Source organism: Dreissena polymorpha, chromosome 1 (assembly GCF_020536995.1).
Source record: "Dreissena polymorpha isolate Duluth1 chromosome 1, UMN_Dpol_1.0, whole genome shotgun sequence".
Classification (NCBI taxonomy): Eukaryota; Metazoa; Mollusca; class Bivalvia; order Myida; family Dreissenidae; genus Dreissena; species Dreissena polymorpha.
The window spans coordinates 49,574,753-49,718,931 of record NC_068355.1 but is presented as its reverse complement, the minus strand read 5'-3'; the positions used below and the strand labels follow the sequence as shown (position 1 = coordinate 49,718,931).

Sequence of the window (144,179 nt, the reverse complement as noted above, 5' to 3'; positions counted from 1 at the left end):
ATCTTAGAAAGGACCTTTACAACGGGTTAAAATCATAATTCATGGTAGATTTGAAGCTTTTATATTGAAGTTAATAATAATATAAATTGAATTTGTGGAAATTCGAATAAACCAAAAATAAAAAGCTTGTATGTATATCGACTTAAGCTTGTTTGCGTCATGCAACTTTTTAATCTGACTCCATAAATTTAAGCAAAACACAAAGTTAAAGAAACTTGTTAACAGATTATGGTATATTTGAAATATTCAAATGAAGTATGTCATTAAATATATTGAATAAAACATATTCAGATAAGGAATAGTCTTCAATATTAATCATAACATGGACTTTTTTTGTTGAATTTACTCTTTTAAAACTAGTGTTCATTTATTTAAATTCAGAAATTGCTGAAAAACTGCAACTGATTGATCAAAATGAATTGAAATTTGTGTGAGTCTTGTCAGCTTATTTGCAAGGAGTGATAGTACACACTCCAGGACCACTTATAATTCAGCCCCAGGAATGGAAAGACATCAAGACATTATTAAACAGTTTGAGTTTTGTTTTCATTAAATCAATTATGTATAACTGTGAGAGTCACGGAATTAGCAAGATGTAAGTAATTTAAAGGCAGTAGCAGTGTGAATCTAAATCCTCCCAAGTTTGAGACAGAAGATTGGACACTCCTAAGACACTATTGGGAATACTCTGGCACCTTCAATTCACTAATTCAATTAAATTGACTCACTCACAACTATAACCGTAATGAAAACACGAATGGAATTGAGGATAGTGCAATGTTTCTTTAAAAAAATAAACCTTAACAAGTTTCCTTTCTATAATAGGTATTTATTTATTTTAAATTGTTCCAACATATACATGTTATATTCTACAAGGCCACTGAAACAGGCTCCCTTCTCAATTTATCATTAAAAAAAACAGATAAATTAACCAAAAGTGGAAACAAATTAACAAAATAAAGATTTTGTTTGAAGAAGAAAACAAGCAAAATTATGAGTTAAATAGCAACTATAATTTTTCATATCCCATTTCAACTATATATTGTTATGTATGTTAATACACGAAAGAGGAATAATATAATAATAATAACAGTATTAACGTATTATGTTATATATATAATTTAAAGTGTGTATCATTAAATATCGTGAAAATCTTAAAGTAAACAGAAGTTGGCCTTATTTCAATTGCAATTGAGTACTCTCCTTTTCAGTTTGACATCACGATAAATTCTGATCACTCACACAAGTAGTGAATGCTACTGCAGTGTGCAGGAAACTATTGGCTTTGTCGTGATTACATGCCGTGATAAACACATTTGGCATGCATATTATGGGAATTATATCAATCGTTAAAGGTAAATTGTTTGGTGTTGCGTTGTTTGCAACAATTCAGAAATTCTGTTACTCGTTTTATTAAGCTATCAAATATTTGGTCACTAGAGGATAATACAATTAAGGACGAATAAAAAGTAGTGTGTCTGCAAATATTGTGAACTAAAAATGTTTCTAATTAAATGTTGCAATTGAGGACAAATACATGTAGTATGTCCGTAAACATTCCTATCCGAAGTTTCACTGATGTGGACTATCAAACTTCTCATTCATTATTAAGAAAAGGCTATTGCGTTTTGATTTTGGGAAACAATTATCGCTTAAATATCTGATTTCGGAAAAGAATTAGCTGGTGTTAGCTTAGATTTGTGTGAAAACTGAATGATCTCACAAACACTTTTTATATAATAGAGTATTATTAAATATAACACACTAGAAACAATGAATCAAAGTACTGACAGTACTGGTGTGACGATGCTTTTGAACAGGATTGATATAAAAGCATCAATTTAAGTTTATCTACATCACCACAATTGTGTTTGTGGGTACGAAAATTTTGGGTACAACAATAATGCAAAAAAAATAAGTACGTAAAAAGATTTGGTTACGAAAAAAAAAATGGGTAGGAAAAAAAATTGGGTACGAAATATAAATTTGGTTACGAGCAAAAATTGGGTTACGAAAAAAAAAATTGGGTACGAAAAAAATGGGTACGAAAAATGTAAGGTACGAAAAAAAAATTGGGGTACGGGGAAGTAGTACCCGTGGGGAACTTGATCCTTTCAGCGAAACACGGAGGCGGGTTACATTCTCGATCAAATATAACAAGAAATATCTTTAAAAAGGTATTCGACGTGTATTTTCTGTACCACTTATCTTAAAAAACTGTCTGTTACAGAAAAACTTTTGTGGGTTATAACATTACGTTTCAGCATATAAATTCAAAACCTGACATGCTCTTTAATTACACCATGCTCTTTAATTTCACATGTATATCATACCAAACTTTATATTTCGTTGTTTCCTTTCCTAAGTTAATGATGCTATGTGTACGGACGTGATTTCACAATCCCATGTGCATGAATCTATACTTTTTCATTTTTGATAATTGTTCTTTTTCTCTAATTCAATAAGCTTAGGCATGTTTGTTCGTTAAGTACGGCAATAATTTCATGATGATTCCCGATCGAAAGTGGGTATGAGCACATAGTCGTAAGAGCACTTGAATACGTGAGTTCGCCCATGAACACATGGTAAGGTTAGCTAAATCTCCGCGATATGACCTAATATGTGTTAAAAACAGCAAACAATATCCAACAAACGAATGAATTGTCAAACAGAGTATGTGCACTGATGTGACTCTGTAATTTATGTTTGAAAAGTTTATAAAATATGCAAAATGAGATAGCACGAAGAAGAGCGAGTATCACTGACATGATACGGCTATTATGCTGTTTATATACCATAGTCGCTACAACGTTTACAAATGACAGGTTCGAAATAATTCGTTTTCTTTACACTCATGATCGCGTTGAAAGTTAATTATACTCGTTTTAATTCGCAATTTATTTACTGAATCACGACAAATGTCAAATACAATACAGAAAATGCATAGTTGTTTCATTGATCTATAAACATATAATGGATTGAATATAACTGATTTAAAATTAACGTTTTCAAACTATTATTAAATCTTTTCCCAGAATATGCTGTCCTATTTATAGCTGAGCTTCCTAAATCTTTATCAATGATAATCAGCGAGGTATGCCGATTAGAAAAATCGAGCTATCTCAATCGGATTGACTCGGTCTTTTACATAGGTTGCCATTGTGAAGAATTTTTTCATGATATGATAACTTAGACGATGCTTCGCAGCATCGTCAAAAAGGACCCTTTCTTGTAAGAAAAAATGTTAACAACTTGAGTCTAAAAACAGTAGGAAAAGTATGATTGACCAGAAAAGACAAATATAAATCTGACTGAAACGTTTTGAAACAGTGTACAACATCACTTTAACAAACACATATCTATATTATTAATATACGGTATAAAATTAAAGGGATTTTATTAAAATGTTTTCAATATTTCTGTATCTTTCATATATTTTTTATTATTTTATTTCTGGCCCACCATACTTTTTCAAGTGTACTATTATTTGACTAGAGATGGTTTTTTCTCAAAGTTATAGTAGCCAGGACTACAATGACCGTACCTCCGCTGTATCAGGCTCAATGCAACACGCAAAAATATATCCATACTTTGGTGTTGACATTAGCAGACGAAACTGTTTGACAAACTCCAGACTAATCCCTCTATCGGTACCCGTAATGAGGACAATCTTTAGGGCCAACATGTTGACTTGATTGTGTACTATTTTTTAACCTTGGCGTTTTACAGAAACCGCGGTTAAGAAAAATTAACTAAATTCTACTATGGACACACTCCACGAAAACCAAGAAAAGTCAACTGCTGGTAATGTCGTTCTGATAATGAAGACAAACCCGACAATTGTTCCGGTCCCTTTTATTTTACGTTTTTTATATTCTATGAGTTAGATACAAGAACTAGTTATACCGAATTCCACTGCATTCCGGAAACCTACCGATATTTGTATCATTCATAAATGCTTATGTACAGAGATAAATTAATTCCCCCGAAGCGTTCTGGTCTTTGTTTTCGCACCTTAACCACAGCGTCAAAATTATGTGTTCGTTGGAATAATTTTGCCATAAGATGAACACAGATAAATACAAGAACTACATGATTACCCTGAAGCGCTCACCTGAGTTGAATTTACACAAATCGTCGAAGACCTGACCTCGTGAAATAGTTTTATTTTTATCCTTTTCGCCATAATTCAAACATGGCTCTGATATTGTCATGATTAACTCTCTTACCAATATTCATACAGTATGTGTCATAAATGTGGCTGCTAGAGTGTTGATATGGGGTTTTATCTCACGTGAGCATTATGTTCTCATGGGGAGCTTAAGGATGACGTGTTGTAAGTCGTTCGTCAGTCCGTGCATCTTTATGTGTTTTTTAATCAAAACAACTTTTTCTGAACCTCGGGGTGGATTTTACAGAAATTTCACTTGAGCTGAATGTAACAGGAGCAAAAACGCAAACTTCAAGTCTTGTAAGGGTAAGGGTTTTTCATTTGGCATTGTAACTTCGACTAGCAGCTATCAAATTTGTTTGTTCAAGTTAGGCCCCTGGGGTCAAAACTGGCCTCTACTTTGTTAAAATCCTGCAACTTGAGTCAAAGATGGCCACGCGCCAGGGTCGCATGATTTATAAAGACTTATATAGTAAATAACTTTTGAAAAATCGTATATTATAAAACTGCAAAGCCAAGAGTTTTATTATAAGGCATTTCACTTCCTATAGACCGTTCCATAATTTAGTCATTACATAATTATCTCCCCTGAATTCTCTCCGCGTCCGCCATTACACTGCTGCTTAACAATCGGTAACATATATAAGAGAGCACCGATTATTCAACGGATGAATTTCTTTCTAAATTCTAAGGCCGTCATTACATGGTCTTGGTTGTCGTGGAAAACTAACACATTGACACATTAAAAAAAGCATTTAATTAAATTAAATGCAATATTTTTCATTTGATTATTTGCATCAATCTTTAAATCGTGTATGCCTTTGCATTCCAGTGTTTAATTGCCCCTTTGTTCTGCATAATCCGATTATCTCGTTTTGATCAGATATTGTCCAGACTTAACTAACCACATGGTGTCATAAACCACACTGGGTGGCAGATGACAGTCTGGTCATTAAACACAATTGATGATGCCACCATGTCTCATCTTCATGGACCAGAGTATTAAGCAGTCATTTGGTAAGATAATTTACCTCCGACATACTTAACAGTTGCGTAAATAAGATATGTTACATATTTTACAAATTAAAAGTTATGTCCAATATAGAATATCAGAAATTGTACACCGTAAAGATACTAGCCCGTTTAATTTATGAAAAAATAAAGTATTTAAAAAAATATATAAAAATAAAACATTTAACGTATTTAGCGGGTATCGGTTAATTAAAACTACGTCATTCCGTATGAAGATTTGATGTTACGGCAATGCACGAACGATATCATAAAACAATAAATTACATTTGACACCAAACAGAGGTAAAAAATATTTAAAAAAATATATATGTATATAAATATATGTGTGTTTAAATGTTATATAAGTGTCACTCATACTCACTAGTAACGAGTTTTCAATATACATGAGTACACAGTTCAATTTGCATCATATGAAGTTGTGTTTTTTCAGTTGTATGTTAATATTCCTCAATAGCGTCTTTCTTTGTACAAAACCCATCAAATTAAAATTACATGTAAAACTGTCATGTCCTTTGCTTTTAATATGGCTTTGTAGTATGTTTATTTTTAAAGCACTTCTAACACTTTCTAACACTCATTTATTAATCATACTAGCGTCCTCATGCCATTGATAATTATATTTTTATAATTAGATGTATAACTATTGTAATTTATTGAAGCTTTTCTGCAAAAAAAATATTACGGCTTATGCATAGAGCTCTTTATTGTGTCAAATTGTCGGCCTTTCAGTCTTCAGATAATCTTTAATTTGATGCATATGTCGCGTTTTTAAAGTTGCAAATAAATGTATTAATAAGTTCGTTTGGCGCTTAATAATACATTTTTTAAATATTATTTAGGTGTTTTTATCGGAGTTTTTTGTGTGTGGATTAATTGACTAAACATTTGGTGTCGTTATCCATATGTTTTGCGTTACTTCAAAGACCTATAAAATACAATTTTTAGTATTTTAGCTTTATAGCTGTTAAAGGATTCAAAGATGAAAATATAGATATATCACATAGATCGCATTCTCTTCATCTTCCGAATAATCACATAAAAGGTCGTCAAGATCAATATCACTCTCTCATGATAAAAAGCTCGTTTTTTAACGTGACAAAATTCCATCTAAAAAAATAAATATAAATCCAAACCACAATTGTTTATCTCTGATATCAGTTAGAACAAGAAAAATAATGGAAGGCGTATCAAAAATATCATACTTAATATAATATGTAATGATTTTGGAATGTAGATTTTTTTCCAAATGAGATCAATTACAAACAATTAGCGGTAATTAATTGCGCGAGAATCTGTTATGATATTAATTAAAATATAATCTGCTTGATGTTGCGGCTATTAAAATCAACACAACAATACATGCGTGAATTGTTTGTGAAACGTTAAAAGTAACAAGTCTAATCAAAGACATAGTATAAGCGACTGAACCGGCAAATTATCGCCGATGATTACCACTTGATTACAGATAAAAAAACAAATACACGAAAGCATTTTAAACATTTTATTTGTAACAATCAATCTCTCAACTTCAAACAATCATTTACACAACAAAAATGTGATAATCGCCTCACATTAATTCATTAAGTAATTTATTTATCCGACAACGGTGAAGCGGGTATTCTCTACGTCTTTGGCTTTTGGAATCGCAGACTCGCACAAGTTAGCAGCAGTGTAATGGCGGACAGTCACGTGACTGACAATATGGCGGCGGTCAATTTATCGATTATGGAACGGTCTATAGTGGTTCTCTACCAAATTTGTTCAAATAATAACATGTGGGCCAGAACTGGCAGCGCACAGGGGTTACAAGATTAAATATGTACTTTTACAGTTAATAATTAAAATCGTCTAAAACACAATAGACAGGTAATTAGTGTGGGTCATCAAAATGTGGTCTTCAACCCAGTTTGTTGAAATCATGCATCTTGGTTTAAAATGGCCGCGCTTAGCAGTTACTTGTTTTCGTATACGTTACCAGTGAATACCTTCGAAATCGTCTTACCGAAACCGCAATGCACAAAGGTCTTGTTTTGTGGCACGTCACATCTTATTGTGGACCTCTACAAAGTTTATTTAAATCATGCCCATGGGGTCAAAACTGGCTATGGTCTATGGTCAAATGATTTGCATGTATATACAAACTTATAAAAATGACTTAAAATCGTCTTGTCTGAAACCGCCATGATCAGGGGTTTAATACTTGGAGTGTTACATTGTATTGTTTTTGTCTTCTAAGTTTGTACATTGGTACAAACTGACATTTTGACTGATTTTAATGAAACTTCATATGATGGTTGAGCGACCCTCTTTCAATTTTATACACAGCTTTGCAGTTGATTGCATATTTATTTTATCGGAGATTCACCTATATATTAAAAATGCAAACTAAAAAAATCTTCTAGTTTGTCCTTGTTACTTAGTCTTTTTTCAAGCACGCGATTCAGAGTCCTACACGGCGTAGATATTGTCAAGATAAACATGTTGACTTAATTTCATTAGGATTGAGTAAAACAAGTGGCGTCAAGAGTGGTAGCAATGTTTTTCTTACTTTGTACTGAATGTATTTTTAATGATTTGAAATGATTCTCCTAAGAAACGACACAGCAACCAGCGACCTCAGCAGAGAAAACGGAGCATCAAGTAACTTAATCAAGCACAATAGTATGGTATCGTTGCCGGAAATTCACATGGAATATAATGTCACACAAAAATAAAACCGAGCATTTTATATCTCGTTAAATCTAAGTTACCATACCACATCCACGACCGTTAATCACTCGCGCCACCTTGTTTTTGAGATGTATTAATAAATATGCCAATGCAGCTTTCGAGTTGACGCTCAGGCCTGGATGTTTAGAAATTTCATGGATAGTTTTACAGGGTGATTAGGTTTTAAATGTGTTTTTTTTTCAACATATTTCGCTTTATTTTTAAATCGGGCAATGTAGTGCGATTCAGCGAAGATTAAATCATCCAAACATGAACATAAACATGAATTCTCAACCCATTTAAAATCGCGAACCTTTATAAGTGGAGTTGTAATAGGCTTTTCAATGAGTTTTTCCTGTGTGACGAGAAAATTTCCACCCAATTAAATCGCTAACGGCACCAAACGATTGCGTACAACATACATTAGATGCTGCATGCAGACAAATATTGGCTTCTTGCCGACGTAGTATACAATTTAGCATTTTTTCCAAAAGTGATGGAGCCAATGCTTAGGAGATGGTGCTAATGATAGGAGGTGACGCCAATGCAGGATGTTTCAATTAAGGTAGCGCACCTCTTATGGACACATATCCAAATATAATCTAATTAATTATTTTCTTAATCAGCATCATTTCACTGAACTACATGCAAATTTGTAGGTAGGCTTTCCATGCTTTTTAAAAAAATATACCGATTTTTTCAAAACCACCCCCACGCTCAGCTTTTGTCCAGTTTATTTTCACCCCTGGAGTATATAAAAGTTCCATAATTCATTCAAATTTCCAAATATGTGCATGCAGTTGGTGTGTACAGATGCTGTAAAGGTGTTTAAAGTTTAAACAACATGAAATAAGTATTCTTTTACAGACATTTATTTATTACAAATTTTTATCTATGGAAGAGCGCCATGAAATGTAAGTGATTTCAGCCAAGTAAAAATTGGGTCGGTTAAAAACAAAGTGTCATAAAATTCAAAATAGTATCATTTAAGTCATATTTTAAACTTAGTTTTTATAGAAACACTATATACAGCAAAAATACCAAGAACTAGAAAGATTTACCGTTTACTTTTTGAGATAAAAATAAAAATGCAACATGCATGGTTCGTATTTTCAACAGTAAATCACCCAATTTCGCCATAACGTTGTTTTAAGATTAATAATTGAAGAATGTGCATAAAAATTGCAACATATTTAACAATAAATATAGCTTATATGCCATATTAAATCAAATTACGTTAGAAAATAAATAAAACGCGTAGCAAAAAAAGTATACGTCGTCGGCAGGATTCGAACCTGCGCGGGAATATCCCAAAAGATTTCTAGTCTATCGCCTTAACCACTAGGCTACGGCACCTAATAGTAGGCTCTTCAACCTTCGAAGAAATCGCGGGAAATCATTAGAGGTGCGCTACCTTAAAGGGATCTTTTCACGCTTTGGTAAATTGACAAAATTGAAAAAAGTTGTTTCAGATTCGCAAATTTTCGTTTAAGTTATGATATTTGTGAGGAAACAGTAATACTGAACATTTACCATGGTCTAATATAGCCATTATATGCATCTCTTGACGATTTTAAAACCTAAAAATTATAAAGCGTTGCAACGCGAAACGATTGAATAATTTGGAGAGTTCTGTTTTTGTCGTTAAATTTTGTGAAACTACGAAGATTGCTTATATAACGTATAAAATACTTCAAGGATATGTACTCGGCGGAATAGCTCAGTAGGCTAAAGCGTTTTTACTTCAGGACTCTGGCAGGACTCCAGGGGTCACTGGTTCGAAACCTGGTCCGGGCAATGATCTTTTCCTTTTTTTTATTTTATTCTTGATTTTTTACTGGAGCTTTTACGATCCAATGTTTACATTTATCGATATAAAGCATTTAATGAATAAGTTAAAAAATGCCAAAATCTGTGAAAAGGCCCCTTTAACAGTCGTAGCGCAATGGCATTATCACATGACGTGTATTTAATAGATAATGTTATTTGTTATATTTAAATTATTTTTCAACATACAAACGAAGGCCCAAATCATTACAGAACATAAACACATTCAATAATAAATAAGATGTGTTGTTTTTTAATATTTAAGTGATCAGCTCAATTAAGAAGTCATCAACATGAATAAAACATATTGAACGATATACCAAAAATTTGCAATACACAATAAAACCAATAACTTTATATTCAACATTATCAAAATAATTCAACTACCGTAATTCATTTATGTACAGCAATATTTGTATACAGTATGACAATTCCCGAAAAAATATGCGATAATACTTCTTCTTGAAACGATGATTTGTGTCCCTTAATCAAAATGCTTAATTTACTAAAAGGCCAATGTTGACGAATCTTAATTAAACTGATATATTTTTTCCAACTATCAACTACAAAAAATGAAGATAGCTCGGTCTTTTTCCGTTAACTTTTTGAACAATGCATGTTCAATGTTCTAATCTTATACAGACGAACGTTTAAATGCACCAAGGCATTATTAGAAGACTAATTTTTATGTCCCCCTCCAATAAAGTGGGGTACATATTGTTTTGCTCTGTCTGTTGAAAGTTGCTTTGTTTGTTTGCGTCAAACTTTAACATTTGCCATAACTTTTGCAATATTGAAGATAGCAGCTTCATATTTGACATGCATGTGTATCTCATGGAGCTGCACATTTTGAGTGGTAAAAAGTCAAGGTCGAAGTCATCATTCAATGTCAAAGGTCAAATATATGGGTCAAAATCGCTCATTTAATGTACACTTATGCAATATTGAACATAGCAACTTGATATTTGGCATGCATGTGTATCTCATGGAGCTGCACATTTTGAGTGGTATAAGGTCAAGGTAAAGGTTATCCTTCAAGGTCAAAGGTCAAATATATGTGGACATAGTGTTTCACAAACACATTGCTGGTTCTAATTAAAAACGCACGCGAATCAAATGTGCTGAAGTAGTCAACTTACAAAAAATTATCTAAATCCTGTAAACATAATAGAAACCATTACATAAAATATTTCACTTTAAAATACTTTTAACTGTGCATTGGCGCCATCTTCTAATCTGAGCGCCATCTCTATTAGATCGACTAGAAGCCGATGTTTTTGAGCACGCATTTACTTGTACAGGTTCAAAGCAATCGTTTTATGTAATGAGCGATTTAATTGACTGGAAATTTGATCGTCACACATTCAAAAGACATCGATTTGCTTTTACGAATTCTTCCATGCAACAACTTATAAAGGTCCTGACGTTTCCAAATGGGTTGTGATTGTATGTTTCTGTAGATCTTGGGATGAATTTATAATCACTGACTCTAACTACATTGGCCCATTTTTTAAAATAATGCGAAATATGTTGAAAAATTATATAAAATGTAATCACCCGTTAAAATTACCCGTTAAATTTTAAAACATCCGGGCTATCGCTATTAGAAACACTGATTTTGAAAGGTGATTTTATTTTACGAAATATTCGTTGATTTTGAGTGTAAGTGGGGCTTTAAGAGCGATAAATGTTTGTGAAGGCTATAATATTAAACATGTTGCTACGTTAAAAGTTTGTTTATATAATGGCACATTGAAATGCCTACAGTACAACACACATTTAACGTATGCACGTTTCAGTTTTTTTTGGCGTAGCTGTCTTACCCGGTTTTCAACATTATCGACACTTGTAATTATCCAATGAAATCTGATGAGAATTTCCCAACAGTATGCCGGAATGAATATATTGAATTTTTGCATTAATTTTTTTTTAATCTGCGCGAAATCGAACAATCTACAGAATTAACGTGTACATGCAATTAACCTGGGTGCAGAATCAGCGGGTTTTTAAGGGGGTTACAAACGGGCTGGACAGAATGTAATCGCACCGTTTAGAACTTTATTTTGCAAATATCTCAAGTTATTGAAATACATTTGCAAAAAATCTTTAGTGCATAAAAGACAGTTTTTTCTTGCAGTGTGTGCCGATATCTTAAGGTAAAAGAATAAATCATTGAATTGGTGACAAAATTTCACGTTGCATGAAGCATAACCGTGTAGTGCGAATCGAATTCTGAACAAGAACACATGCTTATTAAACAAATTAATTCTTATGTATTTCACATTACCATAAGGAGCATAAAATCTGTCTTTTATGCACTAGATGAATTTCTTAAAAAATATATATTTAACAGTTATTTGAAATTAAGCACCACTTGACGTCGTGTTTACATCCATTAACGTTAAAAGGGGAAACCGTATAAAGTTACGTGATCCTGCAACCTGTTAATGGACTATCAAGTTTTGCGTGAACAACATTTTTATTATTAATTGGCTGATTTAAAACGTATAGGGATGCAGCAACGCGTTTTGAAAGGCGTTAACTAAGTAAAGGAGGCATTCGTGATCTGGAGCTTACTGGGTTAATGTGAGATTAGTTGGTACCCAAAATGTGCTTGAAAGGAAGTCAGTTCCAAATAGGGGGTTAACCATTTTTTGCTATAAATGAGTTATCAGAGATAAAACGGCGTCGGAAAAATTACATAATCGTGATTTTAGTTATATTTTATTTTACCCGTGCGTCAATACTGAGTATTTTAAGGGATTATGCAATGTGTACATCCATTTTCCCGAACGTCGCGTGAGTAAACAACATATTTGTGGACGGTTTTCCTTCAATAAATTTTATCCCGAAGTCTACAATATTAAAACAACAAAACCGAGAGAAGCACAAACACTCTAGAGCCGAAATGGCGTATTAATTTCAAAGAAATATAACGCTGCTTACCGTGTTAAAATATCAGCTACTACTTCCCGAATACGACGCCATCTTGAAAGTAAGTTCCAACTAACCTCAATTAAACCCAGTAAACTCCAGGTTACGCATTCACTCTTGTCAGTGTTCAGCGTGAAACTATAAAAAGGCGAAGTGAAAACATGTGTTTTACACACAGCTCTAGTAATCAATTCAGTTTGTGACCTCTTATATTTGGCCTATTGTAAGGACTTAAAGACTTTGTTCTTATATTAAGCAATTACTAAAATATTATATTTTGTGAGCTAGTGATATCCTGATAGAATGTGTTAAAAAATAGTTGTTTGCAAAGTTGACCTTTAAATAGGTTAAGTATTATGTTTTAGCCAACCCGTCGTTCCTGTGGCCCAACGTGACCTCTATTTAAACGCATTGCATTCCATTTCGCAAAGAATCAAGGTCAGTTCGCAGCCAGTCCGTCTCGGAATAGTGTGTGTTTTTTTCAACTTAAACGCGTTTACTTGGGCGTAACCAGGAATATATTTAAACTAAACATAGTTTAAAAAACTATTCGGTGAATATAAAGATTCAAATACGTGAATAAGCTATCAAAACTGGCACAAACACTCTAGAGCCGAAATGGCGTATTAATTTCAAAGAAATATAACGCTGCTTACCGTGTTAAAATATCAGCTACTACTTCCCGAATACGACGCCATCTTGAAAGTAAGTTCCAACTAACCTCAATTAAACCCAGTAAACTCCAGGTTACGCATTCACTCTTGTCAGTGTTCAGCGTGAAACTATAAAAAGGCGAAGTGAAAACATGTGTTTTACACACAGCTCTAGTAATCAATTCAGTTTGTGACCTCTTATATTTGGCCTATTGTAAGGACTTAAAGACTTTGTTCTTATATTAAGCAATTACTAAAATATTATATTTTGTGAGCTAGTGATATCCTGATAGAATGTGTTATAAAATAGTTGTTTGCAAAGTTGACCTTTAAATAGGTTAAGTATTATGTTTTAGCCAACCCGTCGTTCCTGTGGCCCAACGTGACCTCTATTTAAACGCATTGCATTCCATTTCGCAAAGAATCAAGGTCAGTTCGCAGCCAGTCCGTCTCGGAATAGTGTGTGTTTTTTTCAACTTAAACGCGTTTACTTGGGCGTAACCAGGAATATATTTAAACTAAACATAGTTTAAAAAACTATTCGGTGAATATAAAGATTCAAATACGTGAATAAGCTATCAAAACTGGCACAACATCCCGGAATTGATGTGGGTCAGATTAACCTTAAAACTGCGCGGATAAAAAAACGAGATTCAATTGTCTGGTTACCGCAGCGGTTGGTACACGCACTGCTCTCTTACACGATCTTGGTTAAATTCCCGATCACGGAAGCATGTGAGTTTGTTGTTTGGTCGCATACCGGACAGATAGGTGTTTTCCACGGGTACTCTGGCTTCCCCCACACCACAAGACAACACCAAATTTTGAAACCTTTCAGTAAAGCCCCGAATTGCTGGAAATTGCACTGATTATTCAAATTCAAAATTCGTCCTGACTTTCGTAAGTTGAATGGGTAATAAGGAAGAAGTGATGGAACACACACCGGGTCACACCTAAAGCAGCATCGGGCACTGAAGGACCTCACAAACTAGAAAAACACTTACATATGATCTCATTGATATAACTCAACATCTGTCACCAACACAAACCGAAATCAACGCCATATATCGTCTTTGAAGATATTTCCTGTCACTATACTGTGACTTTTCAGACACCTAGATGAATTTCTTTCTAAACCTAACTTAATCATGGTCCTTGTAGTGTCCAGTTGACAGGGTTACCGCTCTATGTCCGTACGTCAACTTTTTACATTATTGTGATGTGTGTAATGTGATATGTACATGTTAGCATTTTTACACACCTTTCGCTTCTTCAGCAATAAAGTTGTTCACTGGTGTCTGTTCTAAAACAGACCAATAAAGGATGAACCAAATACAATGACCATTCGTTATGGAAACCTTGTCGAAAGTCTAACATTAATAAAGAGGTGGTCTTTTATGTACATACAAATTGATCCATAAATGTAATACAACATGTATTTGTTATGATCAAAATAGTTATTTACAATTGTAAAATTGAAGAAACTAGAACCAATATTAAAGCAGATAAATAATATCTTTCCTTGCATTACCATGTACTTAATGAAATCAACTATTTTAATGATTTGTCAAAGTAAAGATAGGGAACTATTGCTCTTTTGCAGTAGCTCTGATTGGCGACTTCAGAAGTCATGTATTGGTAAACAAATAATGTTTGTACTGGATTTAAAAGCTAGTGATGATAAAATGTTTACAATTTGTTATACCATGCAACCTTTGCTTGCGAACTATGTACGGTGTGGAGTGGGCTGCCTTCGACCCACACAAATAATGTTTCTACTTTAATGTAAAAGCTATTGAAAATAAAGCATTGTTATACAATTTGTTATAATATGCATACATTATTTGAAAACTATGAACGGTGTAGAGTGGGACATCCTCGACGCTCTTACACCTAATTAAAATTATATGTTTAATTATATGAACGAAAATAAATAAATAAATTTGGCGTAGTGAGTGTTCACAAGCTTATTTTTTGTTTGACAAAAGTGAGCTAGCTTGTCACCATCCATGACTCTGTTTTTCACTCGAACGACATGTCATTTGAATTAATGCTTTAACCAAAGTTCATGAAGTTCACAAGCTTTTGCTTAAATTTTACCAATAAACCAAGTTGTATTAACCTAAATGCCCCAGTTTCGGTATCGGCCAATATATCATTGAGACTATTGTCTGGCCAAGTTCCAAGAAGATAGGGAAATTGATGTGAATTCCAGAATGTGTAAAGCTTGTTCTTTTATTTGACCGAGTGCCAAGATTTTGACCATAGTGACCTAGTGTCAAACTCGATCAAGAAATGCTCTGACCAAGTGTCATTAAGATTAAGTCATAATTGTGACCTTTATAGTATTCACAAGCTTTTCTTTATTTTTTTTCCAAGTTTCCTAGTTTTTTACCACACCGGAACTGACCCTGTTTTTAACTCGCTAAAGATGTACTTGGGACAAATGTTCTGACCACGTTTCGTGACGATCGGAAAACAAATGTGGCATTTACAGTTTTTGCAAGCTATTTCTTTCTTCATATCATTGGAGCGCATGTTCTGACCGAGTATAATGGCAATTGGACAATACATGCGGCCCCTATTCGAGAATGTTTACAGGGCAATGTTTACGGCGCATTTCTGAAGATGTGTTAATAAGAGCGCACAATGGGCATGAAATGCTCTGGTTTGTCTACTTTATCATAACAAACCCTCTGGTATTTATAAGAAACTGCATGCAATATTCGTCAATATTTGAAAATTGAGGTAAGTGGATGCACATATATATTTTACTATTTTGTTGAATAACTATTACATGCAAATGACATTATTTTTGTCCTGGACTCCATACTCTTTTACTAGGCATTTAATATTCAATATGTCATAAATAATGTTCTGTTTTTCTTTCGCAATGTAATACGTAAGAAACCACCCCTTAAATAAAGATAATACAACAGACTAGTGCAACAAGAGATGTTTGTAAAATATGTGTTCCCCTGTTTAGCAGTTTAAGAGCAATAACTTCGAAGTGCCTGGTAGTATATGACTGTTTATTGTATTACGTTTATGCTTCATAACCCAATCAGAAAGTTTGGTATGAAACATTATCGAGTAAGAGAACTGAAACGATCAAAGAGCCGTTACTTTTGGAAATTCAAGGGTCATGACTCCAAAGAACATTGGAGACATTCAAGGGTCATGACTCCAAAGAACATTGGAGACATTTGGCTGGTTGTTGATCTTGGACTTTATTTTTCCCTTTTGAACATTTTTAGAAATTTTGTTGACATCATCACAAAACCATATTTTTGTGAAATTCAATGGCAATATTTTTAAAACGGCTGGTAGGATTTGGCTGATTAAATCTCTTGTCCTTCATTTTATGTAAGAGACAATTTACGGAAAGTTTGGTAACAATCAGATGAATGCTAATTGAGCTAGAGAGCGGAAATAATCAAAAAGCCATAATTTGAGCTATTCAAAGGCCGTAGACATAAATTTAATAGTGATACATGGATGTGGTGAGATTTATTTTTCCTTGGCCCCCAGTTGTTCTGCTTATAAACATTTTAAGAAAGTGTAAATACGATATGATGAAAACTGGTCGAGTTGGAAAGCGGAAACTCAATGATGAACAGTGCGGGAATTGTATGCCTCTCTTCTGGGACATACAAATACACACAACATAGCCAAGCCAATTGATAACTGTTGAGCCAATAAACACCCGGTATTCATCTACCAGCAAGATTCTACTACCCAATCTGATCGCCACTTTCTCCTTAGTTGATTTTGCTGGTGCCCTCTTCCCCTTGTAATTTCTCCATGACAGGCATGATGCCTCTTACGCTCGTGACGGTGTCAATAGTGCCCATGTTCGTGTTCACCCAACCTGGATGGATGGTCGTCGCTAAGACGCCCACATTCTTAAGATAGAGGCTCATGTTTGTCGTGATCCTGCTTTGTGCAGCCTACAAAAACAATGTTTTCTAAAATGTGTTTACATGTGCACTTGTATATATGTCACTTTGCGTATCATTTGGCCACAGAATGCACAGAAATGTCAGGCCTCAAAAATAGACTGTTCGTGACTCTTCGAGGCTTTTTGGTGGCCAATTCGATTAAACTTCTGTTGTTATTTTCTGTTTGGTGTCTAGAACTAGGATACAACGTATCAAGAACTTTCAATGTCGTTCATGAATAACCCCACATGCTGCTTTATCAGAGGTCATGGACGGTTCAATTTTAAGAACTGGTTTGAAAATTAGAAACAAGAAAGTTGTATTCTCCGACCATAATAAAAATGCTAAATTCAAGGGCGTATAACTAACATGTGGTTCTCTGGGCGTAACACATGTCATGTACATCTTCACCTCAATGTGATGGCACATTTCAAGTTTAAATTCAATTTAATCGTTTTAGAAATTTACAAGCAGTTGGTGTCGACAGACCACCCAACCCACAAACAACCAGCCTACTGCCAAAGTGACTCCAATAAATTCGTTAACAATGGAATTATATCTAAAGGTTATACAAGACGGATACATGTGTCTGGGACGTGAGAAGAGTTGAGCGTTATGACCATTTTACAAAACGTTCTTACTATCTTTAAAAAGTTGTCTTGTTACATTAGAAGACCTTCATGGGTATTTACGACGGACCTTATTTATTTTTGATATGGATGCAGCCCAAGTCAAGCCATTGATAATTGCCACCTTGTTAAATGACAGTGGAGCAGACAGGGCCATTCTAACAGCATTATCGGGATATTTTTCTAATATCAATGTAACAATTTTCACTGCCTTAAAATATACTTTCAATAAAATACCTTAGATGCCTTGTGTCCGTGATATCCAGTGGACAAGTTCTCTGAAGTCGATCCAAGGCTTGAAGCTATGTTCATTATCGCGGCACGGTTACATGACATTGGTGCTGATTGGTCGACACTTGCTGCGTGCTTCAAAAGGGGCAGGAAGCTCTGCAACATGGAGAAATCTTTCAGCACTGAATACTGTTTAAGAAATTGGAAATAACACACATTAAAAGCAGCTATCAAATTAGTATTTCGAATATTCAAATACCATACTTTCTGGATAAAAACACAAAAATACTCACCGGTAGACAGGATTCTAAAATATTGACATGTTTTCAAGCAAAGCACTCTCTTCTCTTGCTGTTTTCGACAATTGTTTGCTAAAGAATGTGTTATCAATTATGCAATACAAACACAAGTATGCGTGAACCATAAATGGCCATACTAGCCTCTTTAGGTTTCTTTATTCTAAGAGCTGTGACTATAATGTTAAAAGATACCAGGAGTATAATCGTGTAAAATAAATGTGTTTTATTTTAGTTAATAAAGAAGAAACATTTGTTACTCGACTATTTCAAGATAAGAGCATTCAGGCAATCCTAAATGTACCCAAATAGTATTTATAAATGTGACACAGTGTTGTATTCCAATGAAAACTCAATTATCCAAAGATTTAGTTATCATACATTCATTTTTAAATGGATATTATAGCAACCGATTATTACCAAAAAGATATTTAAAATGCTGTCAGATCTATTAAAATCCACATAGATCCATTAAAAAACTCCGTGTTCATTAACAACGGATGATTGAGAAAGAACTAATTTAATTACAAAACTGCATAATTATTTAATAACTAATAAGTAACCTTAACGACCATCAGTGGCCCAATAGCATTGGTTTCCGTTACTTTTGCCATCTTATCATGACTGGCCTCGTAATTGTTGGAGCGTTGAACGAATCCAACAGTGTAAATGATGGGATTTAAGCCCTCGTCTTCTACTTTTGACTCTACAAATGCCTTCGCATTATCGATGGAGGATTGATCACACACATCTGCAATACAATTTTATGATAACCTTATGAGCTGCTATTTGATATAACGAAAATATGACATGCGTTTACATGTCTTGTTTTTTCATCGTTAAAGTAACGAGTTGGGATAAACAAAATGGAAATTTCGTACTGTAGTGTATTAAGTGTTTTCAAACTTCCATGTTGTTGCGCTAGTTAAGCAGTCGAATGGTTAAATTGTTCGGAATGTGTGGTGAGGTAAAGTAACATCAGAAAAACTGTTACTAATTCGTGAATTTAGTATCATACCTAACTTCAGGACATGAACTGATGAATTTCCGGTTGCGAACCCCATTTAATTCCTGAAAATAGATTTCAAGTGTAAAGCATAGACACAGTGTTTTTAAAGCCTCTTAAGTGATCCTGGCCCTTCTTTTAGTTACACTATTAATTGTAGTCTTGAAGCTTCAGTTAAAGTGCATTATCATTTTGGCGAAAACAGCATTCGGAAAAAGTTTGCGAAACTTGTAGTTGTCCAGTTGTCGTTTTTTCCGATGGTATTTTTCCCCACTGCATGGGATTGTCAATTTGTTTGTATTCGTTTGCTTTTGCTTAGTTATCGAATTCAAGAAATGTATTTGAGCTGAATTTCGTTCAATGTTATTCTACAGAAAAAATATGGGGACAAATCACGTGGGAAAATAAAAAAAAATCAAATGGAAAGGCTATTTTGAAAAAAACATTAAATCGATGGAAATAGTGTATAAAAAATTCATCCATAAATGATCACAAAGGAACATTTTACCGAAAACTTTATCTGTGAAATGAATGTTTTAAAGAAAAAATAACTTAAATTTGGGAAATAACGGTTTTGCAAAGTGTTTTTTCGGGGGCCGTTCGAAATCAAATAAACATGTTGATTATAAGCATGTGTGTAATTCATCTACTTATGTAAAGCTGTGGGATGCATGAATCAAATATGATTTCTTAAAAAATACACTTTACTCATCTATTTGCTGTATCAGGCTGTCTGCAACAAGCGGACTGAAATTTTGGTGGCGACTTAAGTAGAAGGAACTGTTTGACAAATCTAAGACCAATCGCTCTGTTTGCACCAGCAATAAGAACAATCTTTGCGGACAACATTGCGACTTGCTATTTCTGAACCTTTCTTGATAGTACTCAGCCACAGCCAGCTTTTTTACAAACTGAAATAAATGTATTAAACCATAAATTTTGCGTAAATTATCTCACACTTATAACAACAGAAAGGCCAACACTATATGTTCCTGAATGGTGCCAAATGGAAGAAGAAAAAACCACTGAAATATCGGTCTATATTTTAAATTTTATGAAACAGTGTCACCATGAATTTGTTTTGCAAATATGCATAACGATAAAAATGAAATATGCATTGATTCATGAAACAAATACATATGTATACACATGTTAAACATATAAAAGAACTTTAGTATAGAGAAATTCTAGCTTTTTTTCACCAACAAAGCAATATGATGTGCTAGCTTTTTTTCACCAACAAAGCAATATGATGTGTAGTTTAATTGACTTTAATATATCCTATGCTTAAACATTTTATTTCAACTTAATAATAATGCAAAACATGTTAGTATTATATGTACTTTATATGTAAATAAGCACTCCTAATGTTATTCAATCATTTAAATTGTGATAGATGTTTTAAATTAACATAATACTTCGGATGCGGCATTAACATCTTTAAGCTAAAAATAGGGAGAACATACGCGCATCAATGCGAAAAATGAGATTTAAACCATACTATAAAACAGATCTGTGTATGCCATATGCAAACAGAAACAATTATTAATCTGAGTGAAACACGTGCACTGTTATTTTTGAACACATTATATTTCTTACTACTATGCAACAACCAGCTATTTTTACAAACTGAAATACTTATATAACACCATACATTTTCCGTAATGTCTACTCACGCTTTCCCTGAGAAAGCCCAACACCATATGTTAAATTATTGACAGTTTACAAGAATGATGCATCGGGGTCACTGTATTTTCGTGTTTAATTTCAGCAATGAAAATTAGATTAATCCTATATTGACATTAAAGTGTGTATTTTTTGTTGATGTTGTTTCAATCAAAGGCTTGACGAGTATTCATTGATTTCATATTTAAATTGAGTTTTCTTATTTTAATTAAAACACGGAAATAATCACATGTAATAGTATATTTAAACAAACAACGAGGAATACTAGCTTACTGAACAATTAAGAAATAATAAAGATTTAAAGGAAAACCAATGCTGAATTACCTAAATGCTGTTATAAAGGAAGTATAATGTTGACAAATGCCGCGACAATATAACTTACTTCATTATTTTGTCGCGAAAAATCTCAATACTTCCACAAAATAATGTATATTTCGTTGAACATTCACTTTTTCGCTTCATTTAGGAGCATTTACGTTATCTATGTCCCGTCCTGATAAACGCTCTGTCGATCATTTTCATACAAAACTGTTTAGCTGATTAAAATGTGCTTATACAAACATTAGAAATTGACTTATTAATCTGTCAAGTGTATTAATGTTTCTTTTGTCTTATGCTTTAGAAGCTGTTCTGTCAAGCGCTGGGTTGCAAACATTCTATGCAGCATGCGGCTGAACAAAACTGAGTGCGTGCTCAATTCTTAACAACGAAGAGATTCTTGATCATTCAAGTTTTCAGGGGGCTGAAATAATAACAATATAGCAAGTGTTAACTTATATTGTTAAACTGATCTATGGAATTATTAATATGGAATACTACTGTGACTGCAAAATTATGCAATTGTCATGAAAAGTCCATGTCTATATGTCTATAAGCAAAACACAGTTACGACAGAACTCATATCTGTTCACTTACACTGTGAAAGGGTGGTGGGTTACAATTAACCGATATCAAAGAATGAATGAATTATTAATGTTTAAACTGATCCTGGAAATTATATATTATTTTTATGATTGTATACTAGTTAATATAGTTATTTAGCTGAAGCCGAATGTTGGGGAACAGAGGGAGGGGAGCTTCTAGCAATCGTAACACTTCGTCCATCTCCGGTTGGGTCGAGAGTGGGGCTTCTCGGCCTCTATTGTTATGCCCCACATTATTTAAGTATGTGGCAACACCGTCCATTTTTATGCTCCACCGTTTTAAAATATTTACCACCTTGTTCTGTCCCTCTTTCGTTTGTCAAAGTTCTCGTTAATGCAGACACACAGAAACATTTGTATTGGCTATTGATGACTTCATAGAGACGCATCCAGTATTACTAAGTATGAGCATAAAATTATTTGTCAACAGGAACAAACCCTAAATAATACATGCTGAAGGATGCTTGTATATAAATGCTTAAGTGAGAAAAGCAAAATCACGCAACTTACCATCTACAATGCTGTTTTGATTAATAAATAGTTTTAATTCATATAATGGAGAAGAATTGTTTCCAAAGTTGTCATGTGTCATTTGTGTCATCATTGTGCGCAGTGCGTGATGGGTATTCACTACTTTTAAGATAGATGCAAAGTCTTCGGTCTGGTAAGTAAAATTCTCTAACATTTATTTACATTAATTAAATACATGAAGTTTTTAATGTTTATATGAGGGACCTATACATATATTGCTTGTGTAGGTCCCTGTGCATATGCATGGGATTCATTTTGAATTGTCTAAAAGAAATTAAGTACACAATCCGGTTACTTTTTGAACCTGAGTAAAAATTAAACCCTTAATTTCGCCTTCTAACTTATGAGATAAGCCTCGGTGTTGAAAACTTTATGTCATACTTGCATATGTACGAGATCAATAAAACATATATGTAATAATAAAATACAAAAATTGTGACTTTTTGAAAATTATTTCCTTTTTCCGCGGACCATAACTTAGCATTTGCAAGTTTTAAAAATGCCATGCAGAAATATTGTTATGTCATAATATTTCGACGAAAGCATTTATTTCCCTTCACAGTAAAATAAATAAATAATAAAAGATAGGTTGCTGGGGCAGTTATTTGTTCATGACCAATAATTTATTATCAATTTTTTTCCCAGATTTTGCAAAATTTTTTTTGCTTCAAAAGCAGTCGATTTCTTTTTTTTCTATACATTTTTATCATAGAAAAATGCATTATTGTTTAAAAAGAGAACAAACGTCGAGCTTGATATTACATTGTTGAACATAGGACTAGAGGTTTCTTTCTAAATTTTAAGCCTATCTTATTAAATTTGTTTTTTGGTAATTCATCTAAAATCAAATTACATTTTATTTATTTGCTCAGTTACATATTTTATTCAGAAAATCTAAATGTTTCCTTAACGATACTGTTTTGACATTTACAACTCTTTAGATCTTAAACTGACATCTAGTAAGCTTTTGTCTGTAAATAAGGTAGAACCTTTAATCAAATAAAAAAATCTATAATCGAAACAGATCACCTTCCCGTATAAATAAGGGACCGAGCAAAGCTGAAGCTACAAATCAAATAACACAATTAAACAATAATAAAATATATATTTTTTTCTCGTATTGGATCATCTACAGGCAATAAGGAAACGTTTGTACGAGAAAACAGGTAACGCATGTGCTAAGCTTTTTGTGTTAGTATACATGTAGGTTTAATCCATATAAAAAGGCTATTATATTTCTGCATTAAAACGATATAAAGTGAACATATCTTTCAGAATAAATGATTTAATGGAAAATTCGACATAATAACCAATTTATAAGTTTTCTCCGCTCTACTTACGTTCACCGAACAATTGCCACTGTCATTGCATAAGATATTTCCAGTTTCGTCACATACAAACTCACAGGTTATTAATGACCCAATTATGTTTATTATACATTGCAATCGGGTTAAAAATATTCTATACAAAGTAAATGAAAATTTATTTTAGAACACTTTTATGTTCAGCGTAATTGTCGATTAATAATTAATAAGTGATAAATCAAAACGTTATGTTTTCTCTGTTTATGTAATATAAACATATAATGAAAGGGCGATGATTTGTGATTACGTAAGTATTGTGGTATGTGAAATTAATTACAAAAATTTTCATTAATTAATATTTGCTATTTTCCGCAATAAAACGTACCGGTAATTCGTTATTGTGTTCACATGCGTTGCTTCTTAACTAGTATGTGTGCTTGCGCGCGTTCTATGGTGGGACAGCTGTTATACTATTTTCATATTTCGCCAACATGTGCATGAGACGCTTCTAATAAACATTTTTAAAATTCATGTTCATACACATACCGTGCGCATCATTTAAATCAATTTTAAAATGCTTATCCATAAAATTTGATGAACAAACAAAAGCGTCTATCTCACATGTATATTCTTCTAAATATATTCGCAATTAACAATAGAAATTGCATAGCAACGCATATTATTGCACATACGTATATACATGCACCTTTATTGCGTTTGATGTTCATACCATAACAACGTTATATCTTTAACATGCCTAAATCTTAATCACAGTGTATATACGTTCAAAAAGAGTGCCTAAATATCCGTACACAGGTGACAGTGATGAAGTGATGTTACACTCTGTATAAAATGACGGTAGCGTAGTGATACATGCTTAATAGACAATGGTAAAGGACTACGCACGGGACGCTTTTAGCTTGAATGATCGTTTCTGCGCATATTGCAGAATTGGTGCGCGTAGTTTCTTATTGATGTACGACTTTTATAATGAGAAAACACGAACATCAATTTAAAAAAAGATGGCATTTTGGGAATATCAAGCGAATTCCCACAATATCTTATATGAAGATATATCAGTTTATCATAGACTTGAGCTTTTTAATAAACTTATTAGGCCTATTCTAAGCTATGGTTGTGAAGTATGAGGGTTAAATAATAATGTTCAGATGATAAATCAGATCGAAAGAATACATACACGATACTGTAAACAAGTGTGAGGTTGCAAACACAAAAACATTTCGTTTATGGGGAACTGGGACATGTGCCGTTAATAAATAAACGTATCCTCTGTGTTTTAAAGTACTGGTTTAAAATATTGCAATCTGATGATGCCAAGTACTAGTTCATAAAAATTGTTTATGATATGTTATAACATGTTCATGATATATATCCAGAAAAAATCTTGGATTAAATCTCTCAAAGAATTATTAGACAGATTAGAATGTAGCGAAGCATGTTTTTTCAAGGATAGGAGATATTAATATATTTGTATCCATAGCTAATCAACCAATATTTGATATGTTTTTGCAAACCTGGTCAAGTGAAATTCAAAACACGATCAGAGGTGAAGGTTATAGCCTTAACAGTAGCTTTATGCTCCAACCATACTTAAATGTTTCAGAATTTAGAATTACGTTTAATCGTTTTAGAGTGTAAGCCCCACAGACTTGAAGTTAAATCAGGAAGATGGCACAAACCTTAAAAGTTGCCGTATCAAAACAGAAAAAGCAAACACTGTAACGTTCTTGAGAACGAATTTCATTTTTCTACTTGAATGCCCAATGCTCATTTATTTACGTAAGAAGGATATAAATAAATATTACTGGAAGAACACAAACATGATCAAGATTATTGACCTCTTACAGACTTAGAATGAAAACATGTACAAAATCTATCTCTTTTTGTTTTAAATTGAGAGCTGACATATATTATCAATAGTTTCTCTCCTTGTACTTATTATGTCTTATATATTTATCTATTTAATATAAAAATACAAAATACGATTAAGTTTATACACATTTTTGTTCTAAGACTTTTATCTAAGTTCTGTTAAAAATTATATTCGTCATTGACCATCTGGGTTTATACTTTGTTGTAATATGTGTTTTATCAAGCCAAGGGCTTTAAGCCAAACGTGTATTGAAATAAACTCTTATGAATGAATTTACATATCGTTACTATAAAAAGAAACAACATGACGTCGCGAGCGGGTCGTTCTTCGTTTATAGCAGGCCAATGTAAATTATATCGACCCGCTTATCCGGGCCGATTTTCATTTCTGAAAAGAATCGGATCAGTAGCCAATCATATAAATATGGATAACTTTAGCCAATTCAAAATATAATCTTATTTGGATAAAGATAACTTAAGTCAAATACTTTTGCTAAATCTTAAACAAAACTTAACCAAAACGTGCACCCTGTTCCGTGTCCGGATATTTTTTTAATATACAACGGCTAACTGAAAAAGCTATCCTAATAGTCCAAAATGTATCCACTTGATAAAAGTTATCCACATTGATACAATTGACTACAGGCGGCTTCAACTGAACAAAACGGCATCCGCATTCAGTCTTTGGCAATGGTTATCAATATAATTAAGCCACAACTCAACGAAATAATCGAACATAATAATAATGACATGTAGCACACAATTTGGATAATACAAATATAGTCTGAACCTTAAACTCTATCGTACATTAGATCCTTTAATACGATGCTTATAATAATAAAATAACAACGACGTGCTATTCCGTTTTTGACGATGCTGCTTCAGCGAAGCAGCTCGTCTAAGATATCATACCATGAAAAAATCTTCACAATGGCGACCTATCTAAAAGACCGAATCATTTCGATTGAGTTAGCTAAATTTTCTCAATCGGCATACCTCGCTGATTATCATTGATAAGGGTAAAGGCATCTTGGTTCCCATCCTCTTTCAAAATTATCGAGAGGTTCTGGACAGGAACCAAACACGAAACTGCCAGGTGGCACTTCAAACGCTGTGACGCTCGGAAAACCCCAAATGTAGTTATTTTTTAGAATTGCTCGAGAATGTAATCCGCCTCCCAGTTTCACTGAATGGGTAAAGTTCCCCACGGGTACTACTTCCCCGAACTCCCCTTTTTTTTTCGTACCCACAATTTTTCGTACCCTATTTTTTTACCCAATTTTTTTTTCGTGCCTTTTTTTTCCTACCCAACTTTTTTTTCCCTACATAACTTGTTTTCGTACCAAAATTGTTTAACGTACCCACAATTTTTGGCATAATTTGTTCGTAGCCAAAATTTTCATACCCATGTTTTTTTCGTACCAAAAATTTTCGTACCCACATACATTATAACGGTGATGTAGATAAACTTAAATTGATGCTTTTATATCCATCCCTTTTTAAAAGCATCGTCACAACAGTACTGTCAGTACCTTGGTCTATTATTCCACCCGTGTATCTATATTGATTTTAAATCACACTTTTTAAACGATTTTATCGAATGCTTACCTCTGTCACAAAAAAAAACACGATTTACGAAATCGAATGACATGTCGGAGCGATTACAATAATTTTATACCTATCACAACTTCCAACTATGCATAACAAACACACATAAACGATTGTATCGAATGCTTACCACTATCACCAAAAACACGATTACGAAATCGAATGACTTGTCGGAGCGATTACAATAATTGTATTCTTATCGAAGCTTCCAATTATGACTGACAAACACACAATCCGAAATACGTTTTGGATTCGTGACAAACCTAACAAGAAATATCTTTAAAAAAGTTATTCGGCGTTGATTGTGGTCGATGTTTATGAACGATCAAAAGTTATCTCTATGAGATAAAAAGTAGCGGATGCCTTTTTTGTGCGCAGTTCTTAGCTACATCATAAGCAAATCAATTACGGGGTGTTGCGCCAGATTTCGTGGCTTATTTTGCTTTATGTGATATTATTACTCAGATATCTATATTTACAGAATAGAAAAACACAAGGAACATGAAAATAAACGAGTGCATATAGGTCAGCCGGCAATACTCGAATCTTATTTAATTGCATAATTATAGTATAGCGAATTATTGTGCTCATGCTTAATAAACTGGTCTAAATGGATAAATATTTCTAATTAATTTTATAAAAATTGGTCCTTATCATGCAAATGTTGAAACCGTATCAAAAATCGATGATTGACATACCACAATAATATCGCCGAATATCTTTATTTAGTATCTTTCTGATCAAAACAGACTTCAAGTGCACAAAGTTTACGAGACGGCGTTTATATAAAGATTTCTGCAACTGACCGCAAACTGACCTTGATACCTTGCGGATTGGAATGCAATGCATTACAGTCACTACGTTATTGTCAGTAAGACCGGTGTAACACAATGATCGCAACCCCTTCTGCGAACTCCGGTGATGAACTGTATATAAACTCTGACTTTCACAAATGGCCGCGCATTGACCCGAACCTCGCGGGTTCAAATGCAATGCAAGTAAGTACTAAATATGACAACATAGCCTTTAGTATAAACGCTTTTGCGCTGGTAATTCTCTGAAAATAAAAGGTGAACGCACAAACTGTATTTATGTCGAAAATTGATTGTAAAACTGTTCTATCTATTGAGCCTTTTAATTAGAGATAAAATTGTTTCATGCAGTAAAACAGTGTTACAAAGACGCGGATATGTTTCCAATGTTCTGGTGTTATACTCAAATCAGCCAATGGAATAAATGAAGTGTAATCATTCGTACCTAGCCGCGGGAAATTTTATTTGAGTATTATTGGACACTTACAAAGTTCAAGTCAGGGTGAAAAGCTGGCTTAATACAGCTTACGCCGAAAAAATTGAACTAACTCTTACTCTAGAGCTAAACATGGTATGTTTCGTCGCAGAAAATACGTTACGTGAGATACGTCGTAAATTGCGTAATCAATTGAATGAAAATAAAAGTACGGAAAGCTGGTTCTGTAATAAATTTAAGTGAAGTAACTTAATAGCATGATAAGTAATATAAACGATAACACACAGAAGAGCTGAGACAGACATCTATAATCGGCCATAGCCGCATACTGGCACTCGGGCCTTTGTGTTGGCGGCGGGCCGATTATAGACGTCCGGCCCAGCTCTGTCGTGTGTTATTGTCTAAACATGTAAAGTAAATCATGCTGAAGTTGACAATATTTCTCAAATAATGTTTGATTGTTATTTAATACAACGACCTGGTCAATCGGTTACATACAAAATGTGTGCTGATTGTTCTACCCCGCAAACGAAGTTTTAAAAGTGTTATGTATGTCGGTTGATTGGTTTGTCGGTTGGTCAGTTGGAGTGTCGTTCTGTCCGCATAAAATGTGTCAACATTGTTTGAACTATTTCTTTCTCATATGTATGCTTATTTCTAATTGTGCTTGTATCGTTATAAGATCCAGTGTTGTTGAAAGAATATTCATTGGTGTTAGTGTTGGTACGCGCCAATTCAGGTTAAGCGGTATGAATCTTTTTTATTGTATTTGTTTTAGCTCAAGCAAATTTATATTTACATGTTTGAAAATGAATATGATGTAGCAGTAACAAAATGATGGAATACTATGATTTCTTCAAAGTAACCGAATGGATCCAACGGTAAGAAAGATTGTTGATTAGCTATGTAAGTGACCGGTCCGCTCACTTGGCCTGATAAAAAGGGGACACTATAAACAGCCATACGCAAACAAACTTGCAAAACCGGTTTGTTTTCTCATGTCCGTCTGGCATCAGGACAAAAGTACTCCGCTTTACCATGTTAGGCGGAATACTATAAATCGTCACTTTAAAGTGATGGCATATTTAAACAAGAGCTGTCAGAAGAATTTTCGAGTGCTTGACAGTATAATGGGGAGAGTATTCATATATAATAAGGTCAAGGTAATACAGTCATATTCTAACTGGATGAGGACCATAATTGAAACATATTGATCGCTTATGTTTTAAAGAAGTGGTACATCATAGACGATTCTGAGTTCAGGTATATTTTCCACAATCTATTGAACATTTGTAAAGACATAAAACTAACTAATAAGATTATATTTCAAGTTTGATAGCAATAGCTTGGGTGTGATGGTTGGACGGTCTTTCAAAAATAAAATAATAAAAATAAATATTTGTGTTTTTTTTTAACATATTTCAAAAAAAAATTGTGAGTGGGGGTGGAGAGGGGGAATAATTTGGGTTTGTGGTCATTTATAAGATGATATTTCAAAAATAAGAAGGAAAAAAAATAGGAAAACAAATTATTTTTTGGTGGGGGTGATTCTTGGAAGGGGCCACCCAGTGGGCACCCAGACGTTGTTGCAAAGTTGTATTTAGGTTGCATTCAAAAGTTGCAGTTTGGTTTTCACTATGGTGTATATGAAAGTTTTCCCGAAATTTTTTCCAAACATTTCTGCAACGTTGTATTTAGGTTGCATTCAAACGTTGCAGTTTGGTTGTCACAATGGTGTATATGAACGTTTTCCCGACGTTTTTCCAAACGTTGCTGCAACGTTGTATTAAGGTTGCATTCAAACGTTGCAGTTTGGTTGTCACAATGGTGTATATGAAAGTTTTCCCGACGTTTTTTCCAAACGTTGCTGCAACGTTGTATTTAGGTTGCATTCAAACGTAGTATTGTTTAATTCTTTTTTTTAAATAATATAAAAATAAAAACTATTTACTGCCAAACGCCCTTTCGAGTATTATCGGCAGATATTCACACTGTCGAGTTCGTTTCCTAGAAAGAACAAGTACTTGGTGTCTATAGAGGAGATAATGAAACGCTCCCCGAGTAGGAATCGTACTTTATAATAATACAGTTCATGCATAGGCTAGCATCAATGAAAATATGATTTCTTGTAAATGTTAGAAATTCAATTTTTTACATTTTACAAATCTGTTGCTTAAACTTAAAGATGAACTTTAACTCAAAAACGCCGGATAAAATATATTGTTTAAGTTGTGTTATGCATTAAAATGGTAGAATCTAGTTTCAACCAAAAATAAATAGTCAACATATTTGTCTAAAACTCTCAACAGTCGACGTGGTGTAGTGGATGCGGTGTAAGCCTAGTGATCGGGAGTTTGTTGGTTCGATTCCCCCACGCCTTTCTTACTGCGTTTTAAAGCGACCTAAATACAACGTTGCAGCAACCTAAATACATCGTTGCAGCAACGTTTGGATGCCCACTGAGCAGGGGGATGGTTAGGGTGGAGTCCATTGTGGTATGTCAGTGTTGTAAGAGTGTTCTGTGTTCATGAAACACTATGTCCCCTACTGCGTCGCTTTGAAGCCATATATTTGACCTTTGACATTGAAGGATGACTTTGACCTTGACCTTACACCGCTCAAAATGTGCAGCTCCATGAGATACGCATGCATGTCTAATATCGAGTTGCTATCTTCAATATTGCAAAAGTTATGAACTTTGACCTTGAAGGATCACCTTGACCTTTCACCATTCAAAATGTGCAGCTACGTGAGATACGCATGAATGCCAAATATCGAGCTGCTTTCTTCAATATTGCAAAATTTGACCTTTGACCTTTCAATACTCAAAATGTGCAGCTCCATGAGATACGCATGCATGCCAAATATTGAGCCGCTATCTTCAATATTGCACAATTTGACCTTTGACCTTGAAGGATGACCTTGACCTTTCACCAATCAAAATGTGCAAATCCATGAGATACACATGCATGCCAAAAATGGACTTGCTATCTTCAATATTGCAAAATTGTACCTCTGACCTGACATTGAAGGATGACTTTGACCTTTCACCACTCAAAATGTGCAGCTCCATGAGATACACATGAATGCCAGATATCAAGTTGTATCTTCAATATTGCAAAAGTTATAACCAATGTTAAAGTTTTCGGACGGACAGACAGACGCCATATATTTGACCTTTGACCTTTAAGGACTTCCTTGACCTTTCACCACTCAAAATGTGCAGCTCCATGAGATACACATGCATGCCAAAAATCAAGTTGCTATCTTCAATATTGCAAAAGTTATGAACAATGTTAAAGTTTTCGGTCAGACGGACAGACGCCATAAATTTTACCAATGACCTTGAAGAACGATCTTGACCTTGACCTTCCACCATTCACAATATGCAGCTCCTTGAGATACACATCCATGCCAAATATCAATATTGCAAAAGTTATGGCCAATGTTTTCGGAAGGACGCACAGACTGCAGACTGACGGACAGTTCAACTTCTACCGGGGCATAAAAAAGAATTAAAAAAGGGGGATGGTTTGGGTGGAGTCCATTGTGATATGTCAGGTAAGCGTTGTTTTGTCAATGTATAAATCAAATCTGATCCTAAATAAAGAAGTTATGGCAATTTAAGCAAAATTTATTTATTTGACCTTGAGATTCAAGGCCATTCAAAGGTCAAGGTCAAATTGAACTTGCCAGGTACAGTACGCTCATGATAGTAAAAAAGTATTTGAAGTTTGAAAGCAATAGCCTTGATACTTAGAAGTAAAGTGGATCTAAACACAAAATTTAACAAAATATTTAAAGTTACGAAGTCAAAAAAGGATCATAATTCCGTCAAAATGCCAACCAGAGTTATGCAACTTGTCCTGTACAGACCCCTTATAGAAGTTACATAACTTTGCCTACACAGTCCCCTTATGATAGTTAGTAAGTGTTGCAAGTATGAAAGCAATAGCTTTGATACTTAGGAATAAAGTGGACCTTAACACACAACTTAACCAATTATTCAACTTTTTAAGTATAAAAAGGGCATAACTCTAAAAAATAATGCTGATAGAGTGATGAAACTTGACATACACAAATGTCTTGTAGCCATAAAGAAGTATTCCAAGTTTGAGTTAATTATCTTTGATAGTGTTAAAGTAATTTGATTTTATAAAAAAAAACTTTCACCAACGGCGACGGGGACGCCGATGCCGAGGCAAGTAGAATAGATCTCATTTCTTTGATAAGTCGAGCTAAAAATCATTTAAATAACTTGAGAAATGTGGCCCCGACCTTAGGTAAGCTCTACATACGTGCCAAACTTCGTGAATATATTCAGAGGCGTTTAAGCGCGGTGAATGTGTAACGCTTACGTGTAAACGTCCATAGTGACGTCATCGCTCACATTCCTTATAACAGTAGTGGTACTCTCGTAGCTGGAGGCAAAGAATTTCACCGAGATTTGAAATTTGGTAAATTTGTTTTGCTCAATGCGCCAATCATGTCTGAAGTGTCGCCCACCCTCCAAGTTACGCATTGAAAGTGGAAACTTATTACCGACACGGCCATATGACGTCATTTAATGACGGGAAAAAGGCTATTTGTCGCGTCTCAGTCAGCTCCACGTTGCCGATCTTCCAAATGACGTCATATACGTTTAAAATGAGGTCAACGACACGGCCACATGACGAAACACAACTGGACTGACGTCGTTTGACGTGTCACGGTAAACTCTGCACAAGCGACAAGTTTCAAGACTATATTCTTTTGCGAGCGGCGCTTGATTTAAGCTTACGTGTAAACGTCCATAGTGATCTTCTTTCCCCATTACTTAGAAAGATGGCGGTTCTGTCGTTGCTGAAAACAAATTATTTAACCGATATTAATGAAACTTTTCACAATTGTTTTTTGCTCATTGTGCCAATCATGTCTGAAGTGTCGCCGATCCTTCCGTTGAAGTTATAGACGTTAAAATTACTTTAAGTCAAATTGGAAAGTTATGACATCACTATCAATAGTATATAACGTCATATAACGACGAGACCAACGTTTTTTTTTTGACGCGTCTCGGTCAGCTCAACAAACGGGTCATGTCGCCCACCTTCAAAGTGACGTCATCGATATTAAAAATGACGTCAGACTTTAAACTTATGACGTCACCGGAATGGCAACATGAAAGAGCAAGGGCAAACGAGATGAAGGTCCGCACGGAGAAGTCGAAGATCATGGCGAACAGCACAACCAACACCAGTTCAGAAATAACCTTGAACGGCGAGAAGCTAGAAGAAGTGACCAGCTTCAAGTACTCGGGCGCGAGCATGTCCAAGGATGGTACCAGTACCGCTGATCAATAAAAATTGGCATGATTGTCTGAAACAATGCTCTAAGCATGTCTGAAATGTCGCTTATAACCTCACCGACACAATCATATAGCGTCATATAACGACGGAATCAACACTGTTCGACGGGTCCTGGTAAGCTTCAAAGTGGCGTCGTCCACGTAAAAATTACGTCAAATCTTCAAATTATGTCGCCAACGGCATGGTCATATGGCGTCATGTAACAACCAGATTGACGTCATTCAAGGAGTCATGTTGAGCTCTAAATGCTTGCAAAGTTTCGCAAATATATTCAAAGTTGTTTGCGAGCAGCGCCTTATTAACGCTTAGAGGGAAAAGTTCATGGTAACGTCATCTTTCCCTGTTGTTGGAGGCAAAATATTTGACTGAAATAAATGAAACTTGGCACTTTTGTTTGGCTTAATATAAAAGCATGTCTGAAATGTAGGCGACCCTCTCAGTGATGTCATCGACGTTAAAATTGACGTAAAAGTTTCCAATTATTTAGTCATCGACATTGCCACATGGCGCCATATAACAAACAGAGAGACGTCATTCGAAGCTTTTCCGTAAACTCAACACACGTGCCAAATTTTGCAGGTATAATTTAGTACGTTTGCGAGGCAAAATATCTAACAGAGACTAATGAAACTTGGCACACGTGTTTGGCACAATGTTCCGAACATATCTGAAGTGTCCCCCGACCCTTCTAGTGACGTCAATAACGTTAAATATGACGTCAAAAAGGTTTTGTTTTTTTTCACCGTCACGGCTATATGACATCATATAACGATGGACATAAACAAATGAAACAAAGAAGAAATGTACTGCAATATACAATTTTGAAACGTATCCCTACATTTGAAATGCTTTCCAGTGATTTATTGATCTCTTTTGTTCATTTTCATTTATTTTTTAGCTCACCTGAACACAACGTGCTCATGGTGAGCTTTTGTGATCGCCTTTTGTCCGTCGTCCGTCGTGCGTCATCCGTCGTCAACATTTGCCTTGTGAACACTCTAGAGGCCACATTTATTGTCTAATCTTCATGAAATTTGGTCAGAAGGTTTGCCCCATTGATACCTCGACTGAGTTCGAAACTGGGTCATGCTGGGTCAAAAACAAGGTCACCAAGTAAAAAAAAAAGAAAAACCTTGTGAACACTGTAGAAGTCAGATTTGATGCCCAATCTTCATGTAACTTTGTCAAAATGTTTGTCTAAATGATATGTTGGTTGAGTTAAAAAATGGTTCCGGTCCGTTGAAAAACATGGCAGCCAGGGGGGGGGGGCAGTATTCCTTATATGGCTATAAAGAAACCTTGTGAACACTCTAGAAGTCACAATTTTCGCCCAGTTATCATGAAACTTATTCAAAACATTGGTTTCATTGATATCTCTGACGAGTTCGAAAATGGTCCAGATCGGTGAAAAAACATGGCCGCCAGTGGGCGGGGCAGTTTTCCTTATATGGCTATAGTAAAACCTTGTTAACACTCTAGAGGCCACATTTATTGTCCAATCTTCATGAAATTTGGTCAGAGGATTGGTCTCAATGATATCTTGGATGAGTTTGAAAATAATTATGTTTGCTTAAAAAAATGGCTTCCAAGGGGCGGGGCATTTTTCCTTTTATGGCTATAGTAAAATCTTGTTAACACTCTAGAGGCCACATTTGCTGTCAGATCTTCATCAAACTTGGTCAGAAGATTCATCCTGATAATATCTTGGACGAGTTCAAAAATGATGCCAGTTGGTTGAAAAAATGGCTGCCCCAGGGCAGGGCATTTTTCCTCATATGGCTATAGTAAAACCTTGTTAACACTCTAGAGGCCACATTTATTTTCCAATCTTCGTGAAACTTGGTCAGAAGATTTGTCCCAATAATATCTTGTTATCTCAGGTGAGCGACTTTGGGCCTTTCAGGCCCTCTTGTTCAGGCCCTCTTGTTAAGTAAGAAATGCAAATTGCTCTTTCGATTTGAATAAAGAACCAGTTCCTTATTCCTTGTTCAAACTGTATAAAAAAACTTTGTAATCGTAAAGTACAACTAAACAGAAACGTATTTCAATTTATATTTTAAATATAAATAATGATTTTCATTGATATGTAGTACCTTTTGGTTCATTTCAATTTACTTTTTAAGAAAGATATTGCCATTTACTTATTCAAACCAAATAAGGAACTGGGCTTTTATTTTAAAAAGTAAAGTAAAAATGTATTGCAATAAATATTTTTGATACCTTACCTACATTTACACAAATTTTAATTGAAGAATCAGCCTCTAAATATTATATATTTTATATACTATCTTGGACGAGTTTGAAAATAGTTCCAGTCTGTTAAAATAACATGGTTGCCAGATGGAGGGGAGTTATCCTTATATGGCTATAGTAACACCTTGTAAGCACTCTGAAAGTTACATAAGTAGTTCACTCTTCCTGAAACTTGGTCAGAACATTTGTTATAATAAAAACTTTGGCTTCTTAGAACAGGTCTCTTTCTTTGTATCTCAGATGAGAGACTTTAGGCCTTTCAGGCTATGTTGTATTTAAAATATTAATTGTAACACATTTCTTCTTTGATTTACTGAATGATAACCCAGGTCCTTATTTGGTTTGAATAAACAAAATGGGAATGGCTCTGTATTCCTTATTCAAATGGAATAAGGAACTGGTTTAATTGTGTATATATATATTGATTAAAACAAAAGTTGTGACTTAGTTAAATTATGATTTCACAATAAATATGACTTTTAGATTGTTAACAAGTTTTTACTATAGCCATTAAAACAAAAAGCCCCACCCCTGGCAGCCAGGTTTTTCCAACCAACCTGAATCATTTTCAAAGTCGTCCAAGATATCATTGGGACATATCTTCTGACCAAGTTTCATGATTGAAGATCAGACAATAATAACGGACTCTATAGTGTTAACAAGGCTTTACTATAGCTAAATAGCTATATAAGGAAAAAAGCCCTGCCCTTTGGTGGCCAAGTTTTTCAAGCAACTGAAACCATTTTTGAAATTGTCCAAGATATCATTGAGACAAATCTTCTGACCAAGTTTCATGAAGATCGGACAATAAATGTTGACTCAAGAGTGTTAACAATGTTTACAAAAGCCATATTTAGCCATATAAGGAAAAATGCCCTGCCCCCCCCCCACCCTTGCCACCATGTTTTTCAACCAATCAGAACCATTTTTGAACTCATCCAAGATATCATTGGCACAAATCCTTTGACCCAGCTTCATGACAATCCAACCATAAATGTGGCGTCTAGAGTGTTAACAATGTTTTACAATCGTCATATAAGGATAAATACCCTGCCCCTGGGCGGCCATGTTTTTTCAACCAACTGGGAACATTTTAGAGCTCCTCAATATTTCATTGGCATAAATCTTCTGACTAAGATCGGACCATAAATGTGGCCTCTAGAGTGTTAACAAGGCAAATGTTGACGCCGCACAAGGCACGACGGACAAAAAGCAATCACAAAAGCTCAAGGCAAGCACAATGTGCTGAGGAGAGCTAATATAACCTACATGATTTTCATTGAAATGTAGTACTCTTTGGTTTATTTCAATATACTTTTTATGAAAAAAATTGACAGTTCCTTATTCTGTTTGAATAAGGAAAAGTCAACCAGTCCCTTATTCCGTTGTCAAACCAGTTGAGGAAGTGAGTTAAAATTAATTAAAACAAAGTAAAATTGTACTGCAATGAATATTTTGAAACCTAACCTTCTTTAACAATAATATTTATTTATTAATTGGTCATTTTTGTTAATTTTGATTTATTAAAACGCCACTTCCTTATTCAATTTGAAGCTGTTATTTTTTTAAGTTTTATGTTTTGAGACAATTATTTTGGTGGATGAAAATCTCTTGTGTCTGACTGGTGGCTTTATCTGTGCCCTATTATAGTTTGCAGATGCTTATGTGTCTGTCTGTGATGATTTTTTAGTTTTTGTCATTCAATCTAAATTACGGTTTGATATTGAATGTTAATAGTTGATCAAAACAACAAAACTTCATATATGAAGATGAAATGGAAAGCTGAAGGGAACTTATGTCTTGTCAATTTGTTAATTGATAATGATGAGTGTAATGTATTGCACCGTATACATAATTATAACAAGAGGGCCAAGATGGCCCTAGTTCACTCACCTTTTTTTTAAAGGCCTTGTCCATTGCTTAGTTGAAAATTCAGTACTCTAGAGCATATTAGATTGGTTCTCTTCTGTTTACTTTTGCAGTGTGAGCATATGATTAATTCTAATTGAGTACTGTCCATTTGCATGGGTTTATTGCAATGCAAACATTTGCAAGTAATGCTAATTCTACATGTGTTTACAAGGTTTTTGTAAGATTTGGAACCCACATGACCCAATGTCAAATTTTGCCTAGATATCATCAAGAAAAACATCCTGGTCAAGTATCATCATTATTGGACCAAAACTATAGCCTCTAGTGTGTGTTTTTTGTAAGATTACACCCCATGACCTAGATTTTGTCCCTACATTACCAAATGTCAACCTTGACCTAGATATTGTCCAGACAAACATCCTGGTCAAGTTTTATCTATATTGAACTAAAACTCTGGCGTATGGAGTGTTTACGAGATATGCCCCCAAAAAACGCTTTGATAGAAGTTATGAGCATTTTCAAAAAACATAAACGCATATTTCGAAACCTAAAAGTGGACCCTAAGTTCAAGGTCAAGGTCACAGGGGTCATATACATATGCATACCAAATATGAAGGTTACATCTGAAGAGACATAAAAGGTATGAGCATTTTTCGAAACCTAAATGCAAAGTGTGACGGAAAGACAGACAGACAGACGGACAGACAGTCAGACGGACAGTGCGATCACTATATGCCCTCCTTCAGGGGCATACAAATAAATATTATGACCAAGATTCATAAAATCTAAAACAAAATTGTGACCTCTAGAGTGTTTACAAGGATTTTGTATAATATAATGAAAATTTTGACAATCTTAGGGCAATAAATCTGGCATTTATTATGTGATTTTGCTCATTATCAAACCTGACTGAGATCTTGTGGCCATACAGCTTCTCAGCAACTTTGATTAAGAATGCTTGAGAAATGTGAATGCTAGAGTGTTACCAAACCAAATGTGGACGGACAAACGACGGACAAAGACCGATCCTAAAACCTCACCTAAGCAATCAGGTGAGCTTAAAAGTGTGTTTTTTTCACCGATCTGAGCCATTTTTCATCTTGTACAAAATATCAATAAAACCAATGTCTTGACTTAGTTTCACCATGATTAGGCAAAAAATGTGACTTCTTGAGTGTTCACAAGGTTTCTCTATAGTCATATAAGGAAAACTGCCCCATCACCCCCCCCCCCCCCCCCCGGCGGCCATGTTTTAAAACCGATCGGGACCATATAACTAGTGATGTTATGATGATCCAATTAAATCGACTTATCGTTGTTGAATGAGAAAGTCAGCAAGAGTCGATTCTCGTTCCCGAAAATCTATGTCACTGATTTGGGGGTCATCTACTGTCCAAGGCCTATGCACATGGGAAGTATCAAGCCAATCCGTCAATTCATTGACGAGTTATTGATTGGAAACGATTGTCACACTTATTGTGACATTGACGTTGATCTAGTGACCCTAATTTCAATAGGGTTCATCTACTATTAAGGCCTATGCACATGGGAAATATCAAGCCAATCAGTGCATCAGTTGAAGAGTTATTGATCGGCAACAATTTTACATTAAGTGAGACAGTGACCTTGACCTTTGATTCAGTGACCCCAATTTCAGTAGGGGCCATCTTATGCCCAATGCCAATTCACATGGGAAGTATCAAACCAATCGGTCCCTCAGTTCACAAGTTATTGATTTGAGACACTTTTCACTCTTAGTGTGACATTGACCATGACCTTTGTCTTAGCGACCCCAATTTAAATAGAGGTCATCTAATAGTCAAGGCCAATGTACATGGGAAGTATCAAGCCAATTGGTCAATCCATTCACAAGTTATTGATCGGAAACACTTCTCACTCTTAGTGTGACAGTGACCTTGACCTTTGTCCTTGTGGCCCCAATTTCACTAGGATCATCTACTGGCAAAGACCAATGCACACGGGAAGTATCAAGCCAATTTGTCAATCTGTTCACAAGTTATTGATCAGAAACAAACTGGTTTACCTACAGACTGACATCTAGCAAAATATAGCCCCTCTGACATAAAAGGGGGCATAATAACACCAAAATCCATTATTAAAAGTTATATTAAGAATATATATAGATAATAAAGACCACAATGTGTAATTTATCAAAATTATTCATCATGTATTATATATATATCGACTATCAAGCATAGAAAATGCACAAAGAACTGCCTATTTTGAAACTATAGTATTTAACATAAATAATATACATGTATTCCTAGAATATTTTTATAACTTATAGACAACAGGTACACATGAGTGTAAAACATTTAGAAATTATTTTGGTGACATAAAAAGGACCATACATAACCAAGGAAATGTAACACTGTGGAGACAATAACATGGCCAGTATTCTTCTACCAGCTGGCATCTACCAGCCAATCTGATGACCACTATATGCGTAATACTTTCCAGTGCCCTCCTCCCCTTGTAGCTTCTCCATGACAGCCATTACCCCTCTCACACTGGTGACAGTGTCAATCGCGGCATCTGGCCCGCCCATATCTGTCCTCACCCAACCCGGATGGATGGCTGTTGCTAGGATACCTTCAGCCTTAAGGTCAAGGCTCATGTTTGTTGTGATCATGTTTAATGCAGCCTACAAACACAAGGTATGAGCAATTGGTTTTCCACAACAAATATACATATACACATGTCACCTATGTAAGCCTATAATTTGGCTTCTAAATGTATAATATCAGATGTTAGGCAGTGTACCTTCAAGTCTTGTGTTGACAATGAAAACAAATAGTTGGTTGGCAAAAACAATGTATTTGTTTAGAACAATTTATTTGTTCTTCATATTATGTTTTGTTAAATGTTTCTGCCAAGACATAAGCCCTCCCCTCATCTGGGGCAGGCACATAACTAGAACTGTAAACGTCATGCCTGAATGCCCCCAAATGTAGCATTCGAAGAAGTCATGGACAGTTCTGTGTGAAGCCCTAGTTTGTTTGTTTTTGTCAGTTATTCGCAAACATAACAACAGCTTAAGCTACAACATCTTTTAGGTCTATTTGAAAATTGAATAGAAATTTTAGGAAAAATAGCACTGTCACTGAGGTGTCTAAAATCACCCCCCCCCCCACAGTTCAAGAACTAGTTTCCAAACCCAATGAAGTTCCATCATTCACAAGGACAATAATTGTAAAAGTATGGAAGCAGAAGTTATTGCCCTCTTGCATTGTAATTCCCTTCATTGTGATCAATCGACCAATGAAATGTCAATTTGATTTCTCCTATAGTTTGCAAGATATGCCATAGACACAGTTAAAATGAACTTAATTAACAAAGCCAACTAATTCTCAAGATATGGAAGCAAAGGTTAAAGCTGTTGAGAACTGCACATCACCAGTATCAGATCCACCTACCCTTTATGTTCAAAGTTGATACCTCGTACATACTTCATGCTCTGGACAAAATGTTCATACAAAATAAAAGAAGGGTAATAACTCTAAAATATGGGAGCAATGTTTATGGTAGATCTATAACGATTCGGTTCGATACATCGAAAAACCGGTCCAACACCGCCGATTTGATTTCGATACCAATACTGCCAATTTCGGTCAATCAATCCCGATTGATCCGCATTTTAAACCTTACTTAAAATCCGTCGTCTAAACGTTCTTTTCATTCTTTTTTTGGTCAATAGCCAATATGGCATCCAATGAATGAATGAATTAATAACATGCTGAGCATTACATCAGCCGGTAAAATGGCTTCTTCAACCACGCCGAAAGACACACCATGAAAATTGAAATCAAAAGTATGGGAACATTTCGCGTTTCACGAAGGTTCTGATGCAAAGGCAACTTGCAAAACATGTTTTGTTGACGTAAGTTACCCATATGGTTTGTTTACTAAACTGTGTGCATTCTGTTATGAAGACAACTGGAAGTTGTTTATATACTTACATGATTTTTCTTGTTGTTTTTTTTCTTCTGTTTAACACATGTGATACATTGTTCATTTGATGTTATTTAAGAATAAATCAACAGGTAGTTTTGTTCAATAAATTTGTTACTTATAAAACAATGTTGCGTTTTTAAATTTTATTTCAAAATTTAACACTTTAAATGTACAACATAATTAGTTAATAACAAATACCAAACATATTAATTCATGCTCTGGACAAACCAAACATAAAATAGTTTGCATCATAAGCAGCAAATCGTTTAATTTGAATCGGATCGAAAATAATCGAATTGGACCATTTGGTATCGAAATCGAATCAAATCGAATGATGGGTGAATCGTTACAGCTCTAGTTTATGGTATGCACTAAATTTCATCCCTCGATTTACCTCCCTATGAAAAATATGCCCTAAATTTCATCCCTCCATTTACCTCCCTACGCAAAATATGCATTAAATTTCATCCCTCCATTTACCTCCCTATGAAAAATATGCACTAAATTTCATCCGTCCTTTTACCTCCATATGAAATTTCAAGCTGATGTCTCAAATAATTTAAATGTAATAATTAACAAAGGGAAATACCTTTAACAAGAGGGCCATGATGGCTATAGTTCGCTAACCTAAGAGGAGTTGGTTCATTCAATCTTTACCTAACGTCATTCAATCTTTACCCCCCAACCCCCCCCCCCCCCCCCCCCACCCCCAGGCAGCCATGTTATTCAACTGACCGGAACCATTTTTTAACTCAACTCTCGTATCAAGGAAACAAATGTTCTGACCAAAGTTCATGAAAATTGGGCGAAAAATGTGACTTCTAGAGTGTTCACATGTTTTCACTATATACATATAGAGAAAAATGCTCCGCCCATTGGCGGCCATGTTTTTTCACCGATCTGGACCATTTTTGAACTTGTCCGAGATGATTGGGCAAAAATGTTGACTTCTAGTGTGTTTACAAGGTTTCTCTATAGCCAAATAAGAAAAACTGCCCCGCCCACTGGCGGCCATGTTTTTCAACGGATCCGAACCATTTTTGAACTCAACCAACATATCATTAAGACAATCATTTTGACAAAGTTTCATAAAGATTGGGCATGAAATTTGACTTCTACAGTGTTAACAAGGTTTTTCTTTTTTTGACCTAGTGACCTAGTTTTTAACCCGGCATGACCCAGTTTCGAACATTATCGAGATATCATTGGGACAAAGCTTTTGACCAAGTTTCATGAAGATCGGAAAAGAAATGTGCCCTCTAGAGTGTTTACGAACAAATGTTAACGGACGGAGGGACGACGGACAATAACCGGTCACAAAAGCTCACCTGAGCAATCAGGTGAGCTAAAAACTGCCCCGCCCACTGGCGGCCATGTTTTTCAACGGACCAGAATCACTTTTGAACTCAACCAACATAGCATTAAGACAAACATTTTGACCAAGTTTCATGAAGATTTGCATGAAATGTGACTTCTACAGTGTTTACAAGGTTTTTCTTTTTTTTGACCTAGTGACCTAATTTTTGACCCGATATGACCCAATTTCGAACTTGACTGAGAAATCATTGGGACAAAGCTTCTGACCAAGTTTCATGAAGATTGGAAAAGAAATGTGCCCTCTAGAGTGTTTACGAACAAATGTTAATGGACGGACGGACAACGGACAAAGACCGGTCACAAAAGAATATGGAAGCAATAGTTATGGCTCTATTGCATTTCGATTTCCTTCAATGATACCCATCGACTCACAAAGTCTGAAGTTCGTACCTCTTAGCTTTCAAGATACCCGTTGTTGAAAATGTATTTATAACTAGAGCTTTGTCACACAAAACCCCAGCAAAGCTATATCAGAGGCGGATCAGACAAGCCAATTGCTACCGGTAAGATTAAGGGCACATTAACCAGATCCCTGATGTGGATCCCTGCATGTGACAAATGTGTCTTGCACATCTTAACTTCATGATGATGACATATTCAATCATCTAGGAAACCTACAACTCTTTTATGCTTCTGACATAAAAATGGACAGGGAACGTAACTAGGGAACATTATTATGGATCACTGACATATAAAGTATTTTACGCATCTACACTGGAAAGTTTCAAGTTTTAATCAAATCACTACAGAAATGTAGAATAACCAGTATTTTAATCCACCAACTTAGATTTTCATCCTAATTTTGGGGAAAATTGGGGCAGGTGGATGGATTTTATTTTTTAATTTTTATTTTTCATTTTATGTGTCGGACCTATATATAAGTAATGAAATGTTCACGAATTTGCTGGTTTATATGCATAAGCCTATATGTACGTATGTAAAATTATACGTATAGAATAAAAGAAATACACTATCAAAATTTGACTATTGTGTTTTATTTTACCCTTTTAATATCATGTTAAACATATTATGACATTCAATCAAACATCGACTTGACAAAACATTGACTAGACAAAGTATTAAAGAAAATACAAATCTGTAACAGAACCCTTTACATTATTGTTTCAGTATGACTAAATATCATTGATAAAAACATGATATGCATTCAATAGACAGCATTTACTATTTCAAGTTCAGTTTGTATTAATTGGATGAAGATGTTGTGAATGAAGACGATAACATTTAATATGGGAAGTTTCAGGGGTCTCCAATACTTAAGTCAATAAAGAGTTAAAGTTTCTGCACATTTTGACACCCAGTACCAATCTTTTACGGTTGTAACGCCGTTTCTACACCTCAAAATAAGAAACATTTTGTTGTTGTTATCCTTCGATCACTTAAATTTTAGGTATACAGACTATACGGACCATGGACCATCCGGCCCAGACTATATGGCCCAGATTAGCAGCCCATATGGCCTAGATTAGCGGTCATACAGCCCAGATTAGCGGACCATATGGCCTAGATTAGCGGACCACACAGCCCAGATTAGCGGACCATACGGCCCAGATTAGCGGACCATACAGCCCAGATTAGCGGACCATACAGCCCAGATTAGCGGACCATACAGCCCAGATTAGCGGACCATACGGCCCAGATTAGCGGACCATACGGCCCAGATTAGCGGACCATACGACCCAGATTAGCGGACCATACGGCCCAGATTAGCGGACCATACGGCCCAGATTAGCGGACCATACGGCCCAGATTAGCGGATCATACGGCCCAGATTAGCGGACCATACGGCCCAGATTAGCGGACCATACGGCCCGGATTAGCGGACCATACGGCCAACATGTTTTTTACGTCATGTACATTATTCAAAAACATGAATATACTACAATATTGTGCTACTATTGTACTATGAATGTGTTATAAATAAAACTAGAAATGAAACTTTTGTGTCATATTTTTGCAATAGTCATTATTACTCTCAGATTTTAAATTCATTTTAATGTTGTCATCAATTATTCATTTAAGCAGTACGCATCACGCAAAAATGCATTTTAATGGGCAGAATATATTTTAATAAAATTGTAAATTAATACTTATTACTTTTAAAACATGCCGTGTGGTGAAAATGGTAATAAAAATTTATAAAATACTTATTAAATTGAATACATGGCGCGTGATGAAAACGGTAATAAAAATAGCTTACATCACAAAAAAACTGCAATACTGTTTCTATATTAACAAATAAATGCAAACAATACATGCTGTATCAATGTATGTTTAGACAACACATGTTTATTCCTATTTAATGAAGTTGAGCAGTCAAACATATATTTTAAAATTCCAATAGGGGTATGACACTCAAATAAGTGACTGGTACGTTTGCATAGTGGATACGCCCTATTTATGACACCTACTGATTGATCTTATCTATTACAGTAATTGATAATGTACCCTAATTTATTAACACGTCTGTAAGTACCAATTAAAGGTAAAATGTGTTAATCGGTATAATTGTAGACAACAACAGCTTATGTTTGCATATCTGGTACGCTATTTTTAACATAAATATTGATTGATGTTGATAATTACACTAATGAATAATATACACTAATAGAGTGAGCACGTCTTTATTATATTGTTTGCTCTTGCACATTCGTTTGTATATATAGAGAGTTGTGTACCAGTGAGTTGCTGAAAGAGCGTTGTAGATTGAATGGACCCGTGTGAGCAATTGAGTGGAATGTCTGATTGTTAGTTGACTTGTATGTTATGTTTGTTCTTGAACATTCCTTTGTATAAAGAGAGATATGTACAGTGAGTTTCTGAATGAGTGTTGTAGATTATATGGACCTGTGCAATCGGTTGAGTGTAAATTTTTGTGTACGTTTGTTTGTTTGCTTGTATATTATAAATGATTGTTCATGTACATTCGTTTGTATATAGATCATCCATAATTGTTATAAATGTTTTTTTACAGACATTTGTCAATAAAGGTATTTAAACATATATCCATATTTTGTTATTGAACAGCTATTGTTGATTGCAATATCATTTTTGTATTAATACTTACTTATTAAGACATGGTACGTCCGCACATGTTCAAATTTAAAAAAAAGTGTGCTGTAATTAATGTCATTACAGCCACTAAATTATTTCAATTTATTTATTGATACATTATTGAAAGAAGTGAAACACAAAATAAATATAAATTCAGACAGGTTTGATATTGTTCACAAATCTGGGCCGTATAGTCCGCTAATCTGAGCCGTATATTCTGCCGTATGTTCCGCTAATCTGGGCCTTATAGTCCGCCGTATGTCCCGCTAATCTGGGCCGTATTGTCCACTAATCTGATCGTATGGTCCGCAAATGTTCAAATTGAAATAAGTATACTGTCATTACTGTTATTACAAAACTTTTAATATTTTATTAAATTTATTGATACAATAATGCAGGAGTGGAACACAAAATGAATATTAATTTTGACATGTTCCATATGGTCCGAAAATCTGATCCCTATGGTCCGCACATGTTCAAAATTTAAACAAGTATGTAGTCATAAATGTAATTAAATTAACTTTTGGTTGTAGTATATTTATAAATACAAAAAAATGAAGATGAACACGAAATGATAATTAATTTGAATATGTTTTGTATGGTCCGCTAATCTGGGCCGTATGGTCTGGGCCGTATGGTCCGCAAATCTGGGCCGTATGGTCCGCAAATCTGGGCCGTATGGTCCGCTAATCTGGGCCGTATGGTCCACAGGTGGAAGTAACGTACCCAGGATAGTATTTTTCATATATATATTTTTAAGGAGCCCAATATATTCAAATAAATATATAACATCATGTTTAATGAGAAAAAAATTGACAAAGAGCCATGAAAAAAAATCCCCACCCTCTGATATTGGAATCATAACAATATCAGAGGGTGGGGATTTTTTTCACGGCTCTTTGTCAATTTTTTTCTCACTAAACATGATTTTATGTATTTATTTGAATATATTGGGCTCTTAAAAAAATAAATAACAAAAAAATACTATCAAGGGTACGTTACTTCCACCTGTGGTATGGTCTGGGCCGTATGGTCCATGGGCGGTATGGTCCCTAATTAAAATTTCCGACGACCCCTGACGACGCTCGTGCACCGTTAAAAATCGATAAGCGTCTCAGAGACATCGAGTTGCAGATTTGCACTTCTCTATGTTTGAACAAATTCAGCTGGTTCGTCCTCAGTATTTTGCGGCTCAATTTTTTTACGGATTTTTTTTTCAAAATAAAAAAACATTTCTATGGCCTTAGAAATGTTAATGTAGTTACCAAAAAACACCTTAAAACTACCAACAAATCAACAAACCAACGGACAGCGTGACTGCAATATACCCAATGTCAAAATTCATTTGCAGGGGTATAACATGTAAAGGTTCTATAAGTTTTTAGAACTTAAGAAAACTTAAACTTTATGAAAAAAAAAAATCTCTAAAAATTATCTTGTTACCATGAGGCTTACATCGGTATCTTCAACCTATGAATAATCGCTAAGGTCGCTTTCAACTTGGCATAATGGATATGGTGTCTGCCTAGCAATCTGGAAGTCACGGGTTCGATCCCCACTCGAAGAGCGTTCTCTAGATCTTCCGCAAAGACACCAAGTACTGGTTATAGGCCCAGGAAACGGACTTCAGAGCCTTTTTATAAGCCTGAGGCTTTCGATGCAATCCAGCTAAAATAAATAGGTTTAAACTCAACTAAAGTTGCATTACAAGTTGAGATATTGATAATAGCCGCTCTGTTACATGACAGTGGGACAGACAGGGCTATTCTAGCAGCCTGATTCAAGAACACAAGAAGTATCTGAAATTTTAACAAAATCGTAGCAAAAAAATGTCACTGCTTTAAAGGCATTTTTAATAACATACCTTAGATGCTCTGTATCCGTAATATCCGCTGGAAGAGTTTTCTGAAATGGATCCAAGGGTTGTTGATATGTTTATAATGGCCGCACGGTTGCATGACATTGGAGCAGAGAAGTCGGCTCTTGCTGCTTGCTTCAACAGGGGTAAGAAGCTCTTCAACACAGAGAAAATATTTCAGCACTGAATACAGTTTTGGACATTGACAAAAAAACATGAAACACAGCTATAACAATGAATATTTCAAATAATAAAACATTAAAACACTCACACAAAAACTGCCAGGTACAAAATTTGCTAAAATGTGAACAATGAAAACACACCCTCTTCAGCTTTTGTGTACAATATTTTGCTAAACCATGTGTTCAAATATGCCCTTAAATGTTGGGTTACAAACAGACTAAATTATAGAAGAATTATTAACATGAACAACTGGCCATTTGTAGGCTTATACAAAGTCTAAAGGTGTGACTATTAGGCAAACTAAAAGATAAGTAGGAATTTATTCATGTCAATGTTTTCAATAACATTATCATGAAATATAAATTGTTTTTCATTGAAGAGGCCACATTTGTTACCTGACTGTTTAAAGACCAGACCATATAATGCATTTCAGCAATCATAAATGTCCAAAAAGGACATAAAAATTAATATGATTTTAAACCAATATGAACTAAACTTGTGTCAAAGATTAAGAATCTTCTTTTTTAAATAAAGGATTGTATAGCCAACCATTACCTTATAAGATATATACAGGCTTTCAATACACACACAAATATACGTACATGTCTAGCTATACTTCAACAGTTCGCTTGTGCCTTAAACACTGATGTTTCAGCTTTAAGAAATTTAAAACTGTATAAGCATTCAAATACACTAACCTGAACCACCATCAGTGGTCCAATGGCATTGGTTTCATATATTTTTGCCATCTCCTCACGACTGGCCTCATATATGTTGGTGCGATCGATGATTCCAGCATTATTGATGAGCAGATTCAACCCCTCGCCTTGCAATTTCGACTCCACAAATTTCTTGGCATTATCAATTGAAGATTGATCACACACATCTGCAATACAATTTTATGATAAAGCTGCTATTGAATATAGCTTAAAGATACCTGTCCACAGTTTGGTAAAATAATAATTTTCAGAAAAATTGTCATAGATTTTCACATGCTTTTTAAAGCATTTCAGGGCCCATGTTTTGCACTTTTTACGCCGAATATCGGCGGCTTCCCCCATGAAAAAAGTATTCTTTTTTCCCCCTTTTCAGCTAAAAATCCCCCCTCCAACAAAAAAAATCTTCTTTTTTTATACTTTATACCTATGTTGCCAGCTGGTATCATGCTACTAACCTTTGATTAAATGTATATTTATGTAAATCACATTAAAATAAAGCAATTTTAGGTGTTGAATGGTTGGTGAAAAGATCTTCTAAATTCCCCTTTTCGCCCAAAACGACGTGAAATTCCCCCTCATGAGGGATGTGGGTGGCTTCCCCTGGTGGCAAGAGAGGGCCCAGCATTTATAATATTGATCATAAAAAAGAAATGTGGTTCTGAGATAGTGCATTTTGCTTTAAGAGGGTCTGAGTTCAAATCCTGTAATTCAATGTCAGTATTTATCAATATATTTTTTTACTTGCTGTTGTAATTAGCTTCGACTAATCAAGCAGTAGAGGTTTGTTAGTAAACACATTTTTTAAATATGAACAAGAAATGTGTTTGTCAGAAACACTATGTCCCCTAATGCGCCACTTTGATTTAGTTTAAAAAAAATATCATTTGGCAGGTTCAAATGATTATCTCCCTTTAAAGCTTATTACTTCCCTGTGATTTGTTTTTTTTACCTTTGACCTTGAAGGAAGATCTTGACCTTGTGCAGCTCCATGAGATACACATGCATACCAAATATGAAGTTGTTATCTTCAATATTGCAAAAGTTATGGCAAAATGTTAAAGTTTGACGCAAACAAACATGCAAACAAACCAACAGACCGGGCAAAAACAATATGTCCCCCACTATAGTGGTGGGGGACATACAAATCTGTGAGCAAGGCCCTTTAAGACATACATGTACAATTGGTAATAGTATATCATATTAGTGTTTTCAAACTGCCCTGTTGAGCATGTAGAAAAAGCAAAAGGTTTTATTGTATGGACTGTCTAGTGATAATAAGCAACTGTTATGGTTGAATTAGTGACTGTTGTATCATACCTAACTTCAGGACATGCACTGACGGATTTCCTGTGGCTAACCCTTTTAAATCCTGAAAATATATTTCAAGTGTAACAAAATGACACACAGTTTGTTAAAGCCCTCCCCCCTTAATCATTGTTATTTTGAATCTTAGATTAAAGTGCATTATTATTTTGGCGAAATCAAATTCGACTTTCCATCTATATTGTACCTTATTCATCTACTTCTGTAAATCTGTGGTATGCGTTTAATTTGATTTCATATACATATTATATCCGAAAATGTTAACAACCGAACAACTACTAAACGTAGCTCATCAATATACCTTTGCAGTGTCCGGCTGTCTGCAACAAGCGAAAAGAACTTTTGGTGGCGACTTGAGAAGAAGGAACTGTTTGACAAACTCCAGACCAATCCCTCTGTTGGCACCAGTAATCAGAACAATCTTCGGGGACAACATAGTGACTTACGTACTATTTCTTAACCTTTCGTGTTAGGTTTTCTTGTGCCACCTATTTTCGAGGTTATCAAACATCAACTATGGACGAGTTTCAGATAGTGAAATCACGAAAAACAAATAAAAAGAAGACGGTTGTTGCTAATGTAGAGCGAATTCTGAAAACAGTTTATGATATTCGGTAGGTTACAGTGAAGCATGTTGCGGCCAACAATATTTCAAAAATAATGAATGATTGTTATAGGATTTCGCGACCTGGTCGATAGGTAACATACACAATTTATACTGATTATAAAACCACTATACTCGAAGTTTGACATTGGCAATGTAGGTTACAATATACTTAAAGATTTTCTTAACAAATTCAATGTAAAAGCAATAAATGATAAAAAAGTCAAACTTTTGCTCAAAGAGATCCTGGGTACGACTAAACTGCGTATATGACTCATATCCACAGATATGACTTAAAAGTGAGGATATGAATAGACAACTGCTTTTTAAATGTATTTGCCTTTATTTTTGTTGTATGAAAATCGTTCAGTGGCAAAAATACACGTAGCTCATATGTAATGTTACAATCGAATGAATTTAAAAGCGTTTTTCATGGGCATTTTAATTTCAGTAACTCCAAATTCATATCCGCGAATATGAACGACCAGTCAGAACACCGCTTTTATAAAATTGCTATATTTTGCGGCAGTCTTAACAGATTGATTATATATTGTGAATTTTTAGTTCAACAGTGATTTGTTCATAAAAACTGCAAAAAAACGCATAAATATTGCCTGTATTTGTTCATATTAGCACTTTTCTTGCATATCCGCGAATATGAGTCATATACACATTTTAGACGGATGATAGAGATACTCATAACCAATTAACCATACCTTTTCTAAAAAGAGCATGTGGTATTTAAGAAAAAACTCAATGGGAATCAAAGGTCACTGTTTTACTGACATCTTTGTCGTAGATGTGCCGGACAGAATTCTCATCCATTTATTTCTGAGTTATGTGCCCTTGATATTCGCCATAGCCCATAGGCATTGATGCTGTTCCTGTGATTAAGTCATGCAGCGGTAATTTTAGTCAAGTTTCTTAAAAATCTCTTGTTATGTATCTAACATTGTGTTTTGTTAGAGAGCAACCTAAGAAACATGACTTAAATTAACACAAAACAAACAATCCTGTTGGTATATAGATGTCAAGGTGTTCCATATTTGCTGCTTGCTTAAAAGTATTGTTAGTATGACGTACAATGCTTTTACTGGTAGATCTAAGCAGTCACTGTAGAGAAATTACATAATGGGCAAAGCGTTGTAGATCACTTTGTTGTGGGATTAGTCAATATAGAAATATATATGTAATGTTTATTCATTATGTGGCTGAAATTCAAAACCTGTACTAACTTCTAGAGACACACTCCAATAAATATAATAAAAAATAATAATTACAACCTTGATTCAAATCTATTTTATGTAAAACAAACACACTTGAGTTTTTAACAGTAATATTTCAATAATCGCATGTATGCATCTAACAAATGACCTAATCACATGTGCACGGGGCATTTCGCCCTTTCCAGGCCAAATCAGACTACAAATCAGAGGATTGCTGGTTCGATTCTGGACCAGCCGCATATCATGTTTGGCAATTTATCATGAAATCCTTTGTACAGCCTTTCTCCCTCTGTCTCTTATCCAGTTTTATTCAATTAATATATTTTCTTTAAAAAAAAAAGAAAAAAGAAGAAATAATCAACATTTAAACATATACTGACTTTTGGTATTTTTCATCTTTTACAGATGGGAACTTAAGTCTACAAGTATTTTCACAGAGCTGAATGGTATGCGATTTCTGTTTAGCTCACCTGATTGCTCAGATGAGCTTTTCTGACCGGTCTTTGACCGTCGTATGTCCGTCCGTCCGTAAACATTTGCTCGTAAACACTCTAGAGGCCACATTTCTTGTCCCATCTTCATGAAACTTGGTCAAAAGCTTTGCCCCAATAAAATCTCGGCCGAGTTCGAAACTGGGTTGTGCCGGGTCAAAAACTAGGTCACTAGGTAAAAAAAAAAGTAAAACCTTGTAAACACTGTAGAAGTCACATTTTATGTTCAATCTTCATGTAACTTGATTGAGTTCAAAAGTGGTTCCTGTGTGTTGAAAAACATGGCCGCCAGTGGGCGGGGCAGTTTTCCTTATTTGGCTATAGAGAAACCTTGTAAACACTCTAGAAGTCACAATTTTTGCCCAATCATCATGGAAGTTGGTCAAAACATTGGTTCAATTGATGTGTCGGACGAGTTCGAAAATGGTCGAGATCGGTGAAAAAACATGGCCGCCAGTGGGCGGCGCATCTTTCTCTATATGTATATAGTGGCAGTTTTCCCCATTTGGCTATAGAGAAACCTTGTAAACACTCTAGAAGTCACCATTTTTGCCCAATCATCATGAAAGTTGGTCAAAACATTGGTTTTATTGATATCTCAGAGGAGTTTGAAAATGGTTGGGATTGGTGAAAAAACATGGCTGCCAGCAGGCTTCCTGAAAAGTCCCAAAAAGTGCCTGTCAACCGGACAGGCTGATGGAAAAGTTTGCCTGTCCGGACAAAAATTCACCTGACCGAACAGCGTGAGTTTATAATTGAAGAATAAAGTAACGTTTAACTCATATTTATTGCAATGTGCAGCCTGTGTACAAGTACACTGATAAAGTAAAACAAAACGTTTGCGTGTTCTTGTGATTAGAGTGTATGATGGACAACAGCTTTAAATTATAGTCAGACTCAAAACAAAATAACAAAACATGACTACACATTGATTAGAAGACTTGCACCGTATTGGATCGTTTCAACATACGTCACAAAACATATTGATTGACTCGAAATTCACAAAAAGAGGGATTCTAATGGAGTGTTTTTCGTTCTTTTGGCAAGTATTAGACTTTTCGGTATTTAGTCACAATTTTTTTTACCTGTCACAAGGACTGGCGATATTAGAAATTTCGCCAGACCATAAAGAATTTTGCCGGACAAGACCGGCGGTCCGGCCTTTTCAGGAAGCCTGGCCAGTGGGCGGGGCATTTTTCTCTATATGTATATAGTGAAAACATGTGAACACAGTAGAAGTCACATTTTTGGCCCAATTTTCATGAAATTTGCTCAGATCATTTGTTTCCTTGATACGAGAGTTGAGTTCAAAAATGGTTCCGGTCAGTTGAATAACATGGCTGCTGGGAGGGGGGAAGTTTTGTCATTATGCCCCCCCCCCCCCCCCTTCAAAGAAGAGGGGGTATATTGTTTTGCTCATGTCGGTCCGTCCGTCCACCAGATGGTTTCCAGATGATAACTCAAAAGCGCTTATGCCAAGGATCATGAAACCTAATAGGTACATTGATCATGACTCGCAGATAACTCATATTGATTTTTAGGTTACTAGGTCAAAGGTCAAGGTCACGATGACCCGAAATAGTAAAATGGTTTCCGGATGATAACTCAAGAACACTTATGCCTGGATCATGAAACTTCGTAGATACATTGATCATGACTCGCAGATGACCCCTATTGATTTTTTAGGTTACTAGGTCAAAGGTCAAGGTCACGGTGACCCAAAGCAGTAAAATGGTGTCCGGATGATAACTCAAGAACGCCTATACCTAGGATCATGAAACTTCACAGCTACATTGATCATGACTCGAAGATGACCCCTATTGATGTTCAGGTTACTTGGTCAAAGGTCAAGGTCGGGGTGACCTGAAATAGTAAAATGGTTTCTGGATGATAACTCAAGAACGTTTATGCCTAGGATCATGAAACTTCATAGGTACAATGATCATGACTCGCAGATGACCCCTATTGATTTTCAGGTCACTAGGTCAAAGGTCAAGGTCACGGTGACCTGAAATAGTAAAATGGTTTCTGGATGATTACTCAAGAACGCTTATGCCTAGGTTCATGAAACTTCATAGGTATATTGATCATGACTCGCAGATGACCCCTATTGATTATCATGTCACTAGGTCAAAGGTCAAGGTCACAGTGCCAAATAACGTATTCACACAGTGGCTGTCAAGGTCACGGTGACTCAACTTAGAAAAATGGTTTCTGGATGATAACTCAAGAATGCTTACGCCTAGGATCTTGAAACTTCATAGGTATATTGATCATGACTTGCAGATGAAATAATGATGAAACTTGACCAGGATGTTTGTCTGGACAATATCTAGGTCAAGTTTGACATTTGGTAAAGATTGAATGAACCGACTCCTATCAGGTGAGCGAACTAGGGCCATCTTGGCCCTCTTGTTGTTTTCTTTAAGGAAAATTATAATGCAAATATCCTTGGGGGACAATTGTTGCATTTTATTTTGCGTAGTTGTTCAACTCAGATTTTGGCATTGTTTTTTTGTGTGTAAATATTCAATGAAATGTTGAGAAATTTTTTCTTCATTTGGCCTTAATGAATAAAATGAATTTTTCCACTTTTTAATTCATGTCAAAATGTATACATGAACAGAAAGTGCCCATGACAATCTACCAATTGCAGTCAATTTACTAAAATGCTTAAACATTTTTCAAGTCAGAATTTCCTGTAATCAAACAGTGTGTGTATTCTCCTATTCTTTTTTATATAAAGCAAGTAATAATACACATTGATACTATGATTGTTTTCAATATTTATAGTAAAGATATAATATGAAATAATACTATCTAAGAAAATGTTTTCAAGTTGTCCTTTCTTTAAAAAAAATGTGATGCTTTAAAACGTTACATACATTGTAATTATTGTTTGTAAGATATTATTGATCTTGTTTTTCAGAGTGCTTATTGCCATATTTAGAAGCCAGTTGTGGTATGTGTATATTTCTCACTAATGTCAATAATAAGTCCCATAAAAAAAAATGTTGTATGAATTGATGTTATGTTAGAGATTTTAGCTTGACTTTTCGAAGAAAAATGAGAGCTATACTACTCCATTTTTTATGGAAAAAATACAGTGATCAAGAACAGTAACTGTTTATAGTCTTCTTTTTTAATTACCTCCCTTTCTTTCATTTCTATATATTTTATTCTCTACAGCATAACTCCAACAGTATATAACTAATTGATCCTTGAAATATAAATAGATGACACAGGTGCCATGTTTTACAAATATTATTCTACTCTCTAAAACAAAGGTTGTCATGTAAGCAAACACATTTTGGCAGGGATTTGGCACTACTGTGACAAGCTCTTGTTATACTTAGAAAATTAATTTTTTTGTTAAGTTTTGTGTCCACTTTATTCCTAAAGTATCAAAGCTATTGCTTTCATACTTGCAACACTTACTAACTATCATAAGGGGACTGTGCAGGCAAAGTTATGTAACTCTGACTGGCATTTTGACAGTTGCCATAACTTCTTTATTTGTGATCAGATTTGATTCATACTTTGACAAAACAACACTTACCTGACATACCACAATGGACTACACCCAAACCATCCCCCATGCCCCACCCCACAATCCCCCCCCCTAAAAAAAATTATTTTTTTCCTTTTTTTCCCTTTTTATGCCCCCCTTCAAAGATGAGGGGGTATATTGTTTTGCTCATGTCGGTCTGTATGTCCGTCCATCCACCAGATGGTTTCCGGATGATAACTCAAAAACGCTTAGGCCTAGGATCATGAAACTTCATAGGTACATTGATCATGACTCGCAGATGACCCCTATAGATTTTGTGGTCACTAGGTCAAAGGTCAAGGTCATGGTGACCCGAAATAGTAGAATGGTTTCATGATGATGACTCAAGAACGCTTATGCCTAGGATCATGAAACTTCATAAGTACATTGATCATGACATGCAGATGACCCCTATTGATTTTCAGGTCACTAGGCCAAAGGTCAAGGTCACGGTGACCCGAAATAGTAAAATGGTTTCCGGATGATAACTCAAGAACGCTTATGCCTAGGATCATGAAACTTCATAGGGACATTGATCATGACTCGCAGATGACGCCTACTGATTTTCAGGTCACTAGGTCAAAGGTCAAGGTCCGATGACCCGAAATAGTAAAATGGTTTCCGGATGATAACTCAAGAACGCTTATGCCTAGGATCATGAAACTTCATAGGTACATTGATCATGACTGTCAGATGACCCCTTTTGATTTTCAGGTCACTAGGTCAAAGGTCAAGGTCCCAGTGACCCAAAATAGTAAATGGTTTCTGGATGATAACTCAAGAACGTTTTTGCCTAGAATCATGAAACTTCATAGGTACATTTATCATGACTCTCAGAAGACCCCTATTGATTTTCTGGTCACTAGGTCAAAGGTCACGGTGACTCAACTAAGAAAAATGATCTCCGGATGATTACTCAAGAACGCTTACGCCTAGGATCATGAAACTTCATAGGTATATTGATCATGACTCGCTGATGACCCCTATTGACTTTCAGGTCATTAGGTCAAAGGTCAAGGTCACAGTGACTTGACACAGTAAAATGGTTTCCGGATGATAACTCAAGAAAGCTTATGCCTAGGATCATGAAACTTCATAGGTACATTGATCATGACTCGCAGATGACCCTTATTGATTTTCAGGTCACTAGGTCAAAGGTCAAGGTCACAGTGCCAAAAAACGTATTCACACAATGGCTGCCACTACAACTGACAGCCCATATTGGGGGCATGCATGTTTTACAAACAGCCCTTGTTTTTTTTTTAAATATCATCTAATAAATGACCACACCCCCACATTATTCCCCCTCTCCACCCCCACCCCCCACACACAAACAGATTTTTTTTTAAACATGTCTGGCAGACATGTTAACATGATGTGTTACAGGGTCTGGCAGACATGTTGACATGTTGTGTTACAGGGTCTGGCAGACATGTTGACATGGTGTGTTACAGGGTCTGGCAGACATGTTGGCATTGTGTGTTACAGGGTCTGGCAGACATGTTGACATTGTGTGTAACAAGGTCTGGCAGACATGTTGACATTATGTGTTACAGGGTCTGGCAGACATGTTGACATTGTGTGTTACAAGGTCTGGCAGACATGTTGACACGATGTGTTACAGGGTCTGGCAGACATGTTGACATGTTGTGTTACAAGGTCTGGCAGACATGTTGACATGATGTGTTACAGGGTCTGGCAGACATGTTGACATGGTGTGTTACAGGGTCTGGCAGACATGTTGACATGGTGTGTTACGGCCTGGGTAGCTTTGTGGAGGCTCACATTGCTCGCTACCAGCTGGCCTTGATGACGGCTCTCAGAGATAAGTTTCAGGTGGGACTAGTAGTAGTAATAGTAGTAGAAGTACTACTGGTAGTGTTAGAAGTAATAGAAATAGTAGCAGTAGTAATAGAAGTAATAGTGGTGGTTGTAGTGGCAGTGGTGGTGGCAACAGTTATAGTAATAGCAGTAGCAGTAATATTAGTGGTTGTAGACATAGAAGCAGAAGTAAAAAGATACTTTTGTTAGGAATCACCACCATATTTTTAACCCTATACCACTTAGATACATATTTTGACGGATGTGTGATCTCTTAAAAAGTTACATTTAGTTAAAGACCTTTTTTTTACTAACCCATAGATACTGATGAGCAGGAAACAGCCTAAAGCCTGAACAGACTGCGAGCTACTCGCAGGCTGTTCTGATTTTATGCTGGTTGCAAAAGCCATTTTCACTTCGCTTCTTATGGGGGAAAGGGTTGAGTGGTTCTTGCTAATAAATAAATATAAATAGGTCCTCGCTCATCAGTAAGTTATCATGGACCTTATTTCCTCTTAATTTTGTTTTGCAAATGTTTCCATAAATATAGGACTTATATTTAACAAGATGATATGTATGATGACAGTTTGAATCCCGCATCATGTATGGAATATCACTTAACATGGAATTAGTAACCATTTTTACTTACACTGAAATTTTAATGATCCATTAAAATAGTGCTTAAAAAACGTCAAAAAATCATCATTACACATACACAGTAATTTAGATGATTCATTAAAATAGTGCTTTAAAAAACATGAAAAAATTCTTAAGTGTATAATATTTGTCTTATATGTATTAATTCAAAATCAAAAGACACTCATATGGATGTTTACCTTCACTTTACTCTTTCGTCTTATCATTTGGACTACCTTCATTTGTGATCCAGTTTGATCTTCAACCTAATAATATTTTCTAATTTCTAATTATATAATCAAATCATAGTGTTTTGGGGGCTTATTGAAGTAAACTGGTATTGAGTGCGTTATTCCTCAAAAAATGGTCGGGTTTTTTTCCATTCAATTCTTTTACATTTATATATATTCACAATCACAGCCTTTACAATAAGTTGTTCTATTGCTTATGGAAAATAATGTCTCAAGATACAAATAGGAAAAACATAATTGTAATTGTCTAGTATCAAGATTGTTTCCACATAGCGTAATTATCTTAGACCTAACACACACACAAACTTGTTTTCCTGCTGAGTAATGTGTTGTCCTAAGTTAATTTTTTTCACTAATCGTTTGAATGTGTAAATTGCCTTAATGGGCACTATTGTGCTTTGAACGACACTTAGTATTGCAATAAATGATCATTACTTTAGCAGACTGTTATATCTCATTGATCAGTTTTGAAAAAAGAATTATCTGTATTATAAAAAATTATTGCATAACTTATGCATTTGCATTTAGGAATTATAGGCATACACCTAAATCAAACCTATATACTCATTTTGTATACATGTATCACTTGGGACCCAAAATCAATATATCTCATTGTGTTTCAAAATTAATTTTACTTTATATAAAAACGATATGCTTTGTTCAAGAAACATTGGAAGCCTTGTCAGTTTTCATTAATTGATCCATTGAATAAGTCTAAAATTATGTTAATGTAAAGGTCAAACTGAGGTCAGGTGAATGTGCTGAGTGTTTGCATTTCCATTGATTTCAGAGCAAAGTGCCATTCAGGAATTGTGAAGTGTATGATCCGATATTTATCACTGAAGAACGCACCCTGCTTCAAGAGCTTGGCTTCACTGTTCTGATGACAAATGAGGTTGGAGTGTTTTGGTTGTAGTCTTATATTATTTACAGTTTGTTTTTAACAGTCTTTTTATATGAAAATGGACTGGATGTCATATTTGTTGAATAATTGGAATCGAATAAGATTACAGTAAATCATACACTCGTAAAACAGACAATGTTCATTATATTGTTATTAAAAAAATTTATATTTTACCAAAGACTTTCAACATACAGATAAACAGAGCACTATGTCAGATGAACATTATTGGGCATTGTTTTCTTTATATTTCTTGTTATAATCTCTCCTGAGCACATAGCTTTTAGGATATTCATGGTCTGTATGTACTAGATGTGAATAAACCTTCTAAGGACATGCTCATTAAACCCTTGACAAATTTTAATGAAACTGCACAGGAATGATTCGTGGACAAGCCTCTTTCAAATTTGTTCTCATCATTTTGGGAGGTTGCATGTGTTTGTCATAAGAGCTTACTGGTCAAATAGATTTGAAAAATGAAATCTTGAATAATCTCTGAAATTGCAAGGGTCTGGAGTTTATTATTTGGTGTTTAGCATTGCTTATTGGTTTTCTACTAAGTTTGTTCAAATCCTACCCATGATATTTGAAATGGCTATAATCCAGGGCTAACATAAATTATGTAGACTCTTATAGCAAAATAATTTTTAATATCTTTGTTATTTCACACCACTAGGCACAGAGGTGTAATATATACCACTTTACATTGTAAGGTTGGGATCTACCAAGTTTTTATGCCCCCGGATCGAAAGATCGGGGATATATTGTTTTTGGCCAGTCTGTCTGTCATTCATTCATTGTGTGTGTCCCAAAACTTTAACCTTGGTTAAAGTTTTGCAATAACTTTTGCATTATTGAAGATAGCAACTTGATATTTGGCATGCATGTGTATATCATGGAGCTGCACATTTTGAGTGGTGAAAGGTCAAGGTCATCCTTCAAGGTAAAAGATCAAATATATGGCTTCAAAGCGGCGCAAAAGGGGGCATTGTGTTTCTGACAAACACATCTCTTTTTTTTCAAATCATGCCCCTGGACTTAAAATGTACACTGCCCTGAAGGTTAATTGTTTCCCTTATTTGTAGTGAGAACTTAAAAAAATCGTTTCTGAAACTGCATTTCCAAAAGGTTTGGTATTTGGCTTGTAACATCACATGGGGGTCCTCTACCAAGTTGGTTTAAATCATATCCCCTCTGTGGGGCGATTGCTATACATGTATATATATAGTGAAAACATACCAACAGTATGGCATTTGGTATATTACAGTCTTCAACTGTCTTACAGTCTATAAGTCATTTTGACAGAATATATTATGCATATTAATAGCCATTGTCAAGTTACTGTCATGATTTTGGCGTAACGTTTTGCTGAAAACTAAGATTTCATAAATCATATTGATGACTTTGCCATTCTTCAATGAAGTTGCTACAAATCTCTGGCCCTTTAGGCCTTTTTGTGTCAAATATAGATTTTTTTTCTATGATCTCAGGTGAGCAACATATGCCCTTTAGACCTCCTTGTTTCAAATATAGATTTTTCTATGATCTCAGGAGGGTAAGAGAATGTGTAGGCCTGACGCGATGACAGTTTTCTACCTGCCTCATTGTGGTAAGGCCCTATACAACAACTTGCTGTGGGCCAACTGGGGCCCGGGCCTGCAGCACATCATTGTCATAGGCAACAGCTTCACAGCCATGACAGAGAGGTGAGCATGTATTTCTGGTGGCATTGTTTTATTGCCTCATGTTCACAAATAATTTATTTAAATTGAAAATAATTACATGACAACAAAAATCAATTTTCAGTGACATCAATGTCAGTTTTCTGTCATGTATTGTCCTTTCAAAATCGATTTTCTTTGTGGGCACAAACACTATAAATTGATGGCAAAAAATCAAAATGGATATTAAATGCATTAAAAATTTATGTAAGATAGCTGTGTGAGTTACAAGTAGATACTTGTGAATTAAGTTTTGTTTTCCTCACAATGTGACTGTTCAGTTGTCACCCAAGCCATTGCATCCAAACACTGTACAAACCATCTTGAACAAACCTGAATAGTCCTCTGTTAGTGGGTTATAGGGATGGGTCTGTCTGTTATGGATTTGCTATACTACAGTTTAATTATGTCCAATGAGAACCATAAACTGTTTTGTTAATAAAAATGACAAATTTCACACAATATATGTAACTGTTCATTATGTATCATTCCATTCATGAAAGCATTTGAGAACCTTAATACACTAATTTTACCAGTGGATCTTCTTTTTTCTCACAAAAATAGACCAGTCTTAGCAGTTTAACATGCAATCAGTTAAAACTTGGTCATAGCATAAACTATTTATCTTACAAAGGATGATTAATTTTTAGATATTATGAATGCCAGAAGTTATAAAACCACTGTATTTGTGCGACAATTAAACTTTTTAAAACTGATATCATTTAAAAGTGTTTGAGATGCTTTTATATTTTCCAGGACTCCATTTCGTATTCTACAATCAACTGCCAAATATGTAGCCAATGTAAGTTGTACGAGTATTGTCGCTTTAACGTAGATTTATTCTCTCTAAATTGACAATTTCACTAATAAAAGTTTCATGTTCATCCCTCAAAATGTAATGTTCACCTGTAAAACCTTGTGTGTCCTTGCACAATAACCTCATTGCTGTCTTCAAGGAGAACGCTGTAATAAGAGGTGAAAGGTAAACAGCATTTTTTTGTTTCAAATCAGGCTGGTCTCTATACCTTCAATTTGTTTCCATTTTAATTTGCACATAATCATATATATTTTTGTTTATTGATGGTCTTCAAGGAACACTGGCTTACACCCAGATGTAAATGTTTGAACCCACGTTACTTGCTTATTATCAGCTTTATATGAGTATGACGATGCAATTTACTGTTCTTTTGCTGCATGCATCTCCATGCAGGACTTGATGCACAGTCACTTCTGGAAAACTTTGTTAATATTGTAGGCAGGTATTCCTTGTTTAAGGACACAGTGTAGTGATAGGTTCTACCTTGCATATCCGAGGTCTGGTGATGATGCCAATTGTTAACCAGGTTTTCCGAAGGAAAAAACTGGTTATTAGATTGGCGAATGTCGGCGGGCGGAACAAGCTTGTCCCGGCCATAACTTTGTTGTTCATTGTGAGATTTTAAAATCATTTGGCACATGTGTTCACCATCATTAGACGGTGTGAAGCGCGGAAAAATCAAGTCGATATCTCCAAGGTCAAGGTCACACTTCGAGTTCAAAGGTAATAAATGGCCATAAATGAGCTTGTCCGGGCCATAAATATGTCATTCATTGTGCGATTTTAAAATCATTTGGCACATTTGTTCACCATCATGGGACGGTGTGTGTCGCAGGAAAGAAAAACGTCAATATCTCCAAGGTCAAGGTTACCACGACTAAAAATAGATTTATTTTGAAACAAAGGGGGTTAATTATAAACAATCTAGTTCAGTTTGAGTTGTCTCCCTTTATCAGACTTTTTTTCACATTGAAAACCTGGTTTTGTGACAATTTTGTCCCTTGTTTTCCTTTGCTTTTCAATGACCAGGTACTCGTAGGTTCTACCTTGCATACCCAAAGGTCTGGTGTAGATGCTCATTGTTTTCCTTTGCTTTTCAATGACCAGGTACTCGTAGGTTCTACCTTGCATACCCAAAGGTCTGGTGTAGATGCCCATTGTTTTCCTTTGCTTTTCAATGACCAGGTACTTGTAGGTTCTACCTTGCATACCCAAAGGTCTGGTGTAGATGCTCATTGTTTTCCTTTGCTTTTCAATGACCAGGTACTCATAGGTTCTACCATGCATACCCAAAGGTCTGGTGTAGATGCTCATTGTTTTCCTTTGCTTTTCAATGAACAGGTACTCGTTTTTCCCATGAAATGGACTCATGGGCAGCTCTGTTAGCGTACAGCTTTTGAGTTCTAGGTTATATCTAATTATACATTTTAAACTTGTTTGTTTTACCATGATTTTGGTCACATACCGCTATATCTATTACTATTTAAGATACAGCCATACACAAAGGAGCAACCCCTGACCATACCTGACCAGTTCTCTGATGTATTCAATGACACAAGTGTTCATTCTTTCCCCACCAACTTACTTGACACTGTGCGAGATGCATTATGGGATGACAATGCTGAACCGGTCTACACAGAACAAGATGCAGAAATTATTTTTAAAGCACAATAGTACATGATATCACATTTCAATGAAATAAAGGTCCAAACTTGAGAGACTTTGCTTATTTCTTCTCAATAGTATTACATGTTATATTCAAGGCAAGTCAAGCCATACATTATTTCAACTATTTATGTTTAAACCTATTTATTTTAGCTCTATTGCTTAGAAAACCTAAGGCTTATTTGAAACGCTATCTAGTCCGTTTCCTGGGACTAGAAACAGTACTTGGTGTCTATGGGGGAAATCTAAAGAACGCTCCCACAGTGGGGATTGAACCCGTGACCTCCCGACCTTTCAACTATTACAGGTTGAAGTCAAAGCGTTTAATCAAGACCATGCAAAAACACGTCACATTAATGCAAAATACTTTTATTGTAAAACAATATCAATATGATGAAAATGTTCCAAGTGACTGAACAGTTTACCTCAAACATGTTATATTTAAAATCCTGAAAATGAGTTAAATGAATGACTGGTCATTATATCACAAATGTGCTTTTTATATTGAAAATAAAAGTACACATTCTTTTGAAATACTGGCTTGTCAACAATAACAAACATATTACGACAAAACTACATGAAGAACAAATATTCATTCTGCATCAGAAAACACATCAATTCAAATCTTACCCTTCCTATAAAACCATTTTGTTTCTTGTGTTAACTTAATTCCAAAAACTTCATACTGTAATTATGTTCAAGATTTGAACTTTAGATGAGCAACAATCTCCAGGTCCTTATGTTCTTATTCCTGTTTTAACAGGATTAGTTTAAGCTCAATTTTTCAAATAAAAATACAATGGACAATTATGTAATTGTAAAAAATATTACAAGCATTTTAGTTGAAATATTTGCGAAATAAACAACATTTTTACTATTTATAACAACTTTGATACCTTAAAAACAGCAATGCGACTCAATTAAATAAACGACATAGACTGTTGATCTTTAACAAACTTTAAAATAATTAGACCTTGGCACCAGAAGGTTAACCTATCTGTAATGGTGTCCATGAAAGAGTACCACAATCACTAACTTTTTACTTAAAATAAAAAGGTCCATAAAAAAGTTTTTGTCTTTGCATTTCAAAAAGCAGGAAAGGCTATTTTATGTCTGAGGAGTATTGTCTGGGTTAGAAATAATTTCTATGCACTATAGATGTTATAAAGTGTTTAAGTTTGTAGGTATGAAAGCCTTTCTTTTATGATAAAATATTCATTTAAAAATTACACTGAGCAAAATGTCAAAACGTCTACTTGTTTTTTGTTAATTTCCAAATCAAACTTATTTACAAAACATAAAACAGTCAAATAAGGCACGATACCTATATACAGTGTCTATTTCACCACAAAATAACATTTAATTAAATGTACCTTTATAAAATTGATTCAGTATACAATCCAAAACTGAATTTACCCATATAAGAGTTACTTTATTTAAATGACCATAAACACTTTCCATAAAGAAACATGTTAAACAAAATTGACGAGTAAAAAATTTCAAATACAAGGAGTAAAATTAATTATGATGGACATTATTTCTAGGTATCATTGAAAAATAAATAAATAATAACCAAAAAAATATTTTAATAAAAAGTTGTATAAAAGTGTAAATTGAAATTTTCAAAGGTGATGTAATTTTGTAAAATTATATATAAAAAAATCATCACAAATTTAAATGGAAAAGTCACTGTTAAGCCTGAAATTAGTAAAAAGGCATTTGCGGTTCAGTTTTAACACTGGTTTGCCAACAAAGTAATCTGCCCACCTATGAAGTGTCATCTTGATAATTTATATAATAGTATAGATATGCCCTGGAAAAAATTTCAGCACAAATATTCACAAGGACAATAACTGTGAATTATGAAAGCATGTGTAATGGTTGTAATGCACTGCACTTTCCATCATCGAGATCTACCAACGTATAAAGTTCCAAGTTGATACCTTTTACAATTTTCAAGACATTCTCTGGACATCATTTAAGTACAAAAACTGATACAAGTTAATGACTCTACAAATATGGAATCAAGAGATATGACTCTAAAGAATTTCACATCGTGTCATTAAGATATATCTTGTCAAGTTTCGGGTTGATAACCTCTTATATTTTCAAGATATGCTCTCAAGAAAACTTTAATACAGAAACATACAAAGAGCAATAACTAAACAATATGAGAGCAAGAGATATATTTCTTGTACATTGCACTTCCACCAACTAATCTCAACTTTCTTATCAAGTTTGAGGTTGACATCTGTGTTTGTTTTCTATGGACAACATTTAAATATAAAAATAAAAGTAATAAAGTTATAGAATTTCAAAATGAAAAGGGGGAATAAGTTTTGTAATATTAAGTGGTATTTCAATAAAAGAAAATTATTTTATGCAGATCAATTCCTGCAAGTATGAATGTTATCTGTAGAACAGTATATGAGATAACCACATTGCAAGTTTTGGTCTACACATAAACAGTCCATGGTGATTCCAGTACATCTCCTTTACTCAGAAACAAGCAATTATTAAAAAATAACAATTAAACACATACATAAATATAAATCACAAAGATTAAATCATAGATCAGCGCGATTCCACACAATATTGCACACAGCTTCATTCTTTCCAACAAGTGTTACCTTTAATAACCTTCAGTGATACTGTTGTGAAAATACATATCACATAAAGTAATTTTACAACATTTTACAGAAATTAGCATAACTGCCCTTTGAGCAAATCTCATCTCTATAACTACAACTAAACATGTTTAAAAAACAACAGCAAAAAGAGATGTCAAGATTTTATTTTTTTTTCCAAAAGCACTAACATGTAAATTATCTTTATTGCAAAGTGAAGCATATGGACTCACAAACACAAATATGTTGTTAAGGAAATAGTTTATTAAAATATTTTCCTGGACTCTTTTAATATATTTAAAATACTTATTTTTAAATATTTCAAATTAAGTAAGCTTATTTCCCTTCAGTACATGTATACCCAAAGCATTATCTGTTTAATATGTGTGGCAGCATTATGGAAAATTGGCAAAACTTTGAAGATGTCCCTTTAATTTACATACAAAACAGACAGGGCTTCCCCTGGATCTAAAATTTCTTTAGCCAAATTCGCCTTTCTATGGCAAAAATCTGCTACTTTTGGCTATTTTTAAGTTTTAATGAAGAAAAACTTGTAGCAAAATAGAATATTCTTTAGCTAAATAGGTACAATTTGTAGCCATTGGCTAATAAGGCAAATGGCAGAGTAAGCCCTGACAGAAAAGAAACAATAATTATGATCATGAGCTTTCAATCATAATTTTATTTGTTTTATATATTGTTTTATGCTGATACATATACAACCACAATTTAAAAAATTAAATTTCAAGTTTCATTCATGTTGGGATCATCTTAATTATTATGCCCCCCTTCGAAGAAGAGGGGGTATATTGCTTTGCTCATGTCGGTCTGTCTGTCGGTAGGTCGGTCCGTCCGTCCACCAGGTGGTTGTCAGACGATAACTCAAGAACGCTTAGGCCTAGGATCATGAAACTTTATAGGTACATTGATCATGACTTGCAGATGACCCCTATTGATTTTGAGGTCACTAGGTCAAAGGTCAAGGTCACGGTGACCCGAAATAGTAAAATGGTTTCCAGATGATAACTCAAGAACGCATACGCCTAGGATCATGAAACTTCATGGGTAGATTGATCAGGACTTGCAGATGACCCCTATTGATTTTGAGGTCACTAGGTCAAAGGTCAAGGTCACGGTGACCCAAAATAGTAAAATGGTTTCCGGATGATAACTCAAGAACGCATACGCCTAGGATCGTGAAACTTCATGGGTAGATTGATCATGACTGGCAGATGACCCCTATTGATTTTGAGGTTACTAGGTCAAAGTCACGGTGACCCAAAATAGTAAAATGATTTTCGGATGATAATTCAAGAACGCATATGCCTAGGATCATGAAACTTCATAGCTAGATTGATCATGACTCGCAGATGACCCCTATTGATTTTGAGGTCACAAGGTCAAAGGTCAAGGTGACCCGAAATAGTAAAATGATTTTCGGATGATAACTCAAGAACCCGGTTGCCTAGGATCATGACACTTCATAGGTACATTGATCGTGACTCACAGATTACCCCTATTGATTTTCAGGTCACTAGGTCAAAGTCAAGGTCACAGTGACAAAAAACGTATTCACACAATGGCTGCCAGTACAACGGACAGCCCATATGGGGGGCATGCATGTTTTACAAACAGCCCTTGTTGATGATTTGATTTATGGTGTAAGTTCCAATCATTGGACTGCAAAAACATACAATGCCATAACAATAGGTAACTGACACTGCAGAGTCAGGAGTCTCCGGTCCATAACTGCAAAAGTATTATTGCAAATTATGGGGTTGAGAAATATTACTTCCAAAATGGAATTTTTAAATAGGAATTCACAGAATCATAAGTTTTTTGGCTGCTTTACTTTTTGTTTGATAATAAAACATGTTTTTATGTTTGTTTGCATTTTTACTTGAATATTCAACTTAGATACTTCGAATCAAACATAAGAATGTAGTGCTGAACACATTCAAATAAAATCATTAAAGGAAACACACTTGTGTACGTACAAATAATGCATTCAAAGAGAATCATTCACTGTTAAGTCAATATGCCTTTAAAAAAGTGACACCAAATTAACATTAAAAAATAAGAACATCAGATCTCAATTAGAATACCCTTAAATCAAATGAAACAGCATTACAGTTAAAGCTTGGTTTGTTAGCAAATCAGCAAATGTCTTTACAAAATTAGAATACTAATTGGTTAATAAAAAAAAATATTATACAAAAACCACTTCTGCATTTTATGATATGAAATAATTTATAATAAAAAAGTGGCTTCTAGGCTACAATAAATTGAACATCATGTGAGTATGTTTGCAAAGGAAATCATATAAATAAAAAATTTAACATACAGACACCGAAATAATATAAGTATCCCAAGGTTATGGAAATACCTCCTTATCTGCTAGTGCAAACAAAGCTGCAATACATACGTGTTTGTGAACAACATAAAATAAATGTTCCATTTCTGCTTTTAAAATTGTCTTTGGAACCTTTAATGTAAAATGCAATATACAACAGCACTATTAAAACAATAAGCTTTAAAACTAACAACTATGAAAAGCAACCACAAAGAACAAGAGATGTTTTTAAAACAGGCCCCCCCCCCCCCAAAAAAAAAATCCAAACAAAAAAAACAAAAACATTTAAGACATAATTTTCCACAGACTTATTCCCCCCCGAGAACAAATACCCCAGTACTGCCCACCTCCCTCTATTGGCTCAAAATATAAGACTAGACAAAATATAATGATGAAGAATTGAGATGAAATATACTGATTTAATATTTTATCATAATGTCTGTGACTTTAGAAACCAATCTGTTCATGGGGATGAGATTATGTCCAAGAGTTTATTGTCTATGGGTGATTAAGTACGTAAATCATGCCGGAGGACTTACAGTATCAGAAGAAATACAAAATCTTGCCACTAATTGTGTTGATCAGTGAACACCAAGTAAAACTGGCATGAAAAGTGTGTTTTTTTAAGTCCAGATGATTTTTATCACAATTTTAATTCTTTAGTGGTGACTTTATGGGTATTTACACAGCATGAAATGACTATAGTAGCAATTTAGGTATGTTACAAGCCCTTGTGACCATGACCTGTTTGCATCAAATTAGAAAGGTGTCTTCCTTTCCTACTAAGCAACCAACCTACACATTTGACAGATGGTAGGTGTGAGTGTTCTTGTTATGTCATGCAGAAACCAAAGTGTCTTTGGGCCCCTCATCCAATTGACCATCCCACCTATTGACTAACAGGTGCAAAGCAAAATAGCCTGCTGCTTCAAGGGGGGGTGAGGGCCCTATAAATGTCTAAGAATTCTAAAACATATACCATGTTTTAATTTCATATCATGTATAAAATATCAAACAATAAAACAAACAGCATGAAAACATTGTAGCTTCTTCCTAAAATAACAAGTTTTTAAAAACAGGTCTTGCTTAAAAGAACTGTATGAAATAGATTATGTACAATTGTGTTAAACCATGTATCAATTTTAACAATATGTCCCTGATTTATAACAACTATAAACTGGATAACTATTAAAGGAATAAAATTTGGGTCCACCTTCTTATCTAACTTATAACAAAATATCCCTGAGTTCTAGCAGCTACTCCCCAAGTGTAGTTATCTGGTACCCTGCTGCAGTCTGTTCCTGAAGGTTAGTATTGCCTTGGTCATGGCTCCGGGCCTGTCTGTGCTCATGGAGTGACCACACCTGGGTATCATGTCAACCTGCACACAGTGTGGGAGCCGGTCTTTAAGTACTGCTGCACCAGATGCATCTATCACCTGCCAATCGCAAAATGTGCTGGTTTTGTTTGCGGTCAAATGCTTTTGGGTGTGTTATTATTTTACTAAGACAATAGCATGGACCTCATGCCAACTTCAGTCTTATGATACATACAGCAAGCATAGCTCCAGCCCAGCCTTCACACATGTTATGTAATATTTCCATTATCATAGTTACCAAATAATGCATGTTAACTTTGATGCGAACATGGGCATTAATGCATCAGGCTTATTATCAGACATTTGACCCCAGCTTCCCACCATGGTTGTTTCAATACTTCTTGTTCAAAGGATTACAGTAAGAAAGTCTGCAGCCCATCACACATTTATAAGCCAAGAGGATTTCTGCCTATTTATATCCACCATCAACTGGGTCGGCTATCTCCGTTGGTAGCCTACTGCATTACAAAGGATATTGGATTCAACTCTTGGCACGGCCACATAATTTGAATGAAATTGTTTATGCAACCATTCTCCTCTTACCTATTTAAATAGAAAAGTTGTCACTTACTAGCATAAAGAATGTGCATCATGTACTCGTTAATCAGAAAACATGGAAAATGTGAGTAGGTTCCCTGACTTTCTTGATATGACTGGTTGCCTGACTGTCTCGATATGACTGGTTACCTGACTGTCTCAATATGACTGGTTAACTGACTGTCTCGATATGACTGGTTACCTGACTGTCTCGATATGACTGGTTACCTGACTGTCTCATTATGACTGGTTAACTGACTGTCTCGATATGACTGGTTCCCTGACTGTCTCGATATGACTGGTTATCTGACTGTCTTGATATGACTGGTTACCTTACTGTCTCAATATGACTGGTTACCTGACTGTCTCGATATGACTGGTTACCTGACTGTCTCAATATGACTGGTTACCTGACTGTCTCAATATGGCTGGTTACCTGACTATCTCGATATGACTGGTTGCCTGACTGTCTCTATATGACTGGTAACCTGACTGTCTCAATATGACTGGTTACCTGACTGTCTCGATATGACTAGTTACCTGACTGTCTCAATATGACTCGTTACCTGACTGTCTTGATATGACTGGTTATCTGACTGTCTCGATATGACTGGTTACCTGACTGTCTCAATACGACTGAAGCACTGTTGAAACCAAGATACATTTAAACAAACATTATAGACACCCCTACCTTGTCCTGTTCTCCCCAGATAAGCTGTGTGGGTGCCTGTATGCGATCTGCACAGTCACGTAGCAGGTGGTGATTCTCAGGCTGTGTTAGCATGTTGAACACTGCACATATAGAGTGGAAAGAGCTAGAGATATTACTATATACAGCCAAAGCCATATGTTTTTATGATTACTTCGATTATAGATAGATTGAGATGGCTCTTTTATTTTACCCATAATAGCAAGTTTTTCCAAAACACTCCAAAAACAAACAAGAGGGCCATGATGGCCCTGAATCGCTCACCTGACTAACCAAATACAATCCCAACCCATTTTTCATCAAGATAAACATTCTGACCAAATTTCATTAAGATTGGATGAAAACTGTGACCTCTATTGTCTACACAAGGTTTTTCTAATATTTGACCTATTGACCTTAGTTTTTGACCCGAGGTGACCCAAATACAATCCCAACACAGATTTCATCAAGATAAACATTCTGATCAAATTTTATAAAGATTGGATGAAAACTGCAACCTCTATTGTCTACACAAGGTTTTTCTATTTTTTTACCTAGTGACCTAGTTTTTGACCCCAGATGACCAAAATACAATCCCAACCCAGATTTCATCAAGACAAACATTCTGACCAAATTTCATGAAGATTGGATGAAAACTGTGACCTCTATTGTCTACACAAGGTTTTCTATTATTTGACCTAGTGACCTAGTTTTTGACCCAAGATGACCCAAATACAATCCCAACCCAGATTTCATCAAGATAAACATTCTGACCAAATTTCATAAAGATTGGATCACACATTATGGGGTTGTTTACCCTCGGGACTTAGGTTAGAAACCATTGCCCGAGCACACTGCTTAACATAAAACTCTACGTTTAAGAAGCTGAAAACGGCTATAATATGGTCAGCCTGATTTTACTGGGCTGTACCATTTATAATACAACAATACATTGCAGTGTTGATGAGGTGCTTCAATAAAAATCTATTGGTTTAAAAATATCTTTACTTTACTTATTCAAAAAGCATTAAAAACGCAGTACTCAATAAAATTAATAAGCAATGTCTTGCATAAAGCTGTTAGAAAGCGGTGTTTTTATTGGTTGACAGTATTTAAAAGCATGGCTCTGATTGGTTATCTCTGTCACGTCCGCGCATATGCAAGTCGGTCAATCCGTTTTGTGATGAAAATTTCACACAAAGAACGACCTTGACATGGCGTCTGCTCTTGCACGGACGTGAAAGAGATAACGATTCATAATGTTTGCTTCTGCTCTTTTGCACTTTTAAAATGTAAACAAAGCAGAATTTCATTAGGAAATGTATGAAACAAGAAGGAATAATTACATCCATTACTACTTGAATCTGTTTGATTTTAATATGATTGGTATATGTTATAATAAACTACTATGATGAAGTTATATTAATATTATTGTTATTATTATTATTATTATATGTATGTTGAAAGATTGGACGAAAACTGCGACCTCTATTGTCTATACAAGGTTTTTCTATTATTTCACCTAGTGACCTAGTTTTTGACCTAGTGACCTAGTTTTTGATCCCAGAAGACCCAAATACAATCCCAAACCAGATTGTATTAAGATAATCTTTCTGGCCAAATTTCATAAAGATTGGATGAAAACTGTGACCTCTACTGTCTACACAAACAAATTGTTGACGGATTTTCTATTATTTGACCTAGTGACCTAGTTTTTGACCCCAGATGACCCAAATACATTCCCAAGCCAGATTTCATCAAGATAAACATACTGACCAAATTTCATAAAGACTGGATGAAAACTGCAACCTCTATTGTCTACACAAGGTTTTTCTATTATTTGACCTAGTTTTTGACATAGTGACCTAGTTTTTGACCCCAGATGACCCAAATACAATCCCAACCCAGATTTCATCAAGATAAACATTCTGACCAAATTTCATAAACATTGGAAGAAATATGTGACCTCTACTGTCTACCAAAACAAATTGTTGATGATTTTTCAATTATTTGACCTAGTGACCTAGTTTTTGACCCCAGATGACCCAAATACAATCCCAACCCAGATTTCATCAAGATAAACATTCTGACCAAATTTCATAAACATTGGATGAAAACTGCGACCTCTATTGTCTACACAAGGTTTTTCTATTATTTAACCTATTATGTGACCTAGATTTTGGCCTAGTGACCTAGTTTTTGACCCCAGATAAACCAAATACAATCCCAACCCAGATTTCATCAAGATAAACATTCTGACCAAATTTCATAGAGATTGGATGCAAACTGTGACCTCTACTGTCTACACAAGCAAATTGTTGACGGACACACGCACGCACACACATACGGACGCCGGACATCACACGGTCACATAAGCTCACCATGTCACTTCATTACAGGTGAGCTAAAAACTCCACTACACACCATCAAAAGTCTAAAAGGCAATTTTTAAACAGACACAATTTGAGAATAATGAGTCTTGATAAGTTAGCATTATCAATACGGACATAAGCTGAAGTGACAAATGAAGATTGGCACATTGGGGATTCCCAGCATACTTTTCCTAAAAATAGTAGTGAAATTATGTCTAAATATACAAGGTTGAATAACACAAATAAATGTCATAAATTCACTGTGTGTTGTTGAAAGTCACTTTTGAATATTTTTGTTTCTAACCCTAAACACTGTAAAAAATCTGACTTACATCTGGCATAGAATGGGTAATAACGTCTTCTAAAATCCACCACTCCTTGAAGAATCTGAAAACAAGATTTTTTCTAATGTTTGCAGTTGGAAATTAAACAAATAACTTTAGCTACCAAAGACATCTACACAATTTATTGAACATGTTAAAAACAGCAGGTCAACCATAAAATAATATTTTAGTTCTCAATACTTAAAAACTACTTTACACAAAAAGTGACAAAAACCTTCTTAGAATTTCTTCGCTTCATATTCTTTCCTTCAGTTTCTAGTTTATTTGTGTATACCGTTAATTTGCTTCACATTCAATTTTTGTGAACAAATAGATATTGCTTTGTTTGTGAATTGCTTTATATCCCTATTCGATTCAAAAATGTTGCTTCACCCTTCAGCGCACTTAAAGCTAATATTTCCAATAGGACCTATTGCAAATTCATTCCAAGCAAAATTAAATAACAACAAGTGAATAGTCATAAATGTGACTAAAGATTCAGCTTCATCACTTTATCACCCAAATAGCAGCCATTCTGATTGCTAATTTCAAGGGCAACTAACTCAGAAATAATGGTGATGAAGTATTTCAAGGTTACATTCAAGTGCTTGAGATGTATGGAAGTAGATTATTCTACAAAGTTAGAATAGTTCATGCTTCTGACATGAACAAGTTCAAGGACACATAACAAAGGAGCACGTGGATCAATGAGCCTGAAAGTGTCCGGCAGATCTCCAATTCATAGTGATGACAATAAAAATTTCAAATAAATAGTTTGAGAAATGAATAAGTTCTTCACTCTACAACAAACTAAGAACATTTTAAACATAGAAATGTCTAATTTTTTATTCAATAGCTAGAGGAAAGAAGAAGAAATGAGCTCCATAAACTTAAAACATTTAATGCAGACTGACCAACAAACATACCAAACTGACAACCGAATGACTCCAATATAAACTTTGTCTGCAGGGTTATAGAAAATATTAATCATGTACTGCATGTATTCACCTGATTTTATGCCGAAATGTTCACACACAAAATTTGATTTAACATTTTCACTTCAGAACCACTTAAATTAAGATTTCCCTATGTGAGCACTGGCCTTAAGCCCTTATTTACCTGTCTGGGAACCCAGGCGCTATGGTGCTGCACAAAGTCCAGCATAGTGCGCACCTGGCAGCTGGACTGTGGGAACAGCAGGCTGCAGTGGAGGTGGAGCTCAGAGACCCCTGCCTCGAGTGCCCGGTGAATCTCCTCCCAGAACGGGCTCTCGTTTGGGGTGCGCACTGCAAAACGATTTTGTGGTAACTTTAACAAGAAATCACTGTGTGTCACGGCTGTGTGTTGTTTTGGTTTGTTTGTTTTCTTGTTGTTTTTTTTTTTGGAGGGGCCACATTTGAAATTAAGAAAAGCTTTCCCAAGTCAGCATGTCTGAATTTTACCACAAGGGTGTCATTCTGCTTAATTGCAGGTCCGTTATGGAGCCTTTGTAAGTGACCACACATGATGACCCCAAAGACATGTGCGATGCTCCAGTTGAACACTTAAACTAGTTAGTGAGATATAGATTTGTTGTTCACAAAAAACTATATTTTTCTAATTACAAAACAACCGACAAACTGTCAAGTTTAAAGCAATAAACCCCAATGTCTTTGCAGATGGATATAACCACAGTACCCTGGTGTACCTACTTGCAGGACAGATCAGTGTGAGGGAGTGCACATCCCCAGGGTACTCAGCAGCGTACAGCCCAGCCAGGGCCCCGCCCATAGACATGCCCACCAGATGAATGGGCTCACTTGTCACACCCAGCTGGCATAAGATCTGCAAATTCAGACACATTGGGGGTATTTATATGGGATATGCTCTGAGAAAAGGGGGTTTAATTCATATGTGTATAATGTCTCACCAGATGAGCCTGTGCAGAGCATGCACAGGCTAATCAAAGACCACACTTTCCGCATGAATTACATTTTTATCCCCACGCTTTTTGAAAAAAAGGTGGGGATATTGTGGTTATCTCCGCCGTCCGTCCGTCCGTCCGTCTGTCCGTCCGTCCGTCCGTCCTGGCCACTATCTCCTCCTACACTAAAAGCACTAGAACCTTGAAACTTACACACATGGTAGCTATGAGCATATGTGCGACCCTGCACTATTTGGAATTTTGATCTGACCCCTGGGTCAAAAGTTATAGCGGTTGGGGTGGGGCCGCGTCAGAAATTATCACTCATTTTTTTAGGTTATTTTACATTTACTTCTTTATTTCTACACCGATTCACTTCAAATTGATACTGGACCTCTCTTATGACAATACGGTCAATCTCAACCATGCATGGCCCCATTCCCAACCCTGGGGCGCCCCGCCCACATAGGCCACACCCACCAAAAATTTCCATTTACTATAATTTTTTCATTTCTACACGGATTCACTTCAAATTGATACTGAACTTTTGTTATGACATTAGGGTCAATCTCAACTATGCATGGCCCCAATCCCAACCCTGGGGCGCCCGCCCACATAGGCCACACCCACCAAAAAATTCCATTTACTTTAACTTTTTTATTTCTACACGGATTCACTTCAAATTGATACTGAACTTCCCTTATGACATTAGGGTCAATCTCAACTATGCATGGCCCCATTACCAACCCTGGGGCGCCCCGCCCACATAGACCACACCCACCCAAAATTGCCTTTTACTATAATTTCTTCATTTCTACACCGATTCACTTCAAATTGATACTGAACCTCTCTTATGACAATACGGTCAATCTCAACTATGCATGGCCCCATTACCAACCCTGGGGCCCCGCCCACATAGACCACACCCGCCCAAAATTGCCTTTTACTATAATTTCTTCATTTCTACACCGATTCACTTCAAATTGATACTGAACTTCTCTTATGACAATACGGTCAATCTCAACTATGCATGGCACAATTGCCAACCCTGGGGTGCCCTGCCCACATATGTCACACCCACCCAAAATTGCCTTTTACTATAACTTCTTCATTTCTACACCAATTCACTTCTAATTGATGATGAACTTCTCTTATGACAATACGGTCAATCTCAGCTATGCATGGCCCCATTACCAACCCTGGGGCACACCTAGGTCAAACATTCGGCGTGGGGATACGCGTCGGCCTCTGCCGCGCCATTTCTAGTTAGTTTTAAGAAAGACTCTTCTCGATGAAAATCCAGTATAGGCGGAGAATGTCGTCCCTGATTCACTTGTAGGGACTGCTATGTTCAGATTTGATGATATGTACATGAGCATTTGGTGGGTTCGTCTACAATTTGCATATGGGATATTGCTTCTGTTTGAACTTTGTAAATGAAGGATTTTAGCATTACAATTTCAGATTCAAAATCAAAATGACATTCATCAATGTCAAATTATTTGAATTCTTAGTGAATGTTGAAAATGAACCCAATGTCTAAACTTACTTATATTTACTATAACACGCTAATGAAAATTGAACTGATAGAAATAAAATGAATGTACAATCTCAAATGGACAGATTTCCAATTGAAAGAATGTACTTCATGGGTAGAATGTACTGGTACTACCTCAAATGGAGAAAAAGTATATCTTAAATGGATAAAATGTACTACCACAAATGAATATGATGTACTACCTAAAATTGATAGAATTTCCTACCACAAATGGATATGATGTACTACCTAAATGGCTAGAATTTCCTACCACAGATGGATATGATGTTCTACCTAAAATGGATAGAATTTACTACTACAAATGAATATGATGTACTACCTAAATGGATAGAATTTACTACTACAAATGAATAGAAGCTACCTCAAATGGATAGAATGTGACACTCAAATGGATAGAATGTACTACCTTACATTGGTAGAATCAGTGCTCCAGCTAGGCCTAAATTGAAGGGCGCCACGCCCTGCCCTTCCGAACCTCCACCCTGCCCTCCCTAGGGCCACCCCCTGCCCTTAAAAAAAATTTTTTTTACATATGATAATAATGAATCTCTTATTACATTGTATTTAATCTATTCCTCACTGCAGACATTATATTTGAATGGTTTAATAATGGTTTAATAATAATAGGAATAATATTCTCTAACAATTATTAATAACATATACATTAACATGCAACAGGAAGCATTCCAGAAACGCGCGCAAGAAAGTGCCCTTATGACAACATACTGCGTGTCGAAAGTGCCCTTTTGACCAAAAAAAAAACCTTCCTTTTTCAAATCCTAGCTGGAGCATTGAGAATGCACTACCTCACTTGGATAGTATGTACCCTGCCCTAAATAAATAGAATGTACTACCTCAAATAATAGAAACTAACTAAAATGGATAGAATGTACTACTTCAAATGAATAGAATGTACTACCTAAATTGGATATAGTGTACTACCGCAAATTATTAGAATGTACCATCTTAAATAAATAAGAATGTGCTGCCTCAAGTACTGTAACTCAATACCTGGTTCATTTTCTTGACTGTGTTCCTGTGTGAGATATCCTCATCCTCCGAGGGTGTGTCGCTGTCCCCATGACCTGGCAGGTCGACTGCGATCACATGACAGTCGTGGGACAGGTTCTAAAATGTGTTCAATATCCAGTTTAGTTAATATAATAAAATTATTATAAATATATAAACAGTTAGTTAAAAAATGCAGTTGCAAGTGTACTACAAATAAATTGAACTCCAAAGGTCATAAATGTACAAAAAGCATTTTATTATTTGTAATTTTGTCTTAATATAATTTTTAAGTAAAACAGCAAATTTTGCAAGCAATAAAACTACTTTGAAATCCTTTTTTTTCTCATATCTTGTAATTGTATTTGATGATGAAATACAATGCAGTCTCAATGAAAAATTAACTAGCAAAGTCTCAGTTTTCAGATAGTTGTTTTTTTCAGGAATGGCAGTGTTTGCAGACCGTATTTGTGTACACTGGTGCATATTGACTATAAAAACTTGCAAGCAGAGAGAGCATCATATCTTGACATACAGGGATGCCAATAAAAGCTTTTTATCGCACACTAGGTTATAAAAAAAAAACATTATGAGCAAGGGCATACAACTTCACTGTGTATATCTTACCCTGACTAGTGGTGCCCACATGAACTTGCAAGCACTGAAGCCGTGTAAGAGCACCATGGTAGGCTGACCCTCCCTCTTGCGACCTTTCTCTCCATAGCAGATTGTCAGCCCATCTACTTTCACATACTTCAATTTGAGGCCACTCCAATACACTGAAAATCTGCGTGAAAAATACACAGTTATTGAGTGTTGAATTTCTGACAAAACAAAACAAACTTTGTTACACATACATGTATATGGTCTGTGACCATACAATTGTGACAAACCATAAATATGTGTCTTGTTCTGAGAAAACTGGGCTTATCCCATGTGCCTAGTGTCATCCCAGATAAGCCTGTGCAGTCCGCAGAGGCTAATTAGGGACGACACTTTCCGCATTAACTTGATTTTCGGTAAGGAGGGACTTCCTTGAAACCAAAAATACCAAAAAGCGGAAAGTGTCGTCCCTAAATAGCCTTGCGGACTGCACAGGCTTATCTGGGACGACACTTTTCGCACATGAATTAAGCCCAGTTTTCTCAGAACAAGACACATATATTCAGTTTAATCTAGATAGAAGCATGAGACTGCTTTGGTTGCAGCTTATGGGGATATGTTTTCATGCCATTAGGAAAACAATAAAGATTCTTGAGCTTCACAATAAAATAATACTATACAGTTAAAGTGTGAATATTATAAAAATAATATGATGATGAGTAAAATGCATTTAAATCACTTTAGTATAATTCTTTTTTCTTATAAGATTGCATTATTTTTAGTTTCAATAATTTTATTTAATAATGTAGCTTGATTGCCGTGAAAACCTTAGGACAATAATGACATATTGATATTCAGCTAGTTTCCTGGGTAGAATAAGTAGTTAGTGTCATAAGGGAGATCTTGAGAACTCTGTCAGAGAAGGATTCAATCTCGGAAATCCTGATGGTCATACCGACACCATACAACACAACTATTTATTAACTTAATAAATACTAGAACTCACTCACCTGAAGTACAGATGTATGAAGATCACAGGGTGAACCAAGAAGATATACAGCAGGGCACTCAACAGCGCCAGGATCAGGTACGTTAGAGCAGTCATGCCAATCATTTCAGTACAGGAAGGCTGAAAAAAAAGCTAATTAGATAATGTATGCGTATTATCTTAAATTTGAGAGATTGGTTCCACTAAAGCTTCAGTAAAACTATTTCTACTAAGTATGAAAAGAGTGAGTACATTTACATGTACAACACTGTCAGATGACGGAAGTATGGCTAAAATATGGTAAAAACCTCAAAAAAACATGAAACAACTAGTCATCATCATCATCATCATCATCATCATCATCATCATCATCATCATCAAATTCTTTGTCTTTAATCGTTACATTCATTCTAAGAAAGAAGCCACTTAAACCTGTGTTAAAAGATTAGCCATAAGAAAAAATGCCCCACCACCTGGCTGCCAATTTTTTGCACAAACCAAAATCATTTTCAAAACTTGGCCAAGGTAATTTTTCATTGTTCTGACCAAATTTCATGAAGATTGCACTAAAAATGTGGCTTCTCGAGTATTTACAAGGTTTCACTATAATACTACCCCAAATCAAGGTGACCATCTCTTTCAACAGAAAGGTAACATTTAACTTTGAAATCTAGTATTGTATCCGAGATAGAGCCCCCAAAATATTCATGATACAAAAACAACAAAGGGCAATAACTCTTACTTAAGTAAAAGTAGAGTTACGGTTCTCAAGCATAGTATTTCCCTCCATTGATATCAATACACCAATTAAGTGTCATTTTGATATATTATATAGTTTCTGATATTCCTGAAAAGGTTGGGACAGACAGACAATGCTTATTCTATATACCTCCACCTTTGACGAGGAATAACAAATATTTTGACAACGTTTCTGAACAAATTGACCAAATAGTAATTGCAAAAGTGCTTTTTCTTTAATTTGATCAAAATAACTTATTTTTTGCCTCACATAAACAACTTTTAAACTCAGCTGAAATATCATTAGGACAAATCTTCTGACAAAGTTTCATGAAAGTTGAAAACAAGAGGGCCTGAAAGGCCCAAAGTCGCTCACCTAAGATACAAATTAAGTGACCTGTTCTTTAAGCCCAAGATCTCATTAGAACAAATGTTGTGACCAAATTTCATGAAGAGTGAACTATAATGTAACTCTTAGAGTGCTAACAAGGTGTTACCATATAACTTAAGGATAACATCCCTGCCATCTGGCAGCCATGTTTTTCAACAGACTAGAACCATTTTTTTAACTTATCCAAGATCATTAAAACGAATGTTCTGACAGAGTTTCATAAGATTGGACAATAAATGTGACTTTAAGAGTGTAAACAAGTTTTTACTTTAGCCATATCAGGAAAAATGCCTTGCCCACTTCAACCAGTTGGAACCATTTTTCGAACTGATATCATGGGGACAAGTCTTCTGACCAAGTATTATGATTATCGCACAATAAATGTGACCTCTAGAATGTTAAAAAGGTTTTAAATTAGCCATATTATGAAAAATGACTGCCCCCTGGCGGCCATGTTTTTCATCATGAAGATCGGACAATAAATGTGGCCTCAGGCTCTAGAGTGTTAACAAGGCAAATGTTAAGGCAACATGACGGACAACGCACAACAGACAAAAGCCGATCACAAATGTGCTAATGGTGAGCTAAAAATGTGGGAGCTAAAAATGTTGCTTCTCAAGTGTTACCAAGGCAAATGCTGATTACAGATGAAAAAAACAGACTGCATGCAATCAAAAAGCTCATTATTGAGTTCAGGTGAGCTCACAATTGTCACAGCTTAAAAAAAAATCATTATATTTAAACAAACTAAATTTTACACCTGACTAAAAAAAATGCTAAAAATATTGATCATATGGCATAAGACCCATTTAAGCATGCGGTGGGTCTTTACAAATCTCATTGTGTATTTTAAATGGCATATTTAAGCACAATGCTTTTCGATATAATTCAAAAAAGCAAATATAGCAAACTGGCAAATTAGGGTAGCCATTTCAGGCATTCAGTAATGATTTCCAGACTTGCTGACCGAGTATGGCAAATGTTTGTGGTCAGATAATGAAACGATTTCCATCTTATCGTTATCCTATACTATTTCAGTAGTGTTCATTTTCTCATCTTGATAGCAAAACTGTGTTTCTCAACTTTCTGGATAGTCAATTATGTCATCCCTTGACGATTTAGTGACTGATTCCAGACTCTTAAATTCTGCACGATGGATTTTAATGCGTAATTGTAACTGGGCCACAATTTGTGTCTATGTGTCGTTTGAACATGCAGAGAGAGAAGTCCAGAATTCCTTACACTGAACAGTGTTACATGTAAATCCTTTAGGCTGTGCACAGACACAGTGCTGTAGCCAGAGTTCAGAGGATTTCTCTCGAATCAGCCTATGAAATATTCGAATGCATTCATTTGTGCCTCCTGGCGTTAAGTATAGGTCATTTAAGGTCTCATGGTACATTTTGAATTTGTATATGGCGTCAAAGTTTTGAAAAGAGAATTACCATCATGAAATTATATTCTTAGTGTGATAGGTATTCAATATTCCAACAATATTGATTTAATCAAATTAAGAGTCATTGACTCTTGAGATTGGAGGTCTATGGAAAGCCCTGTAATATGTAGTGAATGCAATTTTATATTAAAATTTTATTTTATATTTACTGGTTCTCATTATACCATTTTCATCATGTTTTCTATGCTTTCAGAATGTCTAAAAAAACATGCTGTTGTTATTTTGTCTAAGTTATCTCTATAACATAAATAGGATGATAAACAGTGCAAACACATCTCAACCTGTGCGCTAAGACACAATCTTTATAAATTTGAATGGGTTGTGTTTCTATCAAACTTGCAATAAAAAAGCTTTAATCTAATTTTGATAAATGAGTTGCTTCTAATATTATGCGAAAGAGAACAACTTCAGCCCCCTCACACTACTTTGGGGGAAGGGGTCCGCAGCCCTTCGGAGGGGGAATTTTCGTTGCGTTTCCCTTTTTGGGAGATTTTTTTACTTACTCTCTAATTATTACATTTTTACATGTTTGCACTATATTCATTGCATTTTTCATAATTTAGTATGGTTGAAAAGATAAAATTGAAACAGAATTGAGATATAATAATCATGAGACACATCTTTCTATTAAAAAAAAAAAAAAAATATTTTTTTTTGGGGGGGGGGGGGAATTTTTCCCCCTAAAAGGGGAAAAAAGAATACTTTTCAGGTGGGGGACTGCCGCCAAATTTCAGCGGCAGATTTAATAGATTGAGGGCCCTGAACTTCAGTGCCGTCAGCGCTTTGATTTTAGTTCAAATTACAACTTCTGTCACATTCATATGATTGTTGCATTCTGATAGGATAATTTGTTCACATGACCCGTTTTTCATTTTCCGATGAACCCACTTCGTATGCAAATTTAAACACAATTATACATGGCGCTACTTTCTGGTCATAAACAAGTTGCCAAAATGACGTTATGTTTTGCACGAAACTTAATGGCGTTGTTTTTATTGGTCATTAGCGAAATGACGGGGTTTTTTTTGCGCGAACTTCAACGATATACCTGTTTGACAGAGATGAAACCGAAACTGAAAATAGATTCATACGCTATATTAAAAGGACTTTTATGACCCTTACCACAATAGAATGTCAGCTTTAAGATCATTTTGTGTTGTAATTATAAGATTTGAATAGCTTTTATCTGCATTTCATCGTTGTATGAACTGTCGGGAAAAATACACCTAATTAATGCATAAACGCCGTTTGCATTTATTCATATTAGGTGTAATTTTCCTGACAGTTCATACACCGATGAAATGCAGAAAAATACTTGTCCAGTAAAAGCCAAATTAGGCAAATTTTTACAGGACAGTAGGTCCTGTAAAATGGGAAAAAATACAGGACCGCCTCTTTTTTACAGGACCTACCGGCCACATAATATAATAGTAAAATAACTTGGTTTCATTGCTAGGATCAAGGTGTTTATGATATAAAATGATAAATGATTAGAAATCTCTTAATTTCATGGTCACACATTTGTATCTGATGTTAAATAATAACACACGCCATACATGGTACGAGTCTTGTTAAGTTTAATCATATTAAAAAAATGTTCAATGCATGTTAACAGTAAATATAAACGGGAATCGCTCCTTCGTAATATCGTAAGAACATTTTGCAAAACAAAAGTAGCTGATACTTGTTTACCTAAGCTACGCTTAGTGCACATGTCAGATATGAGTCTCGTCAATACGGCCTTAAATGACGACTGCCTCAATAAATGAGGACCAGCCTTTTTCACGCATGGACATAGACAGCCAAGATAATAACTTTCAAATTACAATGATAATTATTATACATTACTATTGCTATCACAACCACACAAATTGATATCTGTATCATTTAAATGTTAATAATCAGATTTATTATTATCTTGTTTAGCGACTAGGCCCTCATGGATTTGTGCATTCGTAAGATGCACAAAAATGAACCAATCAGGTGCCCTCGTAAAATTCCGTCAGAAAGAGGTTGTTGTGGAAAAGCATGTGTATAAAGATGCTTTAACTATTTTTGCATCTCAGAAAACTTTCAGAGCCGTTAAAAAAACCTACAAACAAACAAATGTGTTCTCTTTTTTTACCGGACAATCAGTCCTGTAAATTTGACCGACAGGCCGGACCTTATAATATTTTACAGGACATGTCCATCGGTCCGGCCTTGTTTGGATGAGAATGCTTGTCAATTCTTAAATAAATGAAAAGGGTTATTTTGATTTCCATCATCAATTAACGATGACACACATACTATACACAATTTCTTTGTCAGGAGTGTTATTTAACTTGTTTCAATATAAAACTCTTATTTAATGTTTCATTCCGCACAATTTGCTTTAACTCATTTTTGACACAATGTTAGTTTTGTTACACTTCTTAACCTCTTTACTTGACAGCTCCAAACGGAAATTTGGTTAATCTCTTTCAAATAAGAAATGATTAACAAAAATAAACTTACACAGTATGTTTTTCTGACTATTCTAGAGCTTTCAAAATAAGAGTTCGTGCGATCAAACGAATAGAAAACATCTAAATGTTGATCAACAAGCTGTTCTGTAAATGTCAACAAACATCAGGCCATTCATATACATTATGGTTTTCACTGTTGATAAACGAATGTGTATAATTAGCGTCAGTTATTGAACACCAGTCAAAAAGCACGGTGTAATGTCATTTACACCTCTTGTGAATAGATCGAGGTTATTTTCGAGAGAACTGCTTTACCACCTCAAGGTCATAATACACCAAATAGTTTCCCTATATAATTCAATGTAAAAGCGACAACTTTGAGCGAAAATAAATTCAACATTTTGCACATAGAGACCCCCATAACCATACCTTTTCTTAAAGGCCATTCTAAGCGGAATCGATTTATGCAATAAAAAAGATATGTCATGTACAATGCAAGAAAGAACTTGACACAAATCAAAATCGACTGTTTTTGCAACTTTTATTTTCGGCCGTTTCTTAGTGGAATGTAACCTTTTCTAGTGCAATGGTTTACTATAGTCTTCAAGTGTATCATATTTCAGGGATTCAGTAGTGAACACCTATTCATGCCCTACCATTATCTCCGCAAGATAACACCTGAATAATGGTAAAAAGTGTAAAACATGCCTTCCTGTCAACTATGATATTTTTTTAGAGAGTACAGCCCTACATGAAGCGATCATTTAGTGTATTGTAACCTCAACGGATTCTTGCCCTGACAGACGCGTATTGTATGTTTTGGCCAATCAGATCTGGCCATGTAAACTGGGGTTGTCGTACCTGTTTATTTCTGATTGGTTAATACAGTCAGCGTGGTCCATTCTCATTGGCCTAAATTATACACTGGGAATTCCGGATAGACTGCAAAAGCAACTGTTCCCGACAGAGATCACAAATTCTTTCTTTTTAAGTTTGTTAATCTTTATGACAACTCTTAGGAGTTGGTGGAAATATGAAGAAAACATTATTCATTCTCGCGGTGGTCGGATTTTTATTCGTAAGCTGTAAGTACTTTGGTTGCAAATGTTGTTTCAACATGACTGACACACCGGCAAACGTATCACGTTTCCTGCAATTCCTTTTAAGGGTATGAGCTTGTCATCTGTCAAACTATTGAGAGGTTGTCACAGTTATATAGATATGTATTGGGTTTATTGTCTAAAAATAAACATATTGAAATATAATGATCATTGCAGCATTCCAGAATATTCTTTTTATCCGATGTTAAGAATGATTAGCTGAAGTCTCCAACTTACTCTTAGTCCATACTAAAGTACTACCTGAGCCTTTGATAATTTTTGCTATGGCGGCTCTGGGAGATCATATGCACCCCTGCATAAACACAACCGCAGTTTTGCGCACAGATTTTGTGCCCATCACTAAACAGACATTGTTTGTTACCAATTAAGGTAACTGGTAAGCGATGAATAAACTTCACTAACACATTAAATTTACCTAAAGGCTGAATGGCAGCCTACAGACGTTATCCTTTGCATGCAACCTAAAAAACATGACAATGTTTCAACACACTATTCTTGCTGACATTTTCATTTTGATATTTGTAACAGTGTAAATATTTGACACCTGTTCGCCATCGTTGTCGACTTAATTTACATTAAATATGAAGGTGTGCAAAAGATTGGTGTACTGCAACCTAACCTATAGAGACACTTTGTCGTCAACATTACCACAGTTTCCCAATATGGTGGATAGAGCGTTCAAAACAAAGAATAACAAAGTAAATTTAAAGCAATTATTTCTTGCTTTAATGGTACCATTTGCATGAGTTTGTGCTTTAGACTGGTGAACAGGTTTTGCAGTATCAGTGCTCCGTAGCATTTGGTCAAAAGACGGCGCATTGCAACTCTCAGCAACTCTTTGGGTTATAAAGCTGAGAGTTGAATAATTGCAATTTCAACTTACTCAATATTTGATAATTGGTACCATCCATAACCTTAACCCCATTGCAAGGAATAACATTTGAACATATTTGTTGTTAAAAAATATCTGAAGGGAATTATTTACCTGACACCCCTGGCAAAGGTAGTAATGCATTGGCTTCATGATAATGAGTTACATGATAAGACAAGAAAGCTTCCACCAATCTAGGCCAAATAACTCAAGGCATGAAAACTGCTTGTTTTGCTTTTTGTGCCAATTTAAAACTCCAGGTTAATTTTTTTGTAAAAAAAATAGGGTCACAAGTGTATTCAAGCTCATTGGGATCAATTGCACCTGGATTCACCCATTAAGCAATAGCTCCAATAAAACTGTTTAGCTGAGTTTTGAAGAAGAGTCCATGCTACATGTTGATACTGAATTTACCCCAATCCGACGAAAAAAAATGAGTTTGGTGAAAATAGCTTGCAACTTGCAAGTTCCATTTTGGTTTAACATACCGTTACAGTATTGTGTCATAAATTTAATCCTTCAGCAACAAAAAGAACCATTATTTAAGGTTACCCTACTAACATGTCTGTTATCAGGGTTGTTAATGGTTATATGTTCTGCTATAACGTTTGAGAAAATATATTGCATCATTCACATATTTAGTAGGAAAATAGCTACATGCGTTTGCTTGCAGTGTCAACTGTTAACATATTAAGTCTACATGGGCTTGTCATTGGGATATGAGCGCCAAAGGTTTAGAGGAGACTAAATTTAAACTAAAAATTACATCAACATAGAGATCAGTGACCCCCTTCCCCCCCCCCCCCCCTCCCCCCCACCCCCATTACATTTTTGTCCCCTACCGGTTTCACCAGAGGGGACTTATGGTTTGCACTCTGTGAGTCGGTGAGTCTGTCTGCCTGTCACACTTTTCTGGATCCTGCAATAACTTTAAAAGTTCTACATATTCTTTCATGAAACTTGAAACATGGATAGATGGCAATATGGACATTATGCACGTCGTTTCATTTTGTTCCTACGTCAAAGATTCTGGTTGCTATGGCAACAAATAAAATACAAATGTGACAATGGTGGAATTTCTGACAATGGTGGAGTCGGAAGGGAACATATATTGCTTGACAATAGTCTTTTCTTGACTGTATTGGTGATTGGTCATTAACATTTTTAGCTCATCTATTTTTTGAAAAAAAATTATGAGCTATTGTCATCACCTTGGCGTCGGCGTCGGCGTCTGCGTCGGCGTCGGCGTCCGGTTAAGTTTTGCGTTTAGGTCCACTTTTCTCAGAAAGTATCAATGCTATTGCATTCAAACTTGGTACACTTACTTACTATCATGAGGGGACTGGGCAGGCAAAGTTAGATAACTCTGGCGTGCATTTTGACTGAATTATGTGCCCTTTTTATACTTAGAAAATTGAAAATTTTGGTTAAGTTTTGCGTTTAGGTCCACTTTTTTCAGAAAGTATCAATGCTATTGCATTCAAACTTGGTACACTTACTTACTATCATTAGGGGACTGGGCAGGCAAAGTTAGATAACTCTGGCGTGCATTTTGACAGAATTATGTGCCCTTTTTATACTTAGAAAATTGAAAATTTTGGTTAAGTTTTGTGTTAAGGTCCATTTTATTCCTTAAGTATCAAAGCTATTGCTTTCATACTTGCAACACATACTAACTACCGTAAGGGGACTGTGCAGGCAAAGTTATGTAACTCTGACTGGCATTTGGACGGAATTATGGGCCCTTTATACTTAGAAAATTGAAAGTTTGGTTAAGTTTTGTGTTTTGGTCCACTTTACCCCTAAAGTATCATAGATATTGCTTTCATACTTGGAACACTCGCAAACTATCATAAGGGTACAGTAAAAGGACAAGTTGCATAACTCTGGATGTCATTTTTACGGAATTATGGCCCTTTTTTGACTTAGTTACTTTGAATCAGGGTTGGCACCAATCGACCACCCCCGGTTTTAACCAGCGGTTTTTACCGGTTAAAACCGCCCCGGTCAATACTCCTGAAGTGGTCATTACTGGTCAATACTGGTCGATTGAACTTTTTCCCCCAATTTTAATTAATTATCCATGCCTAATTAAACTATATTGATAATATAAATTAAACAGACATGTTGCCAATAATGTCTTAAGCTATTAATACCCACTATTTTATACCTGTTCATGCAATTTGTTGGCCAATCTCTCGCAATTTTGAAAATTAGTCCAAGTTGGTCCATTGGATTTTTCTGGTTGATTGAACTTTTTTTCAATTCTAATGAATTATGAATGCTCAGATAATTCTGTGCTTGATTCAACAAGAACCTGTCAATTACTGTGTATGAGTTGTTCCTCATGCACCACTGTCCCCACAGTCTTCTCAGTGACACCTAGGATGGGGCACCCAAAACTGATAATAGGGCCTTAAATGGCACCTTTTTGACACGACCCTTACTTATCATGTTTTCTTGCCTAGATTTCTTTAAATAATTTTTAAACAAAATAGTGAAAAATTCTTATATTTTCCATTGATATAAAAATAAAAAAAATAATAAGAAATAATTAATAAAAGAAAACAATAATTGAAAAGTAGAGTCTAGAGTAGACCCACAATTGGAAAACATTTTCGTTGTCAAAATCAAGAACTTTGATTGCTTAATCATTTGAATACCAATTGAACTTTTTAAATATGAAAGGAAAAAAACGCTCATAATACAGAAAGTAGACAACTTAGAAGTTACTATTAAATTAATAGCAAGTAATCTTCTTTTGTGTGAGTGATCTGAAATAGCCTAAGGGCAGATTTGCTTCATTGTCAATATCAGAGACATAAAACTGCATAGATTTTATTACCAATTAAGGCTTAGGGGCCAGATTTATGACCCTAGAAAACACTAGAGTTCTGTTTGTCCATCTGCTTATCAAATAGATATATCAATAGATAAGTGAAATACTATGGTAACTACAATAGTAATAATACTTTAGTAACAGATGTGATACACCATGATAAAGATATTGCCTGAGTCCTTATATATTTGAGGCCATTTCCATAAATGATAAAGATTTAATTTTTTACAACTTTAAAGATTTTTTTTACAATAAATGACTCAAACAAAGTTTATCAATTACAGAATAATTATTTATTTAATATAAAATAGCTCCTTAGTGATGTTTACATGCTACAATTTTCAATCGACCAGTAATGACCGGTATTGACCAGTAATGACCGGTTTTAACCGGGTATTGACCGCCGACCCGGTCAATACTCAATTGACCGGTCAATATGCCAACCCTGCTTTGAATATATGGTTAAATTTTGTGTTTCGATCCACTTTACTTCTTAAGTATCAAGGCTATTGCTTTCAAACTTCAAATACTTTCATGCTATCATGAGGTTACTGTACCTGGCAAGTTGAATTTTACCTTGACCTTTGAATGACCTTGACTCTCAAGGTCAAATTATTAAATTTCTCTTAAATTGCCATAACTTCTTTATTTATGATTAGATTTGATTGATACTTTGACAAAACTACTCTTACCTGACATACCACAATAGACTCCACCCAAACCATAGCCCGTGCCCCCCCCCCAACCCCCACCCCCCCCCCCCCCCAATCCCCCCCCCCCCTATTTTTTTTTTTTTTTTTTTTTTAAGGTCATCTCACAAATGACCACCACACCCTCACACTATAACCCCCCCCACCCCACCCCCTCCCCAATTTTTTTTTAAACGGTTAAAAAACAAACTATTTATTTTGATTATTTATGTTTGAAATACCGTCCAACCATCGCACCCAAGAATCCCCCCCCCCACCCCCCCCCTCCCCCCACCCGAATCCCCCCCCCCCGAATTTTTTTTTTTTTTTGTTTTTTTTTTAAGATCATCTCACAAATTACCACCACCACCCTCACACTATACCCCCCACCTCACCCCCCCCCCCCCCCAATTTTTTTTTATGAAACGGTTAAAAAACACAAATATTTATTTTTATTATTTTATGTTTGAAATACCGTCCAACCATCGCACCCAAGAATCCCCCCCACCCCCCCCCCACCCCCACCCCCGATTTTTTTTTTCCTTTTTTTCGCATTTTTTGGAAGAAAATGTAATAAATGTCCACACCCCCACACAATGCACCGCTCTTCACTCCACCCCTCCCTCCTTTGTGATTGAAAATGAGAGTCCCTTCACCTTTAAAAAGAAAATAGATGAGCGGTCTGCACCCGCAAGGCGGTGCTCTTGTTAGAAAATAGTTTTCAACTTAATCCATTTAATGCAGTTGTTGGGTTTAGTTATTCTGCTTTTCCTACATTCTGTTGCTTTGAATGATTGTTGCATAACTTTAACATCTAAAGAGCTGACCTTGTACTGCCCAATGTGCATATCTTAGCTCATCAATGGATTTGGGTATTTGTGGCGCATTTCCTTTAAGGGATATTATAGCTTCTACAACATTGTCTGCAGCCACAACAAGAAAAAGTGACTGCTCTACTCGATTGTCAAACTTAGACTATCTTTTTAGAAAAATGAAAATTCAAAACAGGCATTATACATTTTCTGATTGGCCATTATAAATATATCTGTTGACCGACTCTTATGTTCCGAGGTGATTCAATAAAGCGGTCGGCAGGTGCTAAACTAAGACAGAAATTACCTTATTTGACCATGTCAACGGATATTTTTGATGGCTTTTCAAGATAAGTTTATTCGGACTGTGTTTCATATAAACTTATATTGTTTTGACATCTTTAAGTATATAACTATAGGCAGTCCCGTTTTGCTTTGCACCGTGATAACCGTGGTTCATTTTAATGTAAACTTAATTACAATCTCTTATGATTTGGTAAATATTTAAATAAAGATTCTATAATTTTATTACAACCATTATTTTCTTTATAATATAATCTATTACATTATATTCTCTATAATAAAACATCTATTAACAATCTCCAAAATTCAAGAGTTCTATTTATGACATTATGGTTGTTGTGATAAAAGATTTGTTAATAATTTTCTACAATTATTAATTTATAAATACCAACTACGTTACAAGCATATAAAGTGGCATTTTATTGATCCCAGTCACCCAGTGACTTACAATTGTTTATCTGTTGTTCTTTTATCCATAAATTAAAATACAAGTCAAATATAAAGTATACATGTTCAATATACCAAAAGAAATATAATTAAGTTGTTTGTAACAGTTAGCCATGCCTTAACAGGGAATAATCTACATGTGCGTCCCGCGTCTATGTCGCACAAATATCGAAATAGATGCATCGTTTTGAAATATGTGCGTCCACTCAGACGCATTGCTGAACTGTATCCGTTAACGCATACGCGAATCACGATAGGTACGAACCATCTTGTGTACGAGTCAATGAACGCTAAGTTTAACCGAATGAGGCTTGAAGACTCCAGCAAGTCTTTTGATTGGCTCTAGTCGAGCCGCTGATGTATAATACAAACCAATTAGAATCGACCTTTAAAATAGAATGTGTTATGATATTTTCTCAAGTCCCCGCATGAAAACCTGCTTTAACTTTGTGTAACTTAGTCATAAATAATACAGAAAAAATGCCTCCGAAATAAGGTGAAGCTTAATAATCCAAAACAAACAAATCTCAACTTTCATAATGGTAGGTAAACGGCTCACAATTCGGACGTAAACAATAATATTATCAAGCTCGCAATTCGGATGGTAACAATAATATTATCATTGTTTGAATCAAGTTGAAATGTTAAAACAGGTGACATTCATGTAACAGATAATGTTATAGCCTATGTGAAGGCAAACAAGATAGTGTGACACATGCTTATCAAAACATCGGGAGTAAATTAATAAAGAAGACATTGTCACTTGGTAGATTGGGCAATTAACACACCCAGTGGCCTTTTGTTCTGAAGCCACATGTCGCCAAATAACATGTTATTTAATTGTAATAAAACTGCAAAGCGTGCTGATAAAACTCGAACCCCGACTGCAATAAAAAAGACGCCGACAATTCAGAAATTAACCGGCGATTGTGCTAGTAATTATACGATAACTATCTGTTATTTTGATTTGTTGATGTATTTTTCAAGTTCTTCGGATATTTTTTAAACATGATAATAGTTGAATCTGTTTGTTAATAACTATTTTAGTGTTCCTAACCAGAAAAGTCATCAAGTGTATATTGACCTCTTCGGTCTATTGAAAATGTCTTCGGGCTATTCAAAAATGCCATCTGATTAGCCCGAAAGGCTATTGGGCTAAAATATTTAGCGTGAAAACTGGTTTTAGCAAAAATGTTCACCCCCTTCTTTTGAGCTTAATTGGGGTTTTCACCCCTGGTTTTTTAACTCAATTGGGTAATTTAGGTAATATATATATAACATATCAGGTATTTGATATGATAGTTTCAGTTGTTCATTTTGTTAACAATTATACGCTCAAATATTTAATCGACCAGTAGGGCTATTTTATAAGCATTTAGGATCGACTGACCGGCCCAATAATCGACTCGGGCTTCGAGCTTATAGGCTCATTCTAAGACTGGCTAAAACTCTATTTAATTTACAAAAACCCTATTGTTGTCAAAAACAGAGGGTGAATAGGTGTATCCCGGAAAAAGCATCTTTTTGGAAAAACCCACTAATCTGCTGGTACAAATAAACATGACCCATTTATAATCCTTTCAAAATCACACACCGTATCAACAGTTATAATTTAAAGTTAACTATCATTGGTTGATTTAATGTACCAGCGTTGTTTGTACCGGGATGATTAGTGGGTTTTTCTAAACTCATGCTTTTCTGGGATAGATCTATTACCCAATATACCCCAAAGTTATCTATAGCCCTGTTTTAAATTAATGATACAAACAAATAACACATTCACACAATGGCATAATCACTTGCACGTAAATTGACACTAAATGGCAATGTATACATAGATTTAAACTGACCCAGTTTCAGTCAGAGCGATTATTTCTTGGTTACTTTAATTAGCAATTGGATTTGGAGAATGTCTGTAAAGAAATTAGAGTTAACAACTTTGGGATTGCTATGCCGCATAAAGAAGTTTGGTTATAAAAACTACAACATTTTGTTAACATACATCCGAGTTCTACTGCTAGAACATAAACTATAAAAGTTAGTTTAGTTAGTTAAATCATAGCAACAACTCTGAGCCTTATACCGCTCCATTCTTTATAGTTCATAGTTATATAGTTATAGTTCATGTAAGTCACACAGAAATATGTTTTGCAAGTGGTTGGTAAAAAATGCATTGATAAATTCTGCTTTACTTAGGTTGTAATCTATGTGAAACTATTAAGGATAGCAACACAATCTGAAATTTCTTTTGTTTAATTGGATCAATCAAAGATTATTATGGGAGTTGCAAAATGTGCAAGTAACTTAATTGATTTTTATGCCCCCAGATCAGGGGTATATTGTTTTGGGCCTATCTGTCTCATTGTGTGTGTCACAAAACTTTAACCTTGGTGAAACTTTTATAACTTTTGCAATATTGAAGATAGCAACTTCATATTTGGCATGCATGTGTATCTCATGGAGCTGCACATTTTGGTGGTGAAAAATGAAGGTCAAGATCATCCTTCAAGGTCAAAGGTCAAATATCATTGTTTTTTCTTTCCTAAAACTTTAACCTTCGTTAAAGTTTTGTCATAACTTTTTTAATATTGAACATAGCGCAACTTGATATTTGGCATGCTTGTGTATCTCATGGAGCTGCACATTTTGAGTGGTGAAAGGTCAAGGTCATCATTCAAGGTCAAAGGTCAAATGTATGGCTTCGAACAGCGCAATAGGGGGCATTGTGTTTCTGACAAACACATCTCTTGTTATTTTGGTTATTGTGAACTTGGTGGACACTGATTAACTACATGTAAGTCTATAAAGATTGTGATAGCTCAAGAATGTATGTACTGTGTCAGGTGTGCGGGCAGAAGATGATGATGATGATGATGCCACTGTTGAATTGGACATTGGGAAGAGTCGTGATGGATCCAAAACTGACGATGAAGTAGTTGCAAGGTAAGAAATTGCTTTTGTTAATGATTTTTCCCAATTTTTTACGTGAAATCATGGAATTTTGGTACATGTATCTCATTCCCCAAATCATGTTGGTGATGCATAAAGTAAAACACAAAAAGGACTTGAACACGTTTTATGATTACTGTAAAAACTCAGCCATAGGTCTACCCGCTTATGTTTCGGGTGTATAAAAAAAAGGTTTGAAAAATTGCAATTTTCTGTATATGCACTTCATACGTCGGTTATGACTAGGTTTTTACAGTACCTGAATCATGTTGAGAAAGTCATCAGTGAAACTTGATAGGACTTTGGTTTCAACATGATTCAAAATAGTATGAGTCTTGTTATGCTCCCCCAAAATTTTTGGGGGGAGCATTATAGTCGCTGCTTCCTCCGTCCGTGCACATTTTTTGTACGGGCTATTTCTCAGCAATTAATGACCGGATTACAATTGAACTTTATGGGAAGCTTCACTACCAAGAGGCAGGGCCCTCACACTACTTTGGGGGAAGGGGTCCGCAGCCCTTAGGAGGGGGAATTTTCGCGGCGTTTCCCTTTTTGGGGGATTTTTTTACTATCTCATTATTTCATCTGTACATGTTTGCACTATATTCATTGCATTTTTCATAATTTAGTATGTTCGAAAATATTAAATTGAAATAGAATTGAGATATAGTAATCATGAGACACATCTTTCTATTTAAAAAAAAAAAAAAAATTTTTTTTTTTTTTTTAGGGGAATTTTTCCCCCCATAAGGGGAAAAAAGTATACTTTTCAGGTGGGGGACTGCCACCGAAATTCGGCGGCAGATTTGATAGATTGAGGGCCCTGAGAGGAGATGTGCATATTATCAGCTGGTTCTGGTCGGATGATTTTTCACAGAGTTATGGTCCTTTAAAATTTTCCATAACTGTACATAAAGTGCAATTCTTGTCCAGGCTATTTCTCAGCGACTAATGAACGGAATTCAATGAAACTTTATGGGAAGCTTCACTACCAAGAGGACATGTGCATATTATCAGCGGGGTTCTCGTCACATGGTTTTTCACAGAGTTACGACCCTTTGAAATTTTCTATTAACTGTACATATAGTGCAATTCTTGTCCGGGCTATTTCTCCCCAACTACTGACTGGAATTCAATAAACTTTATGGGAAGCTTAACTACCTTGAGGAGATGCGCATGTTATTTGTGGGTTCTGGTTAGATGATTTATTTAGAGAGTTATGGCCCTTTGACATTTTTAAGTTGCTAAACCATCCATAGTATTATTTTGTCCAAGTTATGCCCCTCAAGACGTTTACTTATATCTGAATATATAGTGCAATATTGTGACAAAAAAAACTTTGGGGAGCATCACCCTTCTCTGGCGGTTTCTTGTTTATAAGTGTTATTAGAATTTACAAGTTTCTAATCCAATGCTTAACCATTTCCAACTCAGAGGCAAAGCAAAAAATTGCTATATGCAAACAGCATAAAACCAGAACAGCCTGCAAGTTACTCGCAGTTATGCTGTTTGCAGCTCATCAGTATCAAAGGGTTGGAAATGAAGTCTTTAAAACTTGAATCTAGTAAGAAAACTCTTTAATTAAATTTATATTTCTTAGGGACTACAAATGCGTAAAAATACGTATCTAAGTGTTTATGTGTTAATTACATGTAATAAACAATAAAGAAGTAGGTATCAAAGAATCACATTTGAACCATAATTTGTATGATCATAACCTGATGAACAGATTCCTTCTGTAATGAAGCACATATTGCTCTGTCTTGTCTAGAACTGGCAAAACATACCAACACATAAAGCGCAATAACATCTGTAAGCTATTACTGGGAGTTAATGACTTTAAACATTTTATTATTGGTGGTCAATTTTAAGCTTAGAACTTTTTGTTATGCGTTTGTTTTATCAAAAAAAAAAGTTATTTGGATCAGTGTAGTGATTTTTGACTGCTTTTGGGATTGGTTGGATGATAACATATTGGAAATTTTTGAAACATAACCAATTTGACGTGGATTTTTTATTTTGAGGGGAGCATATAGTCGCCGCTTCGTCTGTCCGTGTGTGCGTCTGCCTGTCCGTCCATGCACAATTTTTGTCAGGGCTATTTCTCAGCAACTAATCACCGGTATTCAATGAAACTTTATGGGAAGCTTCACTACCAAGAGTAGATGTGCATATTATCAGCAGGTTCTGGTCGGATGATACTTAACAGTGTTATGGCCCTTTGAAATTTGCTATAAAAAAAAAGTCTTGTCCCCCAAACTACTGTGCCCTCAAGACGTTTCCTTTTATCTGAATATATAGTGCAATATTGTGACCAAAAAAAACTTTGGGGAGCATCACCCGTTTCCGACGGTTTCTTGTTTTAAAGATTAATAAGGAAAAAACTACTTTAAATTGTTTGATGTTAATAAAAATAAAAACACAATTGAGTACATAATTTACACTTTATATTCACATAGCCTTTGTAGTAAGGATTGTTTTCTTTAGTGAATTTTAAAATGTTTCTTTGCAATTGGGCAAACACAAGATATGTCATTCAGGGATTTCAATATTTTTTAAAAACCAGTAGTCAAATGACCCTGTGCTTGAAATTTTCAGGAGTCAAATTTACTTTTCAGGGGTCAGAATACTGAAATCTCGATATTTTGTTTGTGGATATTATTTGATTGCTCTACAAATATTGCTTTGTATAACTTTTAGTATATCTTGCTTAACGAAAACACAACTTTTTCTGCAGTAAAACATACATTGTATGTTAGTTTCATGGTAACATTTGCATCAAAATGATGCAAGGAAGATAATTTGGAAGAGTCAAAAGTGATTCAATTGCTAAATGCTTGCATCGAAAAGCAGGATTCTGCTTCAATTAAAATCCCTGGTCATTGGTAATATGTATTGACCCCATTAAATAATGATAACTTTAGCTTGGTGTGTAAAGTGTTGTCCCAGATTAGCCTGCAGACTGCACAGGCTAATCTGCGAGAACACTCAACGCACAATGTCATGTATTAACCCTTTCCCTCTCATAAGTAAAGTGAAAATGTGCAAACAGAGTAAAACCAGAACAGCCTGCGGATAACTTGCAGTCTGTTCAGGTTTGTTGCTGTTTGGGGCTCATCAGTATCCAAGGCTTGGAAATGAAGCCTTTAATACTTGAATTCAGTAAGAAACTAAGTTATATAATTAAATTTAACTTTCTAAGGGACTTACACTACAAATGCTTGAAATTCGTATCTAAGTGGTAATGTAGCAAGTTTTCATAGAGCTGGGCTCACGTAAACCCAAGTGAGAAAACAATGTACTCGCTGATCTTGATGGGTCAATAAACCTCTACTCCTTTTATGAGACTGATGTTGTTCCAATAAACTCACTTCAATTATCAGGATTCTTACATGTGCCACTTGCCAGTTACAGTTGTAATAGATCATCCTACCTGGTAATCAAGAAGCATGTTCTGCTTATTAAGCATACAGTGGTTTACAAATCTCTCAGTTTTGTATTCTGATAATATTATCATAGTCAGGGCCTGCTCTGCCTTTTGCAAAATTAGCAAAAGGCTACAAATTGGAAAATTTGGCTAAATAAATTTCCATTTGGCTTTACAAAAATTCTTTTTAAAAACCCATAAAACTGATAAAATATGAAGAATTTCTGTGTTCTACCATAAAATTGGCTAATGTTTTGAGCCAAGGCCCTGCATAATTATCCCCGCCATAGGCAAAGGGATATTGTTCTGGCGTTGTCCGTCCGTCTTTCCATCTGTCTGGCTGGCCGGCACTTTTGTGTCCGGAGCCATATCTTGGAAGTGCTTTGGCGGATTTCATTGAAACTTGGTATGAGTATATTTATGGATAAGAAGATGTTGCACGCCAAATGGCAATGTACACCATCTGTTAATAATGGAGTTATGGCCTTTTGTATGTAAACAAAAATGCTTTTTAGCCGAGTGTCAAATGTAACACTTTTGTGTCCAGAAGCATATTTGCTGGCCTGCCCCGAACATCAATTCCACGAATTTGCTTGTTTGTATTTTATGTGCTAGTATTATACTTATTTGAAGGTATTGTTTGAGAAATTAGCAAAGCTTTGGAGGATTTAATTTAGCGTTATCTGTTAGAAAGGCATTTAGAATTGCATTTAGATAAATTGATTGTTAATATAGTACTCTTTAAATACATAATCATTAAAAAGGAAACTATTGCCAGAATTTATCCCACAGCTATACCCCCATGTGTTCATTATATTGAAAGTCTGTGGATAACTTTAGACTGCACTGCTACACAAACCGCTGATGCTATGCCAACTATGTGCCAAACAGCTGATGTCAGTGGCTAAGACTGTTGCATGGTTTTAGTTGTGCATTAAGCTGGTACATGTTGAATCTCAGTACGTCATGTAAGTCACGAATGTGTTTGTTTTGCACCTGAGCCTGGTCTATACAAACCATCACTAGGATGTATTTCACTTTTCGGTAAACACAACTTAGTAATCATACACATGGTGCATTAAAGAGTCATAAAGTTATCTCCATGCTTTTCGAAAAGCGTGGGGATTATGTGGATATGTCCGCCATCTTTCCGTCCTTCCTGGCCACTATCTCCTCCTTCACTATTAGCACTAGAACCTTGAAACTTACACACATGGTAGCTATGAGCGTATGTTTGGAATTTTGATCTGACCCCTGGGTCAAAAGTTATGGGGGTTGGGGTGGTAAAAGGTCAAGGTCTTCCTTCAAGGTCAAAGGTCAAAAATTTTAAAAATTAATATAGTAAAGTTTTGCAATAACTTTTGAAATATTGAACATAGCAACTTGATATTTTGCATGCATGTGTATCTCATGGAGCTGCACATTTTGAGTGGTGAAAGGTCAAGGTCATCCTTCAAGGTCAAAGGTCAACAAAAAAGCGGTGCATTAGGGGGCATTGTGTTTCTGACAAACCCATTTCTTGTTTTTTGCTGTTGTGTTCTTTCTGATTTGTTCAAATAAAATGCATAAGAATCATCTATAGATGTATAATACACATGTATATTGTTGGGAGGTTTTCTAACATTTTCCTTTGATCAGATCGATTTAATGCATTTACCTTGGCACAGAATGTAACATTATGTTCCTAAATGGTTTGGTAATGATCTTCAAGTCCACAAGAAGCAGTTCATTTTAGTTGTAAATCCTGTGTTTATTTATGCTCCTTTATCTTGCCTTTTGGTGAAACTTTGGCATTAGCAAGAAAATGATAAGCATTATAAATGGTTTCACTTTTTGGCTGATGCATCATGAATTCAAATTCTATAGTGATATCAATGAGGATTGGATTGAGATGATGGGTTAGCTTTCATTAAATTAAATATTTCTGTAAGACATTAAAAACGCTATCTCATAAAAGTACATTGGTAGTGTGAGGCTAAAAATAGTTCCTTAATGTCTGTTTACATTTTCACGATCTGCATACTGTTGATACAATTTACCCTTTTTGTCTTGCTGATGTGTGCAGCCAATCCAAGTATCAAATGTGACAGTGAAGTTAGTCGCCAATAATGAGAGCTCATGCACTGGCAGACAATTTGAATTTACCCAAGCTTTGATAATTTCAATAATGAATTCTATGAAATAGGTCTTAGGCCATATACTGCCCAGGGGTGGCGAAATCTCAAAAAACTATACTTGTCCGCGGACAACCATTTAGGAAATTTAACTTGCCCGTTGCTGAACTACACTTGTCCGTTAATGTTTATATAAATTATAAACTCAGTTATTGCTTAATGTTAAATAATGTGGAATATATCAAAATGAGTATGATTTGCTTGTTTTGTTTATTATTGTATTTCAATGGTACATTCATTATAGCAGTACATGTATATTATAAACAATATAAAGACTTGCTCAAGCTTTAAATCTTGCGAAGCTAGTGTTATTAAAACATGTGCTGAACATAAGTTCATTGTAATCTTAACAAATTAAACTAGTCCAATATGTGGACCTCATCAGACCGAGGCTCCGCTACTGGTAGCAATTTGATTATATAAACTAGTAACCATTGAAAATCGGTTAGCCAAGTTTCTAGAAAAGTTCTGTTGCGTTTACTTATATCATATTTTTATCATAATCTTTCTTAGTTTTTTGGGAGGTGGGCTGCTCAAAGCTTCGGGTTTCTGCTCCGTTGTTGAAGATAAAAAAAAAGTTTCATCTTTACCATTAAAGTCGTCTTAAATAACAAGGTAGACCGTGTTTTGATTATCTTAGATTGATACTTTTTATTTCCGTCTGATTGTAAAAATAAAGAAACCAGTCTGTACAATGTCTAACAGTCGGGCCGAATGGTGAAAATGCGGCATGCTCCCGGTCTCATATAGAATAAAGGAGATCACTGCGCAGAAAAGTGCACGTATTTAAGCTTGATTGCTCCGCAAATAGCACTGACAATGTAATCGCGTGTCAACCTCCGGTTTTGTAAAACTTAATTACGGCTTTAATACAATGTATTTTTGTATACCTGGACGCGACTTTTAAAAAACTTGTTGTCCACGGACAACTCAATTGAAAAAAGTCAGTTGCCCAGACAAGCAAATGTACGACTCGGGCAACTCGGACATTTGATTTCGCCACCCCTGCTGCCAAATATCTCCAGACTCTCCTGCGCAATTGTTCAGTCTGGTCAGGAGCTATGCGTTCTGTTATAAAACAACGCATGATTTTGGGGTCCCATAGAGGACAGCGTAGCTCATGACCAAACTGCGCTCATGTGCAAGCTAGTCTGGAGCTTTCCTAGCTGCATACAACATAACTCTTTCAGTGCTGAAACCGAATTTTTAAGGCCTTTGCAAACATATTTGATCCAGATGAGACTCCACAGAACGTGGCGTCTCATCAGGATCCAAACTGTTTGCTATTCTTATAGTATACTTTGAAAAAAAATCGGAGAAAATGCTAATTTTAGAAATTATGCAGTCAAAATTTTAGCAGACGACAAATTTCCCACCATGCAAAGGGTTAAGATCCATTTTTTACACCACACAACTTATATGGTTGTATATTTACAGAGAGGAGGAAGCAATCAAGCTTGATGGGCTGAATGTTGCTCAAATGAAGGAGCTGCGGGACAAGGCAGAGAAGCATCAATTCCAGGCAGAGGTGGACCGTATGATGAAACTCATCATCAACTCGCTCTACAAAAACAAGGAGGTCAGTTTGGCTTGGGTACATGCTCTCTCAAGGGGAAACTTGGCTGAAGTCATTGAAGGGGGGAATGGGATTTTTACGCCAAATATATGTACATGTATGTAGAATCATGAAATTACTTTCACTGAAATATAAATACATTTCAACATTCAGATTTTGCCTATATTAATCAGGGGGAAGGGGTGAGTTATTAAAAAAAATGAAAAAAAATATTCTCCTGTAGTAAACATGTGTTGAGGTATGGTACCTTCCATTTAATTTTAGTGCACATTATGCTGTTTCTTATGGTATTGTGAACTATCCAAAGATGTTTTTCGCTATACTCTTTTATTTGATAGCTCCCATAACATGGTGTTTGTGCTGATTTTTCTCTGAAAAATTATGGTGCCTAAGGCTATATACATCATGTGTGATTAGATTGATAGCTGCTCCATAGTTGCTGACATCTCACCTTTGTGACCTCCTGCTGTTAGTTAACAACATAAGGGAAATATTTTTTGTGTGAATTACCTGAGGTAAAACAATAATGTCTTGGTGTGGATAGATTTTTTTTTGAGATTCTTGTTGATACTAGTCCCTGGCACAGAACGTTTAAATTGCATTTAGTTATGTACAGAAGGTCCAACAATTCTTCTAGGAAAATTCATTACTGAAAGGAAAGTATGGTTCAGATTTATTTTTGGTTTTGGAAGTTCACACAGAAATGTTTGTTTGAATCATCAATACCAGCCCCATAATTTCAATATTGAAATGAATATGTGTTCATGTGGGACTTGTGCAGAGGAGAGCCCAGCACACTATAGAACACTAATGATCTGGCAAGGCTTGATGTGATAGTGTCTTGGGAGGCAACTAGAATGGTGCTGTTAGCATACCTCAGTACCTGTCAAGTCTTGGTAAACTCTGGCTGTAAGCATTTACCTGTGCACCCAGGTAACTATGTATTATGGCGTCATGGGATGTACATGAAGCATTTACCCAGTAATACTTACATGCCGTATAGCACACAGGCTGGAGATGGCTGTGTGAGGCAGTGAATTTTAGGGCTACATTCTGGTTGATATCAGCATTAGAACTTACAAACAGCAGTTTTTTAATGTAATCTGTTTGAACTGAGCACATTGCAAATGTTTGACAGATCTGGCGCATTTTGGTATCCTGGTCAGTTTGTTGTGCATAAAAAATATCAAAACAAGTTAACATTTGGTTTAAAGACATTGAAGAAATGTTAAACTGAAAATTGAAAATGGAGTTAAGACCATACATACTTATTGCATTTGTATATAAAAGTTTCCGTGACTATGGAAAAATATACGGTACATTGAATATATGATAAACAGCAATAAGATTCCTTCAGCTTATATGAATTTGACCTTGGCAATAAAAAACCCAATATACCAGACACCTGAGTGGTAGCTCCACACGCTGACATCAGTTAACAATATGTTTACATCAATACATTTTTTATTGTGATGTGCTGAGTAGATGGTGTTTTTTCTGACAATGCATGCATTTGCCAGTCTGTTAGTAATTAAAACTTTTTCCATTATGCCACATGTTTTCGATCTAGAAAGGAATTGGTTACGTTTTCTCTCCTGTGTTATTGGACTTGTACATGGTTGTAGCACATATGAAATGTTGTTATATACGTACATTGAGATACTGATTACACAGAAAGATTACATCTGAGCATTTGGATACTGGGTACCAGAACATTCTGATTGTTACTTGAAGTTTCCAAGATAGTATTGAACAAGGACAATATTGACCTGATTCAACATCAGTGGTTAACAGCTTCCAGTATCTTAAATGCTACACATAATAATTTGGAATTTTCATTCAACTTTTGATGAAGCACTGTTAAACATGGCATGAAGCTTTTGGGGAAAGTTCAAAAACTTATTTTTATGCCTCCTTTCGAAGAAAAGGGGGTATATTATTTTTCGCAATATCCGTCGGTCAGTCTGTCACACTTTTGTGTCCGCTCTCTAATTCAAATAGTTTTCATCCGATCTTTACCAAACTTGGTCAGAAGTGGTATCTGGTCAATATCTAGGTCAACTTCGAATATGGGTCATGACGGGTCAAAAACTAGGTCACAGGGTCACTTAATGCATTTCAATAACTTCTATCAAGGCGTTTATTGGGGGCATATGTCATCCTATGGAGACAGCTCTTGTTTAAATTAATTTCTTTCTTAAAATGAAAAAAAGCCAAATTTTGAAGAAAACTTCCATATTTGTTAATTAGATGATATTATATAATTATCTATCTCTGAGCCAATTTAAATATATTGGAATTCTCAGGTGCTATAGGAATTTGATGAAAATCAGGACGGAAATGCAATCATTGTACCATCACTTTCCCTTCAGTGACGTACATAAAATGCACCAGAAATTGAAACTCTCCTGTTGCCAATTCTTATTGCAGGAGATGTTTTCTTTCAGACAGACCGTTCAAATTGCAAAGAGAAACTGACATGGAATTGCTTTGTAGTTTAAAATCATATAATTTATTATTTGACCTTGCTTCTAATCTTTTTCCCATTGTAAAATCACATGTGGCAATCATGCATAATTTTAGTATGCAATGCTGTTGGAATGTAATATGCCCCAATCAGGCCTTAAAAGGTTATTTTTACGCTGATAAACAGTTGATGAACAAAATACATATGTCAGATTAATTTTAATGCACTAAATTTTCCTGTAAAATTGCGCTTAGGACTGGTTTGTAAGATAAATAACAGCATATTTTTGTGTATGATAAATGATTATCATTGGCACAAGGGCAACTTCCGTTGATATTTAGATAATATGCATTCATTCATATGAATCCTGTTACTCATAGATTGTTCTTTGCTGCCATAATTTCAGGTTCCCTAATTGATTTGAAAGCCTTATTGATCTTCAACAGATTGTTCAGTCCTCACTTTTCAATCTTCATTTGATAAAACCAATGAGCTGAATTTAACTCAGTTTTGATCAAATTTGCATTAAGTTGAACAACAAATTTAACTTTTGATTGATTTTCAGATTTTCTTGAGAGAGTTGATTTCCAATGCCTCTGACGCCCTTGACAAGATTCGCTTCCTCTCCCTCACCGACAAGTCTGCACTGGCCGCCACAGAAGAACTCAGCATTAAAATAAAGGTACAGGAAGGTCCAATCATTTTTAGCGAGGCTGTTTTCGGAGAAAACCCGAGCTATTGTCATAGCCAGCTCGTTGTCCGACGTCCGCCATAGGCGTCGTGCTAAAACCTTAACATTGGCCATAACTTTTTAAATATTGAAGATAGCACCTTGATATTTGGCATGCATGTGTATCTCATGGAGCTGCTTATTTTGAGTAGTACAATTTCAAGGTGAACATCATCCTTCAAGGTCTAGGGTTGAAAAAACAGTCAAGGGAAGTAATAAGCTTTAAATGGACACAGTTATCTGACATGCCCACATATATATTTTTGTTAAATGAATCAAAGCAGCGCAGAAGGCGGCATTGTGTTTCTGACAAACACATTGTGGTAAAAGGTCAAGGTCATCCTTTACGGTCTATGGTAAAAAAAATACAGATTTAAGGGAAGTAATAAGCTTTAAAAAGGGAGAAAATTATTCAATATTGAACATAGCCACTTTATATATTTGGCATGCATGTGTATCTCATGGAGCTGCATATTTTGAGTGGTGAATCTACAGTCACGGTAGTGGCTTTTAATTATTTGCTACTAAAAATAGAGATTTGTTACAGACAATTATTTTCAAGGGAAGTAATTTATATAATTATAAATCTCATATTATATATTTCCTTACCAAGCATTGAAGTTCTTTTCACAGTACCGTAATTACTCTATGTTTTCGGACACTCTAAGTTTTCGGACACCCGTTTTTTAAGGAAAAATAATTATTTTTCTTGACTGTTTATTTTCTGACACACGAGTTTTCGTCCATAATTAATGTCTCTAAGTTTTCGGACAGTATATTTTACAGCGCCTTTTTACCAAATTTCGGTCCTGTTTTCGATATCTAATGACTCTTCGATCATGGGGTTTTACAACCAGATTAACATCATTAAACATGGCAGCAGGGCTCAACATTAACCTTAAAACCAACTTGCCCTTCCGGGCAAGTATTTAGAAAATCTACTTTTCCTGAACGTAAAGCCACTTGCCCAAACATGAAATATCACGTTAACTGAAGACCTCATATTTTTTTATAAAGATCAAAATGATACACCACAAATTATTTTTGCACATTTAACACAATTATTACAGCAATTAAAGTATATTTAAAGTCTAAATTAAATACTCTTTGTTCTTTTTTTGCACTTGCCCAGCGGACAACTAGATTATAAAATAACTTGCCCGGACCCAACTTCAACTTGCCAGGGGCAATAGGACAACCGTTAATGTTGAGCCCTGGGCAGGTGCATGCCTGAGGGCAACGGACCATAACATTTGCGTTATTGGGTAAATTACCTTGTAAACCAGTATTAAACAATGGTTTCGCCCGATAGCATAAGCGTTATTATGACAATTACCAGGGATAGTGCCAATTAACAGTTCAATTATCGACCGCAATGGTACTACCCCTTCTCAGTAAAATAACTGTAACAAATACTAAAAGCTTCAAAGTGTGATGCACCATATTGCAAGTTTTACGTACGATGAAAGGTGTTAGACAACAACTATCGGAAATGAGCAAACAAAGAATTCATAGTTTGCTTTTTTATTGTGTAAATTAAAGGTTCATACTAGCGAGTATCGGTACATCACATGCTCATCTTTGAACTCGTTGGTCAAACTACAACCTTGTAGTAGCTCTCTGTCAAATAAATTAAACATTTAAAAGTATTTAAAATGTAGTTCAAACATATATAACTGTAATTTATACTATACTGCATGGTATTTTACCAGCGCGTGCTATTACCGGTAGTCGTTGATACAATTGACGCTATTTTCGGACACTTCAATTTTCTACTCTAAGTTTTCGGACAACTGTATTTTGTGAATATTTTTCGTATCTAAGTTTTCGGACACGAAAAAAATTAATTATTTTTAAATGTCTGAAAACATAGTTATTACGGTACTGTACAGATTTATTATTTTGATTATTTATAACCCAAATGATTGATTTTTCAAAGTTTTTTTTAAATGATATAATTATAATTTCTTTGATGTTCATTACATACCTTTGGACTTGTGTCCATAGATACATGATCAACTCTGGTTATGATCTCTTTTAAACCACAGGCCTGTCGTCAGTGATGTCTGACATGGTCATAATTGAATGTGAGACTCTCCCCTGCCCCCCCCCCACCCCCCCCCCCAGTTGGATTGGACAAAATTCAAGGGAAGTAATAACCTTTAAAGGGAGATGATTTCTATATCTGCCAAATGTTTTTTATTCCAATGCGGCGCAGTAGGTGGCATTGTGTTTCTGACTAACACATCTCTTGTTGGGTCACTAGGTCAAAGGTCAAGGTCACTGTGACCTAAAAAAAAAAAAAAATCTGACAAGCTTTCACAGCCGAGCGTGGCACCAGTTATGTGAGTTACTCGCAGTCTGTTCAGATTTTATGCTGTTTGCTACTTATCAGTATCTTAGTGTAAAACTTGCTTATTTAGTTAAGTGTAATTTTCTAAGGGACTACAAATGTTATAAAATACGTCTCCAAGTGGTAGAGGGTTAAAGTTCATGCATTAAGCCCCATTTTGCGTACGGTGGCTCATATGTTTGTATATTTGTATTTTATATGCTTCAGGCTGACAAGGACAATCATGTCCTCCATGTGATTGACACTGGCATAGGAATGACCAAGGCCGACTTGGTCAATAACCTGGGAACCATAGCCAAGTCAGGAACCAGTGAATTCCTCACGAAGCTCGGCGAATCTCAGTCCACCATGGAGATGACAGATCTCATTGGGCAGTTTGGAGTGGGATTCTACTCTTCCTTCCTTGGTGAGTACTGAAAATCTTCTAAAAGATTAAGAGATTATAAAACCTTAGCCAGATTTTCATATCCTTCAATAATTTCTGTGAATTCATAAGTTCACTTGCCTCTCGTTTGCACTTAACTCTCATTTATATACTCAATATAGCTGGGGTTTTATCAAGACCCATGTTAATCGCCCTGCATTTTTACCAAATTTGAAGCTTTAGAAAAAAATAAACATTAATTCATCTATTATTTCTGGAATGAAAAACTGTTTAGTCTTAACTTTATGAAGCTGCTGATTGCTGTTTTCTGATATCCCGAAAATTTAAACATAATTTAAATCTGCACATAAACATATTGTATTGTATCATGAGTGGATGAGTATGTTTTTCTGTCTTCCACAGTTGCTGATCGTGTGATCGTCACATCAAAGCACAATGACGATGAGCAGCATGTCTGGGAGTCAGACTCCAACCAGTTCAGCGTATCCAAGGACCCCCGTGGCAATACACTGGGACGGGGAACACAAATCAGGTCGGTCCCTTGGAAGTTTTATGTTATAGTTCTTTTGCAGGGTACACAAAATGGATAAAATCAGTTAGTTTGACAACATTTCTTTATTACAAATTTCAAAAGTTAATGATCTTTTGCACATTGCAAAAATTGAAAATAACAAACTTTTAATAACTACAGGGTTCTCACTAGGATTTTGAATCAATCCTGAGACTCCTTACTTGAAAAACATTGGAGTCCCAACAGAAGTTTGATTTTGCATGCAACATTTTAATTTTCAATTTTCAGCTATTCAATAGCAAAATGAATTTTGAAAAAATCTCTTTGTATTGCACACCGTGATTAAAAACTTTAAAAATACAAGGTTTCAAGTATTCTTAACAAAATCGTTGTCTCTAAATGGTAAAGACAAGACTATCAAAATGACAAAGCCTCTTGGGTTATTTCCGTTTCAACCAATTTTTCACTGAATTATCATAGCATTCTAAAATTGTTTGTACAACCCATATCAAATTCATGCAGATGATTAAAAAAAAAGATTTTACAATATATTTTAAGTCCGTATAGATCTATTAGAACAAATACATGAAATCCAAATTACAACAAATAATGGACAGTGATCATTTTGTGTTAAAGTCTGCACCTCAAGGAAGAGGCCCATGATTTCCTGGAAGAGGGATCCCTTAAGTCTCTCGTACAGAAGTACAGCCAGTTCATCAACTTCAACATCTTCCTGTGGGAAAGCAAGGTTAGACAAGCATCATAATGTCCCAAGAAAGTGGATATAAACCGCCTGGATTCTATGTATCTATGGAAATATTTTGACTAAGGTTAAATAGGGTATACAGTGCATTACAGTGAATGTCAATGTCCGAGTTACCTCTTTTTGTCATAATACTATATGGTTATTGATATTCCAGCTTAAAGACTCTTAATGAGAACATCTTGTTTCCTGATTAACTCTTTCCCCTTAGAAGCAAAGTGAAAATGGCTTTTGCAACCAGCTTTAAACCAAAACATCCTGTGAGTAACTTGCAGGTTGTTCAGGTTTTGTACTGTTAACTGCTCATCAATGTCTTAGGGTTGGAAATCAAACCCTTAGAACTTTAATCAATTAAAAAAGGTATTTAATTTGATTTTGTAATGAACTACAAATGAGTAAAAAAAAGCGTAAATGAAGGGTTAAGGGTTAAAAACACAGGTTTAACACCAATGACTGCCTGTGTTGTATAGACAGAGGAAGTGGAGGAACCACTTGATGATGATGAAGCACCAGCTGAGGACAAAAAGAAGGATGAAGATGATGATGATGATGAAGCAGAGGTAGAGGAGGAGAAAGAGGACAAGCCGAAGACTAAGAAGGTTACCAAGACTATCTGGGACTGGGTGCTTGTCAACAACGTGAAGCCAATCTGGACACGCAAGTAAGCATGCACTAGATTCTCCAGGGAGCTGTATAGATAACAGAGAGGGATTTTGTCCTCAATCTTATTTCGTGCTTTTTAATGATAAAAGGATTGTAGTTTTCTTCTCCATTTATCTTTTTTCATCCCTTTGATTCAAATACAGGTCTAAAACAGTTCTTGACTATGCAGGATATATTAACAAATGAATAGTTTTCGTGTTCTTGACCACTAAAACATGTAGTTTAGGTGTTCTTGACCACTAAAATATGAAGATATGATAGATCAACTTTGTTCTTGATTTTTAAGTATCTACTGGTCATTCATGCAAAGCATAGCAAAGTAATGAACTCAGTTTAAACCTATGCTTTAAAATTTTTTAATGGAACCTGAAGTATTTGTATTAAGTTTTGTCCCACAGAAGCTTTAAATTAATGGTTTGTTCTCCTACTTAATTCAACAGATTTCAAAAATGGAGGTCCTCCTGGAGCAATAATGCTGTTTGTTTAAGAAGACAGCTTACAATAGCATAATGCTTAAGAGATGAAAAAATTAATGCTATTCTGCAGACATAATCAGTTAACCTATTTCTGTTACCCTTTCAGACCAACTGATGTAGAGGACAAAGAGTACAACGAGTTCTACAAGTCTTTTTCCAAGACGTCAGATGAGCCCCTGGCTAAGATCCACTTCACGGCAGAGGGAGAGGTGACCTTCAAGTCTATCCTATTTGTACCCAAGAGCAGCCCCAGTGACATGTTCCAGAACTATGGCAAGAAGATGGAGGGCATTAAGGTTGGAACAAGTGCTTAACAGTCATTTATGTTGTTTAAGAATGGACCAAATGCTTTCTTGTCCTTGTAGGAGACGAATTGAAGGTACAACATAAAGTTAAATTGGATGTTGGATTCTTAACAGGCATTTAGGTTGCTAAACCCTTTACCACTCAGATGCTGTTCTTTAGTCAATTGGAAAATCAAATTAAACTAGAAATGGCGCGGCAGAGGCCGACGCGTATCCCCACGCCGCATGTTTGACCCAAGGGCGCCCCAGGGTTGATCATGGGGCCATGCATAGTTGAGATTGACTGTATTGTCATAAGAGAAGTTCAGTATCAATTAGAAGTGAATGGGTGTAAAAATAAAGAAGTTATAGTAAAAGGCAATTTTGGGAGGGTGTGGCCTATGTGGGCGGGGTGCCCCAGGGTTGGTAATGGGGCCATGCATAGTTGAGATTGACCGTATTGTCATAAGAGAGGTTCAGTATCAATTTGAAGTGAATCAGTGTATTAATGAAGAAATTATAGTAAAAGGCAATTTTGGGCGGGTGTGGTCTATGTGGGCGTGGCGCCCCAGGGTTGGCAACGGGGCCATGCATAGTTGAGTTTGACCGTTTTGTCATAAGAGAGGTTCAGTATCAATTTGAAGTAAATCAGTGTAGAAATGAAGAAGTTAATGTAAAATAACCTAAATTTTTTTTATAGTAAATGGATTTTTTTGGTGGGTGTGGCCTATGTGGGCGGGCGCCCCAGGGTTGGGATTGGGGCCATGCATAGTTGAGATTGACCCTAATGTCATAACAAAAGTTCAGTATCAATTTGAAGTGAATCCGTGTAGAAATGAAAAAATTATAGTAAATGGAAATTTTTGGTGGGTGTGGCCTATGTGGGCGGGGCGCCCCAGGGTTGGGAATGGGGCCATGCATGGTTGAGATTGACCGTATTGTCATAGGTGAGGTCCAGTATCAATTTGAAGTGAATCGGTGTAGAAATAAAGAAGTAAATGTAAAATAACCTAAAAAAATGAGTGATAATTTCTGACGCGGCCCCACCCCAACCCCTATAACTTTTGACCCAGGGGTCAGATCAAAATTCCAAATAGTGCACCGTCGCACATATGCTCATAGCTACCATGTGTGTAAATTTCAAGGTTCTAGTGCTTTTAGTGTAGGAGGAGATAGTGGCCAGGACGGACGGACGGACAGACGGACGGACGGCGGAGATCACCACAATATCCCCACCTTTTTTTCAAAAAGCGTGGGGATAATTAAAGACAGTTCCTACAAGATTCAAGTATTAAAGTCTGCTTCATTTCAAAACTACTGATACTGATGAGCAGCAAACAGCATTAAACACAGTCTGTGAGTTACTCGCAGGCTGGTATAGTTTTATGATGATTGCATATAACCATTTTAGCTTTGCGAGTGGGAAAGTGTTAAGCAAAAATTTAAATTGATCAAATGTTACTTTTTCTTGTAGGAAACTAATTAAAGGCGCAACATTAAATCAGGTGTAAGATTTAATAGACTTGATTTTAAATTTGGCTTAAATTTATTTGAAAAGAAAAACATTTTTGAACGAAATAAGGAATAATATATTTTGAGTCAAAAGTAGAATAAAAGGGTAAAAGAAACTTGAAAAATTGTATTATATTTAAATCAATTTCAAAATAAATCAATGGCTTGTCTACAGTATATGAATTGATTCTCAAATGTAGGCAATAATCACATTAAATGCTAACATCATAGGCATTTATATTACATTAATTCTTCACTTAATTGTTTGGTTCACATTTTTATCTCGCCTTTTGACAAATGTACATGAGATGTGTGTTTATCACGGAGGATTTTGGTTCTCATGTTTATCTCGCCTATTGACAAATGTACATAAGGTGTGTGTTTATCACATGTTTATCTTGACTATTGCCAGATGTACGTGAGGCGTGTGTTTATCACGGAGGATTTTAGTTCACATGTTTATCTCGCCTATTGACAGATGTACATGCGGCGTGTGTCTATCACATGTTTATCTCGCCTATTGACAGATGTACGTGAGGCGTGTGTTTATCACGGAGGATTTCGAGGACATGATGCCCAAGTACCTTTCCTTCATAAAGGGCATCGTTGATAGCGACGACCTTCCACTGAACGTATCCAGGGAGACGCTGCAGCAACACAAGCTGCTCAAGGTCATCAAGAAGAAACTGGTCCGAAAGACGCTTGATATGATCAAGAAGATTGAGGGTGAAGATTACGACAAATTCTGGAAGGAATATAGCACAAAGTGAGAAACTTGTCATGTTTGTAATTAAAAAGGAATGGGTCATTCTTCTGGGAATTAACCTGAGACAACTTTCAGTTTAATGAGGTTAGAGGCATGTACATTTGGTCTTGTATTATGCCAATGGTTGTAATAGAAATTTTCTTGTGTATAATGAGTGAATTTACCTTCATTTTTTCAAGCATGATAAACATTTCAATGATTGATGGGTAGTAAGCTCTTCAATTATAAAATCTACAGAAAGGTGGGCATTATAGCCATACTTACCATGTATCTCACAAAATTGTTGTTGAAACAAAATTAAACCAACAGGACTCGTTATTAACAGTAGTTCTTTTGTCTGGAACAACCAAAATATTGGTCCGGACATGTAAAACAAAAACATGCTAGTCTGATAAATCGCTGAGTTCAACTAACAACACTATTTCCGATAGGTCCCGTATATATTATTTAAGAACTGGCTTGTGGTTAATTATGTCAGATTTGTATGCCTCGGGGGTATATTGTTTTGCAAGTCGGTTGGTCAGTCCGTCGGTCCGTCCACCAGATGGTTTCCGGATGATAACTTAAGAATGCTTAGGCCTAGGATCATGAAACTTCATAGGTACATTGATCATGACTGGCAGATGACCCCTATTGATTTTCAGGTCACTAGGTCAAAGGTAAAGGTCACAGCGACTCGAAATAGTAAAATGTTTTCCGGATGATAACTCAAGAATGCTTAGGCCTAGGATCATGATACTGCATAGGTACATTGATCATGACTGGCAGATGACCCCTATTGATTTTCAGGTCACTAGGTCAAAGGTCAAGGTCACAGTGACTCAAAACAGTAAAATGGTTTCCGGATGATAACTCAAGAATGCTTACGCCTAGGATCATGAAACTTCATAGGTACATTGATCATGACTGGCAAATAACCCCTATTGATTTTCAGGTCACTAGGTCAAAGGTCAATGTTACAGTGACTAGAAACAGTAAAATGGTTTCCGGATGATAACTCAAGAATGCTTACACCTAGGATAATGAAACTTTATAGGTACATTTATCATGACTGGCAGATGACCCCTAGAGATTTTCAGGTCACAAGGTCAAAGGTCAAGGTCACAGTGACAAAAAACCTATTCACACAATGGCTGCCACTACAACTGACAGCCCATATGGGGGGCATGCATGTTTTACAAACAGCTCTTGTTTAAAATACATTATTAACAGTTGACACTTATTCTGCAGTTCTTGTAAGTTTTGTTTGTTTATAAATGAACATTGTGTTATCCACAATAATTGGATATACAACTTTAACGCTCATTCAGCAATTGTCACATTTTTGTGAATACAGAAAATGGACAGTTTACCATGTCATTCATTTTTCATCCTTGGTTTATATAAGGGGACTCTTCTTGTCATACTTTGCTGCAATATGTTTTAAAACAACTGAAAACTTACTAAGTATATTAGTTACATTTTTAGGTCAGTACAAGCAACTTTTAGGTCAGGCCAAATGAAATTGTAGGGGACTAGTCAGTCTGGACTAAAAGATAAAAAAACTAATGTGATTCCTTTGGCCAAGCAAACTTGTTGGATGAGGATTATTGGGCAAGTGAAGTATCACATCAGAACACAAAATTGATTAATTGAGCCGCGTTCTGAGAAAACTGGGCATAAAGCATGTGCGTAAAGTGTCATCCCAGATAAGCCTGTGCAGTCCACACAGGCTAATCAGGGACGACACTTTCCGCTTTTATGGTATTTTTAGTTTCAAGGAAGTCCCTCCTTACTGAAAATCAAGTTTAGGCGGAAAGTGTCGTCCCTGATTAGCCTGTGCGAACTGCACAGGTTAATCTGGGACGACACTTTACGCATATGCATTATACCCAGTTTTCTCAGAACGCGGCTCAATTGATCGTATCTTGTTTCAGCATCAAGCTAGGTGTGATTGAGGACCATTCCAACAGGACTCGTCTGGCAAAGATGCTCAAGTTTTTATCTTCAAACTCCGACACAGAGCAGACAACACTAGCAGACTACATTGAGAGAATGAAAGACAAGCAGGAGCACATCTACTTCATAGCGGGAACCAGTCGCTCAGAGGTACCGGACAGACCCATGTGACCAGTGTCCCGCAAAAATGGGTCTTATGCCTTATGCAGCAAGCATAGCTTCAGATCAGCCTGTGCAATTTTATGGCTGGTCAGGAGCTATCTTGTCCGCTAATGATACCACCAAGTCCTCTTTGACTTTATAGCCAGGGGTCATAATATCCGGATTTCAAGGCATCAGGGTCACTTTTGAGATCAATAAAAATTTGAGGAGTTTTGGGGGAGGGGTAAGGAGCGTATCTTGATTATTTATGGTTCTACAGAAGGTAACTGCTGGGCCGATATCATAAAATTTATTCGTTTTTTACAGGCGTCTGTTGTTTATTTGACCCTCGTATTATTTCGGTACCGCTCCACATGGTGCATTTTTTGTGCAGGATATTCCACATATTCCTGTGAATTCCAATCGAGGGCGCCAAGTATTAACAAAGCTATAATAAAATGCATTTAAACCTGCTTGGAATGCAATCTAGAAGGGTCTGAAAATGATTAAAATCAATTTTCGCTTCGCCCAATTGGTGCTGTTTTCAGGATTGGCAATTTGGTCCTGTTATGACCCCTGTATTGCTGAAAAGGAAGCACAGGCTGGTCTAGAGCTACACCAGTCGCTTACATAATAAGAACCATTTACGCATGACCTGGCTCATATGGTCTAATTGTAGTAACAGTAGATATGTTTAAAATATAGTTGACTAGATTGGGGAATCATTTAAAGTTAAGGAATAGTACTAAAACATTTCTAGTTTATGGTTTTGTTGCAAAAACATATTTAATGCTTAGCACAGCTAATTGGAATTTCAGGATATAATTTATGCTTTGAATGAGTATTTGTCAAATTCTTGAGCAAATTTCAATAATTAATTCCTGATTGGAAAAAAAACAACTTAGTTGCAACTTTTTATGCCCCCGGATCAAATGATCGGGGGCATATTGTTTTTGGCCTGTCTGTCATTCTGTCCCAAAAATATAACCTTGGTTAAAGTTTTGCGATTACTTTTGCATTATTGAAGATAGCAACTTGATATTTGGCATGCATGTGTATCTCATGAAGCTGCACATTTTGAGTTGTGAAAGGTCAAGGTCATCCTTCAAGGTCAAAAGTTAAAATAAAAAATCCAAGGGAAGTAATAAGCTTTAAAATGGAAATAATTTCTAAACCTGTCAAATGATATATTGAAAGTTTATTTCAAAGCGGCGCAATAGGGGGCATTGTGTTTCTGACAAACACATATCTTGTTTATTATTTGTTGTACACTTCTGTAAAAGGGTAGAATTATCATAATGGTTCGTATGAATGTGGCCTGAAATCTAAAAGCCATTTATAAATAAAAAGTGAAATTAAACTTGAGTAAAATGTTTATCATGCAGGTTGAGAAATCTCCTTTCGTTGAGCGACTCCTGAAGAAAGGTTACGAAGTACTCTACCTGACCGAGCCTGTGGATGAATACTGCATCCAGTCACTGCCAGAGTTCGAGGGAAAGAAGTTCCAGAACGTTGCTAAGGAGGGTGTGAAGATTGACCAATCAGACAAGGCGAAGGAGTACAAGGAGAAATTGGAGAAGGATTTCGAGCCATTGATCAAGTGGCTTAAGGACTCCGCACTTAAGGACCAGGTATATTTAGACCATGTCTAATGTTGTTTTGATGTTATATACAAATATTGAGATTTTGTTGTCCCCCACCCACTATAGTGGGGGACATATTGTTTTTGCCCTGTCTGTTGGTCTGTACGTTGGTCTGTTGGTCTGTTTGCTCCAACTTTAACATTTGCAATAACTTTTTCAATATTCAAGATAGCAACTTGATATTTGGCATGCATGTGTATCTCATGGAGCTGCACATTTTGAGTGTTGAAAGGTTAAGGTCAAGGTCATCCTTCAAGGTCAGAGTCATATATATATGTGGCCAAAATTGCTCATTTTATGAATACTTTTGCAATATTGAAGATAGCAACTTGATATTTGGCATGCATGTGTATCTCATGGAGCCGCACATTTTGAGTGTTGAAAGGTTAAGGTCAAGGTCATCCTTCAAGGTCAGAGGTCAAATATATGTTGCCAAAATCGCTCATTTTATGAATACTTTTGCAATATTGAAGATACCAACTTGATATTTGGCATGCATGTGTATCTCATGGAGCAGCACATTTTGAGTGGTGAAAGGTCAAGGTCAGAGGTCAAGTGTTTGTGGCCAAGATTGCTCATTTTTAGCCGGATTTTTTTGAAAAAATCTCGGCTTATAGATTGATGTTGTCGGGCGGGCGGGGGGGCGGGGGGCGGGGGGGGCGGGCGGCGTGCTCGAAAATGTTAAAGTTCTTATTTCATGGTATAACTTTGGTATGCTTGGACCTAGAGTCTTCAAACTTGACATGAAGGTTGGCCAGGATTAACAGATGACCACTGGTCATTTCAAGGTCATTCATTTGAAGGTCAAGGTCACTGTGACCTTCAATATAAAAAATGTTAAAGTTGTTATAACTTTGGTATGCTTGGACCTAGAGTCTTGAAACTTGACATGAAGGTTGGCCATAACTAGTTAGTAACCACTGGTCATTTCAAGGTCATTCATTTGAAGGTCAAGGTCACTGTGACCTTGAATGTAAAAATGTTAAAGTTCTTATTTCATGGTATAACTTTGGTATGCTTGGACCTAGAGTCTTCAAACTTGACATGAAGGTTGGCCAGGATTAACAGATGACCACTGGTCATTTCAAGGTCATTCATTTGAAGGTGAAGGTCACTGTGACCTTCAATATAAAAATGTTAAAGTTGTTATAACTTTGGTATGCTTGGACCTAGAGTCTTGAAACTTGACATGAAGGTTGGCCAGAACTAGTAAGTAACCACTGGACATTTCAAGGTCATTCATTTGAAGGTCAAGGTCACTGTGACCTTGAATGTAAAAATGTTAAAGTTGTTATAACTTTGGTATGCTTGGACCTAGAGTCTTGAAACTTGACATGAAGGTTGGCCAGAACTAGTAAGTAACCACTGGACATTTCAAGGTCATTCATTTGAAGGTCAAGGTCACTGTGACCTTGAATGTAAAAATGTTAAAGTTCTTATTTCATGTTATAACTTTGGTATGCTTGTACCTAGAGTCTTCAAACTTGAAATAAAGATTGGCCAGTACTAGAAGATGACCACTGGTCATTTCAATGTCATTCATTTGAAGGTCAAGGTCACTGTGACCTTAAATGTTAAAATGTTAAAATTGTTATAACTTTGGTATGCTTGGACATAGAGTCTTCAAACTTGACATGAAGGTTTGCAAGCACACTTAGATGACCACTGGTCATTTCAAGGTCATTCATTCTGAGGTCAAGGTCACTGTGACCTTGAATGTAAAAATGTTAAAGTTCTTATAACTTTGGTAGGTAAAAATGTTAAAGTTCTTATTCCATGTTATAACTTTGGTATGCTTGTATCTAGAGTCTTCAAACTTGACATAAAGGTTGGCCAGTACTAGAAGATCACCACTGCTCATTTCAATGTCATTCATTTGAAGGTCAAGGTCACTGTGACCTTCAATGTTAAAATGTTAAAATTGTTATAACTTTGGTATGCTTGGACCTAGAATCTCAAACTTGACGTAAAGGTTTGCAAGCACACTTAGATGACCACTGGTCATTTCAAGGTCATTCATTTGAAGGTCGAGGTCACTGTGACCTTGGATGTAAATATGTTAAAGTTGTTAATACTTTGGTATGCTTAGACCTAGAGTCTTCAAACTTGATATGAAGGTTGGCCAGAACTAGTAGATGACCACTGGTCATTTTAAGGTCAAGGTCACCGTGACCTTGAATGTAAAAATGTTAAAAAATAAAAAAATTGAGATCAAACTTTCCTAATTGTCAATTCAAGTTCATATTTGTGACCTTAAATGTTATTGTTGTTCATGTATATGCATGCATTCAAAACATAACACAAGGTTTGCTCATGCCTTGAAAAGTACTTACATTTCATTTTGACCTTTGAACAATATTTCAGTAATTTAAGTATTGCATTGACAAAAACACGAAAGGTACTTTCCTGTCATTTAAATCAAAAATCCGGCTTCAATGCGGTCATCTCCGACCGCGGAACTCTTGTATGAATACTTTGGCAATATTGAAGGTACCAACTTGATATTTGGCATGCATGTGTATCTCATGAAGCCGCACATTTTGAGTGGTGAAAGGTCAAGGTCATCCTTCAAGGTCAAAGGTTAGAAAAAATATTTAAAAAATCAAAGCGGCGCAGAAGGGGACATAGTGTTTCTGACAAACACATTTTTCTTGTTTTTCTTAAACTTGAGATTTTCATGTGGGAAGCCATTTTGTTACATCATAAAGTAGAGGAGAACTTGACTTTGCTTTACAAACAAGACAAGAAAGTCTTCAATTTTCTTGCACCTTAAATTTCAGCCAAAATTTTGCATTTTTATTACTTTTTGTATGAACTGTGAAGATAGCAGCCTAGTTTTAGACAACTTGTAACATCAGCATTTCTGTATGCTTTGTAGATCGAGAAGGCAGTGGTTTCTGAGCGTCTGACCTCCTCCCCTTGCGCTCTGGTTGCCAGCCAGTACGGCTGGTCTGGTAACATGGAGAGGATCATGAAGGCCCAGGCCTACGCCAAGGCACAGGACCCCTCTCAACAGTAAGTGTTGCCATGGTTACTCTCTATTTATAACATCCTTCCCTTAGGCCCATGTTGCTAGCCTGTAACGCAGGTCCTGTAACATGGAGGTTTCTATAGAATATCGTTTGTTCAACACTTGGTTTTTTGTTTAAAGGTGTTAAAGATTAGGCGATTCTATTTAAAATGGTCTTGCATTAGTGTTATCGTGTGAAATTTGATTTCCATCAATTATTTCTGTTGAAAATTGTATAATGGAAGGTTTGGTGTTTTTTTGTTGAAAATCATTTAACATTAGGTATTTTTGAATCTTAAAAATTTATTTATGTAGTGTTCAGTATTATTTAACAAATGTTACAAATATTTGCTTGTTGAAATTGTTTGATGTTTGGTTTTTCTGTTTAAAAAAAAATAGCATGAGGAGATGTACCCGGTATTTCAGTATTTGTGTTTTATGCATTTTCTCAGCCATTAAGCAGTTCTCTTGTTAAAACTGAAACAGAGACTACATTGTAAAAATAAGTTTAGAAATAATTAACATTTATTGTTAATGTGGGTCCTTAATGGATGTTTAACAAGAAAACAGTAATATCATTGTAGTAGCTTTATTAAAGGTTGCATTTTGTATCAGACATGCAGTAATTAATAAGAGCATAGTTTTTTGCCAGCTAGAGAAATGCAAGGTGTGCAAAATTACACTGTAATAAATTACAGGTAAGTCTGGCATTAATTAAGTTGTACCTAGACAAAACCTTGCACTCTGCTTGAAATAGAAGGCTTTATACCAAATGTTTAGCTTTCTGATGGGAGGAATTGTTGCTACAACTGCAAATAGCTGATAATTAGCGACATACATAATTTATATTTCAGATTCTATGCCTCCCAAAAGAAGACGCTTGAAATTAATCCAAGGCATCCTTTGATTAAGGAATTGAAAGCAAGAGTGGATGTAAGTATCTGTACTATTACATGCTTTATCAGAAAGATATTAGTAAGTTGTCTTCCCGTCCCATCTGATTATATTTTTGCCATTTAACTTGATAGCACAGACATAAACATCTTATTAAGATAGGAGTTTTCTGTAAGTGGCTTTGTGTTATTTTGTAAAATTTGTTTTCAGAAAACACCTGATATTTGGATGGTGGCTTGATTCAATAACCTGCGTCATGCAAAAATTGGTCTTTTGCTATATGTGGCCAGTGTAGCTCCAGTGATGCCTCGATATCCTGTCACTGGATATCCTTGAGTAAATTCAAAGTGGACAGCGTAGCTCCTTACCGGGCTGCACAAATGCGTAGGCTGGTCTTAAGCTACTCTGGCCTATAGCATGAGGCCCATTTTCGAACGATGTGGCCCCAATTATACTGGTGCCTTGTATGCCAAAATTTGTGCTTAAATAACGATATTTGTAACCTTTATATTGGTATATTGTTTTTAATAATACTGCTGTTACGTAGTTTACAGATTTTGCACAATGATAACATTTTAGTGTAAATGCGAACAGCATTTTAATTTGCTAAATGTTATTTTGTAATATAAGTTTACAGGTATAAACTCTATATTTCAAAGGTGACTTTTTTCAATTATATTTGTGCCTGATTTCACAAAGTGCATGTCTTTGAAAGACTGGTATGAAGTGTGATTGTTCCCTGCTGCTGAACAGTTCACAGATATTCATGAACTGACACTGTTCAGGCTAATGTACAACGACACTTTCATCATACAGGCTAGCATACACTGATACTGTTATGCTGTTAAGGCTAACATACACTGACATCGTTTCACTATTCAGGCTAGCATACACCGATACTGTTATACTGTTCAGGCTAAGATACACTGACACCATTTCACTATTTAGGCTAGCATACACTGATACTGTTATACTGTTCAGGCTACATACACTGACACCGTTTCACTAGTTAGGCTAGCATACACTGATACTGTTATACTGTTCAGGCTACATACACTGATACGTTTCACTATTCAGGCTACATACATCGATACTGCTATACTGTTCAGGCTACATACACAATCACCACTTCACTATTCAGGCTAGCATACACGGATACTTGTATGCTGTTCAGGCTAACATACACTGACACCGTTTCATTATTCAGGCTAGCATACACGGATACTGTTATACTGTTCAGGCTACATACACTGACACCGTTTCACTATTCAGGCCAGCGGTGAGGATGAGACTGCCAAGGACTTGGCGATGGTCATGTTCGAGACGGCCACCCTGCGCTCAGGTTACACCGTACCTGATTCTGCAGCCTTCGCTTCGAGAATAGAGAGAATGTTGAGGCATGCCATGGACGTAGATCTTAACGCTCAGGTAATTCTTATATTTGTTGAACGGGACTGCATTTAACATGGCATAATTCATGATGTTTGTGAAAGGAATTGAATATAAAATTGAGTGTATGGCACGAGGAGTTATCTGTAGGTTGATGCCCCACATGTCAGACAGATTAAACAATTGGTAGAGCACTGGACTAGAAATCGAAGGATGGCGCAATAAATTCCTGTCCCTTCCACATAACTTGGATGTTGGTCATGAAATAATGTCAAACGCAATTTGCCCCATACTTTTGATTTAAGTCGAGAAAATTGTCCCTTACTTGCGTAACTTTGTTTACTTAGTACTGGTAAAACACGCTTGACAGGAAATGTGATAGTAGGTTAACTGAGTGCCATGATTCTTCTTACATACTGTTGAATGAAGCTAAACATCAAATCAAATCAAACAAGTATAAAATATTAATAAGGCAAATATTATTGAGGTCATTGTAAAAAATGGATAACAGTCTTTAGTATTATATATGCCCTCGTAATGTACCTCCTGCTTAAGAAACGTTCAAATCATTGTTTAGTTTTACAACAAATAATTAGTTTTTGGTGCACAGACAAATCAGGTTTTATGATGTTAAGATATATTGCACAATTGGTGTTGCTTTTAGGTGGAAGAAGAGCCGGTCTTTGAGGATGATGAATCTACTGCTGATGATGACGATAAGAAAGAAGTTGATGCTGATGCTGAAGAAAAGTCCGATGACACTGAAGAAAAGGTAAATACTGTTTGAAAAGTATTCTTGTTTTGTGGCCAGAAAATCAATAATGCATACGCCTTTTGAATTCGTGCTTATTTGATTAAAAAGAAACTTATCGCTGTAAATGAATATAAATAAATTATTGTAAATGCAAACCTTTGAACAGAAATATTTGTAATAATCAGTCATATATATTGCAAAATTTATTTATTTTCACTGTAGTGGATTATTTCTTAAATGTTAAATCGTTACTGTGTGGTAGTGACCATATTTTGTGACATTTATTGAATGCCTTGCAAAGTTATTAACACTTTTTACATGAAGTTCCTTTTGTACCAAAGCTTTGCCTGTGTGTGTGTTTTAGTTATGCTCACATGAAGTAACCAGGGCCTTTGATTCGGCCTAGTAAATGAGAAATGCATAAATTATGGACCTACATTTTTTATGACTTTCTAATAAATTCTTTTTATGACTTTCTTATAAATTCCAAGATATGATTTCTATGAAAACATTAAATCTAACAATATTGTGCCTCCTTTCTTTATTGTTGCATCACTTTTACTTAATATAATGATCTATGTTAAAAAAATATCTGGTTGGAATCGCTGTTTGTGAAATTGGTCAATCTCTTTTTTTTAAGATTAAAAAAAGAACACCTTGGTTACTCAAGTGTGAATAGAAATTCCAATTTGGAATTTGCATGAACGTTTTGGGTTATTCCATACACCATTGTACCCTGTTACTCCATATTTTGTCATTCCACCATTTTGTTCCATTAAACACATGTGTAGCAGGAGAAAACCATCTGCAATATCAATTATATCACATGCCAAATAAAACACACTAAAGCAAACAACACAGGCAAGCAATGGTACAAAGGGAGAGCAATGTTATGTAAGTTGTGCAAGTAACTTACAGTTGTCTCCCTTATGTATCATTTCAGACTGAAGATACACATGACGAGTTGTAACATTTGTACTTCCTAGAAGCATCTCAAGTATTGCGTTTGATAGACTTCAATCATGCATCTCCCATGTGTCTGACTGGCATTATCATTGTTACATTATCAAAACTTTGTTTCTCATATCAAAATCAATGACTTATTCAAAATTGCTAACTTTTGTAGCAACTGCTTTTGGGAACCAAAATTTACTTATTTAAAAGGTAACATTACATGGTTGTACACATTTGTTGCTTTCAAATAATTTTCTAAGATGGAGAATACATGTACTTAGGTTTTGTGATATCTATTAGTGGACCATTTTGTAAAATTGTTAAAGAGTGAAATCAGTGCTAGTTATTGGGACCCATTTCAATTTAATACACTTTTTAATTTTTATTTCTGTAAGTATTATTTGCACAAATGTATTTTATTTTGTCATGAATGTTGTTAAAAAAATGGCGGTATCAAAGTTTTCAGAGCTTTATAAATTGTGGGGTTTGTGATAAAGAGGTTATACTTGCATCTTTTTTTACATTTACTTGATATTGGCAACCATTCCATAAAACGTCTTAGTGCTAATTATTACTCATTAATTTACCCGATGACTTGCATAATTAGTGGAGATTATTTCATTGGAATGACAAAGACAAGTACAGTATTTGTGAATTATGGATGGAATAAATCTACTTGCTGGAAATGTTCCTGTTTTATGCTGGGTTAGCTTCTGTGATTTGCAAAAGTTTATTAATATAGACATTGTCATAAATTGACAAAAATGCAATCATGTTTTGATACATGGGTTATTGCAATAAACTTACCTAAACAGTAAATATTTTATGTACAATTGTGTTATTATAATTTCATCATTTGAAATGAAGTGTGAGTTAAAGTGTACGTTTCCATTGTGAACATGGTTTCATTGCCCTGTGTTCCCAGAGATTTGATGCCTGTATGTTGAGTTATGAAATATTTTGAGTACTGGTATTTAAATATAGTGAATAAAAGGACATTTTGTCATTTTGTTTACAAAGAATGTTTTGTATATATCTATGAAATAAATAAATATTTTCCAAAATCTATTTTGTTATATTTTTATAACAAGGGTGATATTTTTGTAATTACATGTTATTATGGAAAACTAAGTGAACCGTTTTCTTTCCAAATGTTATATTTTGGGTGCACTGCTCTCTTTTAAGAGTAATTTGAAGTGTAACATCTCTTCCAGTCGCCTGTAAACACTTTTTAAGTGAAGTTGAAAACCTTTGTTATAAGTTTGGCGTATTGCAGACAGACAGGCAGCATCAAACGGGTGGTTTTTGGTCAATAACGTAAGTTTGAAATAATCATTATCTTGATGAAACTTTGGATATAGCAAAATTGTATTGAGAACTAGCTTGTGAATCTATTTCGGCTAGTTGCGGAAAATGCTTAATATGACTAGTTTGCATTGACCTATAAGTAAATATTTGATGTACAATTGTGCTATTAAAATATTGCAAGCTTGCATGAGGACCTTAATTTGGATTGTATTTGTGGCCAATTATATCAAAGTCACTGTTACTAAAAATAGAAAAAAATGTATCCATGATTGAGTTTGTATGGAGGTGCTTCAATGAAATTTTGTGTGCAGGTAGTTTATATGCATAACTAGCTTGTTAATGGAGGACCACGCGTTGTGGTACCATAATTGTCACTTAGTCCCCTTGATTGTATTGCAATGTCCAATTGTTTTCGGACCTGCTGACAGTTAGTTGCAAAGATTGTCTTAAAGCCCTCTGTTTGCATTTTCCCCATGCTCATGGATATTTGGCAACATGTATTGCTACATATGTCAGTAAGTATCGTGATTGCATTGCATTAATCCTTCCTTGGTTGCCAATATGTTGTGTTGCCTACAGATTGTGTTTTAATGAAAGTCAGAAAAGGTCATTATGATTTTCTGTTGAAGTTCTTGTGCATTCTGTCAAAACTGTGTTCTAAATTGCAACTCTTCGGATACGTTTAGGAGCATTCTGCCAACAAGTTTGTGTTATAACTGTGGGGTCCCTGTGTTACACAAAGTGTTCATGGGCCTTCTGCAATGTGGTTGTGTTACAACAAATGCCAGTCTTCTGATTTTGTTGAACTAAATGTTTGAACTTGGTATTCTATAGGCAAACAAAGTGTGTTGTAATGAATGTCTTTAAGTCCAATGATTGCTTTGAAGGTGCTCGGGCCTACTGTCAGCATGTTATGTTGCAAATCTTATTTAGTTCTTCTCATTGTATTGGAATATTGAGTGTATAGAGTTATGCAACGGTTGTCATTAAGTCCTCCGTTTGTATCTGTTAGCATCCTGTTGTAAAAAATCGACAATCAACGCATGTTATTTAACTGCGTCAGTCTGTATTATTCTCTAGCTCAGAAACAGCATGGTAACTTTTTTCTACGGCATTACTGGGCCCATACGTCATTTTGATTAGATGAGCGGCATTAAAATGGAAACCAATTTGAAAATAGTTTTCATCCTTCAGCAAATTTGGCGTTTTTTTCGACGATTGATTGACAGGTTAGGCATCTCGTGATGTGAATTACGCATATTGAATGGGAATACCAACGTCTGATGCTTTAAGTACACTGTGACGTCACTACGTTATTGTCCGTATGACATTGAATGAACTTGTATCTATGGTGCAAAACTGAGTCAAATTAATGATTGATTTAAGCCCTGGCATCGCCAAACACCTCTACTGTTTTAATGAAATTTTCAGACTTTGACTAGAAAATAATGGCATGTAGGTAACCTATGACATAAAAAAAGACAGCAAACTTTATCAGCTATTGATTGGCATATTGCCAAAGATGTACACGTTTTTGACTTTAAGTCATTATATTATGTTCAAAATAAGTTTGAATAACATATGTGTGAATGCCTCTGTAACTTGTTAATCAAAATTAAAAGGACATTCTTAATGGCGAAATTACCTGAAACAAAAAGGAAACCGAACACTTTTATCATAACCGTATCAAGTAAATAAGATATAAAGCCAGAACAATATTTCAGCACATAATATCCCGTCAGAGCTTTCCCTTTCTTATAAGTAAATCTAGCGAATCAAAGGGGCGTTTTAGGAACAATTAAAAAATGAAGAAGTAATGAATGAATGAAATTCAATCAGGATGAGGGTACGAGTTATAGACCAAATATTTTTAATGATACGGACTTGTTGTTAGCTTGTTAATTGTGTCGTGTATCTTTGGGTCTGTGATGTTTACCGCCTTCGAATCGTGTAGAAGAAGCACCGCTTTTTTGTAAAATCTAAAATAAAATAACGGCTGCCGCTCAACTCGCATAGTTTTAATATTACAAGTATAAATCATATTAAGGCGCCATTACTATGTGCCAGGACACGATGTTCAAAAGTTTCATATCGTAATCGATTTAATGAAGCCCAGTAATATCATAAAGCAACAAATAAATGTGAGAACATTTAAACGAGGAACGTTATTTAACTCGTAAATTAAATTCCTGACATATTGTTGTTCATGCATACACTTGTTGTTCATGCATACATGGAGTTCCATGTACAACAGTTTTCGCCAGCACACTGGCTGACATTAAAATTGCGAGTACACTATACCTTCCGTGACCTAGGGATTAGGACGTTCTGCTAAGTACCGGGAGGTTGTGTCACCAGAGTACCTTCCGACGTGACCGGTTGTTAACACAGCGCTATTTAAATCCAGGGGTACCGAATGACTTCCTTGGAGTAAAGATGTTCATTATGAAAGGTGTCTGACATTCTCAAACTGGCTGGTATTTCATCTCGAGGCTTACTCTACAATAAAAAAAAACACTACAAACTTAAATTAAACTTTCTAGAAGCATATATGGTTGAACACACACTGAAACTAAGTTAGATGTTCTTTCCTCACACCTATAGCAATATGTACTAGACGGTTTTCCATGAGGTAGAAAAGATATGATGATTCCATTACGTTACAGCGATCCAAGACGGGTCCTAGTATCTTTATGGTAAGTTCCCATACACGGATCATATAATCTCTAATTGTCTAACGATTGTCAATTCTTATTTCCATGGGAAAACTGCTGCTTTCACCTGAATTTACTGTTCACGAACCGTTGATTATCCCGTTATTATTTTACAAGGAATGAGCCTTTGTGACATTGCACATCAATAGATCTTTGAAACCTATGGCTAATGGCCTGGCATTTGCCCTTTACCTTTACCTAGCTACAAAACAAAATGTGTTCACCCTGAAAATAACATTCTCATATGCGATATTAATAATCCAAATATATGTAACAGAAAAATATATTTTTAACAGAGTCACTGTCATTCGTGTGGGAGAAAACTTCTTTGGTTGGACGCTGATGAAGATACGCCAGAGGATTCAGATGGTGACGGAATACCAGATAACCAAGACAATGACGATGATAATGACGGAATCCCAGATGATAAAGACAACGATGACGATAACGACGGCATAAGTGACATAAATGAATTAGATGAAGATGGTGACGGAATACCAGATAACAAAGACAATGACGATGATAATGACGGGATCCCGGATGATAAAGACAACGATGACGATAACGACGGCATAAGTGACATAAATGAATTAGATGAAGATGGTGACGGAGTACCAGATAACCAGGACAATGATGATGATAATGACGGAATCCCAGATGATAAAGACAACGATGACGACAACGACGGCATAAGTGACATAAATGAATTAGATGAAGATGGTGACGGAGTAACAGATAACCAGGACAATGATGATGATAATGACGGGATCCCAGATGATAAAGACAACGATGACGATAACGACGGCATAATTGACGTAAATGAATTAGATTTAGATGGTAACGGAGTACCAGATAACCAGGACAATGATGATGATAATGACGGAATCCCAGATGATAAAGACAACGATGACGATAATGATGGAATAAGTGACATAAATGAATTAGATGAAGATGGTGACGGAGTACCAGATAACCAGGACAATGATGATGATAATGACGGGATCCCGGATTATAAAGACAACGATGACGACAACGACGGCATAAGTGACATAAATGAATTAGATGAAGATGGTGACGGAGTACCAAATAACGAGGACAATGATGATGATAATGACGGGTTTCCGGATGATAAAGACAACGATGACGATAATGATGGCATAAGTGACAAAAATGAATTAGATGCGGATGGTGACGGAGTACCAGATAACCAAGACAATGATGATGATAATGACGGGATCCCGGATGATAAAGACAACGATGACGATAATGATGGCATAAGTGACATAAATGAATTAGATGAAGATGGTGACGGAGTACCAGATAACCAGGACGATGATGATGATAATGACGGAATCCCGGATTATAAAGACAACGATGACGATAATGATGGCATAAGTGACATAAATGAATTAGATGAAGATGGTGACGGAATACCAGATAACGAGGACAATGATGATGATAATGACGGGATCCCGGATGATAAAGACAACGATGACGATAATGATGGCATAAGTGACATAAGTGAATTAGATGCGGAGGGTAACGGAGTACCAGATAACCAGGACAATGATGATGATAATGACGGGATCCCGAATGATAAAGACAACGATGACGATAATGATGGCATCAGTGACAAAAATGAATTAGATGCAGATGGTGACGGAATACCAGATAACCGAGACAATGATGATGATAATGACGGTATCCCGGATGATAAAGACAACGATGACGATAATGATGGCATAAGTGACATAAATGAATTAGATGCGGAGGGTAACGGAGTACCAGATAACCAGGTCAATGATGATGATAATGACGGGATCCAGAATGATAAAGACAACGATGACGATAATGATGGCATCAGTGACATAAATGAATTAGATGCAGATGGTGACGGAATACCAGATAACCGAGACAATGATGATGATAATGACGGCATTCCGGATGATAAAGGCAACGATAACGATAATGGTGGCATAAGTGACAAAAATGAATTAGATGAAGATGGTGACGGAGTACCAGATGACCAGGACAATGATGATGATAATGACGGGATTCCGGATTATAAAGACAACGATGACGATAATGATGGCATAAGTGACATAAATGAATTAGATGAAGATGGTGACGGAGTACCAGATAACGAGGACAATGATGATGATAATGACGGGATTCCGGATGATAAAGACAACGATGACGATAATGATGGCATAAGTGACATAAATGAATTAGATGCGGATGATGACGGAATACCAGATAGCCAGGACAATGATGATGATAATGACGGGATTTCGGATGATAAAGACAACGATGACGATAATGATGGCATAAGTGACATAAATGAATTAGATGAAGATGGTGACGGAATACAAGATAACCAGGACAATGATGATGATAATGACGGGATCCCAGATGATAAAGACAACGATGACGACAACGACGGCATAAGTGACATAAATGAATCAGATGAAGATGGTGACGGAGTACCAGATAACCAGGACAATGATGATGATAATGACGGGATCCCTGATGATAAAGGCAACGATGACGATAACGACGGCATAAGTGACATGAATGAATTAGATGGAGATGGTGACGGAGTACCAGATAACCGAGACAATGATTATGATAATGACGGGATCCCGGATGATAAAGACAACGATGACGATAACGACGGCATAAGTGACATAAATGAATTAGATGATGATGGTGACGGAGTACCAGATAATCAGGACAATGATGATGATAATGACGGAATCCCAGATTTTAAAGACAACGATGACGACAACGACGGCATAAGTGACATAAATGAATTAGATGAAGATGGTGACGGAGTAACAGATAACCAGGACAATGATGATGATAATGACGGGATCCCAGATGATAAAGACAACGATGACGATAACGACGGCATAAGTGACATAAATGAATTAGATGAAGATGGTGACGGAGTACCAGATAACCAGGACAATGATGATGATAATGACGGGATCCCGGATGATAAAGACAACAATGACGATAATGATGGAATAATTGACATAAATGAATTAGATGAAGATGGTGACGGAGTACCAGATAACCAGGACAATGATGATGATAATGACGGGATCCCGGATTATGAAGACAACGATGACGATAATTATGGCAGAAGTGACATAAATGAATTAGATGGAGATGGTGACGGAGTACCAGATAACGAGGACAATGATGATGATAATGACGGGATCCCGGATGATAAAGACAACGATGACGATAATGATGGCATAAGCGACATTAATGAATTAGATGCAGATGGTGACGGAATACCAGATAACCGAGACAATGATGATGATATTGACGGCATTCCGGATGATAAAGACAACGATGATGATAATGATGGCATAAGTGACATAAATGAGTTAGATGCAGATGGTGACGGAGTTCCAGATAACCTGGACAACGATGATGATAATGACGGGATTCCGGATGATAAAGACAACGATGACGATAATGATGGCATAAGTGACATAAATGAGTTAGATGCAGATGGCGACGGTGTACCAGATAACGAGGACAATGATGATGATAATGACGGGATTCCGGATTATAAAGACAACGATGACGATAACGATGGATTAATGGACATAAATGAATTGGATGTAAATGGTGATGGAATTCCAGAAAACCAGGATAGCGATAATGACGGAATATTTGATAAAGACGAGTTGGATGTAGACAATGATGGTGTCATTGATGATTTAGATCAAGATAATGATAATGACGGTATTTTTGACAGTTTTGAACATGATACAGACAAGGACGGTGTGCCTGACGATATTGATGACGACGATGATAATGACGGTATCCCCGACAATCAAGACGATGATGATGACAATGATGGTATTCTTGACATCGATGAATCCGATCAAGATGATGATGGCATTTTAGACGATTTAGACACAGATAAAGATGGAAACTCGGTCCCAGATTTTATGGAAAAGGATACTGACGGAGACAAAATTCCCGATGTTTTAGACGATGATGATGATAATGACGGTATTCCTGATAAATTCGATCCAGACGACGACAATGATGGAATCTCAGACGAGGAAGAAATTGACACTGATGGAGATGGAATAATTGATGACATTGATACTGATGTTGATGATGATGGCATCGCAGACTATATTTTAAAATGGATTTCGAAATATAAGGTATTGTTGATAACCGTCGTGAAATCCGATTTTATTACAACTTTTATTACAACGATGGCAGTTTAAAGTTAAATACGCATTTTTTTCTATTTTATTATTATTAAAAAACAATCAACGCGTTTGCATAATCTTGCACATATTGAACTCGAATATTTATTTTATATTGGTTACATTATTACATTTTATACCAGTGAGCACTGAATCGATTACGTAGATATAGTTTCATTTCACTTTTATGTTTCACAATAACATAATATTTTTAATTAATAACCAGCATTTGAGTACTTCAACCTTATGTATCTGATTGTGTAGATTTCATACCATGTTGCACACCTTTTTCATTGTTTATTTATCCAGATTCTACCTCAAAAGGATGAGTTGTAGGCCATTATTTGCGTTCCGACAGTCGTAAAAATTGGCGAAGCTGTAGACCTGAAATCATATGCTTTGCAATCAAGATGATGTTGAAGCAGAAGAAAGACAAAGAAATTATTATTATTATTATTATTATTATTATTATTATTATTACTTAACCATAGGTTTTCTTTTATTTTATTTCATACAACAAATATCATTACATCTAATTTAAATGATCACATAGTTTAATTAGTACGGCATAAATCAATGATCATTTTGTCCATGGATAGGGGTATGTTGTAGTGGTGGACTTATATGATACTGTAGCATGGACGTTATTTGACAGGCATGCGTAATAGAATGGTCGAATTTTGGAGATCGTTATTACTGACCCCGAGGCGTAATACCTTCAAATTAGGTCATTATTACCAAAATATTTACTGTACGAAGGGGGTTGGACACCAAAATGACACTGGTCTCATTCCATTTTGTCTGGGCACTAGCCGACCCCTCAATGGGGGACATTGTATATTGATGCTTCGATATCGGTCTGCATTACCTTTTGCTACTACCGATACTTTATTAAACAGTGTGCCAAAAAATAAATACAATAACATTGTGTGTGGCTTTGTTATTAAATATGCAAGGAACTTAACAAAAGTATTTACAATGTTCACGCAATCGAACTTCTAGACAATTGATTCTTTATTTAAAAAAGAAGTTTTTTACAATGTGGAATGTGAACTATAAATCATTTCAAAATATTTCATATAATTCATTTCGAATAATGCCATTAGTGCATGAACATTCATTAGACGAGCAACAACATTTTATTTTAAATCACTCTAAAATTACAAGTCACAAAATAACACTACCGGTACTTCAAATCTAAATAAAATATTTGCTGAAAATCACAAAACAGTTAATCACATTAAAACTTGAATTAAGTATTTCATTATGGTAGATGATTTTCATGCATATCAACTTATTGCTCGGATGACAATCTCTTCCTCCATCGATAACCCATCATATCTGGGTGAATGCAAGCGGTATTATCATCAATGTCCGAATACGGACCCGTTGTGTTCATGTAGGCTACAACACCCATTTGCAACTCGACACAAACATCTGAAAATAATAGTCTGTTCAGATTAGAGAAATCTGGGCATAATGCATATGCGGAAAGTGTCGTCCCAGATTAGCCTGTGCAGTCCGCACAGGCTAATCAGGGACGACACTTTCCACTTTTATGACATTTTTCGTTTAAATGAAGTATCTTCTTAGCAAAAATCCAAATTAGGCGGAAAGTGTCGTCCCTGATTAGCCTGTGCCGACCCAGTTTTCTCAGAACAAGACACATATGAACGAAGAACAACCGCTCTATGTACGATGTGATTCGCGTTCAATACATATCTCGCACTTGCGATACGAGCTGCTGTTCAAATACGTGACTGTTTCAACGATCAACAATAGTCTTATTTCACAACTACTTTTTTTATCAGGCTAAGACATGAAGTATAACAGCGTTACGGACGAATTATTTTATAGAATATATAGACAATCTTATCAAACAGCAACAGACGAAATTTTAAGTTGATATCTGGAGCCGTTTCCTGAAAGTATAAAAGTGTTGCATTAATGATGTGATTGAGTGTACATGTATATCGATTATACAAAAATAATACACATATCACAAACTAGGACGCTTTCATAAACTTGGATAACACCAGTAACCAAAGCATTTGGATCATTATGATGCTAACTTTCACAGCATGTCTAACACCTACTTGTTAACATATATACGTTTTAGTATGCATGTTTCATGACACAATTAGTGTGGTAAACAAGTTTTAAGTAGGTAAATTAAATGTTCGTAGTTTTGCATGCGCTGGATTACACACATTTGAAATGCATCTTGAAAAATAGAATGCTATTAATTCATGTTTACTAACCACACTATTATTTTCAACATTTAAAGATAGTTACCCTTTCGTTTTGTTAAAATCTTTAGGAAACGTGTACCTTCTGTCAACGGAAGCTCTTTGGAATGTGGGGAACTGGGTCCGATAATACTATCGACGATGACGAAGGCCATTGCGATGGAGACGACTGTAAAACGATGGGCGATGGAACCAAAACACATCATAGCGTTAACAAAGACACTGATGGTGATGGAACTCCAGACTGGAAAGAAATCGACACAGATGGCGATGGTATTCCCGATTATGTTGACGATGATATTGATGGAGACGGAATTCCTAACGAGAAAGATTCTGACATCGACGGTGATGGTATTCCAAATGAGCAAGACGATGACGATGATGGAGATGGAATTCCTGATACATACGAACAGGATACTGACGGCGATGGTATTCCCGATTATCTTGACGATGATATAGATGGAGATGGTATTTTAAACGAAGAAGATGACGATGATGATAATGATGGCGTACGTGATGAGATGGAGGATTCAGATGGAGATGGAATTCCAGATATTAATGATGACGACGATGACAATGATGGAATTCCGGATTATAAGGAAATTGACTCTGATAATGATGGGGTACCAGATTATTTAGATGATGACGATGATAATGATGGTGTTCCAGATGAACTTGATGATGATGACGATGGGGATGGTATACCTGACAGTCAACAGAGAGACACAGACGGTGATGGAATATCTGATTATTTAGATGATGATGTTGATGGAGATGGAATTCCGAATGAAGATGACGATGATATTGATGGGGATGGTATTTTAAATGAGAACGAAAGAAACATAAATCAACGGAAAGACACTGATGGAGATGGCATTCCGGATTATTTGGACAAAGACATTGATGGTGATGGAATTCCCAACGATAAAGACGATGATATTGATGGTGATGGTATACCAAATAGCAAAGATGACGATGATGATGGAGATGGTGTCCCGGACTGGAAAGAAAAAGACACAGATGGAGATGGGATACCAAATTACTTAGATGATGACATCGATGGTGATGGTATACCGAACAATAAAGACAATGACATTGACGGGGATGGAATACCGAATATAAAAGACGACGATGATGATGGGGATGGAATTCCCGACCATCTTGAAAAGGACACAGATGGTGATGGTATACATGACCATATTGATGATGATATTGATGGTGATGGAATTCCAAATAATAAAGACAATGATGATGATGGAGACGGAATTCCAGACAATCTCGAAACGGACACAGACGGTGATGGCATTCCAGACTATCTTGATGACGATATCGACGGAGACGGTACTCCAAACGATCAAGATGATGACATTGATGGTGATGGTATACCAAATAGCAGAGATGACGATGATGATGGAGATGGTGTTCCGGACTGGAAAAAAAAAGACACAGATGGAGATGGTATACCAAATTACTTGGATGATGACATCGATGGTGATGGTATACCAAACGATAAAGACAATGACATTGACGGGGATGGAATACCGAACATAAAAGACGACGATGATGATGGTGATGGAATTCCCGACCATCTTGAAAAGGACACAGATGGTGATGGTATACATGACCATATTGATGATGATATTGATGGTGATGGAATTGAAAATAATAAAGACAATGACGACGATGGAGACGGAATTCCAGACAATCTCGAAACGGACACAGACGGTGATGGCATTCCAGACCATCTTGATGACGATATCGACGGAGACGGTACTCCAAACGATCAGGATAATGACATTGATGGTGATGGTATACCAAATAGCAGAGATGACGATGATGATGGAGATGGTGTTCCGGACTGGAAAGAAAAAGACACAGATGGAGATGGGATACCAAATTACTTGGATGATGACATTGATGGTGATGGTATACCAAACAATAAAGACAATGACATTGACGGGGATGGAATACCTAACATCAAAGACGATGATGATGATGGGGATGGAATTCCCGACCATCTTGAAAAGGACACAGATGGTGATGGTATACATGACCATATTGATGATGATATTGATGGTGATGGAATTCCAAATAATAAAGACAATGATGGCGATGGAGACGGAATTCCAGACAATCTCGAAACGGACACAGACGGTGATGGCGTTCCAGACTATCTTGATGACGATATCGACGGAGACGGTACTCCAAACGATCAGGATGATGACATTGATGGTGATGGCATACCAAATAGCAGAGATGACGATGATGATGGAGATGGTGTTCCGGACTGGAAAGAAAAAGACACAGATGGAGATGGGATACCAAATTACTTGGATGATGACATTGATGGTGATGGTATACCAAACAATAAAGACAATGACATTGACGGGGATGGAATACCTAACATCAAAGACGATGATGATGATGGGGATGGAATTCCCGACCATCTTGAAAAGGACACAGATGGTGATGGTATACATGACCATATCGATGATGATATTGATGGTGATGGAATTCCAAATAATAAAGACAATGATGGCGATGGAGACGGAATTCCAGACAATCTCGAAACGGACACAGACGGTGATGGCATTCCAGACTATCTTGATGACGATATCGACGGAGACGGTACTCCAAATGGTCAAGATGATGACATTGATGGTGATGGCATACCAAATAGCAGAGATGACGATGATGATGGAGATGGTGTTCCGGACTGGAAAGAAAAAGACACAGATGGAGATGGTATACCAAATTACTTAGATGATGACATCGATGGTGATGGTATACCAAACGATAAAGACAATGACATTGACGGGGATGGAATACCGAACATAAAAGACGACGATGATGATGGGGATGGAATTCCCGACCATCTTGAAAAGGACACAGATGGTGATGGTATACATGACCATATTGATGATGATATTGATGGTGATGGAATTGAAAATAATAAAGACAATGACGACGATGGGGACGGAATTCCAGACAATCTTGAAACGGACACGGACGGTGATGGCATTCCAGATGATCGTGATGACGATATCGACGGAGACGGTACTCCAAACGATCGAGATGATGACATTGATGGCGATGGTATACCCAATAGCAAAGATGACGATGATGATGGAGATGGTTTCCCGGACTGGAAAGAAAAAGACACAGATGGAGACGGGATACCAAATTACTTGGATGATGACATCGATGGTGATGGTATACCAAACGATAAAGACAATGACGTTGACGGGGATGGAATACCGAACATAAAAGACGACGATGATGATGGGGACGGAATTCCCGACCATCTTGAAAAGGACACAGATGGTGATGGTATACATGACCATATTGATGATGATATTGATGGTGATGGTATTGAAAATAATAAAGACAATGATGACGATGGAGACGGAATTCCAGACAATCTCGAAACGGATACGGACGGTGATGGCATTCCAGATTATCTTGATGACGATATCGATGGAGACGGTACTCCAAACGATCAAGATGATGATATTGATGGTGATGGTATTTCAAATGACTTAGATAACGACGATGATGGCGATGGCATACCAGACAATCTTGAGAAAGATACAGATGGAGATGGAAGCCCTGATTATCTCGATGACGATATAGACGGTGATGGCATTCCTAACGATCAGGACGACGATGATGATGGAGATGGGATTTCTGACACGTTGGAGAAAGATACGGATGGTGATGGTATCCCGGATTATCTCGATGACGACATAGATGGAGACGGTAATCCAAACAGTGAAGATGATGATATAGATGGCGATGGTATTTCTAATGATCAAGACAACGATGATGACGGTGATGGCATACAAGACAATATGGAGCAAGATACGGACGGCGACGGTATCCCTGATGATTTAGACGATGATATTGATGGAGACGGTATTCCAAATAATCAGGACGATGATATCGATGGCGACGGTATTCGTAATGATCAAGACAACGATGATGACGGTGATGGAATTCCAGATAATCAAGAAAAAGATACGGACGGAGATAGTATCCCGGATTATCTAGACGACGATATTGACGGAGATGGCATTCCAAACGATAGAGATATCGATATTGATGGCGATGGTATCCCTAATGCTCAGGACAACGATGATGATGGTGATGGAATTCCAGATTATCTTGAAAAAGATACGGACGGCGACGGAAAGCCCGATTATCTGGATGACGATATCGATGGAGACGGTATTCCAAACGATCAAGATGATGATGTAGATGGTGATGGTATTTCAAATGATCAAGACATCGATGATGACGGTGATGGCATACCAGACAATTTGGAGCATGATACGGACGGCGACGGTGTCCCTGATTATCAAGACGACGATGTTGATGGAGACGGTATTCCAAATGATCAAGACGGTGATATTGATGGTGATGGTATTCCAAATGCTCAAGATAACGACGATGATGGTGATGGAATTCCAGATAATCTCGACAAAGATACGGACGGAGATGGTATCTCAGATTATCTAGACGACGATATTGATGGAGACGGTATTCCAAATGATCAGGACGATGATAGTGATGGTGATGGTATTTCTAATGCTGAAGATAACGATGATGACGGTGACGGTGTTCCAGACGATCTCGAAAACGACTCAGATGGCGATGGCATTCCGGATCATCTTGATGGTGATGATGATAACGACGGTATACCGGATGATGAAGACACCGATGATGACGGTGATGGAATTTCAGATGTTCTTGAAATTGATACAGACGGCGATGGAATTCCAGATAATCTGGACGATGATGACGACAATGATGGTATACCCGATGAGTTAGATGACGATGACGATGGAGATGGAATTTCGGATAACAAAGAAGATTCAGATGGAGATGGTATTCCTGATTATCTTGATCTCGACGCTGATGGTGACGGCATTCCTGACAAGCTTCCAGACAGGGACGGGGACGGAATACCAGACCACATCGATACTGATGATGATAATAATGGAATCCCTGACACAGAAGACACCTCGACGTATGTTCCTGCGCAAGAGGAAGACGATTTCGATTCGGAAGATGATAGCAAAACAAAGAGCCTATTGGGGACAATTATTGAGAGTTTTAAGAATTTGTTTTTGTCAGATGATGATGAAAACACTAAGAGAAAGGGCGTTAAAAACATTCCAAAAAGTCAAAATAGTAAAAAAACATCAAATATTCCAAAATCTAAAAAGACTGTTCAATTGAAAAGTAGCGAGAAAGATGAAGATCACAGTGACGAAGACATAGATTTAATGGATCTTGTCAAGTCTACAATATTTGGAGAAAAAGATAGTGAAGATTCGACTGAAGGCGGCACCAAGAGGGTCACGAAAAATTCTGGCACACGAAAACCAGGAAATTAGAGGAAATGTTGATAAGATGTCATCTCTCGTCAAGAAGGCATTGCGTTGAAACAATGCATTTTAAACTTCGTCCATTTATTGCATTTAGAAAGGTTAAAGGTTATATTTATGATGCTCAATAAACTAGTTGCTAAATTTTAGTGTTTGGAAAACATAAATATTGATGCATTACCTTGCGAGTTTGGATAATTTGATAATTGACTCCCCGCATTGTTAGTTTTCCGGTAATCAACATCACGTTATCATAAACAAAGGTTTAATCACCGTACACCATTAATGATGTAACCACAACCAATGCAATTAAAGTATTTATTAATAATATATACAACTTATGAAAGATCTTTCAATAAACGCAGATTTTGTTGTTCTCGTGAAGCCCCGTCGATTCTCGCGGTCCCGCAATTTCAATCACTTGATTAACCACGGCATTTGTTCTTTAACAATGGAAGTCGATATAGACAGTCGTTTGCTTTTGTTAAAAGATCTCTGATATAATGCACCGGTATATGAGCTCGATTGTTTTGTGTTGTTTATGTTTTCCATCGCGGATTTAAGTATCGCATATACCCGTATATGTCGTAACCGTATTCAATATGAGAAAACATCATTCATACAAGCATCCTCAAGATAGACATATATTTGTTTTAATAAATTGGAAGATTGCACTATCCATGTTATTGTTAAATTTAACTTATTTGTAGATTTTTTTCCAAATTGCAGAACAAATACAACCCACGATTTTCCTATAAGATTGGAGTAATTGGAATTTGTATGGAGTCATTCACTTTATTCACATTTAGTAAAGCTGATGTTTTTTCGTTTATACGTCACACACGCTGATATTACCGTTTCTTGTATTATTTCGATGTTTGCTGTTTAGTTTTTCCTTTCTTTGTAATATATTTGAATGTTAAGTGGCGACTTTATTTTGGCTAAGTTCGTAATATATACCAATCAAGACAATAAGTTGTATGAAAAGTAAAGATTGCACAAGCCGTTATTGTTTGTTAAATATTCAATTGCTGTTTTACCAGTTGAATATTTAATGTACCACTATATTTTTAAATATTGACATGTTCATGTATTCAAACATATATTATGTAAAACTATTTTCAAAATGTTTCAAACGTGCGAATTATAGATATGCAAACAGTAAAGTGTTGATAGTGAAAGGTGTATCTTTTGTCTGCTGTATTTATCCATTGTTGTGTTTTTTTTAATGTTTATATGCTCAAAACAGTTATTGATATCGTGAGATATTCCCTAAATAAGTGAAGTTATACTTTCGTATTGTAAAACTAATAGTTCATTCTATAGTGTGAATGAATCGAATACCGCATCAAACTAGCTTGATATGTACCGGTATACAGAATATTATTCACGTGAATGTTCGAAAGGATATATTGTTTCCAAACCAATAAAAGGTTGTAGTTTTTTCTTATAAGTTCAGCGTAAGTTAAGATTACTTTAATAATGCTATATGAATCTTTGCTAATATGTTGAACATTACTTGTACGTTACATAATGTGCGTAAAACGCATACATGCTTGCTTTCTTTCCTATATTTGATAACCGATGATTATTTCACATGTCCTCTTTGATCTTGTCATATACATACTTTGAATCATGATTTATGTTTGCTTATCTCTGTGTATGTTTGTGTTTATGATAGAACCACGATCCTTTTTCATTACATTAAAAAATGAAAAAATACCAGTGTTTCACTTACACATTCTCATTTGTATCATTCTTACTATATAAGTATTATGCAAGGTACAACGCACAATTAAGGGTATAACACGTATCGTGTATGCATAGTACTACCGGTACTCTTTCTTGGGCAAAATTAATAATTAAAAGTCGATATAGTATACATTATGTGCTATTTAAACTACCTATAATCTGTATTACGCGTATTGAATTACTGTTTTAGTAACTATATTTAAACAATCCTTTCAGCTTTTAAGCATAATTATTTCCGACGTACTTACATATTCTAAGTGCACTTAATTTGATCACCGTTGTAGCTGAAAGCAAAATATCAAATTATAATTGAGCCGCTCCCTGGGAAAACCGGGCTTAATGCATGTGCGTCAAGTGTCGTCACAGAATAGCAGTCTGTTCCGCTTTCAGGGATTATTTTCTTATAAAAAAAGTATCTTCTAAACGAAAATCCAGTCATGATGGAAAGTCTTTGCGTTTGAAACGGCATTTCAATACTTCTGTTGCGCAATCTTATCTGGCTGGGCGCATACAACATAAGACCTTTTTTCGCTTGACGCGTCACTTATAACGGCGCGAAAATTATACATAGATGTTAATCTCTTAAATTTTTTACCATATTCAACTTATGGAACGTGTGTATTTCTACGTTAATAGGGGTCCGCGGCAGCAATATGTGAAGGCCCGATTGTATCCTAGCACTCCTAACTGGCCACTCACGAACGTTGAGAAAATTTAGAAGGATTGCTGTTCAATCTGGCTATTGATTGTATAAGTTAAATATGCTATTTTTTCGGTCTTGTGCTGAGAAAGCGATTTATCGGAACAAAACTCCCCCAGACCGTGGCGGTCACCACCAACCAACACAAATGGAAGAGTAGGAAGAGAAGGGATCCAACCCCAGAGCCGGATTAACCGCTTGGCGAACTAGGCGACCGCCTAGGGCTGCAAATTTATAGGGCGGCAGTTCGGCACTATAAGCTACGTAAAAAAAAAATTGCCACACTTCCTTAATAAATGGATTGAATATTTTTTAGTAAATTCAATTCCAAATCAAAATAAACTTTTACTACGCTGTTTTTAACAGAGCAATTCAATCGGTTCAAGAAAGATTCACTCTGATGCAACAAATTAGGTCCGTTTTTGATTTCCTCTATAATGTGAACAGTTTGTAGAATAAAATAGCAATAAAGTTATATAACATTGCTTGAATCTTGAGAAAGCTTTGCAACATGGAGACTCCAACGACATTGATGCAGTTGATCTTAGCAGTGAATTGAAAGCAATTTCAAGACGAGTTGCACGGTGTACATCGCCAAAGGATGTGCTAAACTTTAAAGATAGTGTCCCCAACACTATTATAGCTGTGCGCATCCCCTTGACACTTCCAGTTTCCGTGGCTAGTGGTGAGCGAAGCTTCTCAGAGCTCAAACTCATAAAACATATCTTCAAACATCCATGCTACAATAAAGACTTGTTGGACTAGCTACTCTGTCAATTGAACATGATATTGCTAGAGACATTGAACTGATGAAGCTCGTTTTTACATTTGTTAAAGCAAAAGCGCGAAAAATAAAGTTTTTAACTTATATAATATATCATTATACATGTATATATTCTATTAAATGTATATACTAATTGAAACAAACGGCAGCACAGCATTCATTTGTAAACGTTAATTTGATTTAAACAATTAGTTTCCGTAGGGGGGGGGGGGGGGGGGGGGGGCAGTGCGACAGGTTCGCCTAGGTTGTCAAATATTCTGTCGCTGCCCAGTCTAACCCATGTCGCCTAGTAGTTTGTGAAAGGCGAGCGTGTCAACCATATTGCACCATACACCGTATTCAGTACCACGTTCACTTCTAAATTGTATTTCTATAACATGCATGCTTTAAAAGGCAAGCAGACAAGGAAAGTCTTAAGAGGATTGCGTAAAGAAAGTGGACTTAAAGGGGCCTTTTCACAGATTTTGGCATGTTATGAAGTTTGTCATTAAATGCTTTATATTGATAGATGTAAACATTGGATCTAAAAAACTGCAGTAAAAAATCTA

General features: G+C 35.8%; 7 protein-coding genes across 8 annotated transcripts; 4 read left to right on the top strand and 3 right to left on the bottom strand.

Annotated features, from left to right (window-relative positions):
* Positions 1 to 16,531: 16,531 nt before the first annotated feature.
* LOC127873418 (C-factor-like) lies at positions 16,532 to 19,487 on the bottom strand. The gene is made up of 4 exons (XM_052417309.1): positions 19,442 to 19,487; positions 18,987 to 19,174; positions 18,134 to 18,283; positions 16,532 to 17,276 (listed from the first exon to the last, which is right to left on the bottom strand). The coding sequence occupies exons 1-4, from the start codon at positions 19,485 to 19,487 to the stop codon at positions 17,088 to 17,090; spliced, it is 573 nt and encodes a 190-aa protein (XP_052273269.1). The 3' UTR covers positions 16,532 to 17,087.
* Positions 19,488 to 40,203: 20,716 nt separating this feature from the next.
* LOC127880065 (C-factor-like) lies at positions 40,204 to 51,049 on the bottom strand. The gene is made up of 5 exons (XM_052427300.1): positions 50,901 to 51,049; positions 50,594 to 50,645; positions 49,256 to 49,443; positions 48,381 to 48,530; positions 40,204 to 40,757 (listed from the first exon to the last, which is right to left on the bottom strand). The coding sequence occupies exons 1-5, from the start codon at positions 51,033 to 51,035 to the stop codon at positions 40,530 to 40,532; spliced, it is 753 nt and encodes a 250-aa protein (XP_052283260.1). The 5' UTR covers positions 51,036 to 51,049; the 3' UTR covers positions 40,204 to 40,529.
* Positions 51,026 to 64,333, top strand: LOC127880021 (SRR1-like protein). 2 transcript variants are annotated; one of them, XM_052427235.1, is made up of 8 exons: positions 51,026 to 51,213; positions 52,835 to 52,875; positions 55,850 to 55,882; positions 58,197 to 58,306; positions 59,969 to 60,073; positions 61,631 to 61,785; positions 62,557 to 62,602; positions 64,106 to 64,333. In XM_052427235.1, the coding sequence occupies exons 1-8, from the start codon at positions 51,116 to 51,118 to the stop codon at positions 64,289 to 64,291; spliced, it is 774 nt and encodes a 257-aa protein (XP_052283195.1). In that variant the 5' UTR covers positions 51,026 to 51,115; the 3' UTR covers positions 64,292 to 64,333. The 2 variants fall into 2 exon arrangements, with proteins under 2 accessions (XP_052283195.1, XP_052283202.1); XM_052427242.1 differs by having other exon boundaries at positions 51,139 to 51,213; positions 58,163 to 58,306.
* Positions 64,334 to 64,635: 302 nt separating this feature from the next.
* On the bottom strand, positions 64,636 to 85,896 carry LOC127879992 (monoacylglycerol lipase abhd6-A-like). The gene is made up of 9 exons (XM_052427167.1): positions 85,702 to 85,896; positions 80,643 to 80,761; positions 79,657 to 79,816; positions 79,033 to 79,149; positions 76,252 to 76,384; positions 75,680 to 75,846; positions 74,570 to 74,624; positions 71,869 to 71,969; positions 64,636 to 70,700 (listed from the first exon to the last, which is right to left on the bottom strand). The coding sequence occupies exons 2-9, from the start codon at positions 80,744 to 80,746 to the stop codon at positions 70,536 to 70,538; spliced, it is 1,002 nt and encodes a 333-aa protein (XP_052283127.1). The 5' UTR covers positions 80,747 to 80,761; positions 85,702 to 85,896; the 3' UTR covers positions 64,636 to 70,535.
* Positions 85,897 to 86,555: 659 nt separating this feature from the next.
* LOC127879816 (endoplasmin-like) lies at positions 86,556 to 125,559 on the top strand. The gene is made up of 17 exons (XM_052426872.1): positions 86,556 to 86,737; positions 95,578 to 95,677; positions 102,722 to 102,863; positions 105,893 to 106,009; positions 108,618 to 108,816; positions 109,198 to 109,327; positions 109,943 to 110,054; positions 110,540 to 110,730; positions 111,315 to 111,504; positions 113,532 to 113,770; positions 115,687 to 115,858; positions 117,235 to 117,480; positions 120,371 to 120,507; positions 121,357 to 121,435; positions 122,669 to 122,824; positions 123,450 to 123,557; positions 124,483 to 125,559. Exons 1-17 carry the CDS (start codon positions 86,686 to 86,688, stop codon positions 124,507 to 124,509), a joined length of 2,397 nt encoding a protein of 798 aa, XP_052282832.1. The 5' UTR covers positions 86,556 to 86,685; the 3' UTR covers positions 124,510 to 125,559.
* On the top strand, positions 124,938 to 133,684 carry LOC127873331 (serine-aspartate repeat-containing protein F-like). The gene is made up of 3 exons (XM_052417208.1): positions 124,938 to 124,943; positions 128,812 to 132,708; positions 133,066 to 133,684. Exons 1-3 carry the CDS (start codon positions 124,938 to 124,940, stop codon positions 133,090 to 133,092), a joined length of 3,930 nt encoding a protein of 1,309 aa, XP_052273168.1. The 3' UTR covers positions 133,093 to 133,684.
* A 1,319-nt stretch (positions 133,685 to 135,003) lies between these two features.
* On the top strand, positions 135,004 to 142,117 carry LOC127879584 (serine-aspartate repeat-containing protein I-like). The gene has a single exon (XM_052426535.1). It carries the CDS (start codon positions 135,113 to 135,115, stop codon positions 140,402 to 140,404), a length of 5,292 nt encoding a protein of 1,763 aa, XP_052282495.1. The 5' UTR covers positions 135,004 to 135,112; the 3' UTR covers positions 140,405 to 142,117.
* The last annotated feature ends 2,062 nt before the right edge of the window (positions 142,118 to 144,179 follow it).

Bases quoted from the DNA above. Each gene is read 5' to 3' on its own strand.
- LOC127879816 (XM_052426872.1), top strand. From the start codon at position 86,686: ATGAAGAAAACATTATTCATTCTCGCGGTGGTCGGATTTTTATTCGTA. The intron at 95,678-102,721 runs GTAAGAAATTGC...GTATATTTACAG, and splicing joins GACGATGAAGTAGTTGCAAG to AGAGGAGGAAGCAATCAAGC. The intron at 110,055-110,539 runs GTTAGACAAGCA...TGTGTTGTATAG, and splicing joins TCTTCCTGTGGGAAAGCAAG to ACAGAGGAAGTGGAGGAACC.
- LOC127880021 (XM_052427235.1), top strand. From the start codon at position 51,116: ATGGACGAGTTTCAGATAGTGAAATCACGAAAAACAAATAAAAAGAAG. The intron at 51,214-52,834 runs GTAGGTTACAGT...CATCTTTTACAG, and splicing joins AAAACAGTTTATGATATTCG to ATGGGAACTTAAGTCTACAA. The intron at 58,307-59,968 runs GTGGGACTAGTA...CATTGATTTCAG, and splicing joins CTCTCAGAGATAAGTTTCAG to AGCAAAGTGCCATTCAGGAA.
- LOC127873331 (XM_052417208.1), top strand. The intron at 132,709-133,065 runs GTATTGTTGATA...TTATTTATCCAG, and splicing joins AATGGATTTCGAAATATAAG to ATTCTACCTCAAAAGGATGA.
- LOC127873418 (XM_052417309.1), bottom strand. From the start codon at position 19,487: ATGGGGTTCGCAACCGGAAATTCATCAGTTCATGTCCTGAAGTTAG. The intron at 18,284-18,986 runs GTTACTTATTAG...TCCATGTTGCAG, and splicing joins GGCCACTGATGGTCGTTAAG to AGCTTCCTGCCCCTTTTGAA. The intron at 17,277-18,133 runs GTATTTTATTGA...TTGTTTTTGTAG, and splicing joins ACGGACACAAGGCATCTAAG to GCTGCACAAAGCAGGATCAC.
- LOC127879992 (XM_052427167.1), bottom strand. From the start codon at position 80,746: ATGATTGGCATGACTGCTCTAACGTACCTGATCCTGGCGCTGTTGAGT. The intron at 79,817-80,642 runs GTGAGTGAGTTC...TTTTTCACGCAG, and splicing joins TTCATACATCTGTACTTCAG to ATTTTCAGTGTATTGGAGTG. The intron at 75,847-76,251 runs GTAGGTACACCA...ATCGTTTTGCAG, and splicing joins CACACTGATCTGTCCTGCAA to TGCGCACCCCAAACGAGAGC.
- LOC127880065 (XM_052427300.1), bottom strand. From the start codon at position 51,035: ATGTTGTCCCCGAAGATTGTTCTGATTACTGGTGCCAACAGAGGGATT. The intron at 48,531-49,255 runs GTTAGTGTATTT...TCTGTGTTGAAG, and splicing joins GACCACTGATGGTGGTTCAG to AGCTTCTTACCCCTGTTGAA. The intron at 40,758-48,380 runs GTATGTTATTAA...TTGTGTTTGTAG, and splicing joins ACGGATACAGAGCATCTAAG to GCTGCATTAAACATGATCAC.
- LOC127879584 (XM_052426535.1), top strand. From the start codon at position 135,113: ATGTGGGGAACTGGGTCCGATAATACTATCGACGATGACGAAGGCCAT.